General features: G+C 40.0%; 1 protein-coding gene and 1 long non-coding RNA gene across 2 annotated transcripts; one reads left to right on the top strand and one right to left on the bottom strand.

Moving 5' to 3' along the window:
* Positions 1-50634: 50634 nt before the first annotated feature.
* LOC142597139 (uncharacterized) lies at positions 50635-66814 on the top strand. Its single transcript, XR_012831977.1, has 3 exons — positions 50635-50728; positions 65661-65823; positions 66469-66814. It is a non-coding gene; the product is annotated as an uncharacterized LOC142597139 (long non-coding RNA).
* Positions 66815-71867: 5053 nt separating this feature from the next.
* C1H3orf85 (chromosome 1 C3orf85 homolog) lies at positions 71868-90088 on the bottom strand. The gene is made up of 6 exons (XM_075711470.1): positions 90040-90088; positions 82572-82720; positions 82286-82371; positions 80350-80420; positions 79277-79350; positions 71868-72189 (listed from the first exon to the last, which is right to left on the bottom strand). The coding sequence occupies exons 1-6, from the start codon at positions 90086-90088 to the stop codon at positions 72043-72045; spliced, it is 576 nt and encodes a 191-aa protein (XP_075567585.1). The 3' UTR covers positions 71868-72042.
* Between the last annotated feature and the right edge of the window lie 54091 nt (positions 90089-144179).

Genomic DNA, 144179 nt, shown 5'->3' with positions numbered 1-144179 from the left:
TGCAGTGTGGCAGTTCGTTACAAGAAGAAACCTTAAAGTTTCTATTCCCTTAGCTCTGTGCTAAGTTTCATTTTTCCTGAAAAATTGTGGATTGGGGCCAAGCCTTTCCCCAGCACATATGTATGTGGGGTGGGGGGAGGGCCGGAGGAGGAGTGACGCGGTTCCACGATGCAGCATTGCCACCTTGCAAATGAAAACAGCTACCCTGGACACAGAGCTGCTGTGCTTGGGTGGATGGCTGAATGCATCCATACCAGCTCCAGTGAGCCCAAGAGGAATGTGACAGTGCAGTTGTACAGTGATGCCGAGCTCAGGGGCTCTTCTGAAGAAACAGTCTCATTCTCACCTCTACCAGACACTCCCGTTTCTTCCCTTGTGCTGGCACTAATGGTGGCCTGGTATTTGGGAAGATAGTTCAAGGAGTTAACGCAGCAGAAAACTAACCCTACCAAAAATAACTGAAATAGTCTTCTGCTTAATATGTGTTAAATGTGTCACTGCAAGAAAAGTAAGACATTCCATCTCAAGGAGAGGTTGCAGTTAAAGCTCCTCAGCTGTATTGTAAACACTGCCTATTAAGTAATTTGAGATACACTTCTGGAGGTTGTGGCTAGCAGGTTCAAATTTTGGGGGTTCCCAGTCTATAAACATTATAAAGAAACCATTAAGAGAGGCACTGTGGGCATTGCTTTGGCTGTCAGCAGTTACCTAGTCTGAGTTTTCAAGTCCAAGTGAGGCAAGCAAGACAGATTTTGTTTATCAGCAACATATGGGTGACTGGCCATGCCATAACTGGTTGTCTCTTTTCTGCATCTTCCTCCTTCTTGCTTTCTGAGGATTTTTAATTTCTCCAATTATTTCTTTTAGCCTTTGCTCTCTTGTCCCTGCGAGGGAGGTACACTGTCACACTTGAATGATGACTTTTAAAGCATCTTTTTAGTGTTAAGGTTTGGTTAGAACAGCCCTGAAAATTCCCTGTGATGCTTCTGAGCAAAAGCCCTGCATCTTGACAGCTTTGTACTTCTGTTATGGCTTAGACATGGTTTAATGGTGAAGCTATAATGAGCCAGATTACAGATTGTGGAGGAATGGTACATATTAGTTTCTAATGTATAAAAGCAGTGCTATACAAGAAGGACATCAGGCTCCAAGTTTGCCTGGTTTTTCCCAGCTGTATCGGTTGGACTAATAGGATGTTACCTTTCCAGCGGGACTCTCCACAGGTTTTGCAAAGAGCTGTACCATAACCTTTCAAGAGCTGATGAACTGATAAACAGAGACCTTGCTTATGGTGAGTCAGGCAAATTTGCTGATGTGTAGATGTAGAGAGCAGTTCTGCTTCAAAGAACTTCTTTTGTCTTCATATTTCAAATAAAGAAAAACCTTTTCACATACAAAACAAGTCAGCATCATATTTCATGGTAATTCTAATTTAGCCTATCTTGTGAAAATGTTGTCAAAGGCACTCAGTTAAAAGAAGGAAGGAGAGGATATTGCGTGTTCAGGCATCCAGCTTTGCATATACAGAAGGTGGGAGTCATCTCCTTGCCAGCTGAACTGACTTGAAGGTTATAGCCTTCTGTGAGCATCAGAGTTACTTACTACCTTGGAATAGAAGAGAAGTTAATCAGGTTTTTTAAGATGCATTCCAAGAGGATTTTTTTTCTCCTTCAGAAAAAGCTCAATGAGTTAATTAGAGAACACCAGGAATGAAAACAGCGCATGATGCTCACTGCTGTTTGTCTGAAACGATAGAATTGGTTAAGCCACTAAAAATCTAATCAGAGAGTTATAAAGACCTTGAGGCCTTTCCCACACTAGGAATACAGTTGTACTAGCTCAGCCTCTGACAGAACAATGCTGTTGCTGGCTCATCTCTGCTGGCTGCCCCAGACACCATGTATGGAAACTTTGTCTGAGCTGTTTTACAGACGCATTTTGAAACACTGATACTGGTCTCAGCCATGGGGACGTGGGCCTTGTGACACAAAAGTAGTATGCACAGCCATACTGGTTTCCTCATCTGTAACTTCTTTTGCCTGCTCTAGATTTTACTCTGTAGGCTGCAAGAAGCTCATGCTTTCACTCATGCATGATATCCGCACCGTGGAAGAGTTTTTTTCTAGCTGAATTTTATGCATATTTGGATTATTCACATTTTATTGCATGCATGTAATGCATGCACACATATATTTATATCCACATACACACACACAGAAGACACATGCCAAAGTTATAGCAGGTATGAAAGCTTGAGCTTTTTTTTCATTTTTTCTTTGTAATTTACATTGGAAATTACATCAATGTAGTATTCATTGCTGGAGAACCTGACATGAGTTTTTAGTTGGGTGTGGAAACTATTGCCCCATATTATTTTCCTTTTTACATTACATTTCCACCTCCCACAGTTAGTTGGTTCCAGGAGACTCTGGTTGCCACCATCTTCTGCAATGCAACTTTGTCTGACAGCAGGTATTATTCATGTGTTCATCAACATTGTCAGCTCAGTCTTTGGATTTCAGAGCTTACTACTAGCTAATTAAAAAATGTGTACATTAATACAGATATACTCATGTTACCATGTCTTTTCTCTTTTATCTGGTTTGTTTCTTCAGGTGTTTCCTTCTGCCCTGTGTTGCCCTTTCCCTTTGAGAGTACAAAGGCGTGTGTGTGTGAAAGAATGGGTGAAGGAGCACATAATGAGTCATGATCCATCACAGACAAGTAAAGGAGGACACTGTTCTTGCATGTCTTATATGCTTTTTCTTTGACAAGTTATCAGATTTTCTTGAGGTCATTACTTTTTCCTTGCAATGGAGGAGATGTCTACTGGCTGCTTAATGAGGTTTTGAATGACAGTCAACATCTCTGCATCCCAAAGCAACACATGCAAGTATTTATGCTATCTGAATCAATATTAAGTAGATCAGGAAGTAATGTGGGGTGGAGGAAAATGTTCTCTCTCTCTCACATACATACACATACACAAACACACACAGAGTTAATCTCAGGCTGAGGGGAGCCCTTATCGCTCTCTACAACTACCTGAAAGGAAGTTGTAGGGAGGTGGGTGTTGGTCTCTTCTCCCAAGTAGTTAGCAATAGGATGAGAGGAAATGGCCTCGAGCTGCATCAGGGGAGGCTTAGTTTGGATATTAGGAAAAATGTCTTCACGGAAAGGGTAGTCAAGTATTGGAACAGTCTGCCCAGAGAGGTGGTGGAGTCACCGTCCCTGGCAGAGTTCAAAAAATGGGTAGACGCAACACTTTGGGACATGGTTTAGTGGGCATGGTAGTATTGGGTTGATGGTTGGACTGATGATCTTAGGAGGTCCTTTCCAATCTTAATGATTTTTTCCAATCTTAATGGTTTTTACTTTCATTAAAAATAATCCAGCCACCAAGCCAGGAAACATGAAATTGCTACTTTACCCTTAACTGGTTTAGTGGTGGACTTGGTAATGTTAGTTTAGTGGTTGGACTGGATGATCTTAAAGGTCTTTTCCAACCTAAACAATTCTATGATTCTATGATTTTATCTGGGCACCTAGAATTATGTTTTTGTTTATGTCTTTTTACTCTTCCCTACAAAGCACGTATTTCACCAATCTTAAGAACAAGTAACAGAGGCTGGCTCGTTGTGACTTGCCTGTGTGTCAGTCAGTGGTGACCTTTGAAAATGGGAAATGTCATGGTGGATTTTACTCTTAAAGCTAGTTACAGATAACGGAAACACTTGGAATTTTTTCTGTTTGCTACAGCAATTGTAAGCTTGTGACAAAATTAAGCATTTTGTTTCTTCCTATCCTCTTTCTTTCTTCTTCTTCTTTCCCCCACCCTCCAATTAATTTGTCCAAGACAAGAAAATGTGAATTTCACATCAGTTATTGAATACAGGCCAATGTTGGTGTCATGCTTTGTGACTTGCTTGTAATAATTTTCACTTCTGCATACTGAAAACAGGTTACCCTGAACTGTATTAGCTCTGTCATACCCCAGCAGTGTCAATAAACGGGATCAAACAAGAAACTCCACAATGCTTTTTCACCCACTGGTTCCCAGTTCAGGTAGTCAAGTACTGTAAACTTGACTGAAAGCAAAACATTTTATCAAGGTTATCTGTCTTTCAGCCACTGACTAATACACCTTCTTCATTGTCAAGGTGCAAAGGGGTGGAAGGCTGATAAGATTGTCTCATGCTGACTGATTCCCTTGTTTCTAGCCCAAGAAAATGGGTTTTCCAGTGTGCCTGTACCTGTGATCTAGGCTGGAACAGAGAAGAGTCAACCAGGTCACTGTCTTCTTGGGCCAAAAGCTACTGTTTGCAGAAAGTTCGGATAATTTGGGCATGATTGCTGTGGTGTTGGAAGGTTAAGGTAGGTCTCCAGGGAATCAATTTCCCCAGTGGATTTTAACCTGGGCAGCTGGAAATCAACTGTTGCATGGTCATTTTGACCTAATAACTCTGCTGGGCTTTCAGACAATTTTAAGAATGATGCTTATTCAGTATTTAAATGGCATTCTTTGTATTGTATGGAAGATAGAGATTTTGATTACAAGAAAATTGAACAGGAGCCAAAAAGAAACTATATCATTCAACCTTTTCTGAGCAAGAGCTTTTTAAAGAGTAAACAAGTAAATTTTAAATAGACAAAGTGCACCCTGCTGAAGCAGTAGCAGCCACCTTAGAAAACAGAGGTGTTAAAGCCAAGAGAGAGTGAAAACTCCCTTATGCTCAGAAAACAGATGATTTACCAATGAATAAAATATAGCAAGGGAAGGTCATCCTTCTGAATAAAAACCTTTTTTTCCTGGAAATGGGAGCAAATGTGGAAAAGAAGGAAATAAACCACTTATGTCTTAGAGAGGGAGCTTCCCAGGATCAAATGTCCCTCTGCAAGAACCTTTGCATGTACTTATGAAACAGTATTTTTCTTTGGTGGGGTGCAAATTAACACAGCAGCTCAGTTGTGAATATGTTAGAGCTTTATAATATGCTTTAGGTGCTTCTCAATACGATAACATATTTTGTGTCTCTATATATGCACCCCTGTGTTAAATATCAAAATCTTATTACAGTCAATATCAGCTGAAGTTCTGTCATTTGTTTTGAGAAGTAGAGAGCAAATTCTTATTTGTTACTGGGAAGTGCTTCTTTACACTAGGTACTCCTGTGAAGGAAGAAGTGTCCCCCAAATCACACATAGTCACAGGAAATTGAAAAACTTACTTTGCAGGGTTGTGGTCTTTACGTCCCACAGTGGATCTTGATGTCTTTTCTGCTCTAATATGATGTTACTAAAGGACCCATATAAGATAGCAGTTCAAATTAGAAGAAATTCAACATTTAAATCTGAAAAGAGCCTTCAGCTACAATGGGGTCAACACTTCAGAATACAAGATGAAACATTTTTATAGCAACACTGAATAGGATTTATCATTTCTTTGTAATTCAAACTAGAACAAGGCCAAAAACAAGAGATGGAAGAGGGAATAAAATGTGAGGGGGGGAAAAAAGCAACAGGAAAGCAACAGAGGACACAGAGGTGAAATAGAGAGTGTTGCACAGAAAAATAAATATAATTCTCTGCAATAAATACACCAGAAATGTCTTTAAAAAAAAATCAAAAGCAGATCACCTTTAATGAGAATAGCTGCAGTAGGGGAGCTCTCCATGATAAAGCGTGATGGGATGTGTAGAGAAGATCTAAAGACTCAAAAGGTTACTGCATATTCTTAAGCTTTCTATTATTCTTCTTGTTGCAATGGCATTGTCAGAATTTTCATCTGAAATGGCTTATTTTCCCCATTATTTATCTGTTTCAGCTGGAGAGAGTTTTGTTTTACCATTTGTAAGAGGTTTTTGTAGTATGGCTTTTTTAGTACTAGCCCAATCTTGTTATAGTGGTAACGCCATTAGAGCATCCCCAGATTCTGGGACCATCATGTGATTCTTTCTGAGGAACAGTGCAGTGGAGTGTGAAGGAGGTTGTATACTGAACTATAGCATCCATGGGAGTGAAAGAAATAGTCCTGTGTGCCTTATTCCCTTTCTGCAGGTCTACCAGAGCCTGACAGGCAAGCTGGAGGGATTCTTTGACCTTTTCTGTGCCTCATTTTCTCTATCAGTTAAATACTTCCCCTAAGGCTAAAATTATTTTTAAACCCTCAGGCAGTAAATGTAACATATTCATATGCTAAACATAATTGAAGGCCATAGTCAGTCAGCACCATTGTAAAAAACCACACCCCTCCATGACCCTTTTTCAAAATGCATAGCCACTGTCTTTAGATTCACCCCAGCAAGGGGCAGTTAGAGTGGTATTTTCCAGAAATCGGTCCAATCTGTTGATAAAAGCCTGGGATGCTGAGTGCTTCCTGAAAGATGCTTCCTGCAGCCACTTAATACTGATGTTACGGGCAAGATGCTTAAAAATGCATGGCAGATGGCTCACAGAAATAATGCGAGAGGATTTGTCCTCCAAGAGACAATATTTTATTCCTGTTCTTTTGCTGGTGACTTTTGTCATATTGAGCAAGACAGCAAAAGCTAGGGCAGAATGAAATATGATGTCTTTCCCATGAACATTTCAAAACACACTTGAAAAGTTTTTTTGTTTTGAAAATGAATTATTCAGTTTTGCAATGTAAAAGGGAGGGATTTTTTTCATCTGGATCAGAAATGGGAAGCATTAATTTTATTTTTTTACTTTTCAGTGCTGGCTTTTTAGTTACTTGAAAAAAGTAACTGGGAAGTAGTTGTGGTCTTCCTAGAACCTGCTGAATTAAAATTTGCAAATATGTATGTGTGTGTAAACGTATATGTATAAATTTATGTAAGTGTATATATATATAGGGGTGTGAATATATGTAGATATAAGAATTTGCTTGAAAATAACTGAGAACATCCCCAGGGCCAGCCTCTCTCTTCTGAGACCACCTGAAGTGTTAGAGTGGGCCAGGATTTATCAGGTGTGATAATCTTGCCTTGCCATATATAAGGTTTGCCTGCGTATCAGTGTTTTCTGTGGCCTTTGATTAAGAATGTTACAAGAGTTCAGATGGGAAGAAAAAATGTGAGAAGTCAAGTGGGTAAATTGGAGAGGGCTCCTGTACACCATGGCACATTAATTCTCTCTCACCCAAATACCAAAAGACAGTAACTATAAAAGCAAAACTGTGCAAACAGTCTTTCTGATGGTATGATTCTAGTTCAGCTTAAATTTTCAGCTGAGAATAACAACTTTTTCTTCTGAGCTCTCTGGTGACAAAGAACAATTGCCCTCAACTTTCCACCTCACCTTAAAAGCTGTCAGTGTTTTTACAAATCACGCCAAAAAGTACTGTCTTTCTGACAGACCTTGTGTACAGTCCAGAGTGCAAATAACTTCTTTGCTGTTTGCACTTTTTTGTTGTTCATTATTAAGATTAAGAAAACAGTTAGATGCTCTCTCTGCAGTAAGGCTTTCCATGCAAACGCCCGAGTGGTCCCTTCACTCTTTTTCCTGAAGCAGCAGTCCCATGCTGTTGGGGCAGTCATTCCTGTTTTACAGACATATGGAGACATATAAGCACTCTATGGAGTCACCAGTTCCCACTTACTTCAGGTACCAAATTTGAGACACTTAGAAAATGAGTTCTTGGAATATTTTACTATTGCATAGTACCATGTTTGTTCAGAGTAGATTCACCTTTAATGCCAGCAGGACTTTGATGTCCTCAACAGTTTTAAATATTAAACCTTGAGGTATCCAGATGATGGATTACCTCAAATTTAATAAGTGTTGATGAAAAGCTGTGCTTTAGGCAACTCATCTACCATCATAGAAAAATTTATGTTAGCAGAGCTGTGGTGTTGCAATATAACACGGTAATCCATGATGCTGGCCCTTCTGTTTTCTTCAGAGCACCCAAACCAACATACTATTCAGGGGAGACATCCTACTCCCAATGTAACACCGTATGGAGCAATCTAAGACTGATTCACCCAGTTGTTGACATCTGCATCTTCCTAATTCAGAAACAGACTGAACAAAGTTTAGCTAACTAGGCAATTCCACATAGGATTCTGAAAAACAAAAGGCAAATGCCAGTTTACAATGACTTATTAAACTGAAATATATGACTTCACAGTGAAATAGAAAATCCAAGTGTGGCTTAAACAAGAAGACAAAAACACTGAGTTTAGGACTGAAAGGTATAAAACAAGTAAAATCCACCTGGAATTAATGTGTTTCTTTTATATTAAAGCCCAAACGATCAAAACAGATGGAAATTTTGCCACTCAAAAGAATTGGGAAACTGAACTTTCTGAGAAGGAAAAAAACCCTAACTGCCTAGGTTTTTAGCACAAATGGCATACAAATAAGAACATCAAAACATGCTGTGTATCCTTTGCAGTTCAAATACACAATAAGCATAACAAAGGTAAATGGGTTAAGGGTTGCAACTGGATTAGAGAAATGCGAAAAAGGCATGCATTTCTCTTTTTTTTTTTTTTTTTTAATTTTTTTTACTCATGGTCTCAGGTTGTTTCACATCCCTTTGATATTCCCTGTGAAATTCAGTTGTTCTCAGGTCAAGAACGGGACTCTGCAAATTTCAGGGAGGAACTTGAGTTTACTAGAACCTTTAGTGCATGAGTTCACTAGGAAAGGAACTTCCTACGCAGAATATTTGCTACTGGGTGATTACACTGGGAATGGATTGTGCCCTTATAGCCTACAACTAATTAAAACCCTGAAGGTAACATGGTCTCTGACAGCCAGCTGACAAAACAGACCAATTTCCCTGTCTCTGAATACCAGAGGGCAGGTTTTGATCTTGCCTAGATCCAAGGGAAGCTGCGTGCTGCCAAAGGATCTGCAGCAGTGGGAAAGGTGGGTTTCTGCAGGTGCGTGGTACTAGCGTGTGCCAGAGGCTGATGTCCCCCCAGCAGGGTCTGTGGCCAAAGCTTGGCGGCTCAGCACCAAAGAGCTGGTGGGAGCTGAGGAGCAAGGCTCTGCACTTGGGTGGCTGAGGAGTGCTCTTGGGTTTTCTTCGTCCAGTTTTGGTGATCGAGCAGTAAAAATAGGATGAGGGAGGAACAGCAACATCTTAAAACAGCAGAGCTGTTGGGGAGGAGAGGGGAACAGTGAAGATCTGCTTATGGTTTGGCCCATCAGCATCAGGAGAGTCAGAAGAGGGAACAGTAAAGGAAAAAGTATCTGGCCCAAGCCTTTTGTGGCTAACTAGGATATGTACAAATGTTGAAAAACCTGTTTCAATAAAAACTCAATGTTTTTGAAAACTTTGGGAGAGGGGTTTTTTTAATACATTGTCAGTGCTTAAGCTATTTTATATTCTGGGCTAGGCAGGTTATTAAACTTCCATTTTCTAATTCTGAAGAAGAGAAATTCTCTAACTGATTATGAAAGTGTACACCAGAAGCAGACTGTGAGGCTCTGTCTCCACATATAAGGCAATAATTTAAGATGCTAGCTTTACATTCCCTTAGCACTTGGGAGCATTAAAACCTGCAATAATATAAAGGGTTATCAATGAAAAAAATTAGTCTGTACTCTGTTTCATAGACCAATACTGCCCAAGTTTGTAAGCCTGTATGTGCTTTGCATGTAATGTCTTTTCATCCAAGTCTAGCGTGAGGAGTTTTGAGTGCTGCACCTGGGCAATCCCAAGCATCTAGAGGAAGCTGAAGTATTTGTAGGTTCCTAATTTGGGGGAAACTGGAAAAACAGAGAAGTTTGTAGTTTTTGTAAGTGGTGACCACATGTACAGCTTAATAATTCTCAGCCTCACAGATAATGCCTTATCATCTCTAGATAAATTAGGAATTAACAATTCTTAAAATTAAAATTAAGTCTCTTTTTATTTCTTTTTAATTTATTTTGGATTTCTACTTCACTACTACCACTTCACTAGTAAGGACAGCTGCAAAACTCTCCTTGGCTACTTCTTCCCCCGCAGACTCAGAACTGCTTTGGGGGATCTGAAGGAAAGCTTTCTGGTTTTAGCTAGCCAAGTCTTTGTCTTCCCTTCACTGATGTGTTTCCCTGGGATACCAGTCTGTCTTAAGACTTTCAGGAAGTGAAGCAATTAAGTGACATTATAATAAAGAGGGAAAAAAAGCCAAAAACAAACTGCTTTTTAACTCTATGCCCCATTAAACTTCTGGCAATTACATGTTCATGGCCATTGTCCCCTTGCTCCCATTTTTCTTCCTATGCATGGCCATGTGTGGCTGCAGGCTGCAAAGTGCTATACTCCACAGCTGGTATCATCTTCATAGACTGTCATGGTCTGTGGTTCTTCTGACTGTCCATAGATACTTTTGAAAGTGAAAACTAGTCTGTTACAATGTAAATTAATGATGACCAGTGTGGAGTTGAAATTAAATAGTATGAAGGCCAGGACAAAAGGAGTGGAAAGATTAGGAAGAGGTCTAAAGATGAAGCCGTTAATGGGCCCAGGGGCCTGTTAATCTCAGTGGAGCTGTGGGTCAAGGTAGGATTGCTCCCTTTTGGCTAGCTTAGAAATCATGTAAAAAAGCTTATTTGAAAGCAATGCCTCCTGTAAGCCTGGAGACTGAGGGCTACAATGGGGAGAGGGGAGTCGAATAAGATGAGAACTTTTTTTGGACAGCTGGTTGAGAGGAAGAGAGATACTTTAAAGCAGGCACTGAGCAGGCCTAAAACATTTATTTTGCATATGGTTTTGTTAGTTTTAATAGATATTTCTGAAAGAAAAAGGCCAAGAGGACAAAGAGATGAGGGAAATAGCTGGCCAGATTGGCTAGCAGAGGAAGGAGGAGCAGAGCATGAAGGACAGCCAGCAGCAAGGGGTAGACTGGGAGTGGAAGGGATGGGGAGCAGTTCACCTGCAGGGCTAGTAGCACCTGGAGCTGCGCCGTGCTGCCTGGCAAATCCTGCCAGCTCTGCCAGGAAGAAGGGTATCACTGCGGCATGCTGTCACTGGGGGAGAAAATGAGGAACCTCCTCCTGCCTCAGCAGTTGCTTCCCCAGAAAAAAAAAAAAGTCTTGAAATAATTTTGAAAATTAGGTACGGCAACTTGGTAATATCCCTTGCTTGAATCTTTCTGCTTTTCATAAAGTCCTCATACTTAACTCTAAATTGCTTGATGCCTGCATATGGAAAAAATGAGCTGACTGAGCAGCAGAAAGCTCAGTGTAATTTTCAACTGTTTCTGGGTGAGGCTGGGGCTGGTTTTATAGAGAGCCCTTTCCATTCAAACCTATTCCTTGATGCTGTAGTTAATTCCTGGCAGAATAGCGTCACTCATGTCCTAAAAATATTTGGCCATTAAATGTAAGTTTAATTAAGCATAAGTTTTGAGCTTACGTAGCAAGCTAACATGATTGCCAGGCCCTGTGGCTCTGTACAATCACACTTATTTGCACTACTTAGAAATTTAACAGGTTACAGTAGAAATATCTCATTGAGCCTTCACCAAAAGCCTCCGTAGACTTCCTGTATTGACTCTTGTTAAGCAGGTAAGGATCTGACCTGGTGTTGTTTCTTAGTTTGAACTAGTTTTTAGATTTCTTCTGGCAATCATATTTGTTCTGCTGGGTAAACTGAGGCATAAATCTCTGAAAACCTTTTACACAAGAGGTCATTTTCTCCCTGTTAGAAAAGATTAGTTGAGAGCATGTCCCAGCAGGTACTGTCAGAGAGCGATGTTTGCATCTTCGCAGGAGGCTGAAAACGCACTGTAGACCAGAGCTACCTGAAAGCTTAAGCTAAGAAAAGGGAAAACCATTTTAGATGCTGCATTGGCACTTGCTGGAAAGCAAAGAACAGCCCTGTCCTGCAGAGCTGACATTTGGGGGGGAAGTTTTGTTTATTGGGGTTTTGGTTTTTTTCGTTTGGGGGTTTTTTTTGGTTTTTGGGGTTTTGGTTTTTTTTTTTTGGGGGGGAGGGGTGGTTATGGTCAGAAAATGTCTTCCTCTGCCCTGGTGGTGGGTTTTCTACCTACCCACCAACTGCCAGGACATCTGCACCCTTCCCTGCCCTCCTGCTTCTGCCCTCTCATGCTGACAGCTCACATTTTCAAAAATGTTTGGGTATCTAGCTTGAAGTATCTTTTAAAGTGGTTTATAATTTAGGATGCTCTTGGAAAGGCAGATCTTTCAATCTGGCAGACCCTGTTTGACTATAGGACACACCAGTAACCACCTGGGATGGAATTGTCTCCCCGAACCTCCACCACCTTGTTTTAAAATCTGCCACCCAAATCTGTCTCACCCTTTGCCTTGGTTCTCCGTATTTCAGTACGCAGTAGTGCCCCTTAAGCAGTGTATCACCTAGGCATAAATTTAAACCTTGGGCTGTATTTGGGGGTATAATAACTTGCCTTGGGAGGTCCCTCTTATTTTTTTTGTTGCCCAAAACAAAGTGGCGAATCTGAAGCATTCTGCAGTGTGAGTTATGCTTCACTTTAAAAGAAAGAGCTACTTGAGACTAAAAATAGCATTGGAAAGAAACAAATGGGTAGGTAACATCCACAGTAAGCACGCATCCTGTCTGTCCACTGCAGTCAATGCTACTGTTGCCTCCACTTCCCTGGGGTATTTTCTGCCTACCATTAACGCAAAAGCTGCCTGCTCTGCAAATGTGACAACTGCTGTTGTGTTAAACATCAAGAATGTCTGCGGTTAATAAGACCTTGTTTTCCTGCTAACTCAACAACATGTACAGGTGCCAAGTTCATGGCCATTCATTCACTAGCACCAAGTGGGTTTTGACATGCGGCCACATGCCTTATGACACATGTCTCGGAAGCTTCTATATGGTCCTTGAAATGCCAGAGAGGGGCTGCAGAACAAGTAGCAAGGTGAGTTTAATTGGCTCACACAGCACTGCTGCAATGCTAATGCCTTCACGTGTAGAGTTGGTATTCTGATTTCAGCAGTAGCTAAAAATGTATTTTTGCTTGTTTCATTTATTTTATGCTTTTATGTTTCATTTATATTTAGGTTTTTTTTTTTAATTTTATTTCACACTGGGAAATACTGCAATGCTTACAAGACTGCATGGCTAATAAATAAGTATCATAAAAAATAAGTGAAAAATATCGGTCTCTTCTGCACGTCTATTTGGTTTTTATTAGTAATGCTAGCTGAAGTGCAGTCATTAAGATACATACATGCATATGTTGAATATAAACCAGGTGTGTGGGACAGCACTTTGGAAAGCACTTGGCATTTGTCCAGTTGTTTGCATTAATGTGAATGGTAAAGCTTTTGACTTCTATGGGAGCAGAGTTTGGCTGCTGTTAGGTGCTTTTTTTAATCCTTTAAAAGAGAATGGAACCAATTTCATGCTACCTGTTCTGAAACGTATCAAAATGGCTAGTCTTTAGTGCCTTTTCAGTCCCTGACCTCCTTGCTGAGAGCACCAATTTCTGCCAGGCATTTATGTGCCTGCCTGTCCATTTGGAACTGCTTTGAAATCACCAATGTATTAACAGAGACTTGAGAAAAAAATCTTCATTATTTTACAGAACCTTACACTTAATAATTGTCTTGCTGTACAGAAAAACAAGGCTCTTATTCTGAAGAGCTCACAGCCTAAGCAGGTGCGATGGCAGCAAGTGGAGATGACAAAGTAAAATGCTGAAGCTAAGTGACAAAGAAGGGAAGTGGGGATAGCAGTGATTTACTAAGACAATTGGTGAAAATGTGCGCCTGTCAAATTAGTCTTCATATTTAATGAAAAAACCCTATAGCTGCACACACGATTGATGTCCTTCATGGACTGCTTTTCAGGAGATTAATGGAAAAAAAGTCACGGCAGCAATGAACAACTGAGGAGGAAGGGATGAGGAAAGGTAAATGCAAGAGTGTTTGCAGGGCAGGCAAGTTGAGCACCATCAAGAGAGGGGAGGAATACCCAGGGCAGTGCATCAAGGCAAGAGAAGGGGCAGTCACACAGAACTCCAGGGTGAAGAGACTGGTGCTGCAAAACCTGACACACTGAAAATGGCCAGACCGATTGTGACCCAGTTACCTCCTTTATACAACCTTCACTGTAGATATTTCTACTTGGACAACATTTGTCGTCTGGTTTTATGATTCTCCAAAGTGGCTCTTGCTGTCACCCGATACTAGAGTTGAGGTCAGAAAACAATCCCAGGGAAGCTCTGTTTGTGATTATTGCTTTTATTGCAGCAAATGAGCACTTCCTAAAATTCCTTTTCTGGTATCTAGGTATTGATGTGACCTAATGATGTCCAACCTCCCTTTGCCCTCCGTGATTATGTCACTGATATCACTGATGTGTTTTTGCTAAATATCGCTCCACCCAGGGGCTGTGGCTGAGGAGCCTAAGCTGTCTGAGTGGGCACCTGTCAACCACAAAATTCATTCCCCTTAGCCTCAGAAAAGCACAAATTAGAAAATGTGGTGCATGGCTCATGGTTCCCAGCCTTTGTCTGAATATTAAGAGCTGGTTATTTAGAGAGTTGTGAGTAGTGTCAGATTTGCTTGCTCTTTGTTTTGCCGGCACAATCTTTTCTGCTAGAGTACCTGCATGCTTCATCCTTTAACTTGCATATTCCCAGGACACCCTTCTTAAACAAAAAAAGACATGTTACCATTGCACAGATGGAAAATTAATGTACACAAAAATCCCAGCAGTTTGCCCAGATTCGCATAGGAAATCTGTGATCAAGTATTACATTGAAAACACACTGCTGCAAGTGCAGTGACCAGATGTGGAAGGCAGTTTAATTTAAAGAGGTCTATGTAAAGCATCTTCTTGCAAGCTACTCTGTTGATTGCTACTGGACTCAGCACAGATGCTTCTAAAGCTGAATTGTTGGATTTGGGTGGGCCAGAATAGTAGAATTAATTATTTTGCGCATTCAGATTAGCTTAGGCACTAATGTCAGCTCTTCTTGGTTTTTCAGTACATAACACTATGCTGATGGATATGGGAAAAGAGAGTTAAGGCTCTTTATGCATTCCAGCAGAGCACTTCATACACTTATTTGCCTTAAAATGTCAGTTTTGCATCACAACTTGTAACTAAAGTCTCAAGTCTCCTATTAAAAGCTGGCAGTGCGGAGTCAGATGAATTATTAAAATGCCTTACATTTGCTGGTCTGGCATCTAGAAATCTTTAATTTGGACAAAAATTTTGCCAAACTGAATTTTCAAGGAGGTAAAATTCACAGTTTCTGACTAACCTTGTGACAAAACTATTTTTTTATCTTCTGCTCAATTATTCTTTTAGGGTTTTTGTCTTTTTTTAGACCCCTCTGCCATAAAATTTTCTCAAGAGCTTCATTTTTTGTGAACAGGCATTCTATTAAATGCATCATAGGATTCAATAAGATATACTTGCACTTTGAGCAGAGTTTTTCCCCCTTCTCTGTAGTTCTAAACTGTATCTGTTGCAGTGTTTTAAATACCAATCATGGCTCAATTGGTGGTTCAAGCCAATATTTAACCTGCAGGTACTCCTAGTCTGTGGCTGAGGCAGGTATAACACTGAAGCTGAATTATCTTTAGCCTTACAGTGCTATTCTCCAGAACAAAGGCTAATCTATTTTATTTAAGAAACATAGGAGGGTATAGAGACTCCTAGGGTAGATATTTGACCAGAGAGGAAGACAAACTTTAGAACTTTTAAACTATTCTTAAACAGATTGTATGTTTGCATGTATTTTGGAGGGAGAAAAGGATGTAGCTTGATCAACCAAAAGTTGTATTTCAATAATCTTTAACACTTTCAGTTCAATTTCCACCACTTATGCTTTCTTTTCACTTTTTCATTGTTGATCTCTTAATCAGTTTTCACCATAGGACTGGAAAATTGGATATACATATTTTTAAGTAAAAAAATGTGTACAGACATTGCAAATATGGTCCCTTGACTACAAAAGTTGGGGTTTTTTTATGAAGTCTATTTAGCACAAACTTGCTGACCAGCTCTACTTCCCCCTCCTTCCCATACACATTTAGCTAGCCCCAGACACATTTCTGAGACAAGGGGTTTTCTTTGCTGCTTCTTTAAATTTAATGTTGATGACTTTCAGCAAAATAAACTCCAACAGAGGGACAGAAACTAGAGTGAGATTGGAAATTTCTTTAGTTGGTCAGATGTGATAGCAGTGTATTGCTCTGACTCAGGGGGAGCATTTTGTGGAAGTGACTTGAATGTGCTAGTTTATTCTTAATTTAATAAAGCACCTAGCCAAGCATTACGCAGTGTGGAAAAACAGTCCAAACACTACCAGACTAACTATAGAATCATAGAATCATTTAGGTTGGAAAAGACCTTTAAGATCATCTAGTCCAACCACTAACCTAACATTACCAAGTCCACCACTAAACCAATTAAGGGTAGAGTAACAATTCCATGTTTCCTGGCTTGGTGGCTGGATTATTTTTTAATGACAGTAAAAACTAGGAATCATTAAGGTTGGAAAGAATCTCTAAGATCATAATTCCAACCATCAGCCCAACACCACCATGCCCACTAAACCATGTCCTAAAGTGCCACGTCTACAAGTTTTTTTAATACCTCCAGGGATGGTGACCCCACCACCTCTCTGGGCAGACTGTTCCAATACTTGACCACTCTTTCTGTGAAGAATTTTTCCTAATATCCAATCTAAACCTCCCCTGGCGCAACTTGAGCCCATTTCCTCTCATCCTATTGCTAGTTACTTGAGAGAAGAGACCAACACCCACCTCCCTGCAACCTCCTTTCAGGTAGTTGTAGAGAGCAATAAGGTCTCCCCTCAGCCTCCTCTTCTCCAGGCTAAACAACCCCAGTTCCCTCAGCCGCTCCTCATAAGGCCTGTGCTCCAGACCCTTCACCAGCTTCATTGCCCTTCTCTGGACACGCTCCAGCACCTCAATGTCTTTCTTGTATTGAGGGGCCCAAAACTGGACACATTATTCCAGGTGCGGCCTCACCTTTGCCAAACACAGGGGGACAATCACCTCCCTGCTCCTGCTGGCCACACTATTCCTGATACAAGCCAGGATGCTGTTGGCCTTCTTGACCACCTGGGCACACTGCTGGCTCATGTTCAGCCGGCTGTCGACTGACACCCCCAGGTCCTTTTTGGCCAGGCTGTTTTCCAGCCACTCTTCCCCAAGCCTGTAGCATTGCATGGGGTTGTTGCAACCAAAGTGTACACCATCCTGAATGCAAAAGAAGAGGCTGAGCCAGACCACAGCACACAGCAGCCCATATCCAGATTTAGCAAAGTCGTTCCTTCGTTACTCCCATCACAGCAACATTAGCCTGGGAAGAGTCATTCTTTTACTGAAAACATATCAGCACTACATAAAATCAGGCTGAAAAAATATGTCCTTATCAGAATAAAGACAGCTATTATAAATTAAATTTTAATAGGGCCCTTATTTTTTCAAGCAAACCAGATCAAGATTTTGCCCTTTTATTATAGCAGTAATTCCAATTATGAGAGCTGTAATTAAAGGCATTTCAGTGGCCCAAATAGTGCTCATGTAGTAGATTATCTAGACCTTTCACTAATGGACTGGGAGCAAAATAACTTCCTAAAGTATATCTCCTCTCATCTCCCTCCCAACATGAACCAAATTTGCTCTCAATCAAAGTGGTGCTTATGGTGTTTATTAAATGTTTATTATCATGGTTTAGTGGACATGATGGTGTAGGGTTGATGATTGGAATTATGATCTTAGAGATCCTTTCCAATCTTAATGATTCCTAGTTTTTACTTTCATTATAAATAACCCAGCCACCAAACCAAGAAACACAAAATTGCTACTCTACCCTTAACTAGTTTAGTGGTGGACTTGGTAATGTTAGGTTAATGGTTGGACTTGATGATTTTAAAGGTCTTTTCCAACCTAAATGATTCTATGATTCTATGATTCTGTGTATGCCCACACATGCTAGAATGGCAAGGTCGATATCCATCTTGAAGTGAGGAGAGGAAACAACAGGTGAATTGTGACTATATGAGGTCTTGCCTTTCAAAGAACTTGTACAATTTCACCATTGATTAAACTGGAGTTGGTGCAAAAGTTTGATGCAGTGAAAGTTTCTCACTAAAGTACCTCTTATTAGAGAAGTGGAGAACCCTATAACAGCCTGCAGAGGTGAGGCTGGGTGTGCTTGGTATTGTGCCTGGAAAAACTTGACAAATGGTAGAAGTGTTACATTATTTAATTGCTGAGCAAGGAGTTGCACATGATGGAGCAAAAACTTCCATTTCCCATTTGGGGTTTTGGCCTGATTGTGTCTGATTACTGGTTATTTTTTTAAATAAAAATCTTCACTTACTTCCTTGGATTCTCCTGTTCAATTTCTCAATTAGCTTTGATTCACAATTTGGTTCTAATAGACAAAGGGTTTTCCTACTGTATTCTCTTTCCTCAAATGTAGTGTTTAAGTACTACCACATGACTATTCAGACCATCTTTTCATGAAGATCAAATTGTGTTGTGTCATCTTAGGCTTTCTTATCCAAGTCTCTCCCAAAATCATGCTGGTGTCTCACATGTTCTCTTCTTGGCTTGTAATAAACTGTCATACTTTCAGAGGGGAATCACCAGAAGAGTGTCTCAGCAAACCATGCTGCCAACTCAGTAGCTGATGTGCTTGACACAAATATTTCTGCAGTTACCAAAACTGACAAGAATTGTGTGAGTGCTAAAGCAGCAGGCAAAGAATTTCAGGAAAAGCTTGAGCAATTCTGTTTTGCTGTTTAAAGATTTGCTTCTGTCATGATTTAGAAGGTCATTTTATTTTCCATGCACTGGCAGTAACAGTGAGATCTTTGCCACAGAAAGGCTTCTTATCTGTCAGGTCTTGGGGTATGCAACAGTAGAAGTGGAAGATCCAGAATTCCTCAGATAAAGATGCCTCACAGATCCCTGTGTCATGTCTTTGTAGGTAGCTTGTCAGGTTCCCTTAGCAGCCAATATTCTTTAAAGCTTAATCTTCCACTAAATCAGACTAATGCTTTAAAAAATTGAGAAGCATCTTCCAGCTATTTAGTAGGCTGGCTATTGTACAGTTAATGGGAAAAATATTTGGCACTTTAAGAGGCTTCAAAGACTCAAGAAAGAAATGGGTTTAATTCTTCCCAAGCCATATTGATTCTTACATCATGCTCAGTTTGGATTGATCTATTTGGAATGAAGGCTTGGCACTAAAGACAATTTTAAAATGTCAGAGAACTGCTGAAAAAAGTGAGAAAATGCCATAGAGAAAACTGTTATCAGTATTGAGAAACATTGCCTTTCTTTTTTATACTGACTAGGGTTTGTTTGTTTTTTACATAAATTAGTTATCTGTGTTTGTTTGGGGAAGCATGTTGCATGAACCTGCTAGAACTGCTGAGCAGCAGTGGGGAAAAATTCCCAGTAACCACTACCAAGTGAGGATTTCATGGCAGCTGCTGAAAGATCACTTTAATCCAGATGCAGAGAAAGTGACTTACTCCCTTTATTAGAGAAATAAACCCTCAATATGTTCCACTCATGACCTACAGCAGTCTGACAGGGCTGGAATGGCACACTCCGCTAGAGAGGGCTACAGTAGTTTCTTTTTAAAGGTTGTCTCTTTGGCAACGTTGGGTTTACACTGCCAAATTACTGGGATTTGCAGGCTGTGGTGGCTGCCTTGATATTTCTCTGTGACTTTAGGACAAAGAGATTAGTTTTAGTCCTTTGCAAAGGCTTTTCTTCTTCTTCTCTCCCTTTCTTTCCCAACACAGATGCACTCACAACATTGTGACGGTTTTTCACATGCCTACGTAAATAGAGCTGATTGCTATTAACCTCCTGACATTTCTGAAATGATCATCAAATCTTTGTGTGTATCTGCTTGCAAGACTGACTAAGTGTGACTTTGGCCTTTCTCCTGAGGAGACCTGTCTTCTGACTGCTTTGAATTAGGAGTGGGTAGCACAGCACATAAGGATTAGAAGAGAAATTCCTTCATGCAGCAGTGCCTGAAGAACTGTGCAAGTGGAACAGGTAGCAAATGCAAACGGCCTGTGAAGAATGCAGAGCAAGGGACGAATCAAGTGTAATTTCACCAGGGGGTTGTAGATGGATCTAGAAGGACATTTGCAGTCTTCTTGCATAACTGTTTGAAAAGCAAAAGCAAGGAAAAACAAAAAAGAAGAAAAGGGGGTAGAGGAGAAGCCAGGAGCAGTCTGGGACATGCAACTGTTGCTTCAGGTACAGACATCAGCAGGCAAACTGAAGGTATATCCAGAACATCTGCAGCTGGACAGAGGAAATGGAGAGGGTGGATGTGCAAATATGCAGACTGAAGGAGTTGATGTGCATCTTGTGCTTCAAAGGGCCGTTTTAGACCACAGAGAACTGCCCTCAGCAACAGACTCAGGTGATTTGTGTGGTAATTATGCAAAGTTCCTATTTGAAAAAATAATAAGTTGAATGCACAAACTCTTTGTGATTTAAACAAATCAACAGCACATTGGCATACAGCTCCGAAAAAACTGCCTGAAGACACATCACTGGTCTGTTTTGGAAAGGTGGGTACAAGTAACAGCAAAGAGTAGCTGTTCCATAACACAGCCTCCTCCTTTCGTGGCTTCAGTCTGAGCTTGCAGCAGTCATTTCCAGAAGAGCTGCTGCTGCCCAACAGACCCTGGTGATGGTATTTAATCATTTGGCTATGCAATTGTTTATACCAGAATCTATCAGCAATACAGGATTAGGAAAATAAACCTATGAAAGGTGGTGGAAAAAGCAAGTCTTCATTTCACAGTCTGTCAAGATTCCCTGGTTCCTCTTCTTTGCTCAGACCGTATGGTAACGAGATTATTTTAATATCCCAGTGCAAATGTTGAAAATTGGAAGGGCTGAAAAAACTATTTTCGTGTTTCTGGAAAGGGAGATGGGATTTATTCATTAACAAGTTCATCTTTTTATTAGTATTGTATTTTTCCCCTCAGAACAATCAGACTTGCTTCTAACCCCAAATTTCTTTAAAGGAAAACCCTCCCCAGAAAATTGCAAAGGTGATTTTTATGTCTATTCATTAGGATTTATTATTTTCATTTCGCTTTCAGCAGTTGAGGAGAGTTGAAAATTCGAGTCGGTCTTCAGCAGATTGCAGTGATAGCAACCGGAGGCAGCGGTGTGTGTGCTCCCTCTAGTGAGCTGTGTCCGAGGAGATGTGGGCTTAGTTTGGCTGGTGCTTCTGGGCAGCTCCCAGTGCTTCACCCAAAGTATTTTCTTTCCACAGGTAAGATTCATACCAATTCTGCTGTTCAGTCTGGGGATTCTGGCACACTCTCAGCAGCTGTTATATAGGCTGAATCACTGCTGGAGTAGGGGACTGCAAAGGTGTCTTCTAGCTTGGCCACTGGCTTACTGGGCAGCTCAGTTGTGCTCTGAGTTTTCTACATTTATATACAGTGTTTCTGAAAATCCTTTTCAGTTTACTTATACAGCTCTTTCAACCTTTTTTGAATGAACAGCAAGTTTCAAATAAGGAGAAGGAGAGTAGTGATTGAATTCATGGCCGTGAAGCACCTTAAGATGCTCAGGCAGAAGGAAGACTTGGTGGAAAATGCTCCCCTGGAAGAAACAAGCCAATGGTGGAGCGCGCTGTCAGTGCAACTGTGAACTGATGGCTGATTGCTCACATGTAACCTGCAGCTCTACCCATTTGATCATATTAACTCTATAGTAATATTTGCTTAATATATTAATATTGAAGGGGGAGGAAATACAGAACAGAATACAAAATCTAGTTTTTACTGTGCATTTCTGTATTTGAGTGATGTAGAGATAAGCATACCCTCTTATGGAGCGCCTAGGATATAAAGTTCAAGTACCATGTAAGAATTCAAATGAGAAGTGATAAAACCTGCCTGCTCTATTTCAGACATGGTTCTCTCTCATCATGGTCAGCAGGAAGGCTACAAATAAGAAGAAGGGGAAATAAATGTTATTTTTGTCCCAGTTTATCCTCCAGCCTTAAAAACATGAAACGTAAAAGCAGAGGATCAAATTATTTAAGAGCTGTGTGTGATTATTCACAGAGCTAGCAATAACAGGGTCTGGGTTTGCAATGGAAGGGTAAGGATTCTGCAGAAATTATTCCTTTGTCTGCTTGGACAGAAAGGTACCTTCTGGTTGTTCTCATAGCAAAAGTCAGTCTTGAATAGGTATATAGAGAAATGCAGGCATAAGAGAAAAAGGAGTGAAATGTTTGTTTGGAATGTCTTATGAGAGCTCCTGGGAAATCTGGTTTTGGATACTCAAATTATGAGTTAAGTCAGGGAAGTAGAACATGACTTTTATTTAAAACATATCAGTAATGAAGCTGTTCCATAATACTCACAAATCATTAAACCCCCAATGCATCTTGAGCTCTGAGCTGGAGGCAAACAAATAGATTGCACTGCCTTCCCTTTTGGCTTCCGAAAAGGGCAAAAATTATGTAGCCTGCAAGGGAAACAACAGTCTTGGCAGCTCTGCATCAGCCTACTCAACTTCTGTTCCAGCTGTGGTGAATGGAAAAGATGTTGACCTCTAGGTACAAACTGTCCATTCATCATGATGCAATAGAAATATCCAAAGATGTGCTAACATGCAACTTCTAGCTACTGTAAAAAAATAACATGAATTTTCATGCATTTCTATGTCTTTAACATAGAACTTTCAAACCAGTTTGTGATTTGCCTAAAAATATATATATATAACCCTATTTAAAGTCTATAGAGCATTTTGGTTATAGGCATATTTTCCAATCTTGTTACTGGAGACCAGACAGAACCTTTAATTGGTTTTGGATGCTGGAGATTATGAAATTGTTGTGATAACTAGAGTGATTTTATGTTAAGAGAAAAATACATGCCAAGTTCTATTAGTAATCAATACCCATTGTTTCTTTACACAAATTCTGCTATGTATTGCTTTATATAAAAGCAACCATTTAGTAAGCAGTTAAGTCTTCTGCATTATCCTGTCTGAGTCAGAAATCATTTTTGAAATACGGAAAGTGTAAAAAGAAAGCCAAAACTTAGTAAGCAAAACTTGTCCTGATTTCAGTAGATGTTTCATTCATTTACTAGATAACTTGACTCTGAAAAAACATTTGTTTGGGTTTTTTCCCCAGCTTCACTGGCATGAAGCTTCACAAAACAAGGTTGAAACTCATTAAGCGTTCCTCTCAGAAATCTTCACTAACAGGCAAAAATTGCGTATGAATGGAATTAGAGTATAAAGACTTCACGATTCGGATGGCTGACAGGACTGTGGCAGAAGAAACTAAGCTTATCCATGGAAACCAAATGTTCTCCAGAAGAACTCCCTCCTTCCCCACCCCCTTTTGGCCATACAAGGACTAATTGTGCTGTCAGCTGCCGCTGGAATGTGAGGCATGTATCTGGTGTATCAAAAGAATAGCAACTGCTGTCAGCAGCATTCCTGTTCTCCAGCCGCGATTGATGGCACAGGGAGTAGTTTGCACAATCTTCATTCTGCTTACAAGAGGGGAAGGAAAAAACCTTTTTACATTTTTTCAAAAAGCTTTCTAGCTTTCTTTCATACACACACACACACACTCATATACATATATAAGGCAAGTGCACTTACTTTTTGGAAGAAATACAGTATTAGTGTTTGCCTACTGCTGGCTACATTCTCTAAGCACCCTAGAAACCACAGATATTTGGGGTTGCAACTGTGCTATTTCCTTTTTACTAAGGGTAGCTGGAATTTTCTTCTCAGTAATGATGTGAAAGTTCTGGTCCACTAAATGGAAGATGACTACTGTGTTTGGAGTAGGTATATTATCTCTGCTCCCTTAGCTGAAATGCCATTCTTTGAAGTGTAGTAAGCTAGGCATTAGTTCAGTATTTTATCTCAATTCTCATATCAAAGCTTGCATTAACTTGTAAGAGACTTGCATGCATGGAGGGCAACCAAAATTGGGCCCTAAAGCTTCAACCCAGCTACAAACCCAGACAGTGGTATAAACTGACTTTTGAAGTTCAGGTGCTCTGTTTAGAGCATCTCATAAGTAGGAAAGAAAGTTTAACATTGTGGAATATAAAGTTCCTGTTATTTGGCTCTCTGTTTCACACGTGTTAACACGGTCTACACAAATGAAAATGAGACAAAGATAGTGATTACTCTTAGGCATGAAGAAATGAGTCCTTGCTATTCTACGTTCATTTTGACATGCTGTGATTTAAAATAAAATGTAATACATATTTTGTCTTATTCAGGATGCTCACAAAGCTGAATTTTAGTGCCTTGTGCAGACAGCTCAACATGAAAGAACATTCTTGTTACCTTTCCAGTAGGCTAAATCTGGTTTAAGAAGACAGGAGAAGCAACCAAAAAATTAATTTTTATGAAGATGTGATATTAATTTTTATGAAGTTATTTTAACTGCCAAGTCTTATTCAACTATATTGTACAAGTGAACGCACTCAGAGCTGTAGATGAGACAACAGAGTGCAAATATAAAACCTCATGGAATAGCTTGTAAGAACATACCTTCCCCCTTCCCCTCCCCCCCCCCCCCTTCACTGACTTAGATCACTGAAGATACCTGTTCCTACAGGTAACTCAAGAGCCCCAACAGTCCTTCAGATAACGAATCTTGTCCTACCTCTGTTAGAGCTTGTTTTGTGCTGCCTGCCTCCATTTCCTCTGTTTGAGGGAGAAAAATATTTGTGTCGTGATGTGGTAGTAATTTTTACACAGACATATTTTGACAACCATCGTGGTTTAGCCCCAGCCAGCAACTAAGCACCACAAGCCGCTCGCTCACTCCCCCTACCCCGATGGGATGGGGGAGAGAATTGGAGGAGGAAGAGTGAGAAACACTCCTGGGTTGAGATAACAACAGTTTAATAATTGAAATAAAGTAAAATAGTGATGATGATAATAACAATAGAATAATGATGATAATAACAATAATACACAAAGCAAGTGATGCACAATGCAATTGCTCACCACCCACCGACCGATACCCAGACAGTTCCCGAGCAGCAATTGCTGCTCCCCGGCCAACCCCCCCCCCCCCCCCAGTTTATATACTGAGCATGACGTCATATGGTATGGAATAGCCCTTTGGCCAGTTTGGATCAACTATTCTGGCTGTGCCCCCTCCCAGTTTCTTGTGCACCTGGCAGAGCATGGGAAGCTGAAAAGTCCTTGACTAGCATGAGCAGTACTTAGCAACAACTAAACCATCAGTGTGTTATCAGCATTCTTCTCATCCTAAATCCAAAACACAGCACTATGCCAGCTACTAGGAAGAAAATTAACTCTATCCCAGCCAAAACCAGGACAACAACTGGGATTTGTAAAATATTGAGGTCATGGACAAAAGTTGTTCTGCCAATTTTAAAATGGAAGCCCTGGGATTCAGGATCTTGAATTTCAAAAGGTGACCATTTGGTCGCATAGGAATGGAATTAATGTTCAGCTAAACTGGTACAAGTTTTCTTCTATCCAATGACTTTTTCAGTAGTCATTCTAAGTTCATAGTGGTATAAATTAGAATAGCACCCTTTCTTTCTTAGGAGAGATCTGCTTTTTCACAACTTGCTATCTGAGCTGAAGATACACAGAAGCACGTGCACACACAAAACCCAACAAAAACCCCAAAATAGTAAAACCCTGTTCCATTGAAAATAAGATTGTTGCTTAGATGACAGGTGCAGGTTACAGTCATGGCAGTCAAGAAATAAGATAAATAAATACATTCTGGCCATTAAGCTGTTGGCACAATCCTGGGGCTACTTAACAAAGGTTAAAGTAGTAACAGTTGACTCATTTTATCACCTTAATGAGAAAAAAACATCAGCAACTGGAGAACCTAGTAAAATTCTTGAAAAGGAATAATTAAATATAGAGATAAAATTAAGTACACTTTAAGGACTGCTGCAGTGTCTTGTATTTTATAACCGTTATGGTTTTTAGCACAGATTTTCAATTTCTTGAAAACAGATACGATCTTTATAACCTACCCATAACCTTGAATAGGATGATTAGAAAAGGTTATTGAGACTAAGAAGCGTGTAATTTCTTTGTCAATTATATTATTTAAGGTAAGTGGTATAAATTACTTGATCCTGACATAACAATATATAGAGAAAGATATTTTCATTAGTCTCTAATTCAGACCTCAGAATGCAGCATGAGGGAAAACATTCTCAAGTTTTAATTTTCCCAGGTTTGTGTCAAAATATTGAGGTATGAACTCAGAAAAACATCTTAATATTTTTAAAGTTTCTTGGTGTAGGTAAGTAATAAAAGTAAAAATTAAATGCGTAAATCTAAGTTAATTTTTAAAATGGATTTCATCATCCAAGGCAACAGTGAAATAATGTCTGAAATACCGTGTGCAGTGCTGGTCATCCAGGCCCAAGCAAGCTGAACTCTAATTAGAGCAGGAGAGGAGAGACTTTTTGAAAAAGTTCAGTGGAAAGCTATTCTCCTTTTGAAATAAAAATTAAAAAGCTTGGCTTGTTCATCTACCAAAATGATGGGTGCAAGAAGACAAGACATTGCCTAGAGCACATGGAGCAGAGAGGGAGAAGAGCCATTTAACCCAAAGGACAGTGTTGTTATGAGGATAAATTGGAATAAATTGTCCATGAATGAATTTGGGATGAAAATTAAGCAAATTTCTAGCAAGTTGCAGAGCAGTGGGGTCACAAATCTTCGACCTTAACTTGATCAGAGCAGCAGGGAATTTTGATGAGGCTGCATGAAGTGAAAAGAACTGGGGATTCCTTTACTCCTGTGCTGCCATAAACAGGATGAAAAGTATCTGGGGATTTATTCTGAATTCAAGGAGTTTTAATTTAGTTCACTTTCACTACTTTAAATTGGGTTAAGGCCATTTAACTTCTGAAGGAGACTCTCGAAGTGGGAGTTCTAGTGCTGTGAAGCGAAGTCACATCACTCTCGCTGGTTTCGTTGTTGGTTGTTCCGGGATGCCTCATGTCAGCAGAGCCGGTGGTGTCTACAGGAACTGGCTGGGACCTCTTGTCTCATTGGGGCTGTTGCTCTAATAATTCAGTCATGCTGCCATCCTATAACCGTAATATTTCCTTTTTTTGTTGAGAAAACCTTAAGCTAAATCTCAAATTGAATCGCCCTGAATGTTAAATTGTAGTTTTGTCACAGTTTGAATGTGTGCGATGTTCCAGGCTGTCTCTGGCAGGGCTCCTGACTGTGTTAACACAGGTGGGTGAATGGTTTCTTCTGTTGATATGTGTTTCTCCATGTGCAGCTACAAGCGTGAGTTCTTGGAAAAGGTGGCAAAGTCAGTTCAAGTATTTTCTGCCCTCTTCTATTTTAATATTTGGAAAAGCTTTTCCAAATTTCTATTTCTGTTCTGCCTGTCCTCTCCACCCCCTTTTCCCTGCTAAAGAGGAAAAGACTGCAATGGAAGAGGTTTTTCTGTTTTTATTTTTACCCTGGTAACTTCAGCAGTCTCACCGAGAGTGCAGCGCCTCAGTCAGTTGGGCTGGTATGGTGAGGAAATGGTAAAGCTGGAGCTGGACCAAGCAGCAGGGGAACTTCTTGACCCAGCTTTGCTGCCAGAGAAGTGTTTGTGTAACTATACCATTAACATGGTGTTTATGCCCACATTGTACAAGACTTATTAGATAGCTGACAGGTAATAAAACAAGCTGCTTAAAAGGTTAGGGATTGGGCATGTCTCCCAGATCCAGAGATAGGGCTATTCTGGGAACTTGCTAGAAGGACAGAATCTACTTCTAATGAGTAAATCCACCTAATAAAAAGTGGCTGTGTACATTTATGTGGTTTTTGGTTTGTTCCTGTAGCTCAGATGGAGGATCCCTAGGTACAGCTTAGCAACATCCAAGATTGATGAAATGGGTGTGACTGTAACTCCGTTAATTTTCACTGGCATTAACAGCCTGCTGGGAGAGACCCAGGAGCAGGAGACTGCTGGCGGGCAAGGCGTCTGTCTCGTTCCTGGCATTTCTCATATGCTGGTGACAGCCTGGATGGGATCACTCAGATTTGGCTCTGAAAATTAAAGAGAGCCTTTCAACATGTTTGCACTTGATGTTATTGGAAGATCCCAGTAGAAGACAGACTTGAGCACAGGTGTCCTGGTTTCAGCTGGGATAGAGTTAATTTTCTTCCTAGTAGCAGACACAGTGCTGTGTTTTGGATTTAGTAGGAGAAGAATGTTGATAACACACTGATGTTTTTAGTTGTTGCTAAGTACTGCTTATGCTAGGCAAGGACTTTTCAGCTTCCCATGCTCTGCCAGGTGCACAAGAAACTGGGAGGGGGCACAGCCAGAATAGTTGATCCAAACTGGCCAAAGGGCTATTCCATACCATATGACGTCATGCTCAGCATAGAAACTGGGGGGGGTTGGCTGGGGAGGAGTGATCGCTGCTCGGGAACTGTCTGGGTATTGGTCGGTGGGTGGTGAGCAATTGCATTGTGCATCACTTGCTTTGTATATTATTATTACTGTTATTATTATATTGTTATTATTATTATTTTACTTTATTTTATTTCAATTATTAAACTGTTCTTATCTCAACCCAGGAGTGTTTCTCACTCTTACTCCTCCGATTCTCTCCCCCATCCCATCGGGGTAGGGGGAGTGAGCAAGCGGCTGCGTGGTGCTTAGTTGCTGGCTGGGGCTAAACCACGACAATAGGTTAAGATGACTTTCCCCTTACATGAAGTTACAATTGGTCAGATTTATTTTCACAGCTGTTCAGCTGTGATTAGGCAGCACTTTTAGGGCAGTTGGATGCAGTAGGCCTTGAGCACGATGTCTGTAGATATTTTCTCATATAATACAGCTTCTGGGGTGGTGGTATCATGGCAACACACATTGACCCACATTAAGACTTGTGTGGCTCTGTCCTTTCCCCACCTTCGGATAGTACTCTTGCCAGTGCTGTTGTTAATGCAGGGAGCTGAGCTGGCCAAAAAACTAACTCTAAAAAAAAAAAAAGATTAACTTTCAGATGGATCAGTTTCCTTAACCTGCTCACTGTGCAGCTTGGGCTGACAAACTCTTTGAAAGCCTGCCAAATGATTCAACAGGGCTGGTGTCCTTTCAGCTCCCCTTTGTGATCTCTGTAACAATGTTGGCTGAGGTAAAGCTGCTGTGTCCTGGCTTTGTTTGTTTATAAGCCAGGCTGAAGCTCTGTTTGCTTCTTAGGACTAAAAAACCGTGAGTTTCATTCTGTTCACTGGGAGTATTAGAGCAAGTACAGCAACTTCTCAGTCTCCAAAATATTCACCTCATGATTTCATTTCACCAAATGAATTTGTAAGTGCTATGCTGCTGTTGCAGTCATCACTCCTGGGCATGCACTTTGCAAGAAAATAGCGCGCTCTGAAGCCAGGCCATGCACAACCTTCACGACAATCTACTCTACTCTTCTGCTTCGTTAAGTTACATTTGGACCTCAGGCAGGCAAGAAAGATTTAATGGGCCACCACCTGGCTCAGAAAATATTGTCGGGGCATCTCTAAGCACTAATTCCCCTGATCTGCCCCCTCCAAGTCCACCACCTAGGACTCCTTTTCCTGGGAACAGGGTGCAATTTCAGCTCAGCCAGACCCCCCCAGGCCTGCTCTTAGCATCACCTGCTGCCCTCACTGGGCTCCCTGGGTGTCACCTCCTTTGAGGGACCCTGACACTGGCCCTGTCCTGGGGGACTGCACTTCAGCTGGGGGCCCCTGCCCTGTGCACGGTGGGGCAGCCCCCCTCCCTAACACAGGGGCTATGACCATCTCTATGGGATGTTTGGTGGTTTTAGTCTAGTAACTATTTCTTCACATTAACCTTGTGATGGAGGCAGGTGTCCTTGCCTGTCACGACAGCTTATGAATTTTCAACCAAATGCTCTTTTTCCATGTGCTCGGTGACCACCTTGGTGGAATCTATAGCTTGCACTGCTTGGAGAAACCTCAGGCACCATGGGGGGCAGGGGGTCAGAGCCAGTTATGCTTGTGCCGCTCAGGCTGCTGGAGCTGGTGCTGGGTGGCTGGTCCCGGCCCCAGCCCCTGGCCACAAGCAGGGCATGGACCATCCTGCCAGTTGCATGCCTCCTCCGCACAGCTGCATGAATCTCACAGAGAGACAGAGAGAGTAAGAATTTCTAACAGCCCTCCCTAAAAACAAAGGTTAAAAAATATATATAAATCATGCAGACTCTTTTGCTTTTGTTTTATGCTGCTTTGAGATTGGGGAGGACTAGATATACTGAGAACCATTTCAAAGTGATCCCTGAAGTCTGAAAAAATAATTTGCATCTGTTTGTTGCAATCACTCCTGAATGTATTTAGCTGTAGTGGGGTTTTTTGCCTGTAAAATACCTTCCTGCTACTTCTGCTTTCTTTATTTAAGAATACACATATTCTAGCTGTGTCTAATTAGAAATAACAGTTGGACAGTGTCACATGTTTTCTTTCATGATATGCATAGATTGAGTGATTCATAAAGGATTGTCTAGACTGAATTTTTGTAAAGCTGCTCAAGATGCAGCACATGTTTCCCTTCAGGTTTTGTAATCAAATTTCAATAAACCTCCAAGTGTGCAGTGCATGGTAAGTTTGTATTCCAGCTTCTGTAAAGGTTAAAAAGTAATCAGTCCCTTGTTTTGGGACAGAGTTAATCAAGGAGACAGCTTACCATTCTACAGGAGGAACATCACATTGAGGAAAAACCTTTTCTTCAATCTTTTTGTATTGTAGGGGTTTAAGTTTACCATGGGAGGATGGTGGAAGGGGGTTATGAGAGCTGCAGCACAGCAGTTCCAGGTCAGAAGTGGAAATCGGAAACCACACTGCCATAGCTCTAGTTCCTGTGCTGCCTCAATCTCTGGTCTTGTAAAAAAATTAAAATAAATACACATGTACTTCTCTTTCTCCTTCTGTCTAAACGGTCAAGTTAAACGAGGTGTGCTGAGAGCTAACTGCTGGTTAGAACAACTCCATCAACTCTCTTGGGCTCTTGTGAGGATTAATTAGTTAATAGTTGTTAAAAAATCCTTGAAGATCAAAAGAACTAGAAGTATTATTTATTAAAAGAGCTTAACACAGCTCCTGCTGATTGTGTGAGGGAGGGAAGGGGGAGAGAGAAGGGAAAGTGCTCAGCCATGGCTGCAGGTGCAGAGGTGCCACTGTGCAGGGGCTGCAGGGGTCTGAGCAGCAGGAACGAGCAGGGTGCTGCTCTAGCTTTTAGACAGCAAGCATAGTACAGCCTAAGCTTGTTTAAAAATAAAATCCTGTTTTATCTCAGCTAAGCTGTGTCCATGGTGTACTCATCCCTTAATGTTAGTATTCTCTTTTTTTCCTCTTAAGGCTGTATTTTCAGCAAACAAAACTGAATGCTGACTTAAAGGTGGGAGACACATGAATACTTTCTGTGGTAATTGCCATAAGGCAGGCACACTGTTGACTTCCCTTTTTCTTTGTTCCTGGGAGAAATTCTGATGGATAAGCCAAAGTAATATGTTCAGATGACTCACCTCTCATGGAGTTGTGATGTATTGAGGAACCTCAGGCTGGGTTGTTCGTCAACATTATACCGCGAGGTAAGGCTTGACTTCCCAATGTATCATTTTTGAAGATTTTAATAGACATGTAAACACACAGAGCCCATTACAAGCAGCAATCTTCTGGAAGATATATTTCCTATATATGACAAAATAAAAGGAGAGACAGTAGATTAGGGAGAGAAGTGCCATGACACCACTGACTGGGAGATGAATTCAGGAAAGGATTAAGGGATGTGCATTGAAAAGGAAGAGGTAAGGAGTACTATATCACAAGGGGTAGGGTGAGAGAAATGGAGGAAGCAGAAGCCTCCTTCCAGAAGGTTTTCCTCAAAGGACTGAGAAATGGAGTGCAGAAAAGTAAAAGTAATAGGAGTATGCCCCTTCCAGGCATGTGAAGGGGTCAAGTCCACTCCTGTCCTCAGGTTTTCTTTCTGTAGAAAATGGGAGTGGGTATGGCTAGCACACACAGCAGACCTACCTCCAGTAAAGAGTTAGGATGCAGCCAATTTGTTCTCTTGGCCCAAGAGTAGTTTCTGCACCTAATATTAATTTCTCCCATTTAGAGAAACACTGAAATTAATAATAATTGTCATTAATACCTGGGGGTTCATACCTGAGTTACAGGTGAAGAGACAACAAAAGTATTTTATGAAGAACCTCCCTGTGATGGCTGGTGAGCAATTAATAGTTTTTGGACTAAAACTAGATGGTGACCAGTGATTAGGATCTAAATATGTTCAGTCTGGGCAAGGAAAAATGATCCTAACAGTAGTATAAATATTTGGTGCTACCAAGGCAATTGTCCAAGCACCACAGGGAAACTGTGAACAGAAATCATGCAAAGAAAAATGTCAGAAAGAAAGCACAAGTAATAATAGGATTTCTTTCAGATGAATGGCCCAAAAAATGCAGTATCCCATTGTCAAGAAATAAAGCAGCTTTTCTGGAAACCTTGTCTTGCTTTGGTAATACAATGGAGGTGGGAATTAAGTATTAAAATACACAGTGTAAAAATATGGACAAGGAAATAAGTAGCAATCATTATTGATCTGAAGTTATGGAACACAGAAAAGTGATGAAGAATTTCACATCTCGCAAGACTGACAACATGAAGAAGTTTATTTTTTATATATATAAATCTAGTAGGAATTTTGGTAATTGTACTTGTATATCCTAAGGAGAGGGAAATAATATAAATAATTGCGTAGAAAAAGCAGATGTATTCAATGAAAATTTCTGTTTTCTGTTTGAAAAGTATCAGACTGATATACTTGTATTGCCTAAGGGTGAAAATGTATTTTGTAAGTCATTAGTAATTTAGAATGCTACTTAATACTCTGCAGGCTCACAGAGGCTGCTGCCAGGTATCCTAAAGGCATTGGCTGAGAAGCTCTTTCCCCTCTTGGATCTAATTTATGTTTAAAATTTGGATTATTGAGATCTCTAGAAAGGATGCTTTAAAGCTCTTAAAGTATTCAAAAAGGACTGGAGACAAGAGCCCTGGGAGGGTGTAACAGAGTCCTCGAAAGCCAGAGCATAATTCTGTCTTTGATGGCCAGGTTGGCCATCTGGTCTTCACATACATCTCCACTTCTTTGCTCTTCAGCTGTACAAACTAGGTAAATACACAGAAGTAAGGACAGTTTATAGGAATCTGGCTTAAACCAGAGATAAAGGACTGAGTGGGCCACTCAGACCATGGAGCCTTGTCCCTACACTTGGAGGTGGGTGGACCTTAGACACTTAGTGAGATGTCACAAGCCCACTCTGGTGCATGGGAGGAGAGCAAGACTTACACAGAGCTTCAGCCATGTCCCACTTCAGCACAACAGGAAACATTTCATTAGATGAAAATGCCTGGATGGTCCCTAGTAAGTGCATCATACTTAACATTATAAAGGAAGGCAGAAAGAGATAGCTAAAACTGTCTCTACCAGTCTTGCCATGGGAGCAGAAAATGTCCTTCATATTTTCAATGGAGAACATGTTACACAAGTAAAATACTGAATAACTGGCAAATTTTGAAAAATACAATTTAGTGAGGAGTAATCAGTGAAGGAAGATGCTCTTAGAGGGAGGCTATGCAGAGGTCAACACTGAATTCACTACTATTTAACATATTCAGCAGTTTATGTTAAATTCCTACTCCTAACATTTGCAAGTGTATTGGAGAGGTGCTCTGCCAAAGACTGAAGAAGAGGCAGTCCTTCAGAGAGATCAGGAATACTAAGCAACAGAGTCCATTTAAATGAAATGCATTTTAATATGAGAAGAAACCAAATGATGTGTCTAGAAACATAGAACAACATAAACAGAATAGGGGAGAAAGGAAAGCGGTGACTCTGAAAAAGAGATAAGAGGGGACATTTGATCAGTGCGAGGGTCCTGACAACAGCAGGAAAGTTACTGTGCACCTTGGACGTGTGGGAAGAAGGACATACGGAAGCAGCAAGATAACTTTCTGTGTGAGTACAACAGCCAGAACCTGAAAATTGTTTCCATTTCATACTTTTCAAAAAGATATTAAAAATTGTAGACTATGAGGAAGAAAGCAATACTAATTACTCAAGGGGAAGAGAAAAAGCTGATAATGAGACACTTGCAGATCAAGTTGTTCTTTATACTAGAGCAGACTGAGAAGTAGCTTGATCAGTGTATAAATGCTCCATGGTAAGAACAAATGGATACAAAAGAGCTTCTTAATTTAGCAGAGAAAAACACAAGAACTAATAGCTGGAATCTCAATGAGACAAGCTCAAATTAAGTATTAGGCAGGTATTTTTTATTATTATATTTGTTTAGCTGTTATTAACCACTGGGGAAGTGAACACAAAACAATAAAAGGGAAGGATGGGACACCTTCAAATTAAGAGCACCTGTATTTTGGGGTGATAGTCTTTAGCCAACTGTAAGGTAGTCTGCTTAATATGGGTGAAATACAAATACAGGCTACAGTTAAATATTCTTTCTGGCTACAAGGTTTTTTTAAGAATTGTGTTATATTTAAAATAATGTAAGCGGTGGGGAAATATTCTTTTACTCCTTTGGCAATGTCCTGAAACACATTACCTGCACCTCTTTTTCAAGTGCACAGCTACATCTAGTTACAAATCATTCTCATCTGAGTGTGGGTTTTGGGGTTTTTTTTCTTATTATTAATGTTAATTATACTGATACCAGGCTTTCTTATAGCCACATGTAGTACACTGACCATCCTCTGAGCTAAACTCCTCCTACTTCAGTAGTGTATGGAAAAGAATCACGGTCCACCTCCTTTTGTGACTGTATTTTACAAGGTAATAAAAATAAGCTAAATGTAGAAGATGCCAGAAAAAAATAAAGGTGCTAGGCTTTTTGTAACAAATGAGAAAAGAAATCCAGAGAGCCTCGTTCCTGAGAGAGAAGTAAAATTGCTAAGGACTCCAGAGCTGCATGAAAGCTGCTTCACCTCTCTGTTTCTAAAAAGTAGCATAAACATCGGTTCTTCTATGTAAAAGACTTAGAGGACTGCAGACTTAGTTATTGTGGGGTAACGGTCCAACTTTTTTGCCCACAGGTAAAATTATCCAATAGTGGATAAGCAATGTTGCATCTGGTCTTACAAATGGTCAAAATTTAAAGTCTGGTAAAATATAATAAAATAAAGTTGTTATTCAACCTTCTTGCTCTCCTTTAAGTGTTACAGTCTGCAGTTCATTAATTATTTTTCTGTCTTTACATTAGCAGCCCCAGTTCTCCATCATCTCCATCATTTTGACTTGAATAGTCTCTGTGCTTGCTTTTTTGTTTTCCTCTGGTGCTAGCTAGTGTTTCCTCTAGTTTAAGCATCTGTTTGGACAGCTTCAGATCTCCAGTAGTTAAACATCCTGTGACTTGTCTTCAGCTGCCATGTTTCAGGTCCTTCCAAAAGACACACATCATGTGCTGCTTAAAACTTTTGTTTCGCTTGTTAGTTATTTAAGTGTAGCTTAATGGTATGCCAGATGCTCTCCAGTCAGAGAAATGCTTTGTTGTACTTCCCCATCTGTGTATGATTCCTTTTAAATCTGCTTTCTGCAGCAGACGCCTGCAGACAGATCAAATTGCTTCATGGCCCTGAAGAACTCGTGATTCAACATCCACTTTTGTCCCGTTTACACAGCTTGATTGCCGTTTTACACGCTGCTCCCAGCCTCAGTCCAAAAGACATGCCGTAGGGCAAGTAATGTGACATATTGCTGAGACCACTGAGAACAGGTTGCTACATGGAGATCTTTGGAGGCTCTTAGGAGCTTTGGGGAAAATGGATGAAATACAGCCACAATGCACCCTCTTGCAAAGGGAGAGTCAACTTTCAGGTATGTGGACAGTACTGGCTGCTGTGGATACTGATTTCACTGAATATTTCTTTGCCCTTGGCAGCATTGCTGTTGTGATAATCTAAATATGCTGCTTAGGAAGCATCCTTTTCCTTCAGCCCTTAACCAATGTAGTGGCTTTCTCCATATGTTTTTCCAACCAGAGAGAAAAATCTTGTCTTCATAGATTGATCTACTTAAGGAAAAGTAATGCTGTTTCTTGCTTATTAAGATTCAGGTATCTTCTAGATTTCTGGCTTAAGCTCATCTCTTCTGTGTAAATTTCTGGGGGCATACATGAGAAAAAGGAATGGGAGACATAAAGGATATTTTAGGCAGCTGTTCATCAATCTGTGAAATAATCTGAGGTCTTAACCCCACAGGTGTCCATGTCACATGGACATCTATCCATCACAATTTGTAACCTTTTTGGCTTTACAAGCAAAGAGGGCAGGAATGTACATGAAGATGAAGCCAACTATTTTCCCATCCCTAGATGTGGTACTCCAGTTGAAGGGCAGAGATACTGGGAAAGAAGATTGTGAAAGCTGTGCATAGGGAGCTGGTGCTCTCATGCCCCCACACTGCACCTGATTTTTGAAGGGAAGGTGGGAAAAGGGCTTTCAGACTCCACACTGGTTACTGCAGAGGCTTTCATGAGAACTGTAACTGATTCTGAAAATGCTCTTTCCCAAAAGCCTTCAGAGAGACTTTTTCTTTTTCATCATATGCAACAATAAAATGAATGTAAAAAGAGTGCATATGTGGGATTTTGCATTAAATTTTAAAGCTAAAGCAGTGCCAGGCTGTGTAATTTAATTAATTTTATTCAGTAGATTATTCTATCACATACAGTTTTTATGTCTGCATCAAGTTTAGTGAACTGTAAACTTAAGTGGTAAATTGATGAGGTAATACCTTTTAAATTATAAAAAAATGAACACTAGTTGCAGTACCTGGTACGAGTCTGCTTACTGTGGGTAGCTGAATAAAGCTGCCATTTTCAACCAGGTGACTCTTTAAGCTGAACAGTTGACTGCATTTTGTTCACATGGAAATTTGATCTACATTTGCCAATGCATTTAGCTATTTACAGGATGTATTGCTGATGAAAAATATCACGCGTGTGACCAGAATCAGGAAGTATAACACTGGTACATAGGATATGGGTTTTTTTGATAGCTATTTCCTGTGTACTGCACCTTTATATTTTGTCTACACAGGCTGTCATTTGAAAACCCAGAGTCCACTGCCTACCCTGACAGAGTGCTGCCCTTTGGCCTCTATTTATTTCAAAAGAAGTATGTTATGACTAAAACCAGGGCAGACACCTCAGTTATTCCAGACTCACAGAGTCCATAAAAGGTGGAGGAGGTCAGTTCATCAGGGTTTAAATCCAGGGGATGCTACTCTAGGAGGACCAATACAGGCTGAACTCTGTAAGAAGGCAAGGTAAGACTTGTGTGGTGGTGTGCCAAGTCTCATGGGTAGGAGTCCCTATCAATGGCTGTGGTGTGTTACAAGCAAGAGGAAAGCTCAGAGAGGAAGGTGTGAATAAAAAGGCATTTGTCTCTAATAAAATGGCTTTTAAGCCCTCCTCTCACCTCCTCCTTAGTTGAAGGTATGTGTTTCAAAGAGAATTGATAGTGAGTTTTGAATGATTCCGCGTTAAATTTTACTTCCCTGTTTCTCGCAACTAGCTCCTAGTTACTTAAATGCTCTACAGAAAAGTGCACTATGGAAACCAGCTATATTAGCTACATTAGGTGGTTTGTAACACATGGCTTAGATAAAAATAGTACCTGCTCCAGATTAGCCCATGTGAAAAAATGTTCCTCTTCTAGGTAAGAAAGTCACCTTGCTCAATGGAAACAAAGTCCTTTTGTTTTGTTCTCACAAGTTGTCTTAGTCTTGCTTGGAGAAGACTGACCATCCCCTAGTGATGCGGAGTGCCACAGCAATCTTCCGTGACAGTGACACTCCTGCCTCTCTCCCGGGATACAAGACCACAGATTGCCATGATGCTCTTCTAGTGGGTGTTTTGCTGGGCTGGCTGGGGTCTGTGGAGCCTGGGAAGGAAGGGAGTTTGTGGGTGAAAGGAAGGATCTGTCTTCTCACTTTCACAGAAGGTGGAGGCTGGATAATCTTCCTTCTTGTGCCCTTCAAGTATGGGACTTTCTCACAGGTGGCAGTTCCCTTCAAGAGCTCAGCTGGCTCTCCCAAGCAGCAGCTGTGCCATGCCAGCACAAAGTCAGCGTGCTTTACTGCTGGGCACTTGATAGAGAGGTGGAAAGGAAAAGTGAGAAGAATTCTGCGCAACTTGAGCACCCCTCTTCCCCTCTCCTGGAAAAGAAAGGCCGTGCAGTGATAACGCCCACGTGCTAGCGGAGTGGAAGCAAAGATAAAGCATGCAGAATAGACACTACTGTCACCATCACTGGAGAAATCATGGTAAAGTAGCACATGTACGACTGTAAGTGCAGCATTATCATTGTTCTGCTACGCTGTCCGTTGTGTCTCTGTATATTGAAACACTGGGAACAACCGCATTAGCATTTTGGTTTAGATCAGGTGTTCACTTTAAGGTGAATGACTTTATCATCCCTGCCTACCAGGCTTTGTTTCCCCTTGCCAAGTGGTATGACAGAACATGAGCTGAACTCCTGTCAGCTGAAACTTAACTGGAAGATGCACTCCAGCAGCTAGTGAATAGTTAGTCCACAGGAGCAAACTAGAGCAAATTAAAATCTCACCAAAACGTGTATAACCTGAATTTCGAGTCCTTAGCACCAGCCATTTCCCTCTTTATGTCCTCTCTATTGGGCTGCTCTACTTGCAGTTGTCAGGAGCATATATCAGAAATTAATTTGCCCAGTTTTCCTCAGGGACCTGATTTATGATTTACCGACCAGCTTTCTGCTGTTTCTAACTTTCTTTTTCCCTTCTCTTTGTCTTCCACTTACTAATTGGCTAAGGGAGTTCCAGTCAGGATAGGAATTTAAAAATTTCTGGTCATTGTGTGGCGGTATGTAAGTGAAAGTTGAGTCTTATGAAAAGGCCAGTCAGTGAAAATAATCAATTGCTTCTCCACAGTTAATGTGATTTGCTTTGGCCTTGCAAAATCTGTTCATACTTTCTGACTTGATACACCTTGTATGTTATGCATCAGTCTACAATGATCATTTGGTTATAGCAATTAAGCTAGGGATCTTCTCCACCAATCTTTACAATAATCTTCTGTTATATTTTAACAAATGAGATGAGAAATAAACCAGCCTTAGTCTTGTATTAGCACTGTGCAGATGTCCTTTTAAAGTTCTAAATTGCATGACGCAGCCTAGTAACTATTAACTGCCTACAAATGCATGTTAAGGAATGAGTATGTAAAAGCAGAATGCACTTGTTTCAGCTGACAAGATTTTTTACACAGGAGGAAAAAAGCCCTTATGTGAAGGTATGGAAAATCAGATTGTTGAAGTGTTATAATCTTTCCATAGAAGGATTGGGAAGGATGACTTAATTGAATCCTCCATAGGGGCATATGTTAGTCTTTACCTACTCTGTTATAAAATTTACCATAGGAGTAAGAAATGGTTATGGCCCAAGCAACATGGATATAATGTCATGAACACAAAGAGATAGGCTTCCGCTAAAGAGATGATAATGCTATAGCCACAGTAACATTGTTCTCACAGTTACATTGTTCTCTAAATCCTGTCAAGCTGCTTCAAGAGTGGTGGAATCAATAAAACATTCCTATCACAAGCCAATGGCTCATTTGTATTACCCCAAAAAATTAACCAAAACTAAAATTTCATGTTCTAATGGTCTTGATGTAAGTTCTTTGTTCATTTCCTCTGTTAGATATTTCTTGGATAACTTGTGATGTTCACTGGGGAATGACTAAAACATTTTACACATGATGTTAAAAGATTTTCTCCTAGTACTATTAGAGACTTTCTAGGCTCTGAAACATGGAAGCTATTGATGCTCCATGAACTTGGAGATCCTATTTTGGCAGTGTAGCAATTGTACTGATGTCAAAATGCTGCGTCTAATGCTGAAGTCATTAAACAACAAGAACGATTTCTTCAGTAAAAGCACACATTCCTAGGTAATAAATTGCCTTTTGACAAGAAATGCCTATCAAACTGAAGAAAGTCCTCCATTATTCTGTGATGTTCAAGGCAGTTGTTGATGAATATTTTCAACTTCACTTCCCTTTGCACCGCTTAATGAACTCACTTGCACTTGGTTGCTCCCCGTTAAGTTTTGTACTAGTGTGGCACCTGATTAGTCTCTTGCTTTACTTACTTAGTTCCAAATATGTAGCCAAATTGAAGGCTTATGGAGGGCTAAACTTGGCCACTTGTCACTTTTAATTTCTCACATTTTGTTTGAAGAAGTCAGTGTGTTTTCCCCACATCATGCAACGGTGAGGATAGTAAATGGATAAAATTGCTGCTTCTTCACACTGAACAAGGAACTTCATTTGAATAGGGCCTGTAAAATTAACTCAGAAGTCTTTTGGGAGGTCTCAGGATCATGGGGGTTTTAGTTAGAATCAAAGCTAAGGTAAAAACTTCCTTCTTCCTAGCCCATTACATCTCTGAAGGAAGTTCCGTGAAGATAATATTCAGGAGGGTTACTTTAAAAGCAAAAAAGCATACCAGGAAAGACTGGGTTTGAAGCTTTGGGCCAGAGCTGTCAGAAGGACCTTTAGCATCAAACCTGGGTTCTTGGGTAGACACTGGTGAGAGCCCCTAGCTGTTGCAAGGGCTTCCAGAGCCAAGTTGTGGGTGAGGGCCTCATGCCTCTTTGGTTTTGGTGGTGTCAGACAATGGGAAAATACAGAGAAAGGAGATAATGTAGGTAGAGTGTCTCTGGGAACCTGATCTTCACTGTGCACCTTGGTGGTGGGAACTGAGCCTGTTTCCCTAATGGCTTGAGGCTGCCTCATCACTGGACCAAAAGCAGTGTAAGGGACGATCTAAGATCACAGACAGACTATTGTGCTGGATTTAGCTCCAGAGTACACGTGCTACTGCCCCTACCTCTCTACCCTGAGCCTCAACAAGTGGCAACAGGAACATGCCATACCTCCTGACCTGCTCATGGAAATGCCAGAGGATTGAGCTTGAGCTGCCGATGGGGACAACTGAAATCATGACAGTGAGCTCTGATCTGCTATAACTGAAAAGCAGACACGGCTCTGGAAAGATGGGGCAGGAGCAGGCTTAGCTACTGCTGCAGCTGACTCCAAGAGGCTTCATTTGGGGGACCCTCAAGTGTATATTCATGACCAGAACAGGAGCATTTTAGTAACAAGCCTTTAAAAACATTTCTTGCCACTTTTCCCATTTCATCCCCTGAAAGCATTCTGTACTCATGCACATGCATCTACTTTTAGAAGGCTTTCTCCATTTAATGACCATGTTCCACTTCATTCAAAGATTAATAGCAGCACAATTATTAATTGCAAATTTATAGCCTTTTGCTGAGGTGGGGAGAGTGTAACTTCTCATAAACATTAGCTCCAGATGAAATGCCATGTTCAAGGTCTCAGCTGTGAAGCTGTGCTTTTAATTAATTTTCAGATTTTCCGTTCATTCTGAGAGATATCACAAGAATCTGCAAACACTCATTTAATCTCCATGGGCGGAATCCTGCTTTCATCGTCCTGGTGACTGTGGTGATGGTTTGTTTGCATGATGAATGCATACTTGTGCCTATCGGCACAACAGCGTCAAAGGCTTTTGAAGATGCTAGGGGAGCTTTCCACAAAATCTGAGGTCAGAGGACCCACCACCTAGCTGGAGGATTTGACTCCCAGCCTAAGAAGCTGCAGTAAGCAATACAGTTTAGCAAAAAATACCACCTAGAAAAGTTCATGATGAGCACGTCCTTCAGCCCATATAGTTAAGCTATTCCAGTGTTAATCTTCTGTCTAGAAATTGCTATGGAATAAAAATCTGTCTACTGTCAGATCATTTTTGCACAGTGATCAACATTTCTTGAATCGATTTTCAATAAATTGAGATGATATGAGTTCTTGAAGCTGCATGCTGCAGGGTTTTCTTTTCAGCCCCAGGATTTTCTTTTTCTTGGCAGTACTCCCACCCGTTGGAATTGTTCCAGTTTTCCATGATTTATTATAATAAAAATAATTTAGAAACATTAATGAATTGGAGAGCCCTTCAGCTAAGCATTTTTAGGCTTTGTGGGGGTGCAGGTAAGTTAACCAGACTTACTGATTGTTTATGCCTACTTTTAATCTTGGGAGACACAGCCTTTTTAAACTTTTTTGCAATGTTTCATATTATATAGAACAGTTTCCATCTTGCTTTATAATTCTCATTATAAAATGTAAATATCTACTGAACATTTTAACTTTTCTCTGGTGTTATTTACGATTTCTGTCTGTATCTTGAGTGTGTTTAATCCTTGGTCAGGCACTTTGTATTATTAAAAATTCCATCTTATTGGCCTTAATTATTTTGCCTGTTGAAGTTTCACTGAGTTTTTAAATTGCTGTACAAGTTGCTTGCACGTCTTAACTACTACTTCAATTTTTCCTTTCTTTAAATATTCATTTCATCTGTATTCTTGTAACTAGGTCTCCTTTCCAGTAGGATTTTTTTTACTGGCAACACTTCTACCTTCCCCCCACATATATAAAATGGTGGGGTTTGGAGGTTTCCAGTAGTGTATGAGTAATTCCAAGTTTATAGCTCTTGAAATTTTTTAGTAGTTCTGTTAGCAACAATTCTAATTTGAGGAAGGCTTTATAAATTTTCCTTAGGATACATACTAAGGTTGATTTTGCATTCTGGGTAGACAGCATAGATGTATGCTGACCGTGATTTTCTTTCATGTGTGAAGACTAATTTTAGTTAATGCTTACTTCTTTTTTGTCCATTAAGGTGAAATTCAGTTTTGAGTCATCTGACATTAAACAAAACAGGTCCTTTTAGTAAGAAATTTGTCTGGTTTTTTTTTTTAATTTTTCTTTTTTCAAACTCAAAAATTGAATGCTAGCTTTTTGAGATTTACAGCAAAAAACCTTCAGCTTAAAATTAGCCATGAGTTGTTAATTCTGCATGTTGCAATTGGAAGTTTAAGGAACAGCATGTTTAGTTTTCCAGTGGGATTTTCTCATCTAGGATAAAGCTAATCCATCTCTTAATTTTATTTTAATCAGTTGCAACTTTAATCCTCAAACATTTTAAATTTATTATTCTGATTCAAATTAAGCAGATAAGTGTTAAGTATGGTGGGCCCCAGCTTGCAAAGTTGCATCGGAAAATGGAGATACCATGTGCCAACTTAGTAATATGTATTGCTGGTTTATTTTTAAGTGTGTGGTCTCTGTGGAAACACAGCATCTTAATGATAATGGTTTCTCTGACATATTTATAAATTGTAATCAAGCTATGAAAAATGCAACAACGAAAGTCGTGGTGCCTGGGACATGGAAAGTGAGGCAAATTCCACCTCAGTTCTCTCTCCACTGTAGCATGAGAAATCAGTATGTCAAGTCTTTGTGTAACCCCTAGACAGGCCTGAAAAATATTTCTTTTTACATATTCACAGATGAGGCTCATCACAATTGGTAATATATCCCCCTAAAATTAAATAATGGAAAAAAGTAAGGGGAATGTGCTTGAAAATTAATTCATATGTGTTGATATTCCGGTCGTACTCAGATGTTGCTGGAGAAAAGGTCCCTTTAGCCTGACCCTGGTCTGATATGGTGGTCCATATCTCAAAGATGCCTCTGTGGCGCCAGTCTCAGCTGCCTTCAGCATGCCACAGCTCTCTAAGCGTTGGTAGCAGGCAGAAGTTAAGGATATCCTAGTACTTAGTATTTCTCTGCCTGTTTTTGTGTGTAATTGTTTCCAGCCTAACCCCTTTGCTGAGATTAACTTGCTTTGCATTTTTAAGCATCTCAGAATGAAGCCTAACAGGCACAAGGGCCCCCCATTTTCTTCAAACAATGGTTTCAAATAAATTAGGGTTGCAAACAAACCCATCAGGGTGTCAGCAGTCCCAGATGAATTTGGGCATCCCAGAAGCTGGAATGTGTTTCCTTGACATGTTTCAAGAGCCCGGGGAAGGCTCATAGTACGGCATGCCAAAAGGCGGCAGGGGGGATGTTGCATAGCTCATTCCCTGGCACACAAGAGGACATGGCAACTGCAAAAAAACCCTCCTCATTGTGACAGGGAGTTAAAAGTAATGAAGACGCTGTAACAGGTAAAAGACCAAGACCCTTCCCTCTCATTCGGTAGTATTTGTGAGCCATTAATTTCAATTTTCCCATTATTCAACTTTTAGTTAATTCTAATCAGATTTTTTCCTCATACGTGAACATTGCAAGCCCCTTTTGCTTATTGCCTGGCCTCAAGCCTACATATACATGTGTCTGTGTATATAGAGGTGAATATATATTTTATACAGAGAGAGACAAATATATGTGTATGCATACACATATTAGAAAAACATGTTCCTTTGTGCTTAAAGTTACTGCGTATGTAATGTTGCGGGTGTGACCTATGTTCTGTGTGGCTGGACTGGTGCTGCTATATCTTCATCTTGTCCTTTTTTGAATGAAGTTAGACAATTGCTTCTGGGACTAGACAGCCTTCCATCCTTTACAGTCCCCAAACCAGCCCAGCTGCCTTATCACTTCACTAGATTTGTGTCAGTTGCTCTTATGTGTTAGATAAATGCTGATAAGCTGTGGGAAATGTGGGCACAAGTTCTGCTTTCCTTCTTCTCATTGCAGTCAGATCCTCACAGCCTTCTGAGATGTCAAGGTGTACGCAAGGTCATTTTGTCCTGCATAATGCCAGGTAAATGAAGTCATTTTCATTTGTGCTTTAGGGAAAGGTGGCAGTATCTGTCCAAGATTTTTGCACAGTTTGCAGTGTCAAAGACAAGATTGAAGTAAAAGCACAGTATGGATATCCCTTGGTTGCTCCCCCAGTCCTAGAAAAGCTCTTGGGGAGGGAAAATAGGTTTAAAAGGGAGTGCTAGGTTGTTGGTCTCTGAGAACAGAGAATGATCTATGTATGAAAGCTTCTGCTCCTGGGTCACAAACACAGCCCTTAGGATTACTTTTGGATGCAAATGATGCTGAAGTCAACACAAGAAGCTGAGTAACCATACAAAATTCACGTATTAAAGAACAGCTCTGTTCATTGATCCAGGGGAAAAAAAGAGTTTTTAAAAAAGTTAGTCATTTATTATCACTGTTTTGTTCTGCTGTTTTACTTTTCTTACTCAATGTGCTACTGTCCCTCTCTTCTGTTGCTGTAGATCAGAGCTCACATCTGGCATAACCTTAGGACTTCTGTGTGCAGATTGAACTATCTTGGGGTTTTTTTGGTGCCTGGCTCACTCTGTGGAAGAATAGAACATAGCTCTTGTACTGAAGCTGCTGACTGGCAAGTCAGGCTTGGGAAGAAGCTCTTAGAAGCGGAGTCGGGACCTACGTACCTGCATTTAAAATATCAACATATGACTATGACCATGAAAAAAAGCCTCGTAGATTCCTGTTGCTGGAAGCTTCATCCCTGTGCAAACTGACAGAGATTGGGGAGAAAAAGAAGGTCAAAGAAGTTAGGAGAAGCAAATCTTCAGGTTTAAGTGCTTTTACAGATGTGATCTGAGGTCCTATCCTTACAGGCTCAGTAGTAGATAAGACCTGGATGATTGTTTTAGGTTTTATATTGATCCCTGTTCTGGAAGCACACAGTTCTTTTATTGAAGATGATTGAAGGGTTTTCTGAAAGGGCTAACATCATCTGCTGACGTTAACTGAATCTCTTCCCTTTAGGACAGTGAGGGTGGGGGGATGGGGGGGTGCTGTGGTGGCATTTTGAGGTTAAAACCCAGTTGTGTGCCTGTCAATCACTTTAATCTCCAAGCTTGGTTTGGCACAGGCTCCTGCTCTCTGTCTGTGCTAGGGAGGCAGTGAATACCAGCAAGTGGGAAAGCAAAACACATTGGACATTGAAATCTGCTCAGCCACCACATTTGTCTGGCCCTGCATACTGGAGCCACTGGTGTAGGGGCAGTGGGCCACTTTCCAGAGCTCTTTCTCTTCTCTCTTCTGCATGTGCTCTTCATGGTCACCCATCAAGCCAGGAGATGAACAAGGAGGTGATTTTCTTGTGAGAAAGTCATCTAATTCAATACGTTCAGCTGAGTCCGATCACTCACCAATGAGGGAGTATTTTTTTCTCAGAGCTGTCAGCAGAAAGCAAGAGTGTTACATTCAGTTTACAGGCATTAGGCTTGTAGTCTCAATTATCCAACGTTTTTTGTGGACTTGTGCAAAAATTGTGCATCTCAGCTTGCATGGGCATGACCAACCTTCCTATCTGCAGTACCCTGTGATTTTGACTCTTGTTTTGCTTTAAAATTTGGGTTCATTTTAGGCCATCATGCGCAAGAAAGACAACAGCTGCATCAGTGTCTGTCATTAAAGTCTGAGAAGTTGAATAGTTTGTTGATGTCAGCAGGGTTATTTTCTATTTTTCAACAATGTGAAAGAAAAGTCAGATCAATTATGCATCTCACTCCTACACTACTAATGGATGGACAGACAAGGGTTTTTTTCAGCTGACATCTAGTATGCTAAGTAAAGAGATTATTCCCCTCCGTTTGCTTCCTTCATGTAATGAATGATAAGTAGATGAATCAGTGAGGTAAAATGTGTGATAGATAACAAATAAGTAACAAACTTTGTAATTTTGAGTTCATGTCCTGACACAGGGAAGTAGACATGCTGGTGTGCAGACTTGCAGTCATTGCTGATTGTACCTTGATGTTTAAATAAGTTGCACTTCCAACTTATTTTCTAGATGTTCCTAGGATTGTAGGACCTTTTCAGGGCCCAAAAATCCTTGGATAAAGTTTCTTAATGAACTTTAAAACTAAATTTAGCATATTTAATTTTTTCAAGAAATAAGACTTTATTATGAATTCTAATATTTGTAGTTAACTCCTAAACTCCCAAGCACTGCTTTGGCTTGAGGGGAACTGCTCTCAGGTGACGCAGAGGACAGGCAAGAGTCATGCAAACCAGCTTCTCGGTCACTGACTGTAACACTGAGGCAACAGCAGAGGCAAGTCTTTGCTTCATTGTAAATTAATATTGCACTCCTATTAATAAAGTGCCTGGCCTTTTATTTACACCATGAGTGGTGGGGAGGAAAGGTAATGGGTTTTTTTCTCTTGTGTAGACCATGAGCCCCTGATGTTCTGTGATATGTATTCATAGCCATGGATTAGCAAAGCCCTATTTATTTGTTCATTTGTAAATGGCACCTTCTCAAAGCACTAACAGATTGATTCTGACAAGTGTTAGATCTTCTCTTCCATTTTCTTGTTCTCTTAAATTGTTCTCTGATAGGATGGTCAACAACTCTGGCAATTCGTCCCTCCGCTGACTTTGTTTAGGGATATATAAAATCATAATAAAACTCATAGTAATAGCATAAAAAATAATCACTTTATATGTCATATCTCTTTTTTTTACTAACCTGAAAAATAATGTAATAATCACTTATAGTCACAGGATGTAATTTTTTACCTAAGTTTATGGATTTTAAAGGAATCTTTTTAAAAAAAAAGAGTAAGTAGTGTCTATCAGTAACTGCTGTCTTAAAAATAAATATTTGCCTGATAGCAAAACACAGCACTAAACATTTTTAAGTTTCCAATTTGTCTGTGTAGGCCAAGTAATATAAAATCTAGCTTCCTCTATTCATAAGATTTAATTTAACACAGCCATTGCTTCTGGTGTTCACTTTCTGTGAATAACTCCTGAAGGATCCAAAAAATAGACACAGCAAAAATAATACTTGCAGTAAAGGGTAGACTTAGAGCACCTAACAAATTTAAATGGGGAAGTGTCTCCCACTGGTAGCTCTAATGCTTTGAATTCTGGAAATATTATCAAGGCTGGCTTAAAGATTTATCTTATCAAAACCATGTCACAATGTGTTATGAGATATTTGTGTTATTTTTCACGTGGTAAATTGAAACTGTCCTATGTATGAAAGGATACTGTCCATCAAAACAAAATTTATGGAGTTATTTTATATTATTCTCTTATTTTCTGTTTGTATTTTATTTATAAATGTTCCCTTGTTTTGAAGGATCAAAAATATAGTGAAAGTTCATGAGGACTATAGTGAAGGTATTAATGCTGTTAATGAAGTTGTATGGAATAATTTTTTATTCCTGATTAGCTGAAAAAAAGTACTAAGAGGAAAAATAAGTACCAGTGTTCTGAAAAAAATGTGCAGAGCTTACAAGCTGACTATTTTTGCAGCGACACTAGATTTCTGAATTTATTTTTAATATCTTACCTGTTTTCATCATTCTTGTACCTATTAGGTCAGTAAAGAGGGGAACATCTAGCCTAACAAGCTGGTCCTACTGCCAAAGTACCTGAGAGCAGTGATCCTTCACATCATGGCTGTCTTTGGCATTGAGAAGGAGTGGTATTCTCAGTTTGTGGTCCATATCTTGGGCACCTTGTCCTCAGCTAGCATTGACTTAGAATATTTGAGATAGGCTTTGGCTTTTTTGCTGAGTCCAGCCAAGGGGAAGCCTGAAGGAGCTCTTCCTCACATATGGGTTTCTTAGGTTAGATTGAATTTCCTTAACATCAAGTGCTTTTTAGGCTGCTCCAAGGCTTCCAAGACAATCACAAGACATTGGCTGATGTGACAAAGAGCCTAAAGAAGACCCTTGCTTTCTTGAATAAGCAGGTGGAGCAGCCACAGGGTACACTATCTATACACTATGTTTAGAACATAGCTTTCCTTTTGGTCTAAGTGCTGTCTGCTGGACAGTGCTTTCTAGGATGACAGTGCTATCACTTTTTTATTTTAATATGAAGCTGCCCAGAGACAGCAAATTGTTACCAGAATCTTCTGATGCATGTTTGGGGCAGGGGGGGAGGGAAACAGGGAAGAGAGATGTTTAGACAGAGTCTGTGGTGAGTACACTTCATATTGATCATTTATGATTCCACTGCTACATGTTGATCCACCTTGCTGTTTAGTTGAATAGGGTCTCATCATGTCTCATATTTTATTTAAGTTGGTGTGCTTTACTTACTGTGTTCTCTTAACCTGCCAACTTCAGAAATATTTATAAAAGAGATGTGCTTGTTTTGTTTTAGCAACAGTATTCTAAAGTCAAGAGATAAAAACAGATGTGCACATTGAGATATCAGCTTTTATTTAATCAGCCAGCATAATTGGGAAAGGTAGACAAATTTTCAGGCACACCAGCCTTCCTCAGGTCTGAAACAGAATTAGCAGACTTCAGAGCTAAACACAAAATGAAAGCAATTGCTCAGGTATGTGCCAGGTAAACTACCTCTGAAAGAAGAGGTAGTTAGCATGTGCAGAGTAGAGAAAGTTGGTAAGGCGGTTATCTCTCTAAGGGAAAGAAAGAAAAAATAATTTATAGCCTGTGGAACATGGAAAGGTTAGTGGAGGTGAAAGGAAATTATATTATGCCATGAAATCAATATCTCTATTGAATCCCTGTTTTTTAGTGGCCAGCAGAGTTTAAAATGTTAGCTCCAGGCTTGTCTTTGGAAGGCATTTTTGAGATCTTTAAAAATCAGGGCTGAGAGATCAGAGGTGGCCTGGTTGTGAAAAGTGTTCTTTGTATAAAATGGGGATATTATATTTGTGTCAAGAGTCTATCACAGAGCTGAATCTGAGAAATATTTCATTCAGCAGTTCTAGTCCTTTGACGGTGCCATGCTGAGTCCCGCAGGATGAACTTTTGAGATTGGAAAGGATCTTTTAGGTCAGATGTATGTTTGCTTTTGTCTGTGCTACAGCAGATAGTGTAATGTATATTGTTAAATGGGATTTACCCTTGCTAAGTCTATTGATGTCTCCCTTTCATCTGCGAGATAGCTGTACCTAAGTGCTACTGCTGCTGTGTTCAAATCTGGTATGTGCTGAAGTCTATACTTAGTTTTTATTGACTAGTCTCTGAAATTCCTATATGTTCTTAAAACCTGAGTCGATCTACTGCAGTGTGACAGTACATCACAAGTGGGCAGGAGAGTCCTAGAGCACACAACGCTGCCCCAGATGTGAAAAGTCCTGGTGTGTGCTCTTCCTGCTCTGCAAATAACGTTTTCATAAGAATAGGGACTTCTCAACTTCCTGAAATCACCTTGCAGTTGCAGCCATACACGAAAAACTTGGCGTTTTCTCATTCTGCTAGGTTCCCTGCTCACCCTGTGTCCGTTTCCCTTCCCTCCCACTAATCTCGACTCCTTAAGCCTGGAAAAATGCCAATAAATGGGACCTTCTTGCTGCTCAGGTGAGTCCTGGGCTCTTCTCCCTTCCAGAAACCCCATTGCTATGGTGACAGCTCTGTTGTCACTATACATTTTCTGGCTCCATACATGCAATGAACAGTGGGAGAAACTGAGCCATGGCACCCTATGCCTGTGACATCAAATGAATGACCTCAAGCTTGTGACATTATGGTTGGGTGCCAGTTAGTGGAAGATCTAGATACCCTTTCCTCACCAGCTCTTGTTCAGGAGTGAGCTGTCAGGAAGGTGGGATGACAACTCCCTTCTTTCTTCCTTTCCTCTCCCTAGGAATCTTCTTGGCCTGTACTATTATCCAAGAAGGTGTGCTCACCTTAAACATCTTTTCTTTGACAGCAGCCAATGCAGAGTGTTTCAGAGGGATGCATAAAACTCTGAGAGTAGACATTTCGGTGTGGTTCTGTCACTGCCGCATGGGACAGCTGCTATACTGAGACAACAGCCAAGGAACAGTGGTAGGGTATTTTCCCAAGCAGCATTGAAACAAGACTATTGAAGTAATAAAAAGGTTGTTTTACTACTCTGGTGACCCCTAGAGAGTTTATTGCTATTTTCACATTAAATAAGGCACGATTAGGTCTGACATATTGTCTCTCTTTAGAGCTCCTACCTGAGCTGATGACAGGGAACAAATTAATCCCAGTTGGATCCAGTTTAATTAAACAATCTCAAAGTTGTCGCAATGCTTTGGATGTTTTGGTTTTGTTATTATTTGTATTTATTGCAAAAGTATACTATTCTTGGTCTGCTTTGTGCCAGAAATAGGATTGTTTAGTCCAAGTTTATATTCCTAGATAAGAGACAGTGATCCTTTAACTGAACAGTATTACTGTGTATAGACAGTATAATTGAGACTGGTAGAGATACTTCCAGGCTAGATTTGCAAACATTTTCAATCAGGCTTTTACTGTTCTGTTCCTCGGGAAACTGAGCTTGTGATAAGAATACCACACATGGAGCATTTTTTGTTCTGGATATTTTGTGAGCATACTTGATTATTCTTCCATTACTACGTAACTACTGTTATAGCCTATTCTTTAATAAGTTAGATTGAAAGTACAAAATTATTTTATTGAAATGTTTTATACCATTTTGCAAGGATGGAAACCTTAATAACGAACTAATCACTTTGGCACACTCATATGGGTTAATAATTCAACAGTCCATTAGTTATGCCCATGTTAAAAGAATTCCTTTTCTTTCACGTAGCGGAAAAAGCATACTCTGTCCATCTTTGTACCTTTATATTTACTCGTATTGGTATTTATATGGTTATTATAGTGCCTGTGGTTACTAGAGTGCCTTGTATGGTTAGTGTAGTGCCTTTGAGTGCCTTGAAGTCAAGACTGCATGTTACTTTGATAAAACTCAAGTGGTTTTGTTTCCATGTTATAGACTGAAAAGTGAAAAATGACAAACCTGTATTTCTGAGGTGGTCCAGCCCCTACCTGTGGGTTCTTACTAGATCTACCGGTCTTGATCTGCGGCTTTGGACGACTCTTGGTGCTACAGGACAAACATGTTGAAACAGCTTTTTATTTTACTTAACCCTACTTACATGTTGGACATGCACAGCATGTGTCCTCACTGTGTGTATCAGGTTAGTTACTTGGTTGCTGTTCAAGGCAGTGGCAGAAATTCACCAGCTCTGAAGGCACTGGTTCCCTCCTCAGGCTGATGGAGGTGCAGAGAGCATAGCTATACACCAAGGGTTATCCCTGTACCTTGGTTTTGGAGAGATATATAAACAGTTCTCTTTATTCTGCTGGCAGAGTTTTCCCAGGGGCTGTTGAAATTCTATAGTCTGCCTTTCCTCACTCAGACTTGGAGCTACACAAGGGTTGCCATTCTGAAGCTCATTCCAATTTGTTTTGTTTCAGTTTTCTTAAATCACAGTATTCCACAACTACATTTGGTTTGGAAGTGCAAAAAAAGGTGAGGCTGGATTATTAAAACAAATCCAAACATAGTTTGAGTAGAAAAAAAGTGTTCTGCTCTGTATCAAAGTTCTAAGGTTTATGTTGCTCATCCTATTTTCCAAAAATATCATTTGACCTCAGTAACAAAATTGAAAAATCTTATTTCTAAACACAGAATTACCAACCATAGCACTTCATTCAAAAGAATGTTTTTTAATTTTTCTTTTTTTCCTCCCCCCACTTATCCTGTTTGGAAAATATTCTTTGGAATTTAGTTAAATTCATGCAGTGTTTTGGTCTGTTCAAAACAGGGTATTTTGGAAGGCTTTATTTGCCAAAAATACTTTACTCAGCTCAAATCACATGAGTCTGCATAATATTTTTCTTCGGCCTAGTCTGAACCCAGTAAGTGAATTACTTTGCCTCTTTTGGTGCCAGTGATGAAAAAAGTTGATAGTAATAATGCATACCTCTGTAATGGGAGGGCAACAGATGATTTCTACAGCCAGAGTACAACTTTTTTCTGAAGCTGTCATCTGGATGGAAGTGATCTCTAGATCCATCTGTGCCATTTCTTTCAAGCTGTTCAGTAGATTCTTCACAGCCCTGTGTTGTTTTCTTATGGTCCCATCACAGTAACTTAATAAATTGTCTCTCCCTGCACAAAACCAGATGCTGCTTAACTTTTAGATGCTGCTACCAAGTCACACATTTTTCTCCTGGCTTTGAATTTCTTTTTTTTTTTTTTTTTTTTTTAATTTGACAGGTTTTCAGCTCTAGTAGGAGGTAAGTATTTAGTGATGGTAGCATAGCTCAATCTTTATTTTTCTGTGCTTTCCTACCTCTTTGTCCTCCATTCTGATTTTCTGTTTCAAAAATTAAGTCACTTCCACAATTTCTTTGTAATGTATTCTGTCCACCCCTTGTTTTCCAGCATTTCTATGAATTCATGCTGCCTTCTTAATTGACCTGTCAATTACAGACTGTATCTGTAACTCTTGGGTGGATACTTTGATAACCATTCTGAATTCTGATGAACAAAGCAGAAAATTTCAAATCTGCAATGCTTTGGAGACAATGAGTTGTCTACAATTATTACTATTCGGTCTGGTTACTAAGCTGTCCTCGCTCACCAAACATACATAGGGAACTATGTATTTTGAGTGTGATTTTAATTCGGTCAGCTCAATCTATTACATCAATGCTAGAGCTAAATTAATCTTTTCACACAGGCAGCTACACTTTGAGATAAATTGAAATTGTATTAGTCAAGGGTAAGATACCATCACAAAATCCTGGCCTATCTCATTGATTAATTAGTTTTATAAATATTTATCTTTACAAAATGAAGACAATGGTATTGAAGATCTTAGTCCTTTTTCAGTCCTATGGAGTCATAATCCAAGCTTATCTCTCATACGAACAACTGTATTTTTTCCTTTCTCCTTCTCATGCATACTTCTTCAACTCAAGGCTTATAAGTAGATCATTTTAAATTACTATGGACTTTAAAAGCAGATGTGTATGTGGGTGTAATTGCTTCTCAGAAGCTGAGATAACGCTGTTTACTAACAACATTTGTGTCATTTCTACTTGGTACACAACTGTGACAGATTTTCTGCCAAACTTACATTATTGTTATTGTATGTTTTGCCTAGAGCACCCACAGCTATAGTGTTCCTTGCCTGACCAAAGTTTTCAACAGTAGAGCTGAAAGAGTTAACGTATTAGGTTGCAGGCCCAGTGAATTCACTAAAAGCAAAGCTGGATGAAGAATCAATATAATTTCCCTGACATTCCTTCTTCATAGTCATTGCACATGATCTGTTAATAATAACCTTTGGTAGAGCTCCATTAGAATACTCATTTTTTGTCCTTCTCTCTACCCCCAAAAAGAATACGGTAATATCTGTGCAAAGAGCAACCTGCACAAGTTCAGGGGAGGCACAACTTGTTACCCATTGGAGGCCCTCAAGAAACTGTTTGCTTGCTAGTGTTCAGGTATTCCCATTTAAAGGATCATCACAATGCTATGCGGAGCACCTTGCTGTTAAACAAGTACCCAGGAGTCACCCTTCACTCGGGTCGAGCTCAGATGGATGCAAATAGGAGCTTGTTTACAATGTCCAGAATAGACAGCATCATTTAAAATATTGACAAGAGGTATATACGGAGTAAAAAGAAGCTGTTCTGTTAATCTGTTCATGCTAAAACCAAATAAAAAAGACCACTTCTATATTAGCCAACCTGTTCACACTGGTTTTTGGCTCAAATGTGCAGGAAGGCATTATTTTCCTGTGTGCTCATGAGTACCAGTGGATACAGGACCTTCCAAGTCAATTGCATTAGACTTTGTATCTAGTTCCTCGGAGTCTCTTGAGTTTCCACTTACATTCAAATATTCCTCTCCTTTCCTTCCCCATTAAGTATACACTAACCCAATAAAGAAAGAATCTAGCCTTTTTTTTCCAGGAAATGATTACTGAACATCTACCCCCTTTGGAAACACATAATTTTTGACAGATCAGGTGCTATCTCCTAAACATGACTGCATCTATTAAACTCATTAAGGGCATAATACCTTCCCCTGGCTCCCAGGCTCTCACAAGTCTCTCAGCAAGTACATTTCACTGTGAAATGTCTCAGGCCATTGAACATTGCATTTTATTATTAACTACTAAATGGACAGACATACTCCAGGCAAACAATACCCGTTAAATGAGCACATGCCTTCCATTACTGGTGGTTGATTTAGAACAGATACTCTGTTAATCAGCCATTTTAGAACGACAGTCAGTGGGTTTCAGGCAGACAAACTTACAGCTGAGGGAAACCATAACTGAGGTTTCATGCAGAAGGAGTTGTAATGCCAAAAGACAACTGCTGAGAAAACTTTGCTGGTCTTAAATTGCTCTGTCTTCCCTTCATTAGGAGATTGGTCAGCATACAGAATTGGAGCATTGCAGCAACCTTGTCAGATTTACATGGTTGTAGAGACTATTAATGCAACGCCCCATTTGACCGTTGAGGCAGAGATGCCTGTGACGTCAGGGTCCCCTTCACTCCACAAAAGTGGAATCATATTGACTCACAGAAACATAAATAAAAATAAAAAAGATCATTCTAGCAAAGCATGCTCTTGAAGAAGTCAACAAAGTGAAACACCGGTTCCATCTTCATGCTAAACCCTGAAAGATTTCCAGGCTCTCCTCTGTGTGAATTGAAGTCTCTGTTCTGGCTGTGACTCTGTTCATATGAGTTTTGTAGAAAAATGCCTTTAGCAGAAGGTGATTTCACTGTAATTCCTAAATCAAAACAAGCTGGGAAATACACTGCTGTTTGTGTCAATGTCTAACGCTACCAGCATGTGTGAGTGCACGACATTATTTTGCATGCTGGCACTCGCAATGGATCAGACTACAGAACAATTACCTTTACTATAAAATTGTGCCTTCTTTTATAGTGTCTTCAGTTTTAATGAAGATCAACTGTGACAAAGCTACATGGAGTAATGGAAGTACCAGAGAGAAATCACTTTTTGAAAACAAAAAGCTTTTTAAAAAGTCACAAAAGGACTGGGGGAGGCATGAGTGTATTTTCTACCTTAACATTTTGGCATTGCTCTGTGGAACCTTCTGCTACCAACAGGGAATGAAAAATTGCAGTTGACGTCTACACCTGGTATTTGTCTCTATTAATGGTTAATGCAGGGACTGTGTTCTCTTGCCTTAGTCTCCACCTGTCAGTTACTCTTTAGGATAAAAGAGAGCAGGGAGAAACCAAATAGATTTAGGCTTCCTTATTTTAAACCAGTTTTCCAGTGAAATCTATAGGCAAGAGGCTTATTTCCTTAAAACCTTAAGGAAAAAATTACATTGTGGCCCTGCTTGTCTCATCTCCTTCAGATCTGGTGTTCCATCCACTCATCTATTATGAAAATTTTCTGCCTGTCTTTTCATATGAGGAGCTGGAAATTGATTTTTAAATTTGGGCCATCCTTCAAAGATTATGGAAAGCCTGTGGCATAGGTGTGTTTTGAAATACAGAGCATACTTCTATGTCTCTGACACAGAAAGTAAAATGCTGCTGAAAGCCAGAGCCTGAAGAGTGTTTCTATTTGCTATGGGAACAACAGCTTCTTGGTGGAGACCTAATGAAGCAGTAAAGCTGGAAGGTGGTTCCCTGGTGTGTTGTTTCACCCTCAGAGGAACGTCCCACAGGCTGCCGGCAGTGGGACTGGTGTGGATGTAATTGGTCTCAGATCCCCCACCTCCTCCTAACCCAGAGATGCTCTATTACATCCTCAGGGATGACCCACATCACGATCATGTTCAAGAGCTTGATGGTGTCTTTTTTCTTGCATTGAGCAGAAACGACTGCAACTTAAGGCAGCAAAGCAAAAGTATCACGCCAGCTCACTTTTAAACACGTTGATGTTAGGAGTTATCCATATCATCTTTTTGGCATGTTAGGTGCACAAATACTGTCTACTTATTGTAGCTCCCAGGAGTACTACTCAGCTTCTAGATTTGTATACACACTACAGCAGTAACCCAGCTCTGTAGTTTTTTGGGCAATCATCCCCACCATACAATGGAAACCTGGGCCCAGTTCTTCCAAGGCAGCTAGGGCATGCTCTGGTCCTCTTCCATGGCTGAGACTTATGATTGTCCAATGAAAGGTGGTAGGTAGTTTGCTTTTCCACCATGGCAAGTTAAAATATTTTTGAAAGACAGCACAGAATGCAATAAAAGAAATAACAAGTTTGCAGATGACACCAAGTTGGGTGGGAGTGTCGATCTGCCCGAGGGTAGGATGGGATCTGGACAGGCTGGACCAATGGGCCAAGGCCAACTGTATGAGGTTCAACAAGGCCAAGTGCCGGGTCCTGCACTTGGGTCACAACAACCCCATGCAACACTACAGGCTTGGGGAAGAGTGGCTGGAAAGCAGCCTGGCCAAAAAGGACCTGGGGGTGCTGGCTGACAGCCAGCTGAACATGAGCCAGCAGTGTGCCCAGGAGGCCAAGAAGGCCAACAGTATCCTGGCTTGTATCAGGAATAGTGTGGCCAGCAGGAGCAGGGAGGTGATTGTGCCCCTGTACTCGGCGCTGGTGAGGCCACACCTGGAATACTGTGTCCAGTTTTGGGCCCCTCAATACAAGAAAGACATTGAGGTGCTGGAACGTGTTCAGAGAAGGGCAACGAAGCTGGTGAAGGGTCTGGAGCACAGGCCTTATGAGGAGCGGCTGAGGGAACTGGGGTTGTTTAGCTTGGAGAAGAGGAGGCTGAGGGGAGCCCTTATCGCTGTCTACAACTACCTGAAAGGAGGTTGTAGTGAGGTGGGTGTTGGTCTCTTCTCCCAAGTAGCTAGCGATAGGACGAGAGGAAATGGGCTCAAGCTGCACCAGGGGAGGTTTAGGTTGGAAATTAGGAAAAATGTCTTCACAGAAAGGGTAGTCAAGCATTGGAACAGTCTGCCCAGAGAGGTGGTGGAGTCACCATCCCTGGCAGTGTTCAAAAAACGTGTAGACGTGGCACTTTGTGACATGGTTTAGTGGGCATGGTGGTGTTGGGTTGATGGTTGGACTGATGATCTTAGAGATCCTTTCCAATCTTAGTGAGTCCTAGTTTTTACTTTCATTAAAAATAATCCAGCCACCAAGCCAGGAAACACGAAATTGCTACTCTGCCCTTAATTGGCTTAGTGGTGGACTTGGTAATGTTAGGTTAATGGTTGGACTAGATGATCTTAAAGGTCTTTTCCAACCTAAATGATTCTATGATTCTATGAACAAGACTAACGTCTGGGCCAGCACTATTGCTGAGTAGAAAGGCAAGAGAGTTGTTATAGCAACAGATTGAGATTTTTTTTTCACAAGTGCAAGCACCTAAACCTTAGAAAGCTAATGTAGCTGTAGCTGTGAGAAAGTCTAAATGGTATCTTTCAGGCTTACGTGCATTTGCTGTGCTTGCACTTCAAGCCAACCAAAGCTGAGTGCCTGTATTACTATCGTCATGGGCCCAAGCTTTTAAGACCTGTTGAGGAGCCAAGCATACATCAGCCCAGCCCATGAACTGCTTCAGCTGGGACATGCGGCTCTTGGAATATTGTTTCCACAGTGCTCTGGAGCACCTGTGGAACAAGACTGCATCTGCCCACGAGGTACTGTGCAGGCATGCCCTGAATGAATTTACTTTGGGGAAATATTTCCCTCTTGTTATGCTGTCATTATCAGCACTCTAAAGGTCTAAATGACCTAAAGAGGAGTTGCAGCTTCTATTGTTGCCGTGTTATCTGTCACCCGGCGCAGAGCAAGTCTAACCTACATAGTAATAACTAAACACCAGCCCCCTGAGCCCAGATTTCCACTAGCATTCCTGCCCCTAGTAATGCTAAAATAGTAGTTATTACAAAAGTAGGAGTTTTTCTAGTGCACACAAAACCAGGGGAAGGGATTAGAAACAGCCACAAACAAGGCTTAGATGAATACATATACCGCTAGAAGCCAATCAGTTATTTGACCTCAGGTTCATATTTCTGTAAACATGTATCCTGGCAACGTATCATTCAGTTTCTCAATACGATACAATGCAAGCCCCTTCTCATTTATCTCAGCTGTCTTGTGTTATGTTACAAATGATTACTGTTAATTCTGTGTTTAATTGCGCTTAGCATAATTTATTTGCTATCCAGTGATTTTAACTGTTGGACATAACAAAATATGGTTGTTTTCTCTTCTGCTTCCTTCTGTTTCTCATTTGTGGATGCTGAAAGCAGCTGGGCTTGTTCCATGAGAATGGAAATAATTATGGGCATGTACAACAAATTCATTAATCTCAAGAAGGCATCTTGTGTGGAGCTATTCCTGGAACATTCTTCATGAACTATCTTCCTCTTTACTGCCCCTCCAAAATTACTTCCTTTTAATTTTCCATCACAAACCCGTTTTCTGTGAACTTACCTCCTTCCTCTTACTAATGGGGATTGGAAGCAAAATGCGTTTCAACTAAAATTGGTGATAATGATGTGTTTCTTAAACCAATGTGCCTGTCCCAGATGTCCTGGAGGAAAAGAAAGCTCTGAGTCTTTCAAGTGAGATTGGAACACTGGGACCATGGAACCCAAAAGAGAGCAATTTTGTTCTGCGTCATTGCCCCTTTTTAAATACATTTATCCTGGGTTCCAAATGCAGTCCATTCAGGACCTGTGTATTTTATTTTGTGAAGTTTAATAGTCTGAAAATAATCCATGTTTCTTCTGCTATACTCACTTTTATTTTCGTCTTGCTTTTGCTTTTTAATCCCTGTGACCAATTTGTCAGTCCTTTAAACAGACTATCTGTAAACCTTGTTCCACTGGTGCCTAAAGGTACTGCTTGCCTTTAAAGTCACTGTCTGACAAGGGACAGTCTGTTCAAGCCTTATTCTCCAAAGCTCCCAAAGTGCTTGAGCAGGAGGAGTCCACACATAATACAAAGCACAGACCAGTGTGCTGAAGTCAGGCAGTGACTGTGAAGTGTGCTGTGATAGCTTTCAAAGAGGATAGCAATGATGCAGCCAGCATGGCAACAGCTGCATACATGTTTTATTACATACACATATTTCAAGAGGTTGGTTATGCCCTTTCAAGTCTGAGCACGGGGACTTGTGTGCATAACCCTATGGTGTGGCTAATGAACTTCCCGAGATGCACAGATGAAAATTGCTCCTCCGTCTCAAAATCAAAGCTGATAAGGCCTGCATCATTTCCTTTTAAATACAGCTGGGTTTGATCATATCAGGGAATATTTCCAGCTTATTCATATTCAGTTTGTGTTACTTCTATTTCTTATTTAGCACAAATACACTCATCCATGTGAAAAATGAGGCCAGCATTTGATCAGCGCTTAATGGAAGACTTTGAGGATCTCTCAGCTATTGTTCACTGTTATCTGCCAGCAGAATAATGACAAAGTAGAAGAGAGTGCATGCATTGTACCTAATGTGATTAGTCTTCTAATGCTGGGAATGTAGGGAAGAACACAGTCAGCAGGTAAAATACACCTCTGGGTAAATACATAAAGAGTGCAAGACTAGTCTGAAATACAAACCCCATACAAAATCAGCAGTTTCTTCAGTTGTAGATTGTGGTTTTATGTAAGTATAGTACTAATTTACATCGGGGAAGAATTGCAGTGAGATTGCATGAAGATGGAGTGTTGGGAGAAGGAATGTAAGAAAGTTTGGTACAGTGAGTTATTATAAAATCTTTACACCAATTTTGCCAAGATACACTTCAAGCAGTAATCAGAATTATGAGAGGTGAATGACGGTAGAAATTCAAGAATGTGTTTATCTTATAATGCACTGTAGGTCTATCTACACCACCAAAAAAATGCAGCCAACAAAAATTAAGTCAGTTAAGAGCTGAGTTATATCTGCTACTGAGTGTCGAAGTGAGATTTTGCGTTTTATCTGAACTCTGAGTTCTTGCCCATCTTCCTATGAAGGCATTGATGGTGGAACACTGAGCCTTCTGTTCACTTTTGCAGATGGGCTTCAGATCTACACACTGAACCTGATTAGATTGTCAGTGCTTTCACATGCATGCCTGGGAACTGGATCATGATCCAGGAGGTCCATTCCAGGTCCATATAAGTAAAAAAAACCCCATAATCCACTATCTGCATATGCAGGTAGATCTTGGCATTTTCTGCTTTCCAGAGGGTACTTCTTGTATTTTCAGATCATCACTGTAACTAGGGTTTCTCAATTTTTTAATTATTATAAATTGCTGGTAAGAGTTGTTTTTAAAACCTTGCTGATTTTTTTCCTGGAATACTCCAGTATTAGTGTTATTGGTAAAGAATTATCAGTCCATGATGGAATTTTCATTTGAAAAAGAGACAGGCACAAAAGTAGATGTAGCCTGGGAAATCAGCAGACTTTAACCAACTTTGGTAGAGAGGGGCTTCACTCTCTGTTCTACCAATTCCTGGTGGTTGGCCCAGGTACCCTGCATACAGACTATTCTGAGGTATGGATAAACATAATGCTCGTCCCTCTCAACGCCCCCCATCAAACAGAAAAGCTGTGTAAAGTCTTAGGTTCATATGAATTAAAAACCCTCTGCAGCTTAAAAACATTTGAGGATGAAAAAGTTCTTGTTGGGAAGAAAACTTCAGCTGCTCTTTCCTACCCTAAAATCCTACCACTGCTTACAGCATGTTACTGCAACATTATTTTAAATTGAAAAACTTGTTTGTGAATTGATTAGTTTTTCTAGTGTCATGATCCTTAATATACCCCAATTTGGGAACTCTGGAACTAGCTTACTCCACACCTTCAAAAACACATGCACAAAATTCAAGGGTTGTATTTTCAACATCTTGAACTGTTCTGGTATCTCTTATGAGTAGAGCTCGCTGCAAGATCATAAATAAGATTCATAGAAACATCTGAGTTCTTCATTCAGCATTCTGTATTTTCGACTTAATCCAAAGAACAGACCTGATGCATGGAGAACAGAGTTGGGTTGGCATTAATATCTAAATCAAGCCTGAGGTCAGCAAACTGCTTGTGTGTATAGGTTCACACCAGGAATTAGGGTAATAGCCTATCTTGTAGATGGTCCCTGGACAAATATAATTTTCTTTAAAATGTCCTTTCTCTCCTTAACTGTGATATCTTTGGTTAGGTAATATATTGCGAATGACAAAAATAATCAGCTACTTCAGTAGAGACACAGATTAATTTAATTGCTGTTATTGCATATTTCCATATCAGCAAAGTACAATCTGCATTATTTTTCTAGTGTTGTAACTTTTTCTAATATCTTTTCCAGTTCACTAGCATTTTCCAAGGTGAAAATCTCAGCCGTTTGCTGTTATAGCCTCCCACCTAGGAAGATTTAAGATCAGCCGTATCAGCAGTTTGTTCTTGCTGGCATTGAGATTATATTTTCTTCCCCCCTCCCTGTGTATCCTAATGCCTGTTTCTGTTCCCTGACACAACTCTGCTCATGAACCAGCCAAGCAAAATTAAAGCTTCCAGGCTTTCTAGTAACAGGAGTCTCCTAGGCAAAGGAGACTGTGTATCAAAACAGTCTTGTGTTACCAGCAAAAATCTTCCTGTCTGATTATGGAGACCTTTGCAGAAATTTGGTTATGGCAGGGTTTTGCACTAAATCTAACATGAGAATGAGAAAGCCGTGTTAAAAAAAGGGGTAAGTAACTGCTCATGTGAACGTATCAAACTTCATTCTGGTTCTTCACTGGCTTTAGACTTCATGATTTGAGAGTGTAGAACTTCATACCATCCTAATTAGGATGCCAGGGGAGAGAAATTAGTTAGATCTTTGATTAGTATTCTGTGCAAGTGATAAGTCCTACAAGAGTGTCAGCTAGATCCATGGACCTCTCTAGGGAAGGAGGAGAGCTAAGGAAGCATGACCATAATTTAATGCATACAAGTGCTGGACAAGAATAGCTATATTTAATGAAAATGCTGCTGTTGTGATAGGCACTTTCTTAATTTGGCCCCAGTTGCAGATGATATTTCTTGTATTTGCCCTCTTTGTGAGTGTCTTCTGTGGAGTTGCAAATGTATAATTAATGCAGCATAGAAATGTGCACTAGCCATATTATTAAAATTTAGCATGGCATTAGCTTTCAAAAATGAGTAACAAGTTGAAGCTAAAGCTGTTAAAAAATGAGTTTTCTGTGAGGGGTTCCATCATACAAAGCAATGAAATTTATCTCAATATTATTTTATTAGAGCTTTTTAATTACTGTGGCAGATAAGCAGGACTGGCCATTATTTTTGCAGAACATTTGTATTAATAATGTCATGCAATTTGTAATGATTGCTACAGAATATTCTGTCCCCTTTAAGAGTTCAGTTTAAGCTGATATGCAAAAGCCAGTCTTCTGCAGGGCAGAAGGTTTCCCATTCTCTTCCACTGGGCTCCCAGCTCACAGCCATATTTTCTCAATTGAACCAGTCTTCCCTTTAGCAATATGGCCAAAGGAAACATAAAATCCCTCCCTGAGTACACCAGTAATAAGTTCTGAATGCATGCATGGTAGACAGAAAATTAGTCACCTTTTTGTTTTAAAGCAGCCCTGCTGTTTATAGAATGCAAGACAAGATCATTTTGTAATCCAAAACTCCAAAACTACGCTTTCAATTACTTACCAGATACTTTTTTGTGTTGGGCTTTTTTGTTTCTTTTTTTTATTTCAATATATAGTATGAAGCACAGCAATTTATTTCAAAGTGCACTTTGATACGTTGCTTCTTAGTGGGATATTTGTAGCTATAATAAAGGGTGAAAAAAAAGAAAGTGTTCACATACCATATATTCTAGCCTACCTATCATCTTCAAAAGAATTAAAATGTTAAGTACTAACACTGGATTTGAATTAGCAACAGTCTTCTTGTAATGCTACATAACTCACTGTAGCCCTTTGTGTACTGTTCCTGGTTTGGAGTGATATCCAGATTTAAATATTTCAGGCAGGAGTGATTTTTTTTTAGTGACTAAACTAACCAAATAATTATTTATGGATATCTCACATTGCACATGGTTCTGTAGTTTATCTGTGGGAGATCCCATCTCTGTATTCAGAACACACATAATGAAACAATGAAGAAATTCAGCGATTGTAGGAGCACCACAAGAAATAATACCCATTTCAGCTTGTAATGAGATTTTTAAAGAACTGCTGAGAAGATTTCAAATATCTATATTGGCTGCAAACAAGTTTTTGTCCTTGAATTATCTTGACTTCATTCAATTCAGCACAGTTCAATGTTTGCATTATAACTTCACAGCACTTGGAATCAGACACAGAAAAGAGTCATTAAGATCCATCGCACTCCCTCTTCTTTGCTGGTCAGGGCAGTATTGTTCCTTAAATTATGTTTTTATGTTGTTTGCCTGGCCTGGATAAAGATTTATTAGGCTATGTTAAAAAAGGAACAGCTACAGGAAATGAGCCACACAGCATGAAGGTGTGAAGGTTTCTGATTTTGGAAGCTGATAGATTTGAGTCCTGGTAGTCATGCCAAAATATGGCAGGAGTGTCTTAAAGTACATGGGGGTGACTCCTACCAAATAGTGTAGAATTGTTAGTAAGGATGTTCACCTGTGTCTTCTGTCTATGTACCTTACGAGACAATCAAGTTTATGACCTTAAGAAGTTGCAGTTGTGCGCTGTGACGAATGAACGATCTTTTGGGATGCTGGTACAAAAGTGAGAGAATACTAGGTTGCACTCCTAGGTCCATGTGTTCAGCTCTTTTTCTTCGAGCTCCGAGTCTTAGATCCTATTCAGACAGTTGCAAAAAATCTAAGAGATACTTCTCCTAATTTTAAAAGTAAAATAGATTGTAGTTTTTATGTAGAAACGTGTAAGATTTACTTTTTGTCTGCTGAATAAAAGGAAGTGCTTTTTCAGAGGGAGAAGTTAGGAAATGTACGGCCAGCAATAGAATGCTGGAAAATTGGATTTATGCAACTGAACATGCCATTACTTGCTAATTGTAGTGCAATTATTAACAAAAAATAAATATGAGGATAATATAGCATTTACCAGAAATAACTAATACAATAAGTGGTTTGCTCAAATATTTATTTTAAAAAGTGTTTGTACAGCTTTTTCTGGTCACAGTCTGGGGGTCACAGAAATAATTTGAAGGCCAATGTGGAAATGGCACAGTTGAGAACAAAAAGAGATAACAAATGGAAGCTGCAGATTTTAGTGGTGTCAGATGTTTTACTACAAGGTATGACTCAAACAGATTTGATAGTTGCTGGTAGGAGTGTCTTTACTTAAAATTCCCTTCTTTCAGTGCATTTTTTAATATTATCATGTCAAATTGTAGTAGCTCATTTTGAAATATTAGAAACACTCTCCACACTGCCCTCCAAACTTCTAAAGCCAGAGCTCCATCAATGAAACATTAACTATCGGCATCTCCTTTCATGTGAGCGTGTTACTTTGCAGTCTTATCCTGTCTTTAAAGACTTTTTCTCCTTGATTTATGCATCCTTTCTCTTCCTCTCCCCTGTTAACCAAGTGTCCCTGTAGAACTTCACATTCATCTTTTAGTCCTTTGATAAGTGCTAGAAAAGGGAAAAGACTTAAAATACTGTCTAAAGCATCATTGATAGCACGTGAGGTAATGCTCCTTGAAATGAGCAGGGCTGCCCATGGTTGAGAGCTATGGTCTCTCATCAAAATGTCAGGGAAAGTTCTCCATAGCTGAAATCCTTCTTTGCAACCGGAGCAGTTACTGACAGCAAACTGCAGCATAGCAGGTTATCATGCTTCAAGTTACTCTATCCTATCTATGCTGAAGTAACTGTCCTTGTGCTTACGCACAGCATATGTGAGGTAGTGCCACTTGTTTTGAGCTTTTATCATCTGGAAAATCCTGGGTGCATGTTCGTTGATTTCCTTTGTTTTGCTTTTTCTTGACAGAGAGATTGGCTTCCCAGAAGAGAATTCACACCAGTCTGTTAGCTCAGTGTACCACTCCATATGGCCACACATTCCTCACTGTTTACAAAAAGTTGCCACAAATGAGTTGATGTCCTCATCGATTTCCACTGAAATGGTGTGTAGAAGAGAAGCCCTTGTGCAGGTAGGACAGACATGAGATCCAGCTCCATGATGCACTGCTTCTGGGAAAGGGGATGGGGCAGGGCCAAAGGGTGAAATGCGACCTTGAAAAAGAGGTATTGTCACAAACCCAAACCACAGCACTATATGGGCTGCTATGAAGAAATTAACTCCATCCCAGCTAGAATCAATACACACACCGGGGATGTTCAGTTCACAAAGGAAAGAAATAAATAGCTTATTCCCCCTGACCCTGAAACTGTCTGCAGCCAGCCTTACAAATGTCCCTGTGAGATCCCCAAAACAACCTGTCAGTTTTCTATGGCATGTATGGCTGGACATTTTCTGCAGGCCAAATTCTGCCCTAATTGGTGACACCTGTACAAACTCACTTGGCAGTGGGGTCTTGGTGGGACTGATTTCCTCCTGATGTTTACTTAGGGCCATGTGTGAGCAAGCAGCAACAGCATCCTTCCCTCTGCAATGTGGCCTCAGTTAATTGGCAATCCAGAAAAAAAAATGGAGAAATTTCTAGTCATGGCAGTCTGCTACTATGATGGTTAACAGGGCGTGGATCTGTGCAGTAAAAATAACAAACTTAAAGCAGTTCCTTAGAGAGGCAACATACTTGGAATAATTTTTTTCCCTTTTTTCTCTTTCTCCACAGGATGCCTCATGAGGAGAAGTGTAAAAATACTGAGCACATGTATTTGTGAGCTGGAATTCTCTGGTTGCAGTTAGACATATAAGCCAAACCTGAAAATAAACAATTTAAAAATTAAATCTTGTAGGGAAGACAAAATAAACATAGAGTAGCCACTGTCAGAGCAAATAGTTTGCCTGTTATTCACATACCTGATGCATCCTGTGGGTTTCCTGGGCTTCAGTCAGGCCTGCCCTCCACATGTGCCTACTATCCAACAGACTTCAGTGTAAGGGACCAGAAAGATGAGCTACAGCAGCACAGCCGGCTGTGTGTAGAAGGACGCTCTGTATTTTTTTCTTCCCCAACAATTGAGAGGTAACAGGGACTAGTTAATATCTTGGAGTTCTTCTTTCAATATTAATTACTATTCAGCTTAAAAAAGAATGTCCCTGACTAGAAAAAAGGGACATGAAGACCATGCTTGGGTATGGCAGCTTACAATGAGATTTTTTCTTGTTTGGATTTTTTAAGCTATCAGTGCAGTACCAATAGCTTCAGTACACCTCATTTTCAAGCTGGTCACAGTTCCACTGTTTTCTGTAACTGTAGAGGTGGTATTCGCATAGAACAGGATGACAAATGCTACTTACAGGGTTAATTCTGGTTTCATGTGCTCCAATGTGTCCATTGCAGGGGAATTAGGCAAGGCTGGAGAGACTGCAAACCAAGACCAGGTGATGATTCATCTCCGTTGCCTCTTTCCTGCTGTTGACTCATACTCCACAGCTCTTCAGCTGTGTCAAAGCATCTTCCTAACTACTCCAAAGCCAAGGGTAAGCCTGCATCAAGAACAGTATTGCTTCACTTTCTTCACCTGTAGCTTTATTATACAGGTGTACCTAAACACATATTGCTGAAGTCACACCCCTGATCAGTCATGGTTCAGGGAAATGCTTCTTCCTGCCTGCAGTGGACTTGTGTCTGTTCCTGAAAAGATCCTCAGAGTTGGTATACAGATGTAAGGGCTGGATGGGAGGTCAAGGGTGAAGTGAATTTTCAGAAGAAACATGATACCATGAATTTGAGTCTAGAAAGTGAATAACTTGAGGTTAGCTTTCTGTACCTTCCTCTGCTGTTGCTTGAGACCATCTTTCTGTGAGGTGTTGTGAAGAAGGCTTGCTGTTTCTCTAGGATGGAAATGTGGTTTGTTGCAAGAATTACGTATCAGAAGTTTCTACTGTGATGGCAGAGGCAGGGTGGGGGAAAGAAGTTATTTGAGTTTGGGTGGGCTTTTTTTTCCTTGAATAAACTGATCACTTTAAAACAGTATAGGGTCATTTATTTGTCTGAACTGATATAATTGGTATTCTGTTTATCTACAGACAAAGTGCAGCTGAAGCTGCCACAGGTATAAGAAAAGCTTTTCTATTTTAAGCACCTGCCCATCAAGTGTCTTAACATAAATTCATCTCAAGTAGAGAGATCACTAAGTGACACCTTTTCATCACTATCAAATGAGATTTGGACAAAGGATGTTGACATAAGACTCATTGACTTTGCCATCACTCTTAAATCGCAGACCTTTCCTATGTCTGCACATGATTTAAGGAAATACAGCTGTGCTCTCAAACATAAAATGGTGGGTTTGTTTTTCTGGTTTTTTTTAAAGAAATACCTTAAGGCTTGGATATTAGCTGTGCTTTCTTCTGTCTGTGAGAAACCTGCTTATCAACAGGAGGAAATAGTTAAAATGGGTCTTGCAGGATAGAGATAGTGGTCTATGGTGTCTTTTATAACTGTTTTTAAAAAAGGCTGGTAAGCCTGACTAGGGTATCAATGAGCAATTAATACAGGCTTCTTTCTTCACCTCAGACATTTGTTTTTGACAAAGTGATGATGGGACTATACATAAATAACACTTGAACTGCAGAAGAAACACCATCATTTCCTAAACAGGGCATGGGGAATGCAAATGGCAGTCTAAGATAATAAGCAGGTGTTAGCTAATTAAATTTTACCTGTGTATGGTATATTCTAACTGTTGTTCATGTTGTAGGTAGAAGACTAGACATGGGTGAGTTGCTTAAGATTAAAATAAAAAAATAGAACCAATATAGCATAGTTCTCTTCTTCAAACTCAATTAAAAGTAGTTACCATCTTTTAAAAACTTTTTAAAGGCAGGGAATGGCAAGATTACACTTTTGCATGTTCTTACAAGTTCCTTTCTCTTGGCAGGCAAGCAAGTTGCCAGTCATCATAGAACATGTTTTGGCAGTACCTTTCTGACATTTCTGTGTGGGAGGTGTAAGAAGAAATAAGGAGTTTGCTCTTTGCCGTGACCATTCGTTCAAGAAGTGATTTTTGAGGTGGAGTTGTTTTCTGAGAGCTAAGCAATGGGGGTTGTGAGAGATTTCCAAAGGAGTGAATTCCTAGAGTTAGAAAATGGCCTTTTAAAAAAAGTATTTATTTATTATTTTTACCACCTGAGCAATAGCCTGATGTGAACAGACTTGTGTACTGGGTATGACCCCTCTTCCACCAAAATCCAGTCTCCTGGGACCCAAGTCCAGCACCTCAGATGCCTTCAGGGGGGCTTGCATGACTTGTTTATGGGTCCTTGGAGCCCTTTGGGTGGCAGACAGTTGGGAAGCCAGGAAGAGAAAGGAGCAGTGATGTCCGCAGCACAGATTTCTCCTTCATGATGACACCTGAAAGCCCTGGTGGGCTAGGTTTCTTTGGAAACAAGACTCTGCACAAATCCTGCAAGTTCAAACAAAAGGTGGACGATCTCTGCTTCTGCTGAAGCCTCTTGTGGGTCCCCCCAGTTGCAGGCTGAGCTGACTCTCCAGATCCCTGGCTGGGCTTCTTCCTCTCCTCTCCTGGCTGGTGGTAACACAAACTAGGAGATCACAAGCGCACTGCCCCTTTTTTAAAAAACACACATGCAGATCTGACCCTACCCAAGTCCCCTTTGTCCAAGCTTGCATGAGGTCTGTTTCCATTCCATTTCAGGCCTGCAAGTAAGCAAAACCCTGTAACCCTGAGCAGTTTCATTGTCAGGTGATGCTTTAGTGTGGGGTGATGCCACTTTCCATTTCTTCTCACTTCTTCCTACCAGGAAGGCAGATATTTACAGCTGCAGCCAGGTGCATAATCCCAGAGCACAGCCCGAGCCCATTTTGGATAAAGGCTGGAGTCTCCTCTGTGATCTCTTTTCAGCAGGCTTGCCTCCTTCCATTAATCCTATTTAAGGTAGGAAGCAGCACAGTGACACACTGTTATCATTGTTCGTGTAACGGTAAGCACTCTGCTGGGTGACTAAATTTCTCAGCCTTCCCCATGTTAGCCTTGAGCCAAAAAAAAAAAGAAAAAAAAAAAAGTAGACTAATGTAAGTCACAAGAGGCAGGAGGAATGAAGGCTTTTGGAAGGGCAGCATGCAAACCAATTTCCTTGAAAAGAGTGCTCTGTGTGCAAGATCTTTAAACTGTGAAGGTTTTAAAGGGCATGGTCACAACCCTGCTGTCGAGGAGCTGTTGAACTGTGTCAGGCTGCAGCCAGGCCACAGTGAAAGGAAACTGAGTCTTGCTTCAAGCTGGTGTGAAATTAAAAGCCAAAGGCCAGGGCTGTTTCATTGCCTTAAAAAAGAATAAATAAAGGGGAATTTGAATTCAAGAAAGCCTGGTATTTATGAAACAGTTGGGATGAAAAAGGGATTAGTCAAAAATCCAGCCATTTTTTGAGAGAAAATTTTTTTTGAAGCCTTTTAATTTGGTTATTTTTCCTATTTAGTTTCTTCTGTTTGGTCATTGTCAAGTGACAGTACAATAACAGATTATTAAGGCAGTTTTGGGGGGCATTAGGGTCTTTTGTGTATGTGTAGGTTTATGTTTTTATTTTCACTTTGCAAACCATGCAAGCTAAGAATGGGTCTAAGGAGATAGAAGCAGAGTTAACCTGGATCTGTCTTCCATTTACTTTGGAATCAAAGCAGAGAGTTGAAGAATAACATCTGTCTTCAGACTCTTGGACTTCAACTGAATTAACACCCTGGGAAGGACTTATCTTTGGCAATTTGCTGCCCTCCTTTTTTTGCAAAGTGAAAGGTGTTTGTTTAATTTATGTTGTAGTGCTATCCCAGGCAGGCAAATATTGTTCGCCTGTATGGCTGATGCTGTAACACCTGAAATTGGTACTGCTGGTAGCTCAACAGCAAATGTCATTCATCTGGTTATATCGGGGTGAAAACAGAGGCAAGTGAAAACAAACAGATGTATGTAGGTATGTGACTCTTTGTCAGGGAAAGCAAGAATGCTGCAATCAGTTCATTCTGCTCAGCCTTGAGCCCACATGTTAGAGATGTTATTGGACCTATACTTTCATGGTAGGCAGGACCTTTTTTTTTTTTTTGTCATTACTTTTCCCTGAACAGCAGCTAGTGTAGTCATTCACCACTTAAGCTATAACTTTCTAGCTTCTTTCTAGTGACCTTACAGCCACTATTGCACCTTAAACAGCTAAACAGCTATTTTATTTTATTTTTTTTAAGGCCTTTCTCAGCAGCCCCCTTGGTCACCCTCTCCTTTGCTCCTTTGAGCCTTTCCCAGTTGTGGAAAGGTTACATCCTTTACCAAGGTGTCTGTCTCAGGGCTGTGTGAGTTTCCAAATCCCAGAAAACAGGATCAGAATCACAGTCTTTCCTGTGACCCCCATTCCCTTCCACCTGCACATGCCACATTTCATCTTTTCTCCTCCCTGCCCTTCCGCTCACCATGCGCTTTTGCATGAGGTGCCTGGACGTTCACCTGCTATCTAGCATTCATTTTCCACACAAACTAGGTTCAAGTGAGCTCTGAATCAAAGGATTTATCTGCAGCATCCAAAAGGGAGACTAGCACAAATGTTTGTAAAGGTCAGTTCTGAGGAAATGCAGAGAAATTGCTGCAAATCTATTGAAACTACATCCCAAAGGTCACCCTCCACTTTCCCATTTCCAGCTGCCTCATACAGATGCCCTCCCTCCTCAGCAGTTCTGTGCTCGTATGTGTCCCAGGCTCTAGGCTGTGTCTGCTGGCTATGAGCTCTTCCCAGCCAAACCCGCTCACTCCCATGGCCCATCTGCTCTCCTGGAAGGAGACACAGGCTTATTTTTTGATTCATTTTTTACCCTCCCAAACCATATTTCTTTCCAATGTGCTCAGGAGGATGTGTTTCCACTAAATAAAGACTTGCTGTCCTTTTTGGAGGACAAGCTCGGGGAGTATTCCTGTACCACATTATGTCCCATATCTGGTATTTAACTAGATTATTGAACTATTTCTGGAGTTACCAAGAAGTAACACCTCAATTTTCCTCCACTGTCTTCCCAGATTTATCAGCGTTAACCTTTCAATGTGAAATGTCTCTATCTGCTGAATTTTCTACTGGATACCAGTTCAAAAATTGACCAAAATACTTGTCCAAACCTCTAAATCAGAAAAATACATGCAGCTCACTACTAACTTTTGAGACTAGGCATGATGGTAATCAACGGATTTAGGCTGACTATTGACTGATACTTACTTTTGAGGGGTGATCTTGGGCTTTACAGAAGGTGTTAGGATTGAGACTCGGGTTTTGTCAGATGATGTGTAGAAGAATGACTTTCATGGCTAATACTGTCTTGCAAGAAGAAACTCTTGAGTCTTCCCATGTACTTTTTAAAACTGGAGGCTCCTCTGGGAAGGCTCTTTCTCTCTCGCAGCTATGATAATACTACGCAGAGGAAGAAAAAAGTCAGTTGTGCAGTTAATTCAAACAAGCTGGAGCTTTAAGGACAAAATGAAACTCTGTCCAGAAGCTGCTGTAGCCTAGAGAACCACTGGTGGTGGCTGGCCTTTTTACAAGGCTGTTTCATTAAGTCATTTTGCAAATTTAGGTTAATTTTATAGCCTTTTGACTAACTTGATCTCCTTTGAAAGTGCTCAAAGAAAGTATTTACTAAGTGGGCCAAGTGTGGCCACAAGGCTGTGGGCTACTGCTAAAATGTGGCTCTGCTAGAACATGGAAGGGAATTCAGGTAATTCAGATGGGTATTTATGCATGTGTAAGTAAAAATTCAAGTAGCTTGTCTTCATTCTCAACTTTCAGCTGGAGTTCAAGTGGCATGAGTGTCTATGCATGAAGATTTGCTGGCTGAGAATTTTAATTGTTTTTCTGCTGGTCAATGAAGTGAATACCCCATAGAAGCTGTGTTTGTTTCACTCTAGAAACAAAGACAACACAATATGATCACCAGGAAAAACTGCAGTTAGGCACTCTACAGTAAAATATGATTCTGTAGTTTCTAAAAGCTGTAATATTAAAAAAAATTATAAAAACTGTAAGATTTTAAAAAATACATAAAAACAACTGGCAAAAATCATAACTCTGATTTCCTTGAAATTGTTCAAACATTATTCACTGACATTAAGCCCAGGAAAGAGATGAAACTGAAAAACTGAACTTCACACACTAAGAATACACTGCTAGCCTATTAATGTATCTGTCCATTGTAATGATCTTTCCCTTCTACGTGTGCAATTTTTGCATGGATTCATCACTCTCCAGTGTTTCTACTGATGAAGTACCTGTGCAACTGCTATTGTTAATTATTTCTGGAGGCACAGTCTGGCACTGGCATATCAGATTAGCAGGATGTCCATACATGCTGAAGGTAAGCTCAGATCTCATTACCACCTTGTAATTCGATGGCACTTTCCAACCTTTTTCTGGAAATCCATGTTCTCACTGTGGACTGTTATGCCATCTTAACAGCCAACTTTTCTGGGTTTGAAAAAAATTCTGTGGTATATATTCACTTGTCTTAATGCAAGTTTGGAGAACTATAAAGGCCACAGTTTAACCATCACTGAGTGGTCACTTTCATTTAGGACACTTGCTTGCTATGCAATCTAAGCAATGGAGAAAAAAGGAAAATGAATCGGGCATATATATAGCCTGTCCTCAATGAGTCTTTCTGTAAAACTGTTGTGTAGTCACAAGTTAATAACAATCCTGTCACAAGATAATGAAACAGAAACACTTATAATCCATTATTTTTATTGGACGTAATGATTGGTTGTGTTGTTACACATCGTATGATCTTGTACTAGAAAGATAATTAATTCATGTCTGTATTTTTCAGTGCTGTGAGCCATTTTCTATATAAACATATATGCTTCAGGATTTCCAATTTTAGATGATGGTAAAATCAGCTCTTTAACTTGATTGAGTCCTGATGCTGCAGGACTTGTAAAAGAAGACATATCTCTTGCATCAAGGTCAAATGTGAAGGACAGATCCAGTCCTTTGCCAGCCAACTTATTGGAGTAGATGAGTTACTTTCAGTCTTTGCTCAGAACCAAAACTGACAATTTCAAAGCCTTTATCTCAAGAGTTCCCTTTCTGGACTAATAGTAGCAGCAGTTTCGAGCTAGCAGATTTCAGGGCAGATTAGTTCAACTTGAAAAAGACTCAGAGAAAACTTAGTTGGTCCAGGCTATCCAGTGAGCTTCTGAGACAAATGCAGTTATCTATTCCTGTTTCTTCTGGGACTCATTTCTTCTAATCAACTGGTTATGACACAGATGATGCAGCGTTTTTGCGTGTTAATCTCTGCTTACTCAGTAAGCGTTCTTCAGGAAGCTGATTTTAGGAAGTTGTACCTAATGTTTTCAGCATGTGTGCTGGTTGTCCCTTCATTTCCAGGCATGCAATTTTAAGTGTTAGTTTAGACTTGGAAAGGAAGTGTCTGCCCACCTCAAATAATTCCCTGTCCTCTGTTGTCACTCCTCCCACTAGTAACGTAGTTTTGAAGCTTTCACTGTGGGAAAGAGGGAGCTGGCAGACAAGCAATTCTCTGAAAATCCTTCAACTTTCATTCCTGGTTTCAGACTAGCATTTCTTAATGACAAAGTCTGTCCTTTCAAGGAAAGAGACTTTTTTGTGATATTCTTATTTTCTAATTGCTGCTGCATATGCTGTTCCTGACACAGCTGATCTGATAGATCATGGCAGCCTGAACGTTTTAGTGAGGCACAGAGTAATCTGTGGTTGCTGTAAACAGTACCTGTGGATGTACTTTGGCTAGATCTAATTCTCTGGCAATTATTGAGAGAATGAAAATAGACCTTAGCCTGGGGCAGAGAGGATGAGAAGGAGTAGGGAACTGTGTAACCCTGGGTGATGAAAAGGAAGATTATTTATTTTGTTTGTAGGAAAATGAATTCCATAGTCCACAAAGTATAGTGACTGTGAATTGTTTGTATGCTTAGCAAAAGGTAATTGTCCCAAATGACATATGAGTAAAAGCATGTTCAGGGTTTTTTCCCTTAGGTTCACTATGGTAAATGTTTATAAATAGTCTCTTCCTCATTTCTGTAAGCACTTTGAAATTAAAAACAAAAAGTCAGTACATTTTGCTTTGGTATAATATAATGGTAGCTGCTTTCTGAGGTACTATAGCAGAAATCAGGCCACATCCTGTCCATGGTGTAACGTGGGGAGGTATAGCTCCCATTCCATCAAAAAACTTGTGGTAGATCTCTCAGCACTGAGCCTCCTACCTGAACTCCACAACAAAGATGACACCATAAATACTTGAGCACTGACACGGAGAGGAAGCAGCATTTTATAGTTCTCTGTGCAAGGTTCATCCAAAGAATGTTTGAAATTGCAGACAAGATTCTTTTTAAGTCATTCTTCTAAATAGCTACCTTCTTTAGTTTTTTAAACTAAAGAAGAATAGATTTAGACTAGACATAAGGAAGAAATTTTTTACAATGAGGGTGGTGAAGCACTGGAACAGGTTGCCCAGAGAGGTGGTAGAGGCCCCATCCCTGGCAACATTCAAGGTCAGGTTGGACAGGACTCTGAGTTAAAGATGTCCCTGCTCACTGCAGGGTGGTTGGGCTAGATGGTCTCTAAAGATCCCTTCCAACCCAAAGCATTCTATGATTCTGTGATTCTATGATTCTATGAATCACTTATTTTGCAGTGCTGAGCAGCCACCACCAAGATCCATGGCTGTCCTTTTAGCCACTTTCTTCCTGTGGTTGTTTTCTTGTCCTTAGACAGTTCTACCTGCATTTTGAGGATGCCAGACTAACTGCTTTCTCATGGCACCTTGCACAATTGGGTCTTGGATTTATGATAATAATATTGACAGCAATTGTAAGGATGTTTTTTAAGCCTTCCCTGAACTAGCTCCCTGCTGCGCAGCAGCTTTCATTCACAAGCAGGACACAGTTGAATTATTCAGACAGGATCTCACATGCTTATTCAGTCCTGCCAAGGAGGCAGTGACTGGCATGAAATCACCTTAGCAGTGGTTATATGACCGGCAGTAAGTAGCTGTATAAGAAGTGTCACTCCAAGTTGACTATCTTGTAACGCCTCATAGAGAAAGAAGCTTTTATGGGTTGATCCTAGAAGGCTGAAGTGCACCAGTCTGTCCCTTCTTCCTCCCCTACCCCTGCCTGGACTGACACTGGCATAGGAGGGAAAGCTTGCTCCCCTAGGGAAGTGATGGTTAAATTCACATTACAGGGCTCAGTGAATATTTGTTCCATCTCTAAGACAGCCAGCTGCAGCACTCAGCCTGCCTAGTGCTGTGGTAGGGCATCACTTCGGTCTCAGTTCAAAGGGAACAGACATTTGCTGTGTTGCTGCATGTCAATCACATTTATAGATATCCAGCTTGATACCACTCACCTCTCAAAAGAGTTGTTACTCTTTTTCCAGCTAGTGGAAAGTAGACTCCACAGGTTTGATGTCATATTGTGTGAAATACATATCTCTTCAACAGGGCAGAACAGTTAATTATTGATGTTTGTTTACTTAAGATAATAATCACATACAAAGAATGCTTAATTCTTTTCCTGACTGAACTTTTCAATTTTGGATAATTTTCTATCTTTAATTCTACCTACTGATCTCATTGCTTCCTATGGATGATGTAAAACACTAATAATTTATTTTCCACTCTACATGGAGTGGTTACAGCAATGCACCTGTCTCAGGTGGGTGGTTTGTATATTTAATCAGCCAACACACAATTACTTTGAACACAGCTCACTTTTGATGGCATTGAGGATTACAGCAGCAGGTATAGATCAGATGAATATTTTGTCTCAGCTGTTTTGGTTTAAATAAAGACAAGGGAAGATCAAGCACAAAGCAAGTGCATAACAATAGTGTGATGCAAGCTCAAAAGGTTTATGCATTAAAATCATATAAGACCAGGTTCAATCATATGAATTACCATAGTGATGAAGTAGTGTGTAGATCTTTCATTGAAAACCAGGGCCACCGTTCTGTTTGTAGAAACTATTTCAGCTCATAAAATAAATGGTTCTTTCTCATTACCTTTATATACTTGCCTGTTCTGCTGAGCTTATAGAAAACAGTGTATCTTAGTACTTACCCCACATTCAGCATTTGTAATGTGGGCTATATATATATCTTACCTGGATTCTACAGCTTCTCCTATTTGCTCTGTTCAGAATGACTTGGTTTTCTTATTAAAAGAAAGCCCATGAAGTATTAATCTTTTTCTTTAATTATTATTGGAGAGGTGGGTTGTCTTACTTCTCCTGTCACGTCAGGCTACACTTGAATTTTCATCTGGTTCTCTAACAAAGCAAGTCTTCTACAATCGTACTGTCTGGGTAGGCACATGTTTATCCCCTATGTCCCTATGTCTAGCTGCAGTAATTTTGTAACCTGTGGGCTGTTTTCAATTCAACTTGACAAAGTAGCAGAGATCGCAAAGGTAATTTGTTTCTCCTAACCTTTGCAAAGTTAGGGATCCAAGAGGCTGAGTGAAGAGGCAAATGCTCTGACTGAGGAAGGGGCTGCAGCATGATTCAGATCTGATGTGGTACTGGAGGCAGACTCTGTAAGTGACTTGCCTGGGGAAGAGCTTCTGCTGGAGCTAGTAATCAATCATGAGATACTTGGGCATCCCAATTTCTGTCATTCTGCTGATCTTAGACAGTCATCCTGTTCACATCACTCAGAAAAGTTTTGGAAATTCGGGACTGCCTGGTGGATGTTCTCCTGCATCTGTCCAGTTAATGTCTACATGGAGACAAACTTGACTTCAGCTTTCTGTGACCCTTCTCCCTCTCCACCTAGGACCTCTGCTGTCTCTGGCCTCAGGGAGCATTCATGTTTGTGTGGTTTAGGGGCTTTTTTCTTTCCCCTCAGAAAAGTTGCAGTATTCAGAAAGTAGTTAGAGGAACTGCTCTCCATTGTGCTAGAAGCAAAGATCCTGTGTCCTGAGACCTGTACTTCCACCCCTATGACCAGCAGAGCTGTACTTGAAATTCTCTTTAGTTTAGCCCTGCTCTTTGGATTTGTCATCAATAAGGTACTGCATGTGTATCTGTGCTGTGTAGAAAAACTGAGGAGATAAAACCTGTAGGTGGCAACAAAAAGATGTGTGGGAAAAGGCAGTAAAGAAGGGTCCAAAGTGATTTGTGTTGAAGTGCTGAAACAGTATGTGAAACTAAATAAGGGGAGCAAATTCACAGGGTAAATATTTTTCCTGGTTATTAATAAATGCAGAGGAAGGAGTTTAACATTCAAATGCCTATGAAAGCCATTTGCTCATTGTCATGAGTGGCATGTATTTTGATAACACAAAACAAGCACCTCATCCTCCACTGCTACTCATGCATGCACAATTCTTCCCATTTAATTCAGCAAGACTAATTAGCTGAATTAGTGACATTAGCTTGAAGCTATGGCTTTGCAGATTGAGGCTCTGGCTTTCAGAACAACTTCTTTAAAGGAATTAGTCATGTCTGAGTACAACAGAACTGTCAAATTCCATCCTCTGGCTTTGTCTGACGTTTTGGTTGCAAAGCCAGCCTGATGCAAGACTGTCCTCATGGCAATAGACTTCAGGCAGTGGTTATTCTAATTTTATGGCTCTGACAACCATAAAATGGCTTATAAAGGTTGGGCAGTTACCTTACCAGCTGATAGTAGATGAGGTAAGATGCACTTCGTTTTACCTTCTACCTCATTGGTGGACTTTGTCGTCCACTCTCCAGGGATGCCTGTTGTCCATTTGCAAATCAACTCCTGAACTAACTCCGATTTTGGTTTAACCTACCATGCAGGCATGAAAACTGCAGCTAATTCTGGATCATATCCCAAACCCCCAACTTGGCAGCAACAACATCAATTAGAGAGGCAGGGCTGAAAACAGCAGCACTTCAGGAACTGATGGCCAAGTGGCTTGGGCATCACTGCCTGCAGAGCGGCAATATCTCTGGGACCAGCAAGGTGCACAGCTGGAGGAGGCAGATCTTTTGATTTTTACTTTATATCCATTTAAAATAAAAGGCAATGCTTACCCTTACAGTCCTCCTTTTTGCTATAAATTGAAGAGTTTCGGTAACTGTCATGCGTGCACTGTTACTGAGGAAAATAGTGGAAGGTTCAGGATCTGGAGCACTCACTTATCCAAGGTCAAGCAGGACAGGGAAGGGGGAAAAAAGGGACAGGCCATGACTGTGTGTAACTAGTGAGGTCTGTTAGTCTATACATCACTTGTCAACCCTTATCTTTGAATGAACTGTTCATAATTAAGTAGTGTGACTGAAGATGTGAAATTCTACATGGCAAATACTGAACTTGCACCTCATTTATCTCTTTCAAGTGTTTAATGAATTTTCAGCTTCAGCTAATGAATAATGGCAATTTCAGGCCCATTGTCCTGCGCAGGGAAATTAATAATGCCCTAAGGATAGTTTCGTACCTAGGAGCATGGTACAGATTGCCAAAATGCCAGATTATACATTTCTTTTTAGAAGATCCAACATTATCTTCAAATTCATTCCAGTCAGCATACGGTCCATATTCACAAAGAACCCTGAATGCACAACACACAGAACCTGCTCTTTGGGGATAAAAAGTGAGCAAAAATTGCCTGTCTTCACCTACCCTGCCCTTAAGGTTACCATACATGTCTGTTTCCCCATCAGGTCCTCTTTGTCCATGCAGAAATTTTAACCAGAGTTGACAGTTTTTAATTGCCAGCAGTATATTAATAACACATAATAGAAATGTGGGAGCCCAATCCTTTCTTCAAAGATGCCCTGAAATAAGGTAGATTAATGGATAGGAATGGGGAAACTTCCAGACTCAAGAACTTGGCATAAAGAACATTTCGTTATCAGCGCTTTTATTAGAAAAGGAGCTGTAAATAAGTGTTTCCACCAGCTCCTACTTCCATGGAGTAAGAAAAAGCAACTCGCTGTGGTAGCTGTGGCTTCAGTTGGTTTTGGCATTCAAGACCAAGTACAGAAGTTTAAATGCAGAAAGAAAAGCATACACATGATACTGATGTATGCTATAATACATACTAATTTGACCCGGGTGCTTGAAAAAATGGAAATGCACTTGAAGTACAGAAGTGTAGTCTTCTTACTAGTCAAACCTGGAGCAAATGTGCTCTACTTCTCTTACCCCCACGAAGTGACTGATTTGTATTTCTTAATTGCCTTTCAAAACTGTAGCTTAAGTAAAATACTGAGAAATAAAAATGTGGTTTTCAGTCACAGAAGCAGGAATGTACATTTAAAAACAATTGTTTAGTCAAAAAAAAAGTTTTACCTGAAAACCCAGGGGTTTTTAAACCTGATCTGCTGGAAGTTAATGCTTGTGTTGTCTTCAGCTTCTTATTCAATTTACCATGACTTACATCTCACTTCTACTTATGAATATAAAATATGTGGTATTGAATTAGTGTGCTAATTTTGGTTTTAGACAGTGGGATGAGATAAAGTCATCTCATCAAATACGTAATGGCAAATACGTAACTTGCCATATCCTAACATGGCCAGATATGAGACGTGTAGGATTTAATAGCTTGTCCTTGTCTGTTGCTGGAGGTGAGTCCCAGACTGCTGTAGCATGTCCATGTAAGATCTGATGTTGTCACTAGAAAAGATGGAATAAATTACTTTTAGAAAAATTTTGCAAAATCAATTTAAAGATCCCATCAGCAGCTCCAGTCTTCAGATTTGCAGGCTTTTGCAAATGTTTTCTTCTGGAAGTACAGCCCCTGAAACAGATTCCTGCACATGCTGTACAGGCTTGCTTTTCTTGGCCATCTCATAAATATCATTAATCATGAAAAATAGGGTTGCAAATCATTGTTTTACTTTATCCATAATGGTTTTTGTAACTTCTAGCTTGATGTTTTTTCTACTATATGCCTTCATAAAAACTCTGGATGTTAATTTCTGTCATATTAGCATTGGGAAGTTTATTTCAGTCTGGGAGTTAACGAGCCTTGCTCTGAAATCATAAACATGCTTTAGTGGGAGTGCCTATAAGTATGTTTCTGTAAACTGGCTTTAATCCTGTCATATGACAGTCATAAGGATTATCATTCTGGAGGCACAACTCATCTTGCAGTATGCCTGGCAGCTGTCAACACCACAGCCTTCAGACACATGTATTGGACAACTAACAATTAGATGCAGTTAGGCATTTTCTATCAGAATAATTTTTCTGATGGAAAAGACATTGGGGTTTGGGTTTGTTTTTTTTTTCCCAGAAAACTGAGTAAAGTGTCTTCAGGTAACTTCAGGTTTGTCATAAGGCAGAAGTGACTGCTGCTAGCCAAGAAAGCTCCTGCCCATATCGGTATTAGAAATTGTGAGAGAATATCCTGGTTCTTCCTTCCAGTTGCCCAACAGCACCAGCTGAAGGCCTGGCAGGACGGCAGGGAAATCATGACTTTTAGCTATTCTCTCCTATTTTGCTTCTGCTCAGAGTGAGTGAAACTGGCATCACCTTTCAGGTGGAACAGTCCTAGAAAGCTCAGTCTAAGAGTCTCCAAATCAAATTCTTATTTTATAAAAAAGTGCTTTTCAAAAGCTGCATTTCAAAATGAAACATTGTGCTCACTTTCAAAAAGAAAGCTACTTTTAAGTCAATAAAATTCAAAGCATATTCAATTCAAAGTATATTATGAAAAGAAGTCTACCCATTTTCTTATTGGTGGCTACAGTCAGACTGATCAGATTGCTATGTCTTAGTAACTATTTTAAGCCCTGAATCTTGAAGTCGTATGAGTTTAGTTCTACCCACTCCTGTCCATTTCAAAGGACTGCAGTATCTTCATATGAGAAGTGTTTCACAGGAGTAATGTGTATATTCTGCATTGTGCTTGTCAAACTGAATCATTTAGCAATTGTTCCCTAAATTTGACAAAATTATGTCCCAAAACCGTGTACATTTTAGCACAGTCCTAAACAATTTCTCTATGATAGTTTGAGACGTTTCATTTCATGTACTTGTGTGCTGATCTATAAATACTGGTTTTACCAACTGCTATGTCTCATTCTCTGTTTTGTTCTACTGAAGTTTTATTCTACATTGAATACAGTTTTGTTACTGAAATAGATGGGGTTTTTTATCTTTTATTTTTCTCCTCAGGAATTGCATTCTGCCTGCTTTTTAAATTAACTATGTAGGATATATTGCTGCAGTTTAGCTTCTGTGGACTTTTAAAAAGATATATATTCTTTAAGCTTTTAATGAATTCTTCTGAAACATACTTGAAAAAGAATTTGGGACAATAAAATGACCACATTTAAATAACTATAAAACTTGGACAGTAAAAACAAATAATCTTTAATTTTTCAAGACATCTCTTATAATCAGATTTGTTAATGTGTCAAGTTATGCCACAAGGACCCAATTGCCAGCACTTTTACATTGGTCAGTTTTACTTACTTAGGTACATGCACACATTCTGAGTCTATGAAATGCTCTGTTGAGAAACCCCATCGTACCTGGCAATCGAAGGATCAAAGGCAAAAGAACCCAAGTCCATGTAGTATTGTGCTGTATCTCTCAAAGCTGTCCATGATTCACTAACCTGAAGTAGATCAAAACAGAAAAGAATAGTCTGAGCTTTGATACTGAATAAATGCAGTGCGTGACTACTGAGCAACCTTGTCTGCACTGATAAATCGGACAGATTTCCTCCCTTGCCCCAAAGGGATACTGTTATGTGTTAATCCCAGACCTGTACTTTCTTTTTTTCAATAGATGCTGAAAGATGATGGAAGAAAATACCTGTTCAGCCACAGTGTATCCCCATGCATTCTGGCTGCTGCTTGGGTCCCAGTAGTTAAGAGAATATGGTATCTGTCGTTTAAGTCGTATAAACTGATTTGCTGATTCTTCTGTCAGAAAAGGTGCTCCAAGGACACCTGAAATGGAAGCTGAGAAATATTTGTAATATCAGAAAAATATTTTAGAATGTGCACTTCAAAAAACATATTTATACCCAAGAAGCATGTATTTGGATCTGTAGTTTATTTAACGGAAATCAAAGATCGTCCTACCTTAGATCTTCAGAAAGACTTTTTTTTTAAGCCTGAAGTTAATAAAACAGCTGCTATAAATCATTATTTTGCTGTTGAAGCCAAAGTAAATAAAATTAAGGCACTAATTTATTTTTAATACGAGAATTTGTGACTCAAAAAAAACTTAGACTGGAACTGCACTAGTCTCAGGTGTGCTGAGAAGCCTGAAGTTTTTTTAAAAAACCCTAAACCTACCTATAAATGTAACTATGCTTTCTAAACTTCTTGGTTTAGATGTAGTATTTAGTCTCATTAGGAGCAGCATAGAAATTGCATGCATGGAAATTACTCTATGAGCAAAAGATATTGCACTTCTAATCTTGTTATGGCATTGCTTTAGACAGCTTTTGAGGTCTCCCCAGATGCAGAAGTACTTCTTGCAGATCTTCTTGAAATAACCATTCTGCCCAAGAAAAAGGGCTGAATTCCTCATTAACTTCATACAAAAGGCCCTGATACAGGAAAAGTCTTTTCTTTTTAGTCTCCAGTGTTTGAGACATAAATTCATTTGGGGCTAAACTGGTTTGAAATAGCACATCAGTCCAAATCATACAATTTTTAATGAACCGCTGATTAAGTTGAAACTTGGATACATCAGCCAAGTGTCTGCAAACAGCTGTGCTTCAATTTAGTGAAGGCGGTTTAAACGGACACCTGAGGGTGACCTGCACATATTTGGTAAAGATGGGCCAAGAACTTGAACCCTTGTCTACTGTGTCTTACAATGGGAGCTCAGCAGGGCAAGCTATCACCTCACTGACAGCTCTCCAATGCCCTTATTCCTGAATTTCTAGGGGGAAAATCTAACTGAAAATGTCAAATGTTTGCTTTCATGTGCAATGCTTAGCTGAATCCAGTTCACTTGCTTTGCTGATCATCCACAATATGGTCACTCTTTAGTTTTTTAAATAGAAGAAAACATATGATGAATGCATATAGGTAGCAGATGTGTGAGCTAGAGTATTTGCTGCTCCTTTTAGATTGTTTCTTTGCAAAGCCAAAAAATGCTTGAAAAGAAGGTGAGAAAATGCTTGATTATACAGTAATGAACAAAAAAAGAAGTGAAGGTGGTTGTCATCCTCGCTCTTAACGAGGACATGATATAGTACTTTAGAAAATTTACTTAGCAAGCAATGACAGCCCCAGTACTTTCTTCCTACTTCAGTTTCTTCAGATTCCAAGTTTCTATAATCAGAAACTGGAGGCAGAAATTTTGGGGTAGGGAGTTTTCAAGGAATACCATCTTTAAAAATGTTAACAACTCCATGGAAAAACCTAAGTTCAGACATTTGGTGTGAATAGTCTTGTTGTGTGAACGGCTCTTTCCCTTAGGGAATGGAGGAATAGCTATTTCTGTACTTCAGAAAACCAGTAAGATTTTGGCCTGGGGAAGAAAGAATTATATTTCTTGCATGTGTCTATTAAGCTGTTACACTTCTGTTCCAGAGCTGCACAAGATAAAACTAAGCTCATGCCAAATTTCATTATTTCTCTGGCAATTTACTATTATCCAGTAGAAAATCTATGAGCTGTTAACTTCTCTTTAGTGACTTTCGGGGGGAGGATTTGGTATTAAATATTTCGTAAGCTCATGATTACATTTCTGGACTGAGATAACTGAACTGGGACCAGAAATTGGCTCAGTAACAGGCTTCACTTTTGTTTAAATGTATATATAGTTAGAAAGGGTCATTAAACATTAAATTTTATCACCAATATGTGCTCTGACCTTCCAGCCTCACACTAAGCTAGAAAAAAAAGATCATTAAGCAGCTCTGCTTTTTGCGTTTCTTTTTGCCACTGCCAGCATCTTCAAAAAAATGGGCTTGTCGTTCTGCTGGTGGGATGGTGAGGTGTTGTCTTGGCTACTGTGATGCAGAGTCCTGCAACTTAAGGACTTTCAATTTTTAATATACAATCTGCTCTGCCTGCACCTATATCCAATGAGAAATGTCATCCCTAACCATACTGAGTATTCACTTTGATGAAAGTGCACTTGCCTGCTCCAACAGGAGGCAGGGGTGTCAGCTCTGCTCTTGGCTTCTTTTGCCACTGTTGACATCCACTTCTTGTTCTTTTCTAGCTGCTATTGCAAATCCTTCCACCTCTCACCTTTAGCACCTGGGAGCCATCTCTGCAGGGCTTCTCCCTAGCTGCTGAGGCACTCCAAAGGTGCATAAGTACCAGAAGAAAATCAGGTAAGTGCTTTTATATTCAAGCTAATCCTTCAGGCTTAGCTCATTCTCTCTTCATCTTACTGTAAGGATCATTATATATCTCTGAATGGGGCAAACTTCATTCACCTCCAGACGAACTCTAGTGAAGCCAGAAATAGTCCTGTTGGTCTTTCACTGGGACTACGCAGGCAAGCAGTGTTGCACTTTTGCTTGTGCTCTGGCAGAGCTCAGAGAAAGCAAGGCCTTAAAGCTCTAATGTAGACCTGGGGGCATCAGACCAGGTGTCTTCATCTGAGTAGCACCTCTGAATACAGTGTATACTCTTCAGCAAATAACCTATGTCTTGCCTCAATTTAAGTTTCTCAGACTGGGTGTAAATTCTCCCCACCTTTTGAATGGCTTAGTAAAAGTCTGTGCAAGAGTTTGTTGCTCAGGTGGCTGCTTTCTAAACACAGACTATTCCTGAAGGACTGCAGCTCTCCACCTTGCAGAAGACTAGCACAGAAACCAGGAGAATGGAGTTTCAGAGCATCTGGGCATGAGACTAGAGGGACTTAGGAGCAGGTGGGTAATGGTAATGAAATGGCTCACAGTGCATAAAGTTGAGCTGAAAAAAGTTGAAGAATTTCAAATTCTAGTGAAACAAATTTAACTCACTGTGAAGAGCAGTCAGACATATTGTATGTTAATGTTTTTATTCAATACTGTTTTCCCTCTTTTCTCTTAGATAAATATGTTATTTGAAAAGCATATTTAGGGATTAATGGTCCAAAGGGAAAATAGGAGGAATGTGTGTGGGGAGTGAACTATTGCAGGGGCTGTATCAGCTGTTAGCAGTTAGTGTTTCTTTTCATCATCTCTTGAAGATTCACTCAGTATTCTCATATGAAAAGCAAATTATAGAAAAAAATTGGCTGGTTTTAGCAAGCAGATGCTTAGCTCATGTAATTATTGCTTTCAGCAGGTAGTTTTGTCTATCCTGTACAGATAAACAGATTGTCCAGAGGGAAAACTATTAGTAAGCATTACTGCTATGGTGTTTTCTGAGCATTTCATTTTGGATTAATATGAACTGATAGAAGACTAAACTTGAGAGAGGGGAGATGGTGGTAGAACCTTGTAATCTTTGTCAAAACAGCAAATGTGTACTTAAACCAGTACTGACTATAAAAAAAAAAAAAAAAAAAAAACAAAAACCAAACAAAAAAACCCCACTGATTATGAAAAAGGCATATCAATAGCTTGGAATGTCAAGATGATAATAAAAAGTATTAAAGTATAGCAAGCAAACTGCGCTTAAAATATAAACTCAGCCTCCATAGATCTTAAATTATTGTGCATTAAAATATCTCCATACTATACTCAAATGGAATTTTAACTCTGTTGTGCAGGGATAGATGTCTAGAAAGCAAGATATTTAGCTGGGTGCAACTACAAAACCTTTGCAGGAAGACATCTTTTTCTATCAGCTGAATGTGCAGTGATTCACTTCATCGCACAGTCAAAAAGATGAGTATGGGATTGAATTTTGACACTTTTGCCTGCTTACGCACCTATTTAATTGATATGCTTTTTCTTTTTTAAAAGCTAAGTAGTATGTATACTTAGCAGTCTTTGGGGAGAGCAGGCAAGCCACCATTTGCCTGTCTAATGGTAGAGTTAAATGGTAAGAAGACAAACCTTTAAACTTGCTTTAGTATAGGATATGGTCCCACCGCTTGCCCCACCCCGCCCACACTGGGAGCCTTTTTTAGCTAGGTCAACAGTATCGTATAAGTGGTGAGGAGTAATCTCAAGGCTTGGGACTAAAATTTATCCCTGGTGTGCATCTACCACAGGGAAAAGTGGTTTATGACTGATTTGCTGTGATTTTTACAAAAAATTTGACAATTACTTAGCAACACTTCAGTCACTCTCTGTGCACATTGTCATATAAACTGGAACTATTTGTTTCTATCCCTAGTTTCTGAAGACTACTGCAAGTTTCTGACAACCCAAAATCCTATTGCTGACATTATTTATATCAATGGAATTTAAATGTCAAAAGTTGGCAATTGTTCTGGCTCCTTTCCTTTTAGTCTAATAACTCTTCTTATTATCAGCTTTGGTGATTGTATGGTCAAAATATCAGCTCACAGGGGTAAAGCTGCCGGTCTTATCAGCACTTTAGGATGGAGCTTGGAGAGAGGCTAAACTTGGACAGAGCTAAACTTCAACCTTGGACACTTTAACCTTGCTGAGGTGGCTGGTGCTGACGTGTTGGGAACTTTGAAAAAGTAAATCAAATGCTGCAGCTCAGGTGTGTTTCTTAAGGTTACAAAATGAGCCAGAATGCCCCCCACCCCCTCTCATGGTTCAGCTATCTAACTTTCTAAATCCAGAAAAGATTCACAAAGCTGGACCCTAGGACTCAGTCTGAGGATTCAGAATACCTCAGTGCAACAGTGCAGGCATGGAAAGAAAAGTGTGGAAGCTGCTGGTTTTCTCTTCACTAAAGTATTTCTTGCAGTTATGTGGCACTCCATGGAAATCAAGATGTGGTTATCTGTCAGTACTTTGCATATATGGGTGGATTGTGGCAGGGATAGACTTTTGGATTCTGCAGGCCACCTCTGGGCCATGTATCACCTTTTTTCAGTTGAAAAGTATAACTACATTAAAGTCAAACACCTGCATATTGTTTTTTCAAATGGTGAGAAAGAAATGTGCATATGCACATTAGCTATGTATCCCAAAGTGTTTGCATGGTAACAGACCTTAAAATATAATTAAATCAGTTAGATGTGCTAATACCTGTCAACAGCAAAATTTAAGGTCACCGATTGTTAAATGCTTCAACATTGTTCATATCACCCAGTCTTTGAAATTTTGGTCTCATCTGTTTGTTTTTAAAGCTTGAAGTACATTAGCCTCTATTCTTTGACAATTCTTAGTTTTACAGCACAGGACACAAGCTTTCTGGCTCAAGAGATGAGAGCTCAGTCATTAGCAATCGTTAGAGCTACTGCATCAGCCTCATTCCCTCATCAGCAAAGGTGGACAAGTTACAGACACTTAATGCAGAATTAGCTATTGAACATATTGCTGGTGTGATGCCAGTGGTCAGGAAAGTTGTCAGATATGGGTAAATAGCAAGGCAATTTGGCAAAAATCCTAGATAATCCTAGGGAAGGAACTACTTCCCCTGCAGCAAAGTATTAAAAAAAGCATTGGTCCATTGGTCCTGCTCAGTGGGTCCTCGTGAAATTTCCTTCCTAAATCCATATGTGGACATCAGTTTAACCTTGAATGAATGGGCAAGACACCCCAGTGAGATATCTGAGAGACTTCAGTAATGATCCCAGTGCCAGGACACCACATTCATGTACCCCATCCCTTGCTGCTGCCTCTGCAGAGGCTAAAGAAACATACAGCAAACAACCCAGAAAGCCTATTCCTAGAGATGTGAAGATGGTATATTATGGAGAGTGATTTATAGCAGCTGAGCTGAGGGTGTGATGAACAGTCAGGTTCTCATTAGTAAGTCTTACAGCCTCTGTTTTAATTCACCACCATCTTGATCATTGCTGAAAGGATTCACAATTAATGAAAAACTGAACTGTTTGTGATCAATGAAACTTTTAAGAGCTCATTACAAATCAGTAATAAATAGTTCTTTCCCGCCTTTTGAAGAAAAGAACCTGGGAAAGAGGGCAAACAAGGCTGTTAAGAAAGACAGAGACATAAGGGAGATGAAAGCAAAGATAAATCTTCCAAAAGGAGGGGCAGCAGGCTGCTGTGCTCCCAGCTTGGCTTCAGGTGACACTGCTTGTGTCATGGTGGCCTTCAATGGAAAGGAGCTGAGGTTCAGGAAGACAGACAAGTGCCCAGGAATAGTCCAAGCTCAGGTGCACAGCAGATCAGGAAGTGCAAATAAGGTGAAAGGAAGGTTTCTAGGTGAGTTCTAACTTGCAGAAGGGAGAAAGGCCCTTTCCATCTCCTCCCCTCCCTGCAGAGCCTCATTACAACCAAAACTTAGGGTTATATGACAAAGAAGAGAATTTGGACCATAAGAGTGAGTATACCTGGTCCCAATTCACAAAACACCTTTTTCATTAATTCATGATTAAACATTGGCTAATTCTGTCTATATCATTTTGCCTTAGCTCTTTACATTGTGTATTTACTGCATGTGTGTTGGAGCACTCATATCTAAGAAATGCTTTTAATGCACACATGTGGATGGAGCATCTTTCCGTGATGTGGGCAATCACCTGAGAAGTCAACAGTCACTGTCTGCCTGGTTTGTTCTAATTTAGTGAGGAATAAATTAATCTCGCAACATGTGCATCACTGATCATTGACTGTATCAGTCTGTGCTCCTTTGGGAAGAGCATTCTTTCAGCCCTGCTGATGCTGCAGCCCTGCCCCATCCATTTTCACTCTGGTCCAAGTTTTACAGGGTGAGTCTTGATTTTAGGTGCCCTCGTGGCAGGGTGCTGTGAAGGTTCAATGATTAGACAGCTTGAGAGCTTTAAAAAAATCGGTCTCCTTAAGCAATTCCAATCAGACTTCCCAGAAATCACTTGTGAAATAGATCATTTTGGGTCCTTATAAATGCATGTGTAATTGTTTCTTGCAAACAATAAATGTTGAGATCAGAATAATGCTTAGGGATTCCAGAAAAACAGCATAAAGCTCTTTCGGTAATTTTAACAGTTCGGGAAATCATCCTGTAAGAATCCCTTTTGGTCAGGAATGCATCCTTACTCCTCATACCTGAGGGGCTGGGCAGTAAGAGATTCAAAAGCAGTCATGAGGAACAGAATCAAGACTGTATTTCACAGAATTTGCTATGCAGTCTTGTGTTCACCCACTCTCCCATATGTCCCTGCTGCAGTGATTTCCAGTTAATTCTCTTCCGTCAGTGCTGTTCCGGTGGTAACATGGGGGTTTTTGCCAGCTGACTATTTAACAAGCCAAAAGGGAATGACATGAGACAGAGTGCCAGGCACTTACCTGTAAACAGCAGAGCAGACACCAAAATTTGAAACATTTTCAGAGACATGGCAAATTATCCAGAAAGTGTTTCCTTTGTAAAGCAGAGGCAGTGATAGGGTTTTATACTTTGTTATCTTTAGGTTTATAAATCATTTACGAAATACCTGTAAATCATTGGTGCAGGCCGAGGGCAGGGTACAGTGCTTAGTTCAGATTTGTCCCATATGCTTCTGTTTGTACACTTTGGACTTTGCAAGCTGAGCCTCTAATGAGCTATAATGGCTCATTATTGTGTGGATACATTAACTTCTCTATAAGCTTTATAATGCAAAATAGCACAGTGGGCTTGTTCTGTGCCCGTTGAACAGGCAAGTATCTGCAAGTCAGTCTTCTGCATGATGGTTTTCTCCTCGTTGTGGTAATGGGCATGAGCGGTTCATAGTCTGTTGTGAATATGAATGGTGGGAAATGGTGTTTGAATCCACCTGCTCTGAGAGCAGTGCCTAAGTATACAGTATATTTTAGCTGGGCTGAGGAAAATAAACCTATAATAAAACTGACCAAGAAAGCACTAGGGCACAGAAGGAGAGAGGGAGATGGGTTCCTGCCCTGAACCAGGCACAGGTTACAGGGTCTCTCACTGCCTTTTGCCAGTGTTGGGACTCTAGTGTGGGACACTATGAGTTCATGCTGTCTTACCTTTCCCCACCTCTCCAGTTAGATGTTGCCTTTTTATATACAACTCACTGTCAGTAACAACTGTCCTTCTGCAGACCAGTTTATCTTCCTAAGCACACCTACACTGATGACAACAGACTACAGAAAAGCTGAGCTTTATCACACATTGAGGTGAGTTGATCTGCAGTTCACCAGCACAGGCGTGCGTGTACCCAAAGGTCTTTATGTCAGGGAATTAGACCTTGCTGACGTCACAGGTCAGGGACCAGATGCCATGCTCACGGGCAGTAGTACTTCATTCTTACGTTCACAGTGAGAACCATCCAGTCTAGACAGTGGATGGAGCAAAGGTTTGTTGGGAAGTAAAAGAGCATTTAGTTATGTAATTACAGAGCCTTATAGTTTTTGTCATTACACATTGGTGGGCAGGAGGGGAGACTATTAAATAGCAGGTCTAACAGTGGAATCCTTAATCTAATCCTTGCAGCAGGTCATTTAACAACTTTAGTATTATTTTAGCATTGTTCTAAAAAAAAAAAAAAACAAATCACTCAACCTCACCTGTCCAATTATGCATGGAGGCAGGTGCTCTGCACTCTGGTGCCATGTTCACAACAAATATTAATTATCCAAACTGATGATCAGCTTTCCCCATCTCTGAGCTACTAAATTAAATGTTAGATGTCAGCATTTTTGTGCACCAGCATAAAAGGTGGAAGGACTGGGACATTTGCCAGTGGGTGACACAGATGGCTGTGACAGACAAGCTCTCAAGAACTGTAGATCCCCCAGAAATAAGTTCCAGAAAAGCGTACAAGTTACTCTTTTATCTCACCAACTTTTCTGAGCCACCTTCTCCAGCATCTTCCACACTTCTCTCTTACATGGACCTGCCTTTCTTTGCAGTTTCCCTCCCATGGGTTTTTCCTCCCAGTTCCTAGTATAATGCGTGGAAGAACATGCTGGCATGTCATTTTTTATTAATTGCAGTTATCTCTTCTTTAATGTGCAGTCTGCTCATAGAGAAAAGTGCTAGTGATATGGCCTAGGCCAAAAGAGATGAAAATAGCCAGTAAGACTTCACTGCTACCTGGGAGCAGATCACAGAGAGTCATGCTGGACTGGCAACACAGACCCAAGACACCTACTTCTCCTATCTCACCTTAGGAAGCAAGAGAATGAGATGAGAATGTTTTTCTTAGGAACAGGAGTTGAAAAAATGATAAAACAGTTAGACAGAGACCACAGATCCCAACTGACTCTGAGTATCCTAAGTCCAGCCTCCCAGAACCTAAAAACTCATCCTTGCTCTTGCAATTTCCAAATAAAATCTGTCACGTGCTGGAGGATGATTTGCCTATATCCTCTTCTGATGAAGCCTTGACTCTGTTATAGGGAAAGTCGTCACTGAGAGGCACAGAAAGTCTTCTGGTGGGGCCACGAAACATGGTGGGGATGTTGAAGTGCCTGGACCTAGGCTCTGAGTTCAGAAGAACGCAAGACTTATTTTGCTGTAGAGTGGGACAGTGGTCAGCCAGCTTAGGCAATGATACAAGATCAGGGAAGCAGCTAAACTGCAGACAGCATGTCCCCTTGGACGTATATATCCATGACACCTGAACACTCATCTTGCTTTTCTTTGTTTCATCCCTTATCCTGCCACCCTCGCTTCCTTGTCTCTTTTTGGTCTTGCTCCTGGCCCCTGCTCTTTCTTGTTTAGCCTGCCCAGCTCTGCCTTTTTCCCCCCGAGATGTTGCATGCTATGCTCTTCCCGCTTGTTGCATGCTCTGCAGTTTCACATAAAATGATGCTATGCCCATAAAACCCAACTTCTTTAGATTGAAGAATTTATAAGTCTTTTATAAGGAGAGTCACTTCCCAGTGCAATTTCTTTTTCCTCTTCTCATATGTGTCCTGCTTCCCATATCCACATGGGTGTATAGCTGCCAGGTTCAACCCCTCCCTGCCTCCTACCCCAGTCCTGCTATTGCCCAGTCTCACCTCTGCTCAGAATAGCCAGTGTTCTTCCTGAAGCCCTGTAATGTATATATAGTCTGGGGGTTGCATATGCCCAGCTGGCTCACATACAAAAACTTTTAGGAGACACATGTGTTCTTAGCTGTTCTTTGAGAGTATTATATAGGCAATCTGGATATCACTAAAAACCCATGAAAAGCATGAATGTGTTCATTAAATATAGAATTTTAGCTGTTAATCACTAACAGATATGCAGGCTGCAATTTTTTGGAAGATTTATAACTTGGCCCAGTGGCTCAAATTTTCATATGGAGGAATGAATCATCGTATCATTTTCATATGATGCCCTCCCTCTCTTGTCAAATTTCTATTCCCTACTTTAAAGCACGGAAAGCTTATTCAAAGGAGTTGTCATCAGAATACTCAGTGCAAGTTAAACTTTCCCCTGCACATCCTTGTCTCATTTCCAGAAATAGCCAAGATATTGGCTGAAATGTTTTCAAAAAAGTTCAGCCTGAGGCAGACACCTAACATATTTAAAAAAAAAAAAAAAAAATAGACCAAATGATAAAAGTTAACTGAGTTACAGGCAAGTGAAAGTAGTAGTATATGAAGGGACACTTCGGGCAATCTTCAATGGTACCAGCCTTATCAATAAGGTGTAAGCGTTTCCCATTTCAGGGGAAAGATCCATGATCTTCCCCTACTAGTATCATTCTTTTTTTTCTTTTTTCTTTCAGGAAAATGAGTAAAAACCCGAAACTGTATCTGATTATAGCTGAAACAGTTTTGGGAAGAAAAGGAAGAAAAGAGCTTGGACTTATCTTAAAAACATCCTGGGGAAGAAGATGATCACTGGCTATACATTGAGGCCTCTGTCTCCTTGAATAATTTTTCAATGTTGTTGTGGTTTACCCCAGCCAGCAACTAAGCAGCATGCAGCCTCTCGCTCACTCCCCCTACCCTGATGGGATGGGGGAGAGAATCTGAGGAGTAAGAGTGAGAAACACTCCTGGGTTGAGATAAGAACAGTTTAATAATTGAAATAAAGTAAAATAGTGATGATGATAATAACAATATAATAATGATAATAATAATAATATACAAAGCAAGTGATGCACAATGCAATTGCTCACCACTCGCCGACCGATACCCAGACAATTCCCGAGCAGCGATTGCTGCTCCCTGGCCAACCCCCCCCCAGTTTCTATACTGAGCATGATGCCATATGGTATGGAATAGCCCTTTGGTCAGTTTGGCTCAGCTGTCCTGGCTGTGCCCCCTCCCAGTTTCTTGTGTACCTGGCAGAGCATGGGAAGCTGAACAGTACATAACATAACATAAGCAGTACTTAGCAACAACTAAAAACATCAGTGTGTTATCAGCATTCTTCTCATCCTAAATCCAAAACACAGCACTATGCCAGCTACTAGGAAGAAAATTAACTCTATCCCAGCCGAAACCAGGACAAATGTATTTTTCACTGGTGAAGTAGTTATAAAATGGCTAATTTGTAAAACATCTGAGAGATAGGGAAGCTGAATATCCTTAAGATTGCTTGTTGTTTCAAGTTCATTGAAATCAGCTAACATATAAAATTATTGGGAAGGAGGAAACAGGTAACAAATCATATAGATAGCCTGGATTACCAATTTTGCCATCTAAGTATAAGGCTAATCTCTCAGACTTTGTAAACCGCTATGTAACAGTTGAAAAATGTCATCTTCTTCTGTTGTATTTAATATCAAATTCCTCATTTGTTTCAGCTTGTCTAACATTTACCAGTTCTGTTTGTTCATCTCTAAGACATCTTTGACTTAAGTGGATGTGCCTACACGAGTGTTGAACTTTATGCTTTAAGTATCTGAAAATGCCTGTTGTGTGATTGTGGTATCTTTTTGGAGTAGGGATGAGACAAGTGCAAGGTGATATTTAAAGGAATGTAAAACATATGCAGGTTGTGAAAAACCTCTCGCAAAACAGAGGAAACATGCACAAAAAGTTGTACATGTGGGACAATCGACGGCATTTGACTCAATAAGGACTCAAAACAGGATGGGTATTAGCAGTATAAAGAGCCCATGAGCTTCTTTTACCTTGTCTCATTATGTTTGGTATTCTCCGCCTGATTTAGTCTAATTAAACTGAGCAAGGAGGCAGTGCAAAGCAAACTTCAGCAACCTAAGTGAAGCTAGCCTCTTCCAGCGGCTATGCCTTAAGAGCACAGCATAAGACATGTTGGACGGGGTTAAACTGGAAGCCTGGTGTCCCATTCCTGACTGTGGCCAGCAGCAGAGGTCTAGGGAGGGGGCTAAGAAAACAGCGGCCATTGGCGTTTCCACCAGCATATCTTCTGTACAACCAGCACATTGTGGCTAAGGACTTGAAGTCAGAGGCAGTAGCTTAGTGTTGAATGTTTTGTCATAGATTCTCAGTACCTTAGTTTTGGAAACATAGCTAAACTAGGTGCTGTGTTGAACCCTGCACCTGACAATTATTTGGGCAAAATTTCTTCTGTTACTTTTGTCTCCTGGGGAGAGCCTGGCTGCTTAATTCCGCATGCTGTTTCTTGCCTGGTGGAAAGGCAGGAAGGCTAAAGCTGGGACTGTTTGTAGTGTGGGTGCTGCTGCAGTTCAATGGAAAAGATGATCCTTGGCAGGAGTTTTGGGAAGTACTGGGGGATTTTCAGCATTTTGGGTCAGTCACTGATTCCAGTTACTGTTTCCTATATTCTGCCCCGCTGCCTCCAAGTAGTGCAAGCCTTGGAAGACACCTGCCATCAGCCTGGCACTGAGGGTGTGCATCCATACGTGACCTAGGGGCAGCACTCTGGTTCCAGCTGCTGCAAGCAGTGCAGGGGAGGATGCCTCTCCAAAGTTGCCACCAATGCCCTAGGATGGTTAAGTGCATTCTGTTGACTAACCTGCCTTTACAAAATTTTTGTCCTTATAGGAATTCATTATCCCTTACTTCTCCAAGGTGATGGTGTAAAGGCAATTTGTATAAATCTCTGTGCAGTGGAATTGAGCCAAGACATACAAGGAAGTCTAATGTGAGCAAGTTAACAGGTCTTTTATTGGCCACTAATTCAAATGCCTAGCTTGTTTTGAAGTAAGCGTACTGGCATACGGTGAGGTACTTAGCACAGCAGAATTATGCATTTTACACCTGCTGGCTTGGAGGTATGCTTTAGTTCAGTTTTTTTATTCCAGCCAGCTACAGTTCTTGATAAGCCCATGTTTGCCTGTGCCAAACAGCACCACCAGTCCCATCCTGCTGCTGTTGTGCTTGAGCACTTTTGTTCTCTTCATCTTTATGACTCCTGAGGGCACGAGTAACTCTCTCTTCTTGGGGGGCAGAAGGCATGAATGCTTTAACTCGCTACATTTTCCCAGAATTGCACCGTGTAAAACTTTCACTTTCAATGACATTACACCTCAGTTCGCCAGTTCCATGAGCAGGTGCTGGAAGTGGCCCTCAGCTCACTCCTCAACATCCCCAGGCTGCTGTCTGCAGCAGGGGCTGTTCCAGGGAAGCTCCCACAGGGCAGCAGGAACAGCTGGGAGCAGGGACAGGAGCTGCCTGTTTAAGCCTCTCAATTTGTAAGTGACTTGGGGCCAGGGTCTGAGAGCGTCTGGTGGCATCCACCTCCCTTTGGTGGTGAGGGCACCTCACCATGTTCTGTAAGAGTTCAGCTGCTCTTTGGGTACAGTGGGAGCACCCGGACTGGGATGCCAGTAGGGTGGGAACCTGTGCCTGGTATTTGGGCAGCATGGCCGTGTCTCTGGCAGAGTCACCACCTTGGTTTGCCCTCCCTCTGGCTGGGTTTCTGGTGTGTAGATAGTAGTCAACAGGTTCGTTCCTTCCATGCCCCCAGCCATTCTTGCCAAGCCTGCTACAAGCACCACCCACAGGCTCAAATCTCATAGTCCTTTTCTTAACATGTGGCGAGTGACCAGCACAACTACTGACTGTGGTTGCCTTCCATATTATTGGTACAAAGTTTAAGAAAGGATAACAACATTCAGGTAAGTGGCCTAGAAAGTTGGATAATCATTGCTTTGAATGGTTGTCTTGTTTGTAAAGTCATGACCTTCATATGTGACTGTAATATCTAAGAAATACATCTCTTGTTGCTGAGATTGTAATAACTAAAATTCTAACATCCTTAGCAGAGCTTTTACTATGGTGCATACAGTGGTTTTCTACATTTTCAGCAACTTCATTATGCTTTACATCATGTCTGATTTTGTACCTATTGAGTGTCATATTTTCATGGAATAATGGGTGTCTTCAATGCACTTCAAGCTTCAAGAGCTTCAAGCATCTGGATTGTCTAGATTTTTATTTTCTTTTTAACTGTTGAACTCCAGTACAGGTCCAAGGGTGTAACTGAGTGGCCAGCTCAGTCCGCCCCACTGATAACTCTAACACTGACCTTGTTCTCAGTTCACCTGCATGCAGCTGCCCCAGTGTAACAAGAAAATACGGTGGTGTCAGACTGCACAAGAAGCTGGAGTAATGTGAAAAATCTCCAAGAGACTGTCTGTACTTTAGCTTCCGAATGCTTGCTTCCTATTCTGTAGAAGATTATGCAGTCTCAGTCCTTTTTTTTTTTTTTTTAAACTTCAGGTTTCTACTTTAAAATCTCCTATGGTAGCATGACCTGCGGTTCTCATGGTGGCAGCCAGAAATTGTCACAGTATTCCAGACAGGTTACTGCTGTCTGATCTTGCTGCGGTGTAGATATTAGCTGACAGTTCTTGAAGCTGTTTTAATCCATCACTCCTGATCCACAATAGAGCAACCGTGGCTTGCACAGACAAAAAACACAGACCATGTTCCTCTTGATGTAGTTTAATAAGGCCATATCCAGAATCTTCTGTATGTTTTTCTTGCCTTTCTGCCAGCAGTGATGTAGGAACTGTGGTAGGTGCAACTTGAAGCAATTTTAAATGCAGGATTCTTTAAGTCCCCTCTCTTCTGGAAATTAATATATACTGCTGCCCCTGCACAGATTTGGGGCAGTGTTTATGAAGTCAGGCTGATCTAGCCATGATGATTCTGCTGCATCTAACATGAGCCCTTGGAGGGAGGACATGTGGATGCCATTCTCAGCTAAAACAATAAAGCTGTTGGGAGTGTCTTGTGCTGTCACCCCTTTTTTACTTATGTAGTGCAGAAATTTGTAAGATCTATAAACAAACAAATGTTTTAGCTTGTTGTAAAGTCAATTTTTATTACATCTTCTTAAAAGCTGAATAACATACAGCCAAAAGAATTTACTTTGACGTATAGTACTGAGTATCAAACCATAGCCTGCGTTATCGTAGTCCTGCCATAAAACTGGGAAAATTACTGTCCTGATGAGAAATAAGAAAAATTCTATAATGAGAGCAATATGAGGAGCATTTTCAGTGCTGTCACAGACTGCAGTAGGAATTAACTGCTATTGGTGTGACTTATGCCACAGGTGTATCTAACACAGTCAAGTTAAATCCTTGTTCTGTGAAGTCCATCTGTTAATCTGGCTTCGATCCTCCTGTCACCTGCTGTTGCTGAGTGTGGGATGAACTGATCCTTATGTGCACTTGGAAGATAAGGCCTGGTTTTAAATCTCATTACAGTGGTAAAACAGGAATAGATCCACTAGGAATGGAGCTACACAGGTATGAAACCTGGTTTGATCTCTCTAATTATAAAAATACGTGTCTGCATAGCTCCAGCTCTTCATAGATCATTCTGTCACACTATCACAAAAGGATGGGGTTTGGGGGTTTTTTTGTACTAGATTTAGAAAATATATATTAGCCTTATAACTCAGTAGAGAACAGTCCTGGTAATTGCATCACCACTTAAAATGTTGCAAATGAATATACAGAATACAATATTAAAAAAAAGATTAAAACATAGTTTGAGAAAGGGGGTTAGATGTCTTGGTCAGCATTTTGCTGTTTAGAAGTCCTTAACAGAACCCTTCACAATTATGTATTTGAATCGCCAGACAAAGCTGCTTTTACCTAACTCTGTACGTCTGAAACTGAGGATACTGCTCCTGATCGTTAGCACAACAGTCATTTGATTTATTACTGCTAATTACTTCTAATTCTTTAAAACATTCACATTTATTTATTTTAGCTCTACTCATGACTTCCTTTTCAGAGTGACTGCAGAGATGTTTGATAATGCTTAGCAAATATTATGTTTTTAAAGACAAAATATTTTTCATTTTTGTGGAATCTGCAGTGACTGTCTTAGTGAGGAAGATAATTCTGTGTCAGCTAGTTGGTAAAAGCTTTGACAAAATCAGCCATGCTCCACAAAAATGGTACAGAGCATGGTAAATGACACGTGATCTGAATGAAGTAATGCAATTCAAATGTTTTGGGTTTGGTTTTTTTATCCTTAATTCATTGTTTGCTAATGGGAAAAAGTATTTTATTGAGCCGAACCTACATAATTGTGTTTGCTATTGCAACAATGACTGATGTCTGGGGCTACTCCATCTCAAGAAAATACTGGAGACATTCACTGTATCTCATAGGAAAATGGAGCTTGGAAAAGTAACCGCTGCAATGTTATAATGATTTGCCTGATTGCTTGAAAGAAATACTGTACTTATCAACACTAAATCTGGTAAGCTATCTAAACCTGCATTGGCACGATGGAGACATAGGTTGAAGTCTCTGAGCCTCATGTCTTGATTTCCATGTTCCTGTTTATCATAGGTGTAGGAAATTAAGGTTTCTCTCTTGTGTTAATTAATGTACCATGTTATCTAGTCTAGAGTCAACACTTCTAAATGCAAAAACTTGGGTTGAAACTGGTATGTTACTTTGGGGAAAAAAAATTACATTTTATCTTTAATCTGTTGCAATTATTTCACTAAAAAATTCCCACCAGTCATTTCAACTAGTGTACAGAAGATCCAGTTTTTAGTTGCTAGTTAATTTTGACTTCACTTGTCCTTTTAGCACAGTTCCTCAAAGAAACAGTTGTGGCTGACTGTATTTATGATATCCAATGACAAAGTAGTATACACTGCTAAAACTCCTTTATTGTGCATGCAGATTTATTGTCTTCCATTTTGTTTTTTAATGGGATGAATACTTTAAAATAACTACCAAGAATAAAAGAGAAATCACACAGTGGGCAAGTTGCTAGCAGAAGTTACTTCATAATGTGAAAACACAATAGCTCAGTAGTAGTACACAGGAAAATGGTGATTTTTTTTAAATGTAATAATTTTTAATGCAAGTAAAAAACCAGCAAAAAGTAGTTCCCAATTTAATTCTAGAAATTTTCTTTTTAATCAAAAGCCAAGTTACCTTTTCCAAGAAATAAAACAATTTTTTGTAAGGTCATAAGGGCTAGAAAGTTACTTTTCATAATTCAAGCATTTCTAAAGTGCAAAATGCCTGGATGCAAGACTGAAATAGCATGTCAAGATAAAAGGAAATGGTGAGTATTTTTAAACTTTCACAGTAGAATATTTGTACTTAAACAGGAGGTGAGAGAGAAATTTCTTATGACTGAGTATTTCCAGAAAGTCATTAAGTAAAATGTGCCACAAAAACATGGTATAACAGAAACGGTGTATTGACAAAGTGTTAATTCATTAGTGTGCTCCATGAGCCTAAAGATATAAAGATATAAAATACATTGTCCAAGTTTCTTAATGCCTTCCTAGTAGGCTGGAAACAGGGGGTGGAAGGAAGGGTCATTTCAGATGTAGTTGTGAGTTAAAGGGTAACGTAAGGTAATGTAATACTAAAGTCCCTCTCTACTTTGCAAGAAACTAATGTTCTTTGAGTTGCCCATTGGCAGGCTGTGTCTTGAAGTTTATAAGTGAGATTATTGTAGTGTAGAATGAAGCAATTACAGAGAGATTCCTGCTGTGCCTTGCCTCTTGTCATTGACAAGGCTACAGAAAACACCTGGGCTTACCTCTGCCTGGTTCCTTTGCTGCCAAATATTTGTAATGCCTTGTAAAATTCTTCCTCTGCCCACTTTTTCCCCCAGACTACATGGTCTTGGTGCTGGTGAGATATAACAGAGAAGATCTGTTTAACCATGTCATTAGAGGATCAGGTAGGAAGGGGTAACCGTGACAAGGAGTCAGTCTTTGTGAAATCTCTCACCAGTTTGAATCTCACCAGACCCTCACAGTTGGAGATGTGGAACTCTATCCACATCAGCAGCATTCAGGTGTTAATAAAAATGAGCAATAAACCAACAAAGTATCAGCCCTCGGAGGCACTCTTAAATGTCAGATCATTGCTGTGATGTTGTAGATGCGTCCCAGCAATTTCCCTTGGCAAGTGCTGTGTGTCACTGATGCGCGTTCAGCAAAGCACTTGCCTTGGTACAAAAATCAGATTGAAATACTGGGATTCTAAAAGCTGCATATCAACATCTGGAATGCCTAATGGCTATTTTATTATTTCTTAACTGTCCCTGAGGCGTTTAAGCTTTCTGACCTTCCCCTTGCATCAGTAGCACACTCAGCTTCATTTCTTGTGAAATATTCAGTAGCTTGCCTTCTAAAGCTTTCCACCTCTTAATCCTCTTATTGTCTCTCTTGATATCAACCTTAGCTGCTGACATGACAGCTTTTTCCAATATGTATGTGAACTAAATGGTTTGGATAAAAGCCAAGGAACATCATGCCTCTTGGAGAACTGTAGTAAACAGATATTGCATTAAGACCTTGCTACCCAGAGTGGGAAAAAAAAAAAAAATAGTCTAGCAAACTATTGCCTGAAAGGATACTTAATTCTATAAAGCTTGTGAAGGACATGCAGGGCTCACTGCTTTTGGTCAGTCCCATTTGCTGTGTGGTGGTCAGCATCACTGAGCTTGCCAGAGATGGATACAAATGGCTTCGAAGTCTAATTTACTTCTCTTCCATAGAGTGGCTTTATTCTGTTCCTGCAGATGACTTAACTAAAGTGAAAACTAAAGACTTTTATTCAGGAATCCCTTCCCCACTGCATGAGTCAGCCACAGGGTGGTCTGGCAATGCTGGTCCGGGATGGTGGCCACCAGGTGTGGGCAGTGCCGTGCCACAGGGCCAGTACCACCTCCCTGGGTGGTTTGATGTGCCAGATAAGTCCTGGTGCGTGCTGAGGCCCAGTCTGCTTCCTCCTGCCATCGCCCCCGGGCAAAGCTTGGCCAGTCCCCCCTTGTAGAAGCGGTGCTGTCAGTTTACTCAGGGCAGGTGCAGGATGGCGCGCTTGGAAGGAAGCCCAACCTGTCCCTGCTGCTGCCCCCCTCTTCCTCAAAGGGGAGTGACCCAGTCATCAGTATGGGGCTTTAAAGGAAGAAATAGCTTTCTTTTCCCCCGCTGTTTGCATCTTGGGAGGAGGGAGGGAAGGGGAGGCTGTTGTGATTGCTTGTGTGCGTGAGAGGCCTTCAGCTTGACTCCCCTTGCCAACATGGTTTTTTAGTGTTGCTGTCTACACAGCTCCTCAGAGGTGATACTTTTCATAAGTCCTAAAGGGATTTATAAGTAAAAATAATTTTAAATAGTTCTGCGGATTGCTGAGAATTTTAAGACCTTTGAGGCCGTCTACCAGTGCGTTTATGCGGTGCAGCACTAGCTAACGGCTCCTCCAAGCAGCCTGAGGTGGTCGTCAGTCACTCTGGGTGCTGCCGTGAGGAAAGGGCATGTTCCCGGCATCCCGCTGGCTTGGGGCATAGAATCATAGAATCATAGAATCATAGAATCATAGAATGCTTTGGGTTGGAAGGGACCTTGAGAGATCATCGAGGCCAACCCCCCCTGCATCTCGGTGTTGGGTTGGTGTTTCCAGATTCCTCAGGGGAAGTTACTGCAGCATGGTGCCCAAGTGTTTGCAGGAAGGGGAGAGCTTCTGCCCCTGCAGAGTGAATCCAGCAGTGCAACAGGAAAGCAGGGGAGAGAAAAACTAGATTAAGGCAGCCCAAAAGCTGGCTTGAGACAGGTTTTTGGTTGCATATGTTCTGCTTCTCTTCTTTGGGAATGTCACAAGGCAGAGTAGAGTCCTTTCTTTCAAAGGACTGTTCAATTAAACTTTCTTTTTTGAGAGTGTATGAGTTATAAGGATTCATTTTTCAACCTCAAGGCCCTGACAGTGACTTTGTAGTGTTTATTTTCAGAGACTCGTGAGCAACCAGACTTGGCGTATTCACTGGTAAGCACAGTGAGCCCCTTGATAGGGGAAGTGACGCTAACTGCCCCAGGGAAACATATGGAGAGTGTACTGGTCTGTGACCAGCTCTTCTATTTAACACTCCTGCCTGTACACTGTCTCAGGAGTTGAAAGCTCAGCTTTGGAAATGTCAGGTGATGACATTTTCATTTCCTTTTGAAAACTATCCCTCAGTCAAATGGATCTTGCCTTTTAGGAAGCTATTTTTTCTTTTTTTCTTCTTTTTTTTTTTTTTTTTCCCCCACTAAACTGTCTTTATGTTTCAAATAGAAAGCATGCAAAACTGCATGTTTTGCATTTGGTTGCAAAAGCCTATTTCTTGGCATTACTGACACCAGTAAGCATGTTAATGTACTGTTAGTTCAGCTACCTTGCAGAAAAAGGTTTTTTTTTTTTCAGTGAGCTGTTTTCACCTCACCTTTCTGTTCTCAGTCATTGATAGAAGAAGAATATCTGCTGCACAGAGCTGAGCCTTGTCAAATTTGTTCCGGCAGTTGATCTTACTAGGAACTGGAGTTGAGCTGGTCTAATTCCCCTAACAGCACCAGTTTCTGACAATAACAATCCAACCATATTTTACTATTATTAATAATAATAATATCATTATTGTTATTATTATTATTATTATCATTGTTACATAGGAGACTTCTAAAATAAATCTTTTTATAATGCTGTGATGTCTCAGAAGCTAGCCTTCACTTGTGCTCCTCCCTTCTTCCTCCATGTGTGTTATTTGCTTTGCTTGCTGCCAGGAGCATCAGATGCAGCCTTGAATGAAGGCCAGCATTTGCACAGCTCTCATCAGGTTTGAAAGAGATGCCATGACAAGTTTCCTTTCTGCACAGCTTGGAACAAAATGAAATATGCCCATATGTAGAACACAACTGCAGTAAACGGCAAGAAAATGGAGTTAGAATAGCACTTCAGAACATTTTATCAGCTCTCTTCTGTGGGCGTGAAGGAAAACGTATAACCAAAAGACTAACTTCCAAACATTCTTTTTTTCCAGCAGGTGGAGCTAAAAGGAAAACATCTACTGTGCTTTTTGGACAATAGATGTGGTATGACCCCAAGTAAGGTAGTTATGTAAGTGCTAAACTGTATGGTTAAAGGGAATTTTCTTTAAACTAATTGAATACAGCACATATAGAGTCATTTATTATAAAAGGAAAAATATGCATAGATCAATAAAGAGCATTTGTACATTATTTTATGAGAAGAAAAAATTAACATGAGGATGGGAGGGATTGCTTTTTATTGTTTCTAAGATGACTATGCATTTTTTTTAGAGGAATAAAATGTGGAATTGATCTTTAGAGAAGCCTATCTGACTTGCTTTAAGCAGTAGCACCACCACATGTCAAGAAGCAGCCAGCGGTCCAAAGCACAGTATTAACTCCTAATTCTGTGATTAGAACAAACTCAGTAAAACCTGCTTTAAGGAAAACAACCATTAATTTTTGATAATTCCATAAAAGTAGTATATTAGTCACAGTTTGCAAGTCAGATTTATTTCGCGGCTAAATATCCTTCCTACAGTTCTTCTTCTGTCTTTACTCAGTTTTAGGGCATTTCTTATACCATGCTGAAATTGTGTAAGGTCACAGAGAGTCCTCCCTGACTGCTTCATTCCCCTCTCTCCAGAACTGGCATTTCATTACTTGGTTGCTGCAGCCCTTGCTGCTTTATCCTTTAGGTTTTTCAGTGCATGTTGGGATCCCCTGGCAGAAGAAATAAGGTGAAAAATCTAGTAGAAAAAATCACCATCTTGCTGATGTCCTGAAAACTGTTTTTCCCTTTAAATACCATACATGTAGGAATCAAATCTGGGATTCTCATGCTCTCTTAGATAGATAGTCACACTGAGAAATCAAACGAGCACTAGAGCACTTTTTGCTCTGAATTCTCAGTCCCTTGTGTTTTGTAGTTAGTGCCATGGAAAGCTGATCTACAGCAATGCAGTTAGAGGATCAAAAATAATAGTGGCACAGGTGAGTGTATATGACCTTTTGCTTTGAAGCTAATGAGGGAAGAAGCTTGCAAGCTATACCCATTCATTTTCTTAAAATATGCAGAACTTTAATTAAAACATGATTTAAGCATTGATTGAAGTGCATTATTTGTTACTGAGGTGTGGCTGGCACCTGAATTCCCAGTCCCTGTATTGTGCTTAAGCCAGGTAAAGAATAGCCATTGGAGGTCAGTTATCCGTACAAGGCCATTTATCCTCTAAATCCAATAGTTGAAAGAAAACTCACATCAATGCCATCTGCTTGTAAGAAAAGAGTCAACACAAGCTCACATTGCTGCATATTATATTTTTCTACATGGTCCCACACAGAGAGTTTCCTAAAAATTCTTTCTTACAAATGACTGCCATGGTGGTAACTTTCATTGGTTTGGAGAATCTGTGGTAAAAATTTGCATAATTTTGCCATTGTGTTTGCAAGTTGACATACGGATAGCATTAAAGCATTCTGGTATGACAATGCTCTTGTTCATAGCTTGTTCCTCTCCAGGGAAGAAGCTACATGCTGTTGTAGTAGGGAGTCCTTAGCTGTCTAAAAAGTGTTTTCTGGCTTTCTCTTGCTGTGTTTTTATTTATTTATTTATTTTTAAGACAGCATGTGACCTTTTTTGAGTAGCCAAATAGCCTTGTAATCAAAAAGTTGTCTTTGTCATTTGATCTCTCAGTTGTTTCATGTCACTGCCAAGTAGATAACATAAAGTCTGTGTCCTGGTATCTTTAAGTTTGATGCAGGCTGAAAATAAGCTGTTCACAAAATGCGGTTTCCAGGTATTCTTGCAAGCCAGCTCTTCATATTTAAGTCTTTGCAAGACATTGGGCATGTTGATTTTCCTGGGAAAAGGAGCTCTTCATTACCTACAGCAGGTATCAGTACCTACCAGATCCGCTGACTCTGTAGTAAAAAACAGCATCCATGAAGCATGCTTGCTTGCAGTAGTAGTGTTTTGTTATGGGGCAGTGAACCAAAGTCTGGTGTCTGATGTGGCCAGTCAGCTGACTGATCCCAGTTATGAGAAGCCACTTGCCATTAACAGTGTTTCTCCTTACGTTAGAAATGGGAAAACAGCCCTTCCCTCTTCTGAGCAGTGAAGATCAATATACACATGTTCCGGAAATATCCAGAGCATTGTATCAAATGCGATGCAAATATCAGCTAATTTGTAAATAAAGCTTAAGATGTATATTTTGATGCAAGAAGCAAGTGGATCAGGCCATTGGAGTTTGGCCCTTTGAAATTCACCTCTGGCTTCTGCTGGCAACTTGAGCCTGGTTTTGGGGAAGGGTGAGGTGTGTATGAGTTTGCTGTACTGAGTTTGCTGAGCAGGGGTAAAATGTGTTAGATGCTTACCAAGTTGAACAGATAATAATACACACTTGAGTTCTGATAGCTGCTTTGTTGTGAAGTACCAAGAGTGATAACAGCACAAAGAAAAATACTGCATGTTTTTGAAACTGTGTACAATTTAGGGTATTATCTAATGAACACCTCACAGGTGCAAGTCAGTGAATGAGAAGCCTGCTTGTGTTTCAGAGGAGGCAAATGATTTCATTTATTCTGGAAGGTTTTCTAAATGGACATGAAGCTCCATGATGATTAGATACTGACAACAGATGAAGTCCAACGGTTTGCTTTTAAATCATAGGCTTATAACCAATTGTTTCTGGTTGATTTTAAATACTAGTTCATTTAATGACAAGTTCCAAAAAACAGACAGAATAAAGTTATATGACCATGAGTAGTGAAAAGCTAATGAGTTATCTAACTCGCTGTTTAGATTACTAACAATGCAGGTGAAGCTCTGGAAAACTTACTATCTGCTTATCTCTAAGGAATAGTTCAGGAATTTACTTTTTTAAATCATCCCATCCCTTATTGTCTTAAAGGTTTTCAGAAGAATGCTGTCAGTTGTTACTCATATTCTTGCTTCGTATGGATGTAGTTTCTAACTGATTAAGCTAGGAAAAATGCACAACTTCCTTGGTACCTAAATTCCACAGGGCAACCCTGGGACTAAAATGACTGTTCCCTTCTCCACAAATGTTCTTTATCCTCAAATTATCATGAAAACAGCAGCACTCATACTGCAAATTTAACCTGAGCATGTTAGAATAGGGGCATCAGTTGTGATTCTGTCTTTTTAAAAGAGAGTAACAACTTGACAACAAGCTTTTGAGAGTAGTCAGCTCTTTCCTAATTTTACTGCATGCAAATAGGAAAAAGATTTCATGTTATCCACTGAAAAAGAAGACATAATGACATAAGCGCTCCTTTTAAACATTTTCTGAGAAAGGAGGTCTTACTGAGGTAGTTTATCTTTAGTTGTCACATGAGCAGTTTGGGTAAAGCTTTGAGTTAACTATCTCTACAATCTGATCAAATTTAAAACTTTTAGATATTAGAGTGAGTGATGTGTCTAAATCAACTCTTTATATTATTTTGAATAATACATGTATAAAAACATACTTGGAAAAACTGAAAATTGTCTTTTTCTTTTTTTTTAGAAAGGATGCCTATGATCTTGATTCAGAAATCACCACCTGTGTTTCCCAAGTTCACTTTTTTACAGAAAGGTAAGTTTGTTATGTGGAGGAACTTGTTAATAGCTGAAGAAGTTACTTCACTGTCAGCGACACCTCGTGCTGCCTGATGTCCCACAGTGAGCTGCAGATCCTACCAGAGTCTCAACAACTCCTCGTGCTCCTCTGACCAGACTGGGCAGTGTTGGGAGAAGCCACAAGAAGTCCTCCTTTCTGGGGTGAACAAAGAGCTTCATGAAGCAGGGGATGAATAACCAACTTCTTGTGCAACCCAACACAACCTTCCTAGAGAAATGGCACATTGTTTTTACTTATTAAAGGGTGTAAAGCTGATTCACTACAGCAATCCTGGTACAGTTGGCAGGGTAAGCAACAACATGAGGGCTGAGAAATGTGGAAAAAAATGTGGAATTGAAAGAAAGAGTAAGAAAAAGAGAGGAAAGAGGAAGCAAAACAGTAAGAACTGTCATAATGAAGCATAACTCATAAACCTTCATTTGAGAACCTAAACAATTAGTAAGCAGCAAGTTCTGTTTGCGATTGATCTTTTTCTGGAAGCACGCTGTAGTTTTCTTCTGTTTCTCGTAAGAGAAAAAGGTTGCTTTTGTTGGAAAAGTAAATTATCTTTCTCAGCTGTTTGTTTAGTCATTTCTCTTTGAGCTTATGAAGCACTGCATCCATTTCAAGTATTCCAGATCTCCTTATCTTAGATACTGATTTATTTATTTTGACAATTTGGCAGTGAAGGCCAAAGAGCACTTGAGTACCTCATAAATTTTAGTAGAACATTCCAAGACAGCATCCCTGTGAGAAGTACAGTGCTGTCAGCTGATCTTTAGTCATGCATTTGATTTCTTTCTGACAGTCATTCAATGAATGTGTGGCAGAGAATGGATCTGGACCCAGCTCTTTAGGCTGCAAGATTATGATAACAAAATAGTTAGGGCATTCAACCACAGGTTTATGGTGGATTTTCATAAGTTGCTAGCTGGGTGATCAGCCACTTTTTCTGCCTTTTTCAGATGTAGTCCTTGAAAAGATGTCAGCAGAAATAGTAGTCGCAACATACACTTCAGAACTATTGATCCCAGGTCTTGGAAATAAAGTGAAAACTAACTGTTAGCAGATTACTTCTATGGTTTTAATTTCCCTAACAAAAACTCATTACAGTTAGCACCTTTCTCATCCTTTCTTTTGTGAGGCTAATTATCCTGAAGGTAATTCTTTCATTTATTATTTCTCAAAGAAATCAAAAGTCTAGGAGTAAGAACATTTATTTCCTAATCTTGAAAAAATACTGCAGGGATTATACTTTTTATTATTTTAGAGAGTTGTCCCAATACTTTTGGGATGATCAAGTACCAGAGAACCTATCACAGGTTATGATGTTTCTGTGTTTTCTGGAGGTGCCACTCACTTTGAAACACTCCCTTTTAAATACTGAGGCTGAGCTGATGCAATAGTTTGGTGTCTTCTGTGGTGTAAAGAGTAAGTACACAAGGCTACCATTTTAATAGTGATAGTTTTATAATGATCTTATAATATCTTTTACATGCAGCCATGCTAATGTGCAGTAACAATGAAGTATCATTTGGGACGCCATGTAGTCACTGCTTTTTACAGAATCTAGTTACTTTTGCCAAAATTAACACTGTTAAAATACTTCAAGCAAAAGCCATGCCAAGTAACTCAGACTATTACAATAGAAATCAGCCACAGCTACTACATTTGGAGAAGAATACATGTGGATTCTATGTAACTTTTTTTTCCTTCATCTGCCTTTGGGGTGGGCTTCTTTACAGAGTCTAACACATGATAAAAGAACCTTTGTTTTTAGCTTGTGCCTTACAGAGGACAGAGGTGCTTGATTTGTTTTTTCCCCCCTTTACGGTTCTGATTTTACAAACACTTTGAAGTTCTCTGTCATTTTCCTCAGTTCCTCCTTTCATTGTCTTGGCCTGAATCAACATAGGACATTATCCCAGTCATGATGGTCCAGACATCTAAAAGAGGCAAGATTTGGAAAGAGAGATCAGATCACATCCCCCACCGCCACCTCTACTTCCTGCAGTAGGTCCAGTGAACATGCATTTGCAGCATTGGTGGTATTTCTTAGTAGGACTGGGACCTGAAACTACGAGCTTTACTTCCATAGTTTTGTCTGACGTGAAGTAAACCACAGAAAACAGCCCTCTGTGTCTGTGTTTGAAAAATGAATAATTTTCTCTAGGAACTTTAATTTTTAATTATGATTTAAAACTTAAGGAAAATGGAGAGCCCAGCTATATACAGAAACATTTTAAATGTTGGGCTGCTGGACAGGTGAAACAGCTTCATTGGGCTACTGGGATAATTTCTTTAGCAGACACAGCAGGAGAAGGGTCTGTTATTATAATAACACCTCTGGAGGTGAAAAATAGCATGAAAAAGATTATGTTATTTTTTTAAAAAAGGGCATATGGAAAGGCAATGATGAGACTCAGTTGTGGAAATGAAATGGGACAGCATTATGGCAATACTCAGTCATCTTTCGATGAGGTTGGGTGAACAGTACGGAAAATGTTTAAAAAATTAAAAAAAAAAAAAAAAAAAAAAGAAACCTCCTGCCTGTGAGAGGAATTTTTGACAAGAACTAACTAGGGGGGAAAAAAAAGGCAAGTTCAGCTCTTAATAATGAGGGAGCCCCACTGGAAATAGGGGATGATTTATTTAGTGAATAATCTTTGTATTTATTTTGGGTTTTGACTCAGTGGTATTTTTGTGTCTTCAGCATAGACTCATAAGAACTGTAGTTTCAGTTAGTTTTTGTAGAGCATCATTAACACACTACCACATGCATCATCCAGTGATGCTTATAGACGAAAGTTCAAAGTCCAGTCTTGATCCTACAGGGAGCAGAAATGGACTAAACAGAAAGGAGGTACCTGGTGGCCAAGGGAAGGTGTGAGAAAATAAAAAGAATAGAGGTTATGAAAGATGAATCCTACAGAAAAGCTGTGGCAGCTGGTCGTGTTCCCTGAGCTCACTATCTCCACTTCTAATCTCCCATGCTTCCATGCAGATTTCAGCAGCAAGCAGTGATGAGCTCAAAGCACAGGGAGAAAGTGGGGGCTGAATCTTTGGTCCTGGAGCAGAGCTCCCTGCAAATGGGAGAAGGAAGAGCAGAAAGCAAAGCTACGCTCAGTGGGCAGGAACCATAACAGATGTTGTCCTTCGTGGTGAGAGTCTTCCAAAGGCTTTGGCTAGAAACTATGACCAGGCAAGGAAAGAGCTAACAAAGCAACATAAACAGGGCAGAGGAGCAAGGCTACCTTGGTCTCTCCCAGCAACTCAGGCTGGATTCCACCTTGCTCTTCACTACAGCTCTTTTTGTGCAGGACAGTGGTGCCTGATCCATGATTTAGTAACTTTGCAGGACAGCCATGCCTTGTGCCTACCCCTGTGTGTCATTAAATCCTGCTGATTGGTAAACTTTCATCCTGCATGGCCACAGTATTCCATTATAAATCTTGTTTCTACCCAAGTATAACGAGTGTTTAGCTCTGTTAGATTCAAGTCTAGTGAAAATGACCAAACTGAAGCTTCCTTGCAAAGATCTGACAAACTTACTCCAAAGAGAAATCACAAAATCCTCTATTTTTCCACAAAGTGTACAGAGGGCATCCAGGACACTTTAGCCTAACAACTCTGGGATGGTTGTGTGTTCTTTGCTTATGATGCACCTAATATTCTCCATACAGTAGAGTTTTCACTTTGTGGTCTGCAAATAAACTTACTTGCATGTCAAATATTTCAGCCTTCCAGGATGACAGTCACTGGAAGACTATGTAGCTCTTACTGTGTTTTGACCCGCAGATGAGAGTATTTCCTCAAGCTGAAAAGGCAGAGGCAAACCACATGCCTTTTTTTTTCTTCTCTAGACTCAGGTGAGCAGATTTGCATTATTGTTACACTCTTAGATATTCTAATTTCCAAACCAATGCACTTGAAAGCTTAAATAACCTTTTTGTCATGGTGGGAAATTGACTTAGATGGCGGGGTGACTTATAATTTAAGGAAAGTTCAAACCGCATTGGCAGGCAAGTCTGCTCTAAGTGTAACCATCTGTGACAAAGAAAAAACCTTGGCAGTCAGCAAACATGGTACAAAATATAATCACCTTAGGAGGTACTTCTGTTTATTTTTCTTGAGTGTCTCCAAAGTGTAGAAAAGTTGCAATATAAGATTATAGGTCATTTATGCAGCTCTTTCACAAAGGACCCTTAATCTTTTAACACATCATTTACACAGAATTGCTCCTAAAGTAAATCTTCCCATGCCTAATTAGTGGACAAATTCCCACTCCTGTTGGGACCTGATCCAGCTCTCTAAAATATCAGCAGAGAGAGACTCTTACTAAGTGTACAAGCTGAAGCAATCAATTATTTACTTGCTAAGTTGTTAATGTAGGTTCTTTATGGAAAGATTGATCATTGGCCCTATTACTCTGTAGCACAGGTGATAATATATAAAAGGCTGCTGAGCCTTGTTGTAGATTAGGTACAGGTACAAGGGCTTTTGTAGAGCATACTTCCAGCATGTGAAATGCAGCTCATCTGAATAAAGATACTGGAATTTCAAAACCCAGATGACTGGCACAGAGTGGTCCTGGGTTTGCTGGGTGTTCAGCCTATGTTCAATAGATTCAGGTCTGGCACACAAAAAAAGTTATCTGAGTTCACCTGTGGCTGTGGCAATAGATGCTGGTGCCACTTCCAGTCCTCTTAAGCTGTTGTCACTGATGAATTACAAGTTTTGGCATGCTGCTCCCTGGTTGATGCTCCTTGTGTGACAAGATGTGATTGTTATTTTGATCTGGTCTGTCATTTTTATCAGGTTTAAGCTTACTGCTGTTTAGGTGCATGTTTTCTTATCTTGTATCCTTTGTAGCTGTGGAGTCCAAAACTAGATTTTTCAGAAGTGCTTAATCTTGACCTTGTTTCTGTCTTCTCAAGTTAATAGTGTTTAGCCAGCGTAGTGCTCTTTCTGTGCCCATTGCTTGTAATCTGCTTGTTTGCTGCAGGGTGAGCCGCAGATTGTACCTGTCATACACACAGCTGGATGTCATAAATGATTCACACCTGTTTTCAGACAAGTGCACTTTTTAGAAAAATCCTCGTGGATATTTTATAAACTCAGTAAGCCGATGAGTCTAATGTAAATACAAAAGGACCAATGATCTGCTGCATGTTTCAGATGATGAACTTATACTTCAAACAAAATTTTAAGCACTGAATCAGCTGCTTCAGCTCAAGCTTCTGAAACTGTGGATCACAAACTTGTGGCTTTCCTCTTTTTGTCTCAGGCTTGCCCAGTGGCTGTCTTACCCTGTCACAAGTAACTCTTGCTCTGTGCCCTTATTTTTATACCCCGCTGAGCTTGACTAAGGGCTGTTTGAAGGAATTCTCTTGCTTTAGATATCTATATTAAAATGTTTGGGTTCACAATAATGATTTTGTTTCCAACACTGTTAGCATTTCTCCTACTTCTTTTTCTAATTGTGATAACTGCTCATCTGTGATAACTGCTCAACAAAAATAAAGTAACTCTTCTTGCTAAGGCAAAGTTTTCCAATCTGAGCTATAAACAATTTGTTCAGTCGCTACAGTTGTTTGGGCAAATTCGTTACTTATCCAAATATTTGTGTGAATTTTGTAAACATTTAAGCTGAAATAGATATCTAAAGTCAACTGCTGAACCCAGTAGAAAGCATACATAAAACTTGAAAGGTACACTTGGTAGGGGGAGAGATATAAAAGCATGGGTGACATTATAAAATGCTGAGCACAACGTTAAGAGGAATGAAGAGATACGCTAAAGAGATACACTGCCTCGAAGAAAGTGAATGTTGAAGAGCTGTGGTATTAACATAGTGAAATCTTTAGCTTCTGCCCTGCGGAATTGCTTTTCATTGCTTGAAGTCTCAAGGTGGCTGCCTGTTAAGTAGTGTCAAGAAATGAGTCGCTGCAGATTTCCTGTTTTGAATTGGAAAGCACTCTGGATCAGAAAGGATTGCAGCAACATAAGACTTTTGGTTTCTCCAGCAAAATGCAAGTTAACTGGTATCTTCTAAACGACCTTTGAAAGTCACTTGTAATTCTTTGTCATTCAGGCTGGAGTGCCTGTGGGACACGGTGCTGCTGCAACACAGCCGCAGCATGCACCACTTTGTGCTTAGAGTCTCCTGTAATAATAATAATCTGGTGCCACCCTCACTGCAGATGCTAGATAAATACTAAAATCATTTTTGAGGGACCAAAAAAATGTCATTCCTTCTTAAAATAAACTGATGATTCTTTTATTCTAAATGTGCAGTTTAGTGACAATATTCACTTTTTCCATCATTTTCAGACTCTCGTCTCTTCCTAGCGTTATATACATTTCATTTGCATGTCCCTTCTTTTTTCAATCACTTTTAAATATTAAGCCCATTATCTTGGTTCTCAGTCATATTTAATGGACTTTTCTGTGATTTGTTCTATTTTAAGTACCGATCGCCAGTTCTCTTTGTCAATGTATCATATTTGCTCTTCCTCATTTTTCCTACAAAATCAGAATCTCTTCAGATCTTATAATGTGCTGCCACATTCTTACATTTGTTACAAATTGAGAAAGTGATATTAGATCAAAATCAAGTCTAATCAACTCCATATATTACCTCTCTCACTTGAGAGATCAGAGCTCGGTTCAGTTGGTGTTTACCTGCTCCTTTTTGTTCCCTCCACCAATTGTTTCAAAATCTCTTTATTTATTTGGGGGAGGTGGCTGTAAGACAAAGAAAGATCAATCTGATTGATTCTTAATACTGTTGCCTTTAATTCATAAATTGTTTTCATAACTTTTTCAGTAGTGGAAACGTCACGGAGTCATGTTTGATGTTCATGTTAGCTAAAACCTGTCTGCTCTCCATGTCTTCAGCTCCTCCATGAAACACATCAGCTCAGAAGAGTTCATGCTGAATGCTGTCATTATCACTGTTCAACAACCCTAATACAGATGTTTGGTTTCCTTGCTTTTACATCTTTTTCTTCATTCACTGAGCCCATAAGATTCAAAGATGAAAAGGGGTTGTTTATGCTATGAATCTTCAATTTATAATTCTTGTCTCTCTGTGTTGATGGAAACTGCCATCTTCATCCACTCTTGGCTATTTCAGGATTGGCTCCTTATCAGCTACCTTCCTCCCATGCCTGCCTTTCCTGCTGGCTTGGCATCTGAGTCTGCGCTTCATACAGCGTTTGTCAAGAAAATTCCTTTACAAAGACAAGTGGCAAGCAAAACACACTATATGCAGGACCAAAATGCACACAATTGAGTCTGCCTTTCAAGGAGTCTGACTCTGCATTCCCTACCCACCGATTTAAATGTTTTCTTATTAGCCATCATCTCTCCAGCACTTAGGTTGGTTAATTACAGCATGCAAACATTAGGCACATGTTCAAGTTCCAGTTATTATCAGTGTCATTTCTTGTTTGGTTTATGCTCCATACAGGTTCCTTTTTTATTATTATTAATTCTTTTTTTTTTACATTCCAGGTTATACATGTTTTGTGTTACACTGTTAGCAGTGCCCTGCGGGTGTTTGGACTCTGGTAATCCTCTGGACTAAATGCCGCATCATTCGCCTATTGTTGTTGAACACTCCATCGCTTCAGGTGCAATATTTAGATTTGCTGGCTTTCAGGCACAGAGTTTCAGCTCATTGTAAGACTCTTTCAGGTGGCGTGAAAGATTCATGCTATCCATACTCTTCCTATTCTGCTGTGTTGCCACATTCCTTTCTGCTTTTCTTAGTAAGTGTCAAACACTAGTTATTGATTATGGAGTTTTGCTTCGGCATCTGTCTGTTATTTCTCCCCTGTCAGCATGGTCCTAATGTGTAAGAAATACTTGGCTGATCTGCTGTTGTCTTAAAGGTTTCTGCAATAACCAGAATTTCTGGCTCTGTGAGCCACTTTTTGAACGCATGAGGCATATATATGAGACTAACACTAATTGAAATAGAGTATTTGACTCGCGCTTACTGCCATCAGATTAAGGAGTAGGGTTTATTTGCTAAAGCTCTAACTACATCATATTTCTTTACAAGATTGATTTTTTTTTTTAACCTCCCAAATATTCCTCTAGTTTAATGCGAACATCACATTGATCAACCTTTTCCTTAGTTTTTGTCATACACCCAAAAATGGTACTAAAGGCCTGCAAAATGTTTGTTCATTTCATGGTCCTTGAACAGAGAGAGCATCTGTTGCTTCATCAGAACCACCAGTGTGGCATCATCCTTCTGAAGTGAAGGCTGTGCATACAAAACTTGACTTTCGTGCTAGCCAATGACTGTAAGTAAATGCAGAAATGAGCCCATGAGAATTCATGTGAGTCTCAAAAACAGGCTGCTGCTTCGAACACGGCAAGTTGATTGCCTTGCACTTCTTTAGTATGGCTTGCTGTATCTGACACTACCTGATCTTGAGCAGGAGTGCAAGTGCTGATCAGATGGCTGTGTCAAAAACAACAAAAAAAATCTGGTTTGGGGTCTGCATAGATACTCAGTTGCTCCAGTTCATTACAGTGACTAATTATACCCCTTCCAATCCTTTCTTCTTGTTTCAGTAGGCAGAGCTGTAACATCTGTTTAAATTTTCCCTTGGCCAAGATATACCATTGTGGGTGTACTGACAAGTATAACTTTGGGTTCCCAGCACTGCACATAGTTAACCATTTTATACGAGCTGGCATCTTGCATCATTTTGAAATTGCACATAAAAAGGAACCTCAAGTTCTGTGCTCAATCTGCTAGTTGGGAAAAGCAATCAGTCTGTTTCTAATGTACATTCTTCAGTTCTTGGATGGCATTTTCTACTCTTCAAAAGAATATAAAACACGTTTAGGCTCAATTTTAAAATTTTGGGCTTTGGGAAAAAAATATCTCTAATTTAGTACATTTTGCTTATTTTGCAAGTTTCCATTTCAAAACAGATTCTTTGGAGCAATCAAGAATTCATGAAATCATCTAATTAATTGTTTTCAATTTTAGAATCATATCAAATCCATAGTTTTCATGTTCATGAGCAATTTACACTTTATAGTGTCAATGAAATCTTTTTAAGCAGCAGGACACTATTACATAAATGACATTTCTGATAATTTTTGCAAAATTATTCTTAAAAATTCAGTGCTGGTGAAAAAAAGAGCCTGGTAATGAGACTAATTCACTCTTCAAATGTTAGAGCGTCATTTGAGCATTGTCCCATCATCTCAAATCATTCTTAATTCTAAGAACCCTTTCCCATTTCAATTTTCTCTGGAAAGATTTCTGTAAAAGCAATAGGAGTACCCAAATTAATTTTAAAGATCACAAAATTGCTATTTCTTTTTAGAGGAAGAGCTGTCTTGTACTGATCTCCTGTATGCAAAATTATCTTAATGATGTCTTCTTTCATCTTAGTATTCCCCCTTGAGCAGTTTGAGTGCTTTCTGGTTCTCTTTGGTTGCAGCTAAATGTTTCAAGCGGGTGTCAGAAACATTGCAGATTTTGGCTTGTCTCCTTGTTCCAAGAGCTTCTTTGATGGGGAGCTGGTGACATCTTTTCACAATGCACGATATAAACCAGCAGTTCCCAACCTTTTTCTTTACATTTTATTTTTCACAGGAGTTTCTAATGACCATGACTTTCTCCTTTTCTGCTGCTTCTCTGCTGCTGCCCATGGGCTATCCCATCCCTAGATGCATAGCCAGGCTGCTGCTGTGAGCATCTCCAGCCTTGATCCTTCATCCTTACCCGGTCCCTTGGGCATACTGTGCTTCCCAGGGGCAGGAGGGATTTAAGGGGGCAGATCAGAGGGATAGAGGAAGGAGGGTTCATTTGCACTGTTAGTGCCTCTCTTGGCTAGCCTGTGTTGCCACCTCCACAGTTAATATGCCCAGCAGAGCTCAGTAGCTTGTGTTCTGTTCAGCAGTTTACTTTATGCATTGATGTGTCTCTTAGTTAAGGTGTGTATCAGCTAGAAACCACTAATATAAACAAGGATGAAAAAAGAGCCAGTCTTTTATAAAATAGCTGCTTTTTCTTGTTAGCTGTGGTACATGCTTTTTCATGATCTCTAACAATCTGCAATTGTATATTCACTTTCAGCTTGAAATATAGCTGTCCTGTTTGGAAAATGTTATTATCAACACTGGTGTTATCCAAGAGACGTTATTTGTCTAATCAGTTGAGTTGTCAGGTTGAGTTAGCAAATCCATTCATAGGAATCAGAGCAGCCTAGGGCTGTGGTGTATTTGTTTATGATATTTGTTAGGTACATGTGCTGGATAGCTTTGATGCAGACATTACGATGTGTTTGCTATAGTCTCATGAAATTCAAAACCACATAAGTTATCCTTTTGAAAACAGTATGGCAAAGATGAGAAGAAACTTGTGGATTCTACATTGGCTTTGGGTGATAGATCATTTTTTGAGAAACATGTTTAATAGTATAGCTAGTGGGTGCTGTGCATTGTAGGTCCAGGTGTTATTGCTGTGTCAGAAGGTAAATTAACCAAAACTGTAGTAAGCCATTACACAGCCCTTAATGTATTACGAAACATTGTATGTGCTTGTCACTGTCTTGAGAGGTGTGTAAAATCCACCTTTCAAAGAAAAGCTTATAATGATTTGCTGTACTCCTTCATAGCATAGTATCCCTTAGTCTCAACCATCATTAAAAAAGGCTACAGTGAATGAAGTTAAAAGGCAAAAACGTAGCTGAAGACTGGTATGCAGTATCAACCTGATGGCACTATTTTGCTGCATCGTGTGCATGCTCATACTGCTGTTTAGTATGTGCTTGTGGTTTACAAAGGCTAACTAAGCTTATTTGTCAATAAAAATAAGTAGTATTTTATCATGTAACTTTACACTTTGTTCATAAACCTTCCCTATACTTGCAGACTCTTAAGACTGTTTAAAACCAGCATCAATAGTGATGAGTGATCACACTTTTAGAGATACCTCATTTTAAAGAAGAATCTTGTTTAGCAAGCAAAACTGCAGTAATTGCTCTTGGGACTGGTACATGCAAGAAGAGTAAGGAGAGAGTGGTTCAGGGTAAACTATAAACAGCATAATGAAAATTTACTAAATATATTAGTTTGTTCATACATACAGTTCTTCTATATATCTTCAGTTAAAAAAAATATATGCAAACTTTCTAATTTGATCAACTGATTTCTCCATGGCAATGGACCTGAATTTTAACAGCAGCAATGAAAAACTGCTTTAAAAGGAGGAAATTCTCCTTTCTGTGTTTATTTCCTCCTCTCTTCCCTTACCACTTTCCTCATCCCATTAAGGAAAAAAAAAAAAAAAAGAACCACAAAACCCTCTCCTCTAAAAGCAAATGTGCTAATTGCAAACATGTTATTACTGCAAAATTATAGCAAGGAACCGAATTCCAAGTTTCCTAGAAAAGAGAATTGTAAAGCAATTATTCTAAAGCAAACCAAATTACATTTTAGTTATTCCCCAGCTGTCTGGAAGCTATGAAATCCTATCTCTGGGAGGCAGCCATCTTTTCATCTGTACATCTTCAAGCCTGCCATCCCATCCCCCTGCATTTCTCATCTTGGTTTTGTTGAAAAGATTCAGCACTCAGCATGCTCCTAAGGAATACTTTGGGTTTGTTGAACAAGTATTTTCTGATGGTTGCAGGTTGCATAATTCATTACTATTCCTGTATCTCTAGGTCTGCAACTGAACTGCATTTTCTCACTCAAAATGGGTGTATTGTGAGCCATCTTGTAACATGAGTGGGTGAATATACCACTCAGTCAAATCTCAGAATAATTTTTGTTAGGGTTGCGCATATGACTGAGTCTCTAGGATGAGCTCTCCCAGGTGATGGTGCCCTGCCTCCCCCAGCCCCTGTGCCATCCAGAGCGGTTGTAGCCACATTCACCCCCAGGCAGCTCACGCTGAAAAGGTACCTCCAGGCAGTTTAGCAAGCGCTCCTTTTTGCTGTGATTGCCCAGAGGTGGAAAAGCACTCAGCATCTCACAGATATGAAACTAATGATTTTTAAATCTAACATGGCCGAGTTGTCATGGCAATTATCAAATGAATGTTCTTATTTCCTGTAAAGATGTGTTTTATAATACTCTAAGCTACACTTTAAGTGACTACTTCGTGCAGGCTGTCTAGGCGAACAAGCTGTAAAAGAAGCTAAGTGCCAATTAAAGCATTGGGAAGAACCTCTCTTGCATGAACTTGGCAAGGCACTGTAGCATACATAATATCTCTTAAACAAATTCTAACATGTTGTCTTTCATTTCCAATATGCTACAGCAACACCTGGTTTATAGGACCCAGGGTATTCCTGTGGAAGATCAACAATGGCGTGCTTTTGGAAAACTACCCAGTTTATTTTTAATGTAATTGTTCCAAACCGTGTTAAGAACAAAATGGATGAAAGGGGTTTGAAGTTTATCCCACTGGTAGCATTAAACGATAGAGAAGATCAACACAACAGTTTGTTGTTAATTACATATTTACTTTTACGAAGGAGGAAGTATTTAGTAGCTTTGGGATCAAATTCTATTACTCCTTCAAGATAAGGTTTTAAGCAATTGGGCTTATTATACTTTCCTAAGTTTACCTGTACTGCATTTTTTATATTTCCTTATGTTTAAATCAGTTGTATTGTGGGAGACAACAAATAAATGTTTTTTTCCCATTCACTTCTTTCCACAGTCTTCTCTGTATGCAAAAAGACTCAAATTCTCTCTGTAGTTTCTTCAGGGGGTGATAACAGGAAAGCTTCTTCCCTCTGGAAACATATATGAATTTGCTGAATTAATAAAAACATGGAAGAGGAGAACCAGCAGCAGATTCAGGTAGGTAAACTGCTGCTAACCACTGAACTTAAATTACTTTCTAAATTATTATTTTGACAGTGTTCACACTTTCTAGTATTTGGAAGGAGTCTGCCATTTTTAACTGTGTTCCACTGTTTATTTTATTTTTACTTGTCAAAGGCATTGGGGTTTTTTTCTTCATTTTTCTCATCTCACAGGACTGGTTTTGCTTTTTATTTTGCCTCTGTGGGAAGGAAATTCCTTCAAGAGGCCAGCATCAGGGTATCCTGCTGTTGCCTTCAGCTCCATCTCCTCTGCTGAACAGTGGGAGCAAAGGCTTACCAGCCTTTTAAACTTACTCAGATTCAGTTTCCAGTGTGCAAACATTAAGTAGAAGCACCAAGTCAGCTTTCAGAATAAGGGATAGCTTTGCAAGCAGCATGAGATTGAGATCATTTTCTCTTTTACATGAGGATGTAACTTACCTGATGCAAAATTAAGTTGGTTTTCCTCTTCCTTCCCCTAATGAAATCACCTGCTCAAGCTGAATTACTGTATGCTCAGGAAAATGCAGAACGAATGTGTCAGGAGCTTGAAGAGAAAGAAAGGCAAGATGCAAAATATGAAAAGATTGGTTCCTCCATTTAAGGCACAGAAAAAAAATGCTGTGGGATAGTTCTAATGCATAAATGAAAGCAATATCTAAAATGCTGGTTCCCTTTGTTAGAAATGTTGGAGAAAAATTTCCTCTGTTCCTGGGAGATCAAATCAAATCTATGTCAAAGTAGGTGTTCTGGAGACCCTGCGTGTAGCTGAGCCACTCAGGACAGCAAGTGTGCAACACACAAGGCTGCTGATAGTCTATAAAACTGTGTTTTTTCAAGAGGAATATTCTGCTGTTAGACTCCAGCCATTATTTTCCTGCACTGGTTTCTGGGTGCAGCCTGTACTTGCTTCTTTGCAATTTTCTATTAAAACAGTTGGCTCATAATCCTTACTCTTAGGAATACTTTTATCCACTTAGTGTATTATTTTGGAAAGTGGGAAGGAAATAGAGAACCTGGACTGCCTTTCTTGGCCAAATCATCTTCATAGTAGATCTAGGATATCCTTGGGAATACCTCCTGAGGACACCAGTATCCTGCAGTATTCTTTAGGTATGCTGAACCCTTTTATCTCCTCCTCAGCACAGCTGTGGCTTTGTGTTCTCTGGAAGAACACCTGAAATCTAAAGCTACCTCAGTTTTCTGTTCAAAATTCTACCTCTCTTCTGTTTAAGCAAAGTGCTTTGACTTTTCATCTTTGTGATTGCAATAGGAAATTCTTTTGTGGCTCATACTCACCATATCAGCTGCCAGTATTTGGAAGTCCCTGACTTTCTTTGTTCACAGAGAGGATAGGTTTGTAATTTTTTTTTTTTTTCCTCTTGGTTTTGCTATTATTTTGTCTTTCATACTTACAGCCATTCAATGTCAGTGATCAAATTCTTTCCAAACACAGCTTGGCAATGGCCACTAAACTGGAAGTATGTTAAGTATTTAAAAAATAGAAAAATAACAGTCTGTTCATTTTTCACTATCCAGAAAATTAAAAAAAGTCAAAGTGTTACCAAATATTTGAAATAAACATGGACAACAGAAGTCAGGGCAAATATTTCATTTACAACAGTCATGTGATCAGAATGCATGAAAAATTATAACCCAAAAAGGAGCCACAATCTTTGTAAGCATTCTTGGTTTTTTTTAAATAAGACATGGCTTAAAATGTTGTATGTGCTTTTCCAGGAAACAGCAACTTTTCGTTGGTAACAAGACATTTACCAGCATTTGGGATATCTAAAATTTAAGGCCAGGATGAACTCCATTGTGGGAGAACTGGAAAAGAACTAACCTGGTCTTGCTTTTTTTCCAAGTTGTCCTGACTACAAAGTTGTTTTTGCCTGGGCAAGCTAAAAGCAGAGGTAATGTCTCTGTTATTCTTCCAGATTCTGAAGGCTCTTCCCTTCTCTCACCTGCAACATGTTTTCAGATTCTTGCTTTATTCACTGCTCCAAGTGCTTTGGGTTCCAGCTGGTTTTCCTCAGGTTTGGAGCTGATGCAGTAGGTATAGTGGGTGTGCCTTTAGAAGTAATGAGGGTAACTCATGATAAGCAGACTTTTACTAGGAATTAAATCCCTTGGTGGCATCCATACAATGTAGTCTGGTCGAGCATTGGAAGGACACAGCAATAAGCAAGGCTTAACCACTTGGCCCAGCCGAGCAGGGTTACTCTGGTTCTTGTTTTTCACGGTTTTTTTTCTTTCTGGATGTCATTGCTAATCCGTTAAATATACTTGGTAAAGTAGAAGGGGAGCACAGGGAGAGAGCACAGGTTAAAAATGGTACCAGTGGCAATTGCTGGAGATTTTTTGCACACTGAGCACAAATGGTAACCAGATAACTGATATACTTGCTGTGCAGCTGCCACTTTGTATGGGAATATATGTGGGAACAAAGATCGGTAAATGCCCTGACACCTCTTAAAAGGCATATTTCGTGTAAATGGATATTAGCAATTCAAAGGCTAAACTGGGGTCTAAGCAAGGTCATTGGCTGGTCAGCCAGTTTATTTTTGACCTAAGCAGTGTTTAATTCTGTTTAAGAAGCAGAAAGACTGCAATAAGCAAGTACAAACCTAAATGGGCAGCTGACTGCTGACTGATATTGAAGCTGAGTCATCCTAAAGGGCAGCCCATTTGTACCCTCACTCAAGAGAAGAGAAAGGTGAAGACCGGAATGAGAGAAAGGAATCCCCCCACCCCCCACGATGCTTTAGTAGTGGTGCACTCAAGCCTTTTCTGTTCCACTAGCAAGGAAAGAAAAAACTAAAGGCAAATACAAAAAGATGTAAATTTTAAATAATATATGCCTATATATGCATGCAAATTAGTTGAGACCCTTCGTGTGTCCAAGCTAAAGCAATGTTTTAAAAACTGTAATCTGTTTTTTGTAGAATTTCTTAATTCCAGTGTGTATTACAAATATATGCAGTGTGAATAAAACCTGAGCATTCTCATAACAGCTCAGGAGTAAAAGTAATAAACAATCTTAGTATGGCTTTCTTATAAATAAAACATGCTACTCTGTTTTGTTTAGGGTCTTTAAGTCCCCAGTTCTATGCTGGTGGCTGGAAAAATTAGGTTCTCTTTTGAAGGTAGTGATTTTTTTCAATATAAACATGAATTTGTCACCTTGAAAAAGGAACTTTTTTCTATTTCAGAGATTCTTTTCATAGTTTGAGCCTCTTGCATCACTCAGTTCTGCTTCTTGCCAAGTCTAGTTTCCTAATCCTACACTACTATCAAAAGTGTGCTTTTGGGGAGGCGCTTTTTGGGTGCCTCAGAAGAGTTGCTGCCTTTTGTACTTCAGCTTAGGTTTGCCTGATAGCACTCCCTTTTCTACCTTGGGCACGAAGGTGCTGTTGTAATACTTAAAAGCAGTATCAAATAGATCAGGTGTGACAGAACTCCCCTAACTCTCTGTAAAAAGCTTTTTGCCCAATTCCCTCCTGAAATATCACTGAAGGGGTGTTTGACAGATTTGTGTAGCTATAAAAGCTCTCAATTGCTATTATTACACAGGTCTCTGGAAATATATTGATAGGCTTAAGTCTTCGTATTTGTGATTCCACCCGCTAAATACAGCCCTAGTCTGTATCTCTGGCTAACTACCTTTCTCCTCTTGGCCAGATTCATCTGTTACTTTGACTCTGGAAAGGGAAAAAAAAAAAAAAATTGAAGGGTGGAAGGAATAAAATACTTTCAGTGCTCCAGTGTATGAATAGCTACTCATAAAAGCTAAAGTGGGGTACTTGCTTACTTCTTCACTCATTTTTGAAAACAGGGAGTCATCCAAGCATGAACTGAAGCAGGCAGTTTAATCTCCTGTATAAAGGGAGCTGTAGGTTTGATTTCTGATAGAATTTTATGCAACTTTCTTTCTCTTTCTCATTCCATTGGCCAGTCTTTTTGTGGTGGCATTCAATTTACCAGCATTTAGACATAAATGAACCGCTTGTTCTCAGTCGGTGAGCCTGGGTCTTTGGGACCACTGTGAAGCCCATGTTCACATGCAGTGCATAAGAACCATCCTCTGGTGACTTCTCCACAGCTCTGAACTGCACCTGAGAGACCAGACGCCTGGGCTGAGGACATGTTGTGATATCAGGGACAGTAACGTGGAGTGGAGGAGAACAAGGTGCTGCTCATCCTTCTAGGCCACCAATACCTATGGGTGCAGTTCTATGGCTTGTTTGCTTGTTGCTTATGGGATTTAGAAAACTAGTGTTGGTTGTTGACTTGCATGGATCACCTCAAAGACAATTTGGCTCTGGTAAATCATAAAATTAAGCAAAAGTTCCTGCTTCTCAAGATGCACTGAGGCCCATAGCTAACCTGGTCAGATGTGAGAGGCAGCACCTGAGGATGTTTTAAGAGGAGAGGGACTGGATCAGGGCAATGAGCTACCATTTCTGCAGTCACAAGGAGCAAAGGTGGCAATGCCAGGGGGAACAGTCACACAGGGTGTACTGTCCTTAACCTTTCCTGACTGTCTTCACCCCATTATGCCATTCTGCAATTGTGCACTTTTTGTTTTGAACACAAACTGTACAGGACTGCCTGGATCATGACATCCAGATAACTGGGCATTTGGTCCTCAAGTCCATTCACCAGGGACCAGGACAACATTTTCAGCAGCTCTCAGTAAGCTTCAGACCTAGAGTAAGAAAACAAGTTTCACCTGTGTGCGCTATATACTTTTATTAATTCTTCCTGTACTGTGTGCTTCACATGTTTCATTGAAACAAAATTGTCTCTCCATTCTTCTGAGACAAATTGTGTTGGGCGCAATGACAGGATGAGAAATATTTTCTGGAGGTTTACTCACCTCTGTATTTTTTGACACAGCCATTATACACAACTGGTTTATCTCTGTTTTAGCCAGCTCCACATTTTTTCTTCTTTCACACATTGTGGCTTACTTCTCTGTGTCCTGTCATCTCTTAAAAAAGACACTGCAGTCTTTGTTCATGTTGTTGTTATTTATTGCCGCAGGACAACATAATATTTGCACCTTTAGATCATAATTTGTGGCTTCTGCATGCAGTCCATTTAATGTTTACTCGTTTACTGTTCCTACAGTATACTACAATGTCGACTGGTTTTCTGTGCTCTCTCTCCTCCTGTTCATGGGGCTCTAATTTCCCATGTATTCAGCCCAAGCAAGGCAACACATTCATTTTGTAAATGCTTCTGATGTAAGGTGGCTTGCATGTGTCTCCATTTATGCTGGGAACAGTTGACTTCAATGGAGGTGCTGGGCAGACATACCAGTGGCCAAGAGGGAATAGTTAGGGAAGAGAACAAGGACAGGGCAGGTCTATAGAACAGGTTCTCCAGACCATTCTCCCAGCCTCTCGCAACTTATGAATCAGGTTGCTCTTGACCAGAGGCAGCGTGTTTGTGCTCAGTGGCCTTTGAGGCAGCTTGCTTTCATGAATTTGTCCAATTGCTTTTGAACTCTTGCACAGCTTCAGCATCCGAGACAGTCTGTGGCAGTATCACAGCTTAACTCCTTGCACAAACAAGTACCTCCTTTAGTATTTTTGTCTACCTGCTGCCTGTTAGTTTCATTTGAGGTCCCATAGTTCTTGCAGTTCTTCCCCATCACTCTCATGTTTTCACTATGTTTTTCCCACACACACCTCCTTCCCCCCGCAGCCCTTAACTTTGTTCACAGTAAAAGAAATATGGGAGCCTCTGCATGTTCCCCATATGACATAAGCAGTGGTTATCTAGCACTGACCGGGATGAGATGGACTATAGAATTCACTAGTGCACAGTGCCGAAAACTTTGACACTTGACTTGGAACAGAAAGAAGAGGAAAGACTATTTGGGGCTTTTTCATAATTAGCCTTACTTGTTATATAAACCATACTTACCATGCGTTCCTGACCAAGAAAAAGGACTGTTATTATATCAATCCCATGCTGCAATAATCTCTGTAACATCCTCTAGGTTAGAGCTTTGTGTAAGCATCTGTTACGGTCTGCAGCAATTCTGGGAGCTGGAACTGGATGACCCAGCTTTGGCATTCAGAAAAAGGGGCTGGAAAAAAGCTTAGTTAGTTCAGGGTTCATGCTACCAAAAGTTAGCAACCTTGCACTGAGCTTTCTATTACAAATCCTGGGTCTGTTGAACAAAGCTATTACAAAGATACTACGATGGGAAAATCCAGAATATACAGAAATGCAAACTCTGCCAACTGTTGTCAGAATCAGAAGATGCTATAGGCTTATTTTTACATACTTATGGCACTCTGACATTGTTTTCTTTTTATATATGTAGACAATAAAAAATCTTGAGTAAAACTTTATGGCTAACTTGAAAAATTAATTAAGAATCTCATGTAAATAGATGTGCGTATGTAAACATTGGTTTATTTTTTTCTTTTTTTTTTTATCTTTAAGGGAGTTCATATGTGACAAAAGAGCTTTTAAGAAATTTAAAAAAAAAAAAAAGAAAGAAAAAAACAAAAAGCAGAACAACTCAAGAGGTCTTTGTCTTACTTGTTCAAAATGTGCTTTTTATTTTTGGTTACTGTATGTGGATTTCTTTGGATTCTGGTTTCTTTTATTCTGATTTTATATGTCCATATACTTCTACTTCTGCAGGAGTGTTGCTCAGAGCACGGACAAAGAAGCTTCCAATGACAAGTGAGTTTCCCCGGTTTCTTGTGGCCTTGAGATTCTCAACAATTTATTTTTCAAAACTAAATGCCAGTGGGTAGGTTTATAAGTCTTTTGAGTTAGAATCTGTAGAATTTAAGCTCTAAAATTAAATATACAAAACATCTACATAATTTAAGGACTCCATTATTATTTGCTGTGATATAGGCATGCCTATTAAATTGATGAGCACTCCTTAAAATTACATTTTGAATGCTTCAGTAAAGTTTTTTGGAACTTAAAGGCATCTGCATTCAGAAACCTTGCCTGGTCTGTCACTGTTTTTCATAGTAGACTGGAATATATTCAGCCTCAGGAAAAATTATTTAGTTGAAGTGTAGTTTGAAAGCTCCCATGACACTGGAGTCTTTTTGGGCAGCATATTTTACAAATAGATGCTAAAGTATCTTATTTTGCTACAGCTGTATTTTGGGGTTTTTGGCACAAGGGAATGGCTTTCATTTTGAGAAGTATTTGAGGATAGCTGCTTCTGTTGAACAGGTGAGATGTCAAAAACCCGTTGATAGGTAAACAACAATGCATTTCTGCAGAGTGCTCTACTAACTGCACATCTCCATTTCCATTTGCACGCTAGGCACTTAAAGCATGTCTCCAAATTGTAGGTATGCAGGAGTTCACAACTTACATAGCAGAGTTTAATGATTGAGGTGCTTCTTGTGCATTTAAGGCTTTTCAGTGGACTTAGCAGAAATGAGGTAATCAATCTCACTGCAACCCTAACATCAGATAGGTAGTTAATTGAAAAGAGACAGCCCTGATGTGTTTGTGGCCACTGGAATAAAGCCCTTCTTCAGGGCAGCAAAATGTCACTCAGGCCTGTGTCCAGGCAGCTACCTGCTCCAGTTGCCTTCCTGTCCATGTGTGCTTCTTCATATTGATAAAATTTCCTTCCCTGATGTACATTATTCCACATTCCCAAGCTCTACAAACTAGTCAAAGATGTTGCTCTGGCACAGGATAACTGGCTATATTTTTTTTTTAAGCCCAAAGGGGGTAGCTTCATTCTGGAATATATTTAGTTTGTAGGTGACAAATGGTCTGTGAAACCCTCAGAGGCAACTCATTATAAATGAGGCCAGGCAGCAGAAGTCTCCATTGTTGTTCAGTGTGGTGAGCCAATATAATTGGAACTATATAAAGTGAAACAGAGTTAGGATTTAGCAAGGTAATACCCCAAAAAGTCATAAAAATAAAACACCTTGCTTCAGCTCTTTCCAGCACCTTGAGAATATACTGCCGCACTCTCATTTGCCTCTTTCTACATACGCTGTGTTTTATTTCTTAATGCTCTCTTGCTTCGTTTTTCATCTTTGCCTAAAGAATGTGTCAACATTTTGTAAGAGTTGATTTGCCTATTTCATTTTTGTCAGTTTTTGTTTGGCCACTTCCAAGGACACACAAGAGAGCCTGCAGCAGTTTGGAGCATTGTAGTATACCAGGCCTCATTACTTCAAGAAAAGAATAGAGGCAAAATTTTAAATCTGAGTCTGTAGGTTAACCATCATTTTAAATTAACTCCCTAAACTCTTTTTACAAGTATTAGCATGCAGTAGTGTGTTCCCATTAAATTTGGCTCACCCTTCCTTGTGTACCAGGGGCATGCAAGGCTGGACCCTGTATGCTTTACAGCTGGGAAAGACCAAGTCTGAAGTTGGTAGGCTTATATGGTTGGTTTTGGTTTTGTTGTACTCTTCATATCAGCAATACACTGTGAAGAGAGGTCTTGCCAGTTTAATTCAGGTTTAACTTTCAATATTTTTTCTCACCGCTTCCAGCCATCCTATGGTAATGTTTATTTTCCAGATGGTCAGCTTGATCTTCTGATTTTCTAATAGGAAACTAATCCTATGTCTCAGTTTATCATAATACAGTTAAACAAGTACAGCACAAGTCATTCTGAAGAACTGAGGAGACAGATGTTCAAAGTCAAAAGTTTAATAAGAGGTGCCTTCATGGAAAAGCTCTTGTAATAGGTCTTTTCTCCCCCCTTGATGTATCTGAAATACAGTATTTTCTTGATTAAGTTGTCTGTTTTCATGAAGGAGACTACTGTAACAACAGTAAGAGTGAAAAACATGACATTTAAATTGTCTTTAGAGTTAAAAAGTAAAAAGACACAGATAGTGTATGAAATTTTAAATTTCTCTATCTCAGATATGCTCCTTTGCTTCAATGCAGAGTCAAAAATATCAAATTATTTTCTTTACCCATTAGGTACATACATTTTCATACACCAACGACTGCAAAATCATTACAGCAGAACTGAATATTTCACTTGCATAAGCAACAGTACTTACTGCTCAACCTGGATTACTGCCAGAAAGGTCTCCACCATGACACAGAAAAACTATTGATAAACGTTGAATGAACAGGGCTCACCAAAATATGCCTTAGATCATCAGAATCTCATGCTGCTCAGCTTCAAAGCAGCATGCAAGGTACTCATTTTCAGCTTTGGAAAGACATGATGTCTTGAATAAATAAACAAGAAGTCCTAAAATTTAATGTCTGTCTGACTCCCCCAGGGCACTTCAATTCAAATGTAAGTGATCACCTTCTGGAGCAAAACCAGTGGAACAGAAAGGCAGCCAGACCGGAAAAGGTTTAGAGCTGCTTCTTCCACAAAGATAGGACAATTCTTTGTGTATTTCTATGACTGCTTACTGAAAGCGTTGGAATTCAGTGTTGTTGAAAGGAAAGCCAGCAATGTGAATTTAATACATAGTATTCAATTGTTTGCCTTGCCCACAATACGGTATTTTGACAGCAGTTTTAGTGGTTAATCATTACTTAAGTATCTTTAAGATGTTGGACTGATAATTAGAAAAATATTGACTTCTGTCACATAGAGGGCATAATGATCGCTAACATATAGAAAATATTCTGCCCACTTTATTATTGCTTAAGTCACCCAACAGGCTCTACAAAAGAACAAATTAACTCAGTTTTGACCAAGTAGGAACCAAAAGAGTATAAACACTCAAACTACTTCTAGAGGATCAGTGAACTTACAGAAACTGTACCAGGAAAGAAAAACCACATGGTTGAGCCTTTTTGTTTTGTTTTCAAATTTGGATGGGTGAAGAGGAGATGATGATTGTTTCAAATAACACACACTAATTATGCAAAATCCTGGCATGAAATGGCCTCTGTAAGCAGAACTGTATCTACATATCATTATCCTCAAATTTTTATTATGGGCAAAAAGGAAACACACATTATATATAAAGCCAAGAATTTATTTTAAGTCCAATTGAAATCCTAACAGTCTAATTAAATAATACTTATTACCCCAGGTGACGTCATTACAGGACAAAAAAAAAAAAAAAGTAGTATACAGAAAAAGTGTAAGAACATAGAGTTGTCATACACATACTTCCTAGTCTCTGCTACTTTTCCTGATATTGTGCTCAGCCTTCCAATGCCTCTCGGGGTCCTAGCATTGAAAGTTTCAGAAAGAAGAGGGGATCATGTGGCTCAAATTCTTAGCCATAAGGAACATGATATTGTTGATTTCTCCTTAGAATAGAATAGACTATTTCAGTTGGAAGTGACCTACAACGATCAACTAGTCCAACTGCCTGACCAGTTCAGAGCTGACCAAAAGTTAAAGTGTGTTGTTAAGGGCATTGTCTAAATGCCTCTTTAACACTGGCAGGCTTGGGGCATTGACCACCTCTCTAGGAAGCCTATTCCAGTGTTTGACCAGCCTCTCGGTAAAGAAATGCTTCCTAATGTCCAGCCTAAACCTCCCCTGGTGCGGCTTTGAACCACTCCCACGTGTCCTATCACTGGATCCCAGGGAGAAGAGATAAGTATCTCCCCCTCTACTTCCCCTCTTAAGGAAGCTGTAGAGAGCAACAAGGTCACTCCTCTGCCTCCTTTTCTCCAAACTAGACAAGTCCAAAGTCCTTAGCCACCCCTCATAGGACATTCCTTCCAGCCCTTTCACCAGCTTTGTTGTCCTCCTCTAGATGCATTCAAGTACCTTCACATCCTTATTAAATGGTGGGGTCCAGAACTGCACACAGCACTCAAGGTGAGGCCGCACCAACAGTGAATACAGCAGGATAATCACTTCTCTTGACTGGCTGGTGATGCTGTGTTTGATGCGCCCCAGGATGCAGTTTGCCCTCTTGGCTGCCAGGGCACACTGCTGACTCACGTGGAGCCTGCTGTCGACCAGCACCCCCAGATCCCTTTCTGCAGGGCTGCTCTCCAGCCACTCCTCTCCCAGTTTATACTTGTGCCTGGCATTACTCCATGCTAGGTGTAGAACCCAGCATTTGGACTTTTTAAATTTCATCCCATTAATCATAACCCAGTGCTCCAACCTATCTAGATCCCTCTGCAAGGCCTCCCGTCCCTCAAGAGAGTCAACAGCACCTCTCAGTTTGGTATCATCAGCAAACTCACTAATAGTGCATTCAACTCCTGCAACCAGACCATTGATAAATATATTGAACAGAACTGGCCCTAGAATTGAACCCGGAGGAACACCACTGGTGACCAGTCGCCAGCCAGATGTAGCCCCATTTACTACAACTCTTTGAGCTCTGCCCTTCAGCCAGTCCTTCATCCAGTGCACTGTAAACCCACTCACCTCACAGTTGGACAGCTTGTCCAGAGGATGCTGTGAGGGACAGTATCAAAAGCCTAACTAAAATCCAGAAAAATTACATCCACCACCTTCCCTTCATCCACTCCATGGGTGACCTTATCATAGAAGGATATCAAATTAGCTAAAGTCTAATTTGTGAACCCATGTTGACTGTGCCTGATGATTGCATTATTTTTTAAATGCCTTTCAATAGTACCCAATATAACCTTCTCCATAATTTTTCCAGGAACTGAGGTTACACTAACAGATCTGTAGCTTCTTGGGTCTTCCATCACGCCCTTTTTGTAGATTGGAATAACGCTGGCTAGCTTCCAGTCAGCAGGGACCTCCCCAGACTCCCAAGACCTTTGGTAGATGATTCAGAGGGATCCTGCCGTAACATCTGCTAGCTCCTTCAGAACCCTGGGATGAATCCCATCAGGCACCCTGGACTTGTGAACATTCAGCTGATGCAACTGGTCCCTTACAATTTCAGTGTCCACAAATGGAAAGTTACTGTTCCCATACTCATAGTGCTCTGACTCAGGGAGCACTTATTAAAGACTGAGGAAACAAAGCATTAAATACCTCCACTTTTTCTTCATCCCTATTTTTCAGATGACCATCTTCAACATGTATCGGTCCAATGTTTTCCTTAGACTGCCTCTTTCTATTAACACACTTTAAAAAGCCCTTGTTATCTGACACAACACTGGCCAGTTTCAACTCTAATTGAGCTTTGGTCTTTCATGTCTTTTCCCTGCATAAATGAACCACAGCTCGGTAATCTTCTTGCAAAGCCTGACCTTGTTTGAAGAGATCGTACAATTTCTTTTTCCTCTTGAGCTTCATGAGGAGTTCCCTGTTCAGCCAAGCTGGTCCCCTGCCCTGCTTGCTTGATTTATGACACAGTGGAATTGCCTCCTCCTGTGCTTCTAAAAGGTGGTTCTTAAAGACTGACTAGCACTCATGGACCCCTAAGCCCTCAAAAGCAGATTCCCAGGGTACTCTGCTAAATAGCTCCCTCAATAGCTTAAAGTTTGCTCTCCTGAAGTCCAGGGTAGCAGCTCTGCTGTCCTTTTTTCTCATTACACTGACAATTTTAAACTCAACCATTTTGTGATCACTGTGGCTAGGACAGACACCTACCATCACATCACCCATGACTCCTCCTCTGTTCACAAATAACTAGTCTAGGAGGGCATCTTTCCTAGTTGGCTCACCAAGCACCTGTGACAAGAAGTTATCTCCTACAAACATGAAGAATTTCCCAGACCTGCCTGTCACAGTGGTATGATATTCCCAGATGATGTCTGGGAAGCTGAAATATCCCATAAGGACAAGGGCTGCCGATCCAGAAATTTCTCCTAAATTGCCTATAGAATAACTCATTGCCAGCATCGTGGCTGGGTGATTGGTAGTAAACACCCACTACAACATTTAGAAAACATGCTTTGTTTTCCATCCCCCTAATCCCTACCCAGAGGCTCTCAACCACATCATCCCTAACTGTAAAGGCTGTGCAATCAAACATCTCCCTTACATACAGAGCAACTCCTCCACCTTGCCTGCCCTGCCTGTCCCTCCTGAACGGCCGGTAGCCCTCCATCCCAGCACTCCAATCGTGGGACTCATCCCACCAAGTCTCACTAATACTGATGACATCATAGCTCTGGGAACAGACCAGCACTTCCAGTTCATCCTGTTTGTTTCTCATACTGTGTGCATTGGTGTACAAGCATTTCAGATGTGCTCCTGAGCCCTCCATGCTCCCAGGAGCAGTGTAAACATTCCCACTAGCATTGCCACCCTCATGTCATGTGATGCCAACCCTTGGCTTACCTACTGCAATCCTGTTGTCATCCCCTTCCCCAAGAGGCTCCTTCCTCATGTTAGGAGCCTCTTGAAGTAGTATTTATGTGTTTGCTGACATGCCATACACCTTGCTTGCTCTTTACTGATTAGTTCATGGTACCATTAAATTTCCTATATATGGTGCATTTCATGTAAGCTGGATGCTTGTTCTTCATTCTCTTTGTACCTCTAAATGTGGTTTTGCTCAGCTCTGAGTCTACATTTCTTCAGCTGACCATCAGTGAGTTGCTTATAGTGCTGGGGCCTCTGATGTCAGCCTAAGCCCCATCTCTTACACTCCCATGCCTGCACTTCTCTAGACCACATCCTATGTCCCCACTTTTCAAGGCCTCTCCTATCATACCATATCTTCTACAAAGAATATCTATATAAAGCTATGATTACACCATACAGAGATAAGCAAAAATAAAGCAAATTAGGCATAACCACCTGGGCCTTAGAAAAATTGCTCTTATAGCTAAGTTCGGTAGTTGCAGGCAGGTCAAGAGAAGTTGAGACAAAGTAAGCTCGACAAGTAGCTGTCCTGAGACCTTGCAAACATGGTACTGCTTCTAGCATTGGCAATACAGTATTTACTGGGCTACAGGGCTACAGTATACCAGCTGTGAAATGATATATGTTGTCTTCCTTAGTAATGTGATTCCAGTTAGGGACATTACTCTCAGAAAGATTTGGAACTACTTCAACTAGTTTTTCATACATCATGTCATTTCTATGGTACCATATTTTCTCTCCTCGTAGGATTTATGGTCCCAGATCCTGCCTTTTTAATGAGAAGGCTGACAGCAGGATTCAGTCATCCCTATGGTGGATGGGCCATCATCTCTCACACTTCAAGTCATGGCACTTCATCTACCCTGAATGTTACCCATTCTGGGATCTGGAGGTAGTTCAGGGAATATGAAAAGCAGGCTCCTCTGTGATGGGCTACTTAGAAGGTTTGCTTTTGTTTTTAATGACAGCTATTTGCTTAAATTTCTCTTAATATGTTAAATGAATACAAGTTCCAAGAAATGATTGGGCATGAAGATTCAGTTAAGCACAGTATCTAGAAGAAAAGAAGGAATGTGGCACAGGGTTAGACGTTAGGTCCCACATTTACCATAATTGGGTAATTGCTTTGGTTTGCTCTCTCTGGGTTGCCCCCACACATATGCAACCCATGGAGAGTTCAAACATACTCCTCTAGTGTGGAAAGCAGAGGGTCAAAGGACTTGCGCAAGAAATCCCTAGGGCTTGGGAAGAAAGTAACCTTTCAATTCATGTCAAGTGCTTTTGATGTAGTTCTTCCTCCATTAGCTACCTTCAGCGTTGCTACAGTAATAAATCACAGACAGTAAAAGTACATCTAGAAATCAAATGTTGAAGGACTTTTTGTGTTTGTGATTTGCTCTGTTATTGTGTAAATATATTGTTATATAGGTATATATGTAGCTATAGGGAATAAAATATTTAGCATCTTTTTGCAAGCCACAGTTGACAGCTAGTTCCCTAGGATAAGTTGACTCTCATGATCTAATAATAGTGCATGGGTTTGTTCCATGTCTGCAAACATACACCAAACATTGATGGCATGTTCCTATTGGACCCAGCCGATTAGCAAACTTAGCTTTTGAGTCACCCCACTCTTTCTATCACAGTCATGGTTTCAGTTCCCAGGGCCTCAGCCCGGTGAGAGCAAACGGATATGTGACTGAGAGCCAGGCAGCAGTGGGATTTTAACAAAAAACTGTTCTGCATGGGAAGCGGTGGAGACATACATCCTGATTTCACGTCCATGGAAAGAGTTGGGGACCGTTTGGGTAGAGGATAAAAAACCATGTTGGGGACCTGCATGCCAGGTGCAGTTCTACTCTGAAAAGTAACTTTGTAAAAGAAATTTCAAATGAAACCTTGCTTCTGGTTGCTCTACTAAAAGCAATTAAGTGCCAAGGAAAAGCTGCTGTCCCTGTGATGCTTAACCAGACTCTTTACATGAGTGCTCTGTTCTGGCTGTATGATTTTAGCATAGTCTTTACAAGAAAGTGGCTTTTACTTGCCTTCAGTGCAATTAACACCTAGCCTTTTTTTGCAGATCTAGTAAGTAATGCTCATGTACCTCCAGTGCCTTTCTCTGAGCAACGTGTGCTTCCTAGAGCTAACAGCTAAAATTAGAAATGCCTATTTTGTCATTTGATGTTAACAGGAATGATACAGAGTGCATTCAGAGAAGGATCTATTGTATAAAACAAAGCTTTTCTTATAGTCACTCCGGAGAACAACCCCATATGAGAACAGTGCTGTACTTTAAATCATTAAATATAACTTGCCAGACAATGCAAGATAATGATAGCACATAATATTCCTCTCTTGCTGCTTCTTTCTCATGTATTGATTGTCCTGTACTGTAGGTGTGATACACCAGGGTGTTTACCCTCTATTCCTCCAAGCACTTTGAAAAAAACTACTATATTTGTCAAATGACAAAAAGAATCACCCTAGAGAGTCAATTGAGAGACATCAAAAGCAACCGGAAAATCTGCAGTCTCAGGTGAGCTGTTACTTGAAGATTATCCAGCTTTCGGGTCATCCGTGGTTTGTCTTTAAAAAGTTCTCCTGAACTCAGTTTGGATTTGAGAACTAAACACTGGGGTTTTTATTTGTTTTCTGGGGTCCCTTCCCTCCTTATCTCCTGGGAAAAAATAGATAAAAAAGCAGCATGGTTAAAGAGATTGTGGGCCATACGGTACTTGGCCCGTGGCAGCTATGGAGTTACCATTGCCTAGTTAAGGATTGTTTGTTTGAACTCACTTTATAAAAAATCATAAAAAACCCCAAAACAACAAAAATCTCTAAATTGGTCTATTTTTGAAATAAAATATTCTGACTGCAAAACCATTAAAACATTCATGCAATGCTTAAGGTATGAGTGTTTCTTCAAGTTTGTCTCTACTCAGGGGTTTTCAGACAAGCATTAGGATTCTGGAATCATGCTGCTGTAACCTCTTATCCAAATGCAATGTAGAAGTTAATAACACCTGAAATAATTACACATTTTTGCTAACTACCAAGTTTACTGGGAATGAAAGAGAGAGTGATCAGTTTGAAAGATGTAGACGTTCCTCCTCCTATACCTGGAATATAGAAACCAGTGTTTGCTTTGAAGTAGTAATAAGTTTAGGAATTGTAGGTTGTTAGGAATAGGATATATCAGTAGTTTACAGGCAAGTTGTCTGCTAAATGTTCTTAAGCAATTACCTTCCTTAGTCCATGGAAACAGTGGTTAGAAGGAGTGCAAATGCAAGTAAGTCCTTCAGGATCTTGAGCCTAAGCCCAGTACTTGGTTTCCAAGGAGAAATCCTGCATCAGGAAGTGGTGGATTGGATCGAGGGGCAGGGGCTAAATAAACATCTGCTGTTCACAGAAATTTGCATCACAAAACTGTATGGTATAGTGCTTCTTCAGATGACAAAGTACTTTGTTCTCAGAAACAAACTTCTAATAGTGTGTACAAGGACATCTGCTTGTTTCTGCCATATTTAAGGAACAGAACATTACTGTTTGGTCAAGTTACCACTTCATGATACATAATATCATTCTTTTCATCTTGATTTTCAATTCTGTCTTGTCTTGAGGGAAAAAGAAATCAAAAGACTTTCCCTAAATATATTTAATGTCTAATTGCTGTCTTAACAATTGAAATTTTCCTTATCAACTAGCTTTGCAGTAGTACCATACTTCTAAAAATTACTTAGCATGTTCATTTTTAGACTACCTCATTCCATCTTTCTGTCACATCATGCTCTTTAACAAATTATTCTACTACTTTCCAAGAAGGAGCTTGATAGAGTTATTATTAATGATCAGACATGAAGCCATAGTGCCTCACACGTTGTAATTTCTACCCTTTGCTGTGTAGTGATAAAAGGACAGGAACTTGTTTCATGTTTTATTTGTCTTTATACTATCACAAGTGTATGTTAAGCTGATTTCTGTAATTCTCATAAAATCAGTTCTCATACGTCCGTTGTGCTGTTCGCTCACAGGCTGTGCAGCATCATAGCCTGTCCACCCTTTTGCCCCATCCCCAGCAGCTGGAGCATGCTGTGGTGTTTGGGTTCGTGATGTGGGACCACCTGCCCTTCAGCTGTACAGGGCTACACCTCCATGAGCATGCGTCTCTGGTGTACCAGCATGCTCCAGGACACAAGGCCATCTATTGGAGTTTCCTTCTGAAAATGGAACATCTTCCACCTAAGAGTTTCCAGAGTGGTAAGCACTCTCTTTTCAAGAGCCCTATTCCATTGCTGGGGCTCGTTGTGCTTTGTCTCTTTGGACACATGTGACAGTTGAAGAAGATGGATTTTGCACAGGATTTCTAAAATGTTTACTTTCTTTCCAGCTCTTTGATGAAGTGGGAATTAAACAGTGCGCTATCCCGCCATGGCTCCCTCACTGCTTGCAGGTGTTCTGTAGGGTATGGTTTGGTGCCTTCTCACACTCACTTTCTTTCCCGACTCTATCCCCTCCATTATATATCACTACAGAAAATCAGGTTTTTCTTCTAAATCACAAAGTTCCCTCTCTGTCTCGCTGTTAACTGCATCTTTGGCTGATCCTGATTCTTCAAATTCTCCCTTTTTGCCTGTCCCTTAGTTTCACAGCCGATGTGCTTTATATCTCTGTAGTGACATCTGTTTATCTGCTGCTTCATTGGATTTTCCATTCAAGTCACCACATTTCAGGGAAGTCAGTTTTGTTTGGGGTTTCACCACTGCACTCTAGGCAATATCCTTTTGGTTTATTAAAGATTTCTGATCACAGTTTATATAAGAATCAGATGCTTGGACACATCTCAAGTCTTGCAAAAGCTACCAGCCAAAAGTATGATCACACAGGGATGATCAGCAGTTGTGCAGATTTTTTAAAATCTGTTTTTAATAGCAAAACTGAAATAATTTCAACTACAGGAAAGCAAATCACCTCCACCTCTCATGATGTTCTTTGCAAGCTTGGTAATAGTCTTCTCTTTTTCCATTCAGCTCATATAGTATTTCTGATCCCTTTTCCTTTCTTCTTTAAAGATTTACAAACAAGTTCCTTAATATCAACATCAAATCTTCTTTTCATATTTCTTTCTTTTCTAGAACAAATTATGTCTCCCTACATAGCTGATAAATTGATTGGAAATTACTACTAAATTAAGTTATAAGTTAAATTCTTTGTGATACAGCATTCCTCCTTTAGTTTGCCAAATGCACACCTCTTCTGTTCTTAGTATTAAAAATTCTTCTGGGAATGTTGCTTCTAAGCAAGTTAACCAATTGGATTACTCTTACCTTCATCTAGTTTGTTTTGTTTTCTGAAGCTTATCTATTCCAGCATTGGTTATGATTGTTTATCTTCTCTATATCTTCATCTGGGTATGTAATTGCCTGAAAGCATAATCTCTGCATTCTATTTAGCCCAATGCTTGCAGTTCTTACCTAATCCTGCTTCATTTATGCTAAGTTGTTAGTTCTTCCAAAAGAAATATGAGACAAGGATTTAGTAAAGTTAAGAGTTTAGAACATATAGAATATATGAATTCACTTACAGTTCATAAATGGGGCAAATAAAGATTTCATGAGTCACCACGCACCAGCTATCATAGAAATGCTGAAATTCTACTTTGAAATTTAATTTGATATACTTGTGTTACTGCCTTACTGGCTATTTGTTTCTTATAAAATCTCTCATTTATCTAAACCATTGGCTTTTCATCTGTGGGCAATCTCTAACTTGCTCCCAGAACTGCACCTCCAGAGGGTAGAAAGAGTGCAAACATTGGAGTCATCTCCGCCAAACTGAAAAGCTTCCAGCTATGCAGCTTTTCCTTTTGTTCTTCAGACAGCTTTTTTATCCCATATTCTACTGTACCTTCTGTTTCTTTGATTGAAATCCCTTGCCAAATGCTTTTGAAAATCTAAATATAACCACATCCTCTGAATTTGCCTTTATCTTGGCAGTAATACCTTCAAAGGACTCTTGCAGGTAAGATAAATGTTCTTTCCACTGTCCAAAGGAATATGGAATAAAACTTCAGTTGTGCATGGATCCTATGGAATTTTGAAAAATGTACACATTTTATTGTTGCAGCTTTATACTACCTCTTTATACTGCAGTCTTTTCAAGTAAAGCATCATTGCTAACACTAGAGTCCATTTTTTCAAAATTTTCACTCAGATTATGGAACCTTTTGAGGATTTTGGGGTGAAGAGGGGCTAAGCTCTTTTTGGATGCTTCTGGCACTTAAGTCACCTATCAAGGAATAATAAATGAATTCCTAAACAGTAGTGACAGCACAATACAGGAAAAAGATGCATAATATATACTTTTCAAAATGCAGTACAAACCTTTATTCTTAAAAAAAAAAAAAAAAAAAAAGAAAGAAAGAAAGAATAGTCATTGTTACACATTGTTTAAGTGATACTAATACTTTTTTCCAGGAAAGGAAGTATAAATGCTTTCTTATTTTTGAAAATTTGTGTTTCTTTTCATGCATAACCATAAGTCATCTATTTATAGAAAATGTACGAAAATTTCATGTAAAAAAATTCAGCTGAAAGTAGCTGAAAGCTGTTGCAGAAGTATTACATATGGCTTGCCCTAATCCTGCTCTCCCTCAGCATTCTGTTACAGCACTTCTGGGAACAGAATAGGCGATGAGATGGGCCCTTGGGCTGAACCAGGTCACCAAACTATCTGTAGTATTTTGGCCTCACATTTATGAAATTGATACATCCATTTATTCCATCAAGAAGGCCCAAATATAATTTTATGCTGCGTGACCACTCTTACAAAGCCCATATTCCTTGTGCAAAGAGTATTATGTAAATAATTTCTGCACATGTTTTTTATATATACATACAGAATAGCTCTTAAAGAATCACAAGGTGAGCTATAACTTAGATGTTGAACTAGTGTTGTCTATGATAATTTATTATGCAAACTGCTCATATTAAAACATATTGCTATTCCCATTTTTTACAACAATTTTTTTGAATAAATTTGCATTCTGCTCATCTTGGAGTCTTCTGGAGAGTCTAGTTAACACCCAACCTCAAGACCTTGGAGAAGCAAAAAATGAAGGGTCATTTCGTATTCTTATTTCTTGAGTATCCGAAAAAGAGAAAATGCAGAGTTCAGGTGTTTGGTAATGCCCATTAATGCTATCCTGATTGTCAACAAATTGTACAAATTATATGCGTGCAGTCTGCAATTATATGCGTGCAGTCTGCATGGTTGCCCTGCATGGGGTTGGGGGGCCTACTATGATGTCACCTGAGCTTGCCCAGGATGCATCATCTCAGAAAGAGCAGGTGTCCATAGTTGAAGTGACCTTTTTTCTCTACAGGCTTGTAAGGGTAGTTAGAAGTCATTTTGAAAGGGTTATTTCTGTAGCAGCAGCTTATTTCTGTAGTTGTTTCTTTGTGCTGCTACATCAGGGGGCATACTGAATCTGAGCGTTAACTTGAAATGTCAGTTGCTAACCTTTTGAACCGTCATTCAGCAAGCCTTTACGATTTAATGACAGGCATATATAATTAAGTGCCTAAATTTCCTGCACCTTTTTCCTAGAGGCCTTGTTCATTAGGACCGCAAACAGCTCTTTGTTCTGGAGGCAGCAGAGCCCCAGGTACAAATCTATTTCATTGTTTGGTTTCACACTTTCTGACAAACACCAACAAAACAGCACTTGAATAAGAACGAAAATAGTCCATGCACACAGTCAACTTTTGGCTTGACATCATGCAAAATAGAAGCTTGCCCCCAGAAAAAGTCACATTTCGTCTTACAGTCTACCTGATTGGAAACCCACTTAGTGTTAGTGGGGATCTACAAAAGGTCAAACTTTACACTTATTCATGAGTTACACTGAAAAATCAAACGCAGACAATTCTTAAGTGGACTAGCCAAAGCAGGAGAAGTACAGGTTGCAGTATAGCTGGCATCTTCCTTTCTCTAAGGAATAAGTGAATGGTCACAAAAGAGTGCAGCAAAGCTACTTTTCCATGAGGGATCAGTTCTGCTGTTTCTGTGCCTAGATGACTGTCGGAAAAAAGGCCATATGCAAAAAACAGGCTCTAAAAGGTGCTGTATTTCAGGACAGAGACTTCCATCTCCAAAGAAAACTAGATCATGTCAATGGCAAACATACCCTCTTCGTTTTCAAACCATGGGGAGCATCCCCATGCTCCTGAGGTGTAGTAGTGCAATCCCTCATTTCCTTCCTTATGTTAGCCCTGTGTTTGCAGAGTGTTTACTTTGTAACCAAGCAATTTCAAATGTGCTTTCAGAAACATTAAAGATTGTGCAAATACTATCAAAAGTGATTCACCGGACCCAATTTGAAGTAAAATATTTATCCTTTCTTTGTGAGCCTTGTTACCTTTGTGTGACGGTTAGCACATATGTCTAGTGAGGAGTGTGTGCATAGACGAAAATCGCACAAGTGTCCATGCAGCAGCCTGGGCTGCCTCCTATGCTGCCATTTGTTTGAAGTGTGGTTTTACATGGTTGCCTGTGGGCTCTCTAGTGACTAGCTGTTGCGCCAGCATGGTAGTGACCAGTTTCTTCATTAAAGGTCTGCAGACTAAATACCAAGAGATTAAGGCAAGACAATCCTCAAAAAGAGGTTTGTTATATAGCAGAAGTTGATGTGAGGGGACATCATGTACTGAATTTTGCTTGCTTTAGACACATTATGGAATAAGTTTTTTGAGGCAGGAATTGTTCTTGATATTTTTAAGAGTCCTTGCCCAACAAAACCTGGCCTTAAAATGCTGTTGGAGTGTATATTGTAAATGATTTTGTGTTTTCCTTTCCAACTGATAAATAATAACATGAGAAACTTTATTTCAGGTTAGAGGCAGTTTTTAAATAAGTAAGGAATCAAACACTTTTCCCCAGGGGATTTGCATTTGTGCACACAGGCCACAGTGTCACTGAAACACAAGTTCTTCCTTTGTCATTTGACAGCCAGAGGCACATGGAAGAGGGGATATGGTAAAACAATCTGTTCTGTTCAATACCAGACAGGGAAGGCTCAAAAAATGAGACAAGGCAAAGAGCAGCCTAAGGTGCAAGGCAAGCTAAGCTTGTGTACACCCTAAGTGGCATTTGATTGTACAGGAAGAATTAACACATTTAATGTTAATCTGGTTTGGTTAGGTTTTAATGCATAAATGAGAGCACTGCTTAGCATTACAATAGGTACTAGCTTTCCTGGAACAATCTCCAAGCCTGCCAGCAGTAAGAATGTACTCCTCCTGCTGTTGTTACACACCTATTTTCATTTATCTATTTGTTTGACTCACATTTACTGCGCACCAAAACACAAATGTATGGCTAGCTCTTGCTGGTGGTTTCATCATGGTGGTGATTCAGGGAACCTTTAATATTTTTCCCTCAAGCATACACAATTTGGTGTGTCTATTAAAAAGTTGCTCTCCTGAGACCTTTACCCTGCGTGAGTTTTTTAGAATTGTAAATATGCTGATTAAATTTTACTGTATCTCATTTCTCAGTGAAAAGTTTCCTTGTAATTATAGGTACGAACTGTAGGTTTTAACATCTTCATTTTGAAACTAGTGTAGCAGTTCAGAGCAAGATGATGATTTTATTACTGCCCTTGACACTGGCTGTGTGAAATACCAGGTTCAGGAGCATGTGTTTGGTATATACAGTATAGTTAGCAAGCTCTTTGGAAAAGGACGTTCATATGCTGAATGACAAGTATTTCCACTCATCTTTTAGCCTATGAATGATGATGAAGCTTATCTCCTGTGTTGGTAATTTTATTACAGTGATTGGATCAACTCAGGATTAATGTTTCTTGGATTTGGCAATAGCCTCTTACACTGTGATATTGCAGGTCACGCCTTTGACAAGAGGACTAATTTCCTGTGAAGGTTTGTTTATATTTATGATTTTTCATTAGAACAGCTCCCAAGCCGTTCTTCAGACAGTTAGTTCACAGTACTTTGCTACAATTTTTTACTCTGAACAAAAAAAGTAACTTTTCTTGAATTAGATTGTTCTCACATTCCCTCAAGCATCAAAAAGACAGAACCACTTTTATTTCAGATGGCTGAAAATTCCACCCCCCACATATATCTTCAAAGATTTAATGGGGGGGAAGTGAACTAAATAAATGGCTTTGCCTTGGATAGAGACCAGGCCTTTAGCACTACAGATTTCATTCCCAAAAGAAAGGGATCAGAATGTTAATGTATATACAAATGGGAAAATAACACCATGTGTTATAGCTCCTATAATTCAACTTGCCCAACATTTCTGCATTGTGCTAGAAGAAATAGAATGTCAGAGAGCAGTAAATAAAGCTGTATGTTAATACGAGTCTAAATTATAAGGCACAGCATGAGCAATGCTTGTAGTTAAACTGGCTGGGATAACTTATTGGTGCTGTCGGTCTTCATTCTTCAGGATGTACATCGATCACTCAAAAAGGTCGGGAAAAAATTCATCCCTTCGCAGCCCATTCTTCCTCCTTTCAATGCAAGTTTGTTGAGTATGAGGGTATTGATAGTTTGCATCCTGGTTTATTTGCTTTTCCCTGTTGGTGACTC

Source organism: Pelecanus crispus, chromosome 1, assembly GCF_030463565.1.
Source record: "Pelecanus crispus isolate bPelCri1 chromosome 1, bPelCri1.pri, whole genome shotgun sequence".
Lineage (NCBI taxonomy): Eukaryota > Metazoa > Chordata > Aves > Pelecaniformes > Pelecanidae > Pelecanus > Pelecanus crispus.
The sequence above is the reverse complement of the archived record's forward strand: the minus strand, read 5'-3'. Positions and strand labels throughout refer to the sequence as shown.

Coding starts and splice junctions, on each gene's coding strand:
- C1H3orf85 (XM_075711470.1), bottom strand. CDS start 90,088: ATGTCTCTGAAAATGTTTCAAATTTTGGTGTCTGCTCTGCTGTTTACA. Junction 82,721..90,039: donor GTCTGCTCTGCTGTTTACAG/GTAAGTGCCTGG, acceptor AATATTTCTCAG/CTTCCATTTCAGGTGTCCTT. Junction 80,421..82,285: donor TTTGATCCTTCGATTGCCAG/GTACGATGGGGT, acceptor CATCTTTTCTAG/TGACAACATCAGATCTTACA.